The sequence below is a fragment of the Scleropages formosus genome, chromosome 21 (genome assembly GCF_900964775.1).
Source record: "Scleropages formosus chromosome 21, fSclFor1.1, whole genome shotgun sequence".
Taxonomy (NCBI): Eukaryota; Metazoa; Chordata; class Actinopteri; order Osteoglossiformes; family Osteoglossidae; genus Scleropages; species Scleropages formosus.
Window position 1 is genome coordinate 16,113,985 of NC_041826.1, and position 121,896 is coordinate 16,235,880.

Consider the following 121,896-nt stretch of genomic DNA (forward strand, 5'->3'; position numbering starts at 1 on the left):
TCTACTGCACAGGCTTCACTACTGCATATCACCTGGTCCAGCACAGCCTCTAGATACCATCAGGAGACCAATAACAACCAACCAACAGCCTACAAAAGCAATAAAAAGCCATGTCAAATTGTACAAAATAGTCCAGCGTAGAACACACATCATGACGCTGTGCATAATGGACCAGGATGGTATGACAAGTCAACACAAAATCTGGTTTAGTCAAACTGTACATCACAGTGAACTATAGGGGTGAGCAAAAGGTCCATTGCATTCTGGGAAGGATATTCTTCTGGCCCTGTTGTGTTACAGAGGCACTGCTAATGTTCTCATACATAAAAACAGAGATCATGAGCTCAGTAGAGTAAGAAAATGAAAAATGTAAACTTAATTTCATTGTTTATGCTTCTAGAATTGTACGGTGAGATGAGAAAACACTTTCCCCCCCACTGAGATCAACAGAAAGATTTGGCACAAGGGCTCAGTGGTGGTATATGAAAGCATAATCGCATCTCCATGAGGAACCCCTGGTGGACCCCAATCTCCAGGGCCTGAATTGCCCAGGATGCTCTTTGTACGTTGTGCTGCAGTACCTATCATACGAGAGCACGTGCCAGTATTGACTGGCTCCCTAGTTCTTCCCTACTGTACTGATCTGAAACTTACCTCAGTAGTTCTTTGGAAATATGGTACACTGTAATGTGTGTTCAGCTAGTGGATTTCACTTAGACACGCATTTATTTTGTACTAAAGTAAATCAGATTTCAGTGGCAAATTGAAGATTTGTGCTTTAGGCACAGTACTACGTCAAGATGAAAGCAATCACCATCCATCCATCCATCCATCCATCCATGTGCCCACATGATATGCTGTTAGGGATGCAGTGATCTAGAGCCAATCGAGGAAAGTGCGTGAGGCAGAAGGAACAATCATGAGATGATTAAAAATTAAATTATTGATCAAATTCAACACGCTTCTCTTTATTACCTGTGCCATGTTCTACTTCTGTTTAGTTCATTCTGAAACCATTACACAAAAATATTCACCAAAGTTTTACGTTATACAAGCCAGGCTTAATAAGATGAATAAAATGAGCTTCCGCCTGGATGAGAGACACGCAACACACTAAAATAAAAATCAATAAAGGTTAACTGGATATAATGTAGCCTCTGCACATGTTGACGTGCTCCTGTGGAGCCATTTTCTTAGAAATCTATAGATATATCAATATTGGCCACATAGCTTCGTAAACACAATTACTCAGGCTCCTCTTCTCCATGGAGACGGAGGAGGCTCTGGGATCCGAGTGGTGAAAGAGGCTTAGAAGGCGAAGTGGAGGGGAAGAGCAAAAGTACAATGAGCTGGTTCTTTCGACTCACTCCCAGTCCTCCTAGGGTCCTCTCGGTCACACTGACACTGCTGGTGTCGCACAGATCACCACATGCATGTACGCCCTGTGGCCTCCAAGCCTATTTTTGTCTCCCCCGGCTCTTCCAGCTCACAGTGTGACTTGGTGGTAGGACAGCTCTGCTGCATAGGGCTACCTCTGAGTGCATCCCGTGTGTAATGCGCACCTAAAGACAAACAGTATCCAGCCGTTTTTACCGTAGTACTTGGTGCGGACTGCAAATTGTGCCCTCAGTTCTGGGGTGTATAAAAACCTGTGGAATTATGCGAGCATCTTGAAACATTTAGCAACAACTTCCAGTTTCACGACAGCGCATGTTGATATGAAAATAGGCAGAAGCGAGAACATGTTCAGTTTTAATTACTAGCATTAGTCTAGAATGGTACACACTTCTAAATCGCACAATAGTTCTAAATCTGCTGTTCAATGAAGCAGGTTACAGGCATCACTAAAATAACTCAAAAACTTTTTCATATGCATTTCTGTACTCTTGTCTTCATACAGTCAGGGAGCTTTAAGTCAGTCTGGTATTGTCTTGGTGCATCACAACACTGGTTGGAGTTCCCGAGAGAACTCATGCAATTTGCATTCAGTTTGCCCTCAAGCCACACTTTCAATGTGTCTGACAGGCTTAAGGTTTACATCAAGTGACTGAACCAGATCTCCAAGCAAAGCAGTTCTATGATGATGTAACCATGTTTTCCTTTTTTTTTTTTTTGTAAGAATGGCCTAGTTGCCAAAGGCAAGTCGCCTCCATGGTCATGGTAAGGGATGAGCGTGATTTTGCAGGTAGGGTTATAACATGAGACCTCCAGGTGGGTCAACACTTGAGTCATTCAAAACAAGAGAACTGCATCCAACTCCATTGATCTATGACTCACCCAAGAACGTAGAATTTTCAGTGCACAATTTCTCTAGCAAGCCCTGATCACTTCTGGTTTGAACTTCCAAACATCAGTCAAACAGTGAATCCTTATTAGAAATCTACCATCTGCCATAATGTTGAGGTTCTAAAATTAGTGTGTGCGAGTGTAAAGTTTCCAGAATGCAGGTAGCAGCAACACAGAGCAAGAGTCATCTCAGGCTTTTGTGACGCTCTATCTTCCATTAGTGGTCTTTAGTATGTATCCTTTATGCTTTGTGGGTTCTTGACACCGGAAACTTTTTTTCTCTACCCAGCAGGAAGGGGGGCGTCTGAATCATTGCAATGGAAAAACTAGATCTCATCGCTGACTTGAGTCTGCTGATGGAAGTTGAATCATTTCTAACAAGGATGTATAACCCTGGCACACTGTCACATTAAGTATTTGTCAAATGAGGCACATTATATCCAAAAGACTTTAATGCTGATTCTGGTTTTTCATGCAATAAATCCAAGTTCCTGCTGGAGGGAAGCACTCAAAGGCACTTGTGACCCATTAAAAATGAATCAACAAGTCCGGGATTTCATATTTTATGTGTTAATTACGGACAATGTCCTGTCATTAAAAAATACATTTTTTAATTGCATTCTTTTTTTTAAGCCGAATTTGAGCTTTTGGTCTACAGTGGGTTTGCGCTTTGTCTTTATGTAACTTAAACAGAGTGATTTGTGTAAACAAACCACAACTTTTATCTTCTTTCCCGTAAAAGTGTTAGTCTACCCTGCTCATTGGCGTTCTGTGCAGTTACCTAGCAGTCCCTTCAGTGCTAGCTTTTACTCATACACAGCTGAATATTTTCACTGCACCAATTTTAAGCTAAGGAAATATGTTCGAAATAGCTGCAGGAGGTATCTGGACTTAATCCAGCATATGGGGTAAAACCACTGTGCTACCTGTTAAATACGCGGATCCTATACTCCTTACAGGTTAAAGTTGCTTACAGTTATGATGTTGTCAGTTTCAGATATATTCCAGACACATTACATTCTACACAGAGCCTAGAAAGTTCCACATTCTGAGCATATGCAGGATACCTGTTCTGTGTTGCATCACGGTCTCCGGAGAAACGACATTTCGTTCCACTGTATATGAGCTATACAGAGGAATGACAATAAAAACCACCTGAACTTGAACACCTACAAATTTCCATCACTTTTTCCTGTCATGAAACTCAATAGCTGTGCTACTGATAGCACTGATCGCGTTCAAAATGAAATTCTAAAGCAAAAGGGATTTTGCGCTCATTTGCGGGTCACTCTTGTCGCATTGTCATTTAGCTGAGATGCATTTGCTAAGAATGATACAAAGTTTTCACTTTCAATATATCTTTTGGAAAGCATGTCGGAGAGAAATTTTGGTCTTGCTAACAGTACTTTGTTCCTCAGCTCACAAAACACTAGAATTACTCAAGGAGGGGTAAATCAACAGCTTCATGCTTGAGATTTTGGACCAAACTAAGACCATTATTAAGGAGGTAACAATGTAATGAAGTATTTAGAGTCCAGCTTCACCTGCATAACAGGGACATCGCCCCACACAAGAACAGAAAAAAACAGACACGAAACATGACCCGTCACATGTCACGCTGACCGTGTGTGGCGTTTCGGAAAAAAACGTGAAAAACAGAAGATCTTCACTGTTTTCTGATCGACTCCACAAAGTTGTCTGGCTGTTCCACCAGGGTGTCCACAGGCTCCCGGAAGACACCCAGAACACAGAAGAGGGGTCTAACGTTGCTGTTTGAATTCATGCCCTGCTTGGAGAGGACCGCGTTTCTTTTGCGTGTTCAACAGAGCTCTCGCTGTGCATGGATAGCGATTTGGTGGGCGCTCAACCCATTTTCAGCACATGAAAGAGAATTTAATTAATTCTGTGCAGTATTAGAAATGCATATTTGCTTTTTTTGTTTTACTCAGAATAGGGAGAAGGAGCAGCCGGCTTGATTCGACATACTTTCTAAAGCGCATCGCCTCTCGCAGAATGAGGCCATTCTCATTATTTCCATTAATCCATAGGCATGCTGTGTTGAACGATACTGTAATTGCAGCGTCTGGGTTTCACCCCCGACGCGGCTTCACGGCGATCGGCATGTTACACGAGTATGAGCGCAGAGGTTTTCTTCTTATATGTGCAACGTTTCATAAACATCAATCCACGCTTCCTCTGGGGTGGAATGTGCAGAAGGGAAATCAGGACGCGAAAGGTCATTCCTAACAAGACTGAGCATCACACACGCGCAGCCCACGAACCTGTGGAACCTAAAGGGCAAGCTTCGGTGCCGAATTTCCAGAGCTAAACGAATATTTAAGGAACCGCAAACGTAAAGGAACGCTGGAGTCGCACCGCACACGGGCCCTCACATCAAGACCGGACGTCGGACACGTCGGGAATCCGGCCCTCTCCCCCATCCCGGTGCGAAACCTCTGGGCTGTTCGTAGCCCGATGACCGTCGCAAGCTGCGCTCCCACCCGTCTCCACGAAGGTTACGAACCGGAACGGAGACGCTCCAACATGGGAGCGAAAGGGAAAGGAGGCCTTGTCCTTGAATCACTTTTGAAAACTTTAAAACAAAATTTCCCAGGTGTGGCTAAGTGCCCCCACTCCAGATTGTGCCATAAACCGCACCTCAGGTGAGGGAGGGTGCGGGCGTGCTGCAGCCCATAGGCTCAACCGGAGGCAACCCCCCAGTCGCGTTGGGACGCATTCCTCCTCCTTCCTTCCAACACACATGCGGGTGGAGGAGCTGCGGCGCGAATCTCACAGGCGGGCCACGTTCCGCTCTGCGAGAAGCCCTTTCGAAGGCAGCGCGTGAGAGGAAGCGGCGGTGAAGGACAGGCCCTCTGGGTACGATGTGTCTGTAGGGCATCCAGGGCCCAATCGGTCTGTTCTCCGTCTCACCGTGACAAGAGCGACAACTCTCTTCCCACAAGGCAGCCCCCGCCCTGCTGCTCACGCTGGGAGAAGGAGAATAGGTCAGGTCCCCAAGGCTGCAGCGCACACGATCGCGTTCCCCCGCCCCGCTTTGTGCGGAGCTGAACCCCCGAGAGGACCTTGTGCGTGTGAAAGGCAGCTACGCAACTTCCCACCGTGGAGCGATCGTACCGTATTGCGTCACCACACAATCAGCGGAATAAAACAAGAGCCTTACGGACATGTTTCCGTCCATTCCTAAACAAATGAAACATTTCGACAATTCCTCTCGGGAATCAATTTGTCAAGAAGGTCAAAGACCTGAAAAGGTCAGACTGACCTCGTGCTTTCACTTTTCCGTCAGCGTGAGAACGTGGACCTTGGTGGATGCGGAGCACCCAGAAAGTCCTCGAAAGCGCTGGAGGTCACCACCCGGGTCCAGGTACATTCGATAAACAAATCCCCAGCGGTCATTAAGAGGCACCTTGAGCACATTCGTGGAGTAAATAGAATAAATAATGCATAAATGATAATAGTAAGGAACACAAAACGAAGAACGTGGTCAAACGTTGGAGCAGAAAAGTGCATCCAGCTGCCAGATCTGGAGGACTTCGGGACATGTCGAGGGTAACTGGAGAGGTAGACGTGAACGTAGACTTTTGGCGACACGGTTCTTCCTAACTGAATAGCGATACTTCAGGTGACCGTGCCAGCACATCACAGCAGAGGGTTGTAGAAAGTAACGGAAAGGAATCCACCCCTGCCACCATTTTGCCGTTTTTTCAGATATGTAGATATAACAGCAACATATATTAATAATGTCAAGTTTCCGTGCTGGATAATGTCAGCCGGTCAATGTGTGACAAGCATTAATGAAAGGAGCAGAGTCTTAAGCTGTGTGTGCCATTAGTATCAGATGATTGATCTAAGGATGAAAAATGATGTTATTTTCATTTGACGTGAATTATCTACATTTTTCAAAGTCCGGTTTTTGACAGTTGCTTGGACCACGAGCACGCAAACACAGCACATTTAATTTCTCTGCTGACATTTCCAATAAAGATAAAGAAGAAACTATTCCCCCGTTTGACCAACACACCGGGATTCTATACGACTCTACGGGCTGAAGGGACATACAGCTATCGGGTCACGTGTCTTGTGACATTGTGGTTTCACATACAATGCTCAAAAGACGAGAGCATAAATATAAGACTATAGGCATGGTATTTATGACACATGTCACTGAGTAAGCACTAAGAAACTTATCAGTTTTATGGAGGTATTAAATAGGGTTGTTAGAATGAAATTTATTGTCCAATCCAGTACTGATCCACAGTGTTGCGGAGGTTAGACTACCAGGCAATAAAACCACAGCACAATAATAATCTCTATAAGCTATAGAACATGACCTGTAAAATGCATGGAGGGAAAGTGACGAAAGTGCCGGAGAAGTCAAGGGACGCCTGGAATTTATAGGCTGATTAGATCGGCCGTCGGGCCTCTTCTCCGCACGCACGCCGCGATCTAGGACGAGGAGGGCGGAGGCAGAGCGCAACCGGAAATATTTACCGAAGTTCTCCAAAAAAAAAAAAACGGCGCTTGGCTGATCTCGGCTTTGGAGGGTTCTGCTAGGGCGCGCTCTTTAAATTCAAGCGGAGAGGTGCTGATGCTGAAGCCCACCCCAGCCACAAGGGTGAGAAAACTCAGGTTGAGAATAACAGTGAGGGCAGAAAGGGGTCTGGCTGAGGATATGAGGGCTTACTGGCAGGATTACAGCCGCGAGACGTTTCTTCATATACCGGCCGAAGGGAAGACGTCAGAAACGCCAACCAAAAGGAAAACTTCCAGCTTTCAGACGAGCGAACGTGCCGATACCGTATTCTGTGCAAAAAAAAAAAAATCTTTTCACTAGAAATGCTTTCAGTGTAATATGTGTCATTTTTAAAGATGCTCGTGTGCAGACATGATGTGTGTGTGCGTGTCAGTGCTGGATTGACAGGCAAAGAGCAGTGTCACGAGGTCACTTGTAATTTCCATTAGACAATGTTCCCCTGAAGAGAAATGATTAAAAGTATGAATCAGAGTATCACGTTAAAATATCATGGGCATTGTTCATGGGCAAATTTAACCTTTTACTCGTAACAAACAAACAATTAAAGGTTACGGTCTTTATTTAAAAATTAACATATGAACAAAAACGAGGCAATATTAATGCATATTGATAGGGATGCATTCTGTGTCTTGGCTATTTCTGACTACATTCCGATCACGTCCAGACGTCCAGTATAGAGATGGACGTGCAGCATAACCAAGACTGAAAATATCCTAAAGAGCCCTGCTTCATTAGTCAACATATTTTATTAGCTAGTTTGGGTCACATCGCCGTAAAAGCACAGAACGCAATTTTGTTCAGTTTACAGAATACAGAATGTGCTCATGCTTTGCTGGTGCGGGTTATAAACTGCACAAGCACGATGAACAATATTTATGAGGAATATGAATAATTAAGGGGTTTTTTTTCGTATGTGTGGTGGTTTGAGGAAATTATTTTAGAAATGAAACTGAAGGTTTCATAATGGATTGATAACGGCCACAGTGCACAGTGGTCCAGCAGCCATGAGTGGAAACTCAGATAACATAGAGAAGGACTTCATTGTTCTGCTGCTGTAAAATCAATGTTTTTTTTTTTCTTTTTTCTTTTCTCCTCCCAATCCAAAATGTTTTGTGGCCATGTGATAAGATGGTTCCACTGTAATGGGAATGCCTCGACAACATTACGCGTCACACTGCTGACTTTCAGGCAAACCTGCCTTTTTGGCCACAGTGAAATATTAATGCCCTGCTAGATATTAACAATGGCAATGAAATGAGCAGCCCGTAAGTCCCAAATGTCCTTTCCACTCCTGCGCTCCCTCTTTCAGAACCGTCCTCTGATAGAAGCCCATCTTTTAATGTCATCACCAATAAGAGTGCCTCTCTCGGTGACGGACCAATGTCCAGAAAGGCAAGCGGTCACGGAAGAGGGAAGCTTTGATTCATTCTGGGATGGGGAGTATGGAGAATGGTTTGAAAGAGAACTCCCTGAAGCTGTGGAGAGCAGCGCCGCAGCGGGTCGCACGTGGTAATTTCTTTACGGGCAGCTATCCTTGCTGCGATCAGACTCGGAGAAGTCACTCGCGGAGCTCCTTGCCGACCTTGAGCTTTGCCCGTGTTTGTGCTCCTCCTACGTTTGAGTAGAAGGAGCACAAACTGCACTGTATACAGTACAAGTGCTGCCTGCGTGTTCGTTACATCACTGTCACCATCTCTTTGTTAGACGGATGATTTATGACACTCCTCCCACACTCCGTGGTAGTGTTTTGCTCTGCCATAATTATACAGAGTAAACAATAATTAAATGTATAAATAATAATTCTCCCAATAAAAGTACAGCCATCCCTCACGTAATGGGGTTAATTCGTGAAATCGGCCCTTCAGGTGAATTCCCGTTATGAGGGATCATACGATCATTAATAGGAGAAAATGATCGTTTCCTGGATGAAAAAATATGATCTCTAAAGTATCTTTTAAGATTATGTATACATCTGTTTTTTCTTCAATTCATCTGTCTTTGAAGCCTTTTCCACTGCCTTTTGCACTTTCTTCTCAACCTTTTAGGTGACAATTTGGAATTTTGGGTCGCAGAGGTTTATGATATAAATGGAATAAAATGGAATAAAATTCACAATTCACCACATTTGTCTTGTCATATGTAAAGCACATGAACAGTTTGCCATAAGAGATGATATGTAGCATTACTAAGAAGTGTTGGACACTAGATGATCTCCATCTGATTGTGAGATTCAGGCTTCAGTTCTGACAGCGATCGTTGTTTCTATGATACCTGAGTTGTTAGTATTCTAGATGTAGCCAGAAAATAGCCAGACTGACAGCACTGACAGTCAAAAATGTTTTGGGTTTGAATCACACAGTGTGTCCCGAAACATCTCACTCAAGCAGCAATGCTATGGTGCAGAATGAAGCACCTGTTGCGGAAATAAAATGACTGTACAACAGACAAGAATTGTACAGAACTGCAATGGCAATTGCATCGTATGAGGAAAGCTACATATTTTCAGAAGCCTTTTCAGTGCACTTTTTGCATAAGGGAACCCAATATATAACACACTAGTGTATTCGGACACAAGCGAAGCAGAAATCATGAATATACGTTGTATTTAAAAAAATGTTGACGCCGCTAGTAAGTGGTAAAGCCCGTTAAAGCGCTGGCTATTTGACGCAACTCTTGGGATCTTTTTCTTTTCTTTTTTGACCTTTTGACTGTGAAGCTTCATGGAGATGGAGTGATATTTGGTTACTGCTTGTGGCGGGACGTGCGTCTTTGCCAGCCAGTGTTCGGCTTTTGTTTAAGAGCTTTGAAGACTGTGGGATTTGCAGAGGGGCCAAAGGTGAGAGCACATTCGCTTTTGGATTAGCACTTTGGCTCCCTCCACTGTGGCAGCATCCAGTCAGGCCAGGCTGTGGATATGGATGTGGATGAGCACCAATGGCCATTTGGGCTCCATCCCTTCTCTTGCTACACCTTAACTGGATCTTCACCGCACCATAGTGTGAGCCCAACATACTTTTGGTAAGAATAAGAATTAGCAGAAGATAGCAAAACAGCGGGGGGGTGCGGTGGAGCAGAGGGTTTGGCCGGGTCCTGCTGTCTGGTGGGTCTGGGGTTCGAATTCTGCTCGGGGTGTCTTATGACGCACTGGTGTCCCGTCCTGGGTGTGTCCCCTCCCGCTCCAGCCTTGCGCCCTGTGTTGCCGGGTTAGGCTTCGGTTCGCCGTGACCCCGCTTGGGATGAGCGGTTTCCGCCAGTCTGCGTGTATCAGAATGGCGTCTGGAACCATTAGTGCGCCGCCGAGAAGCTGACCAAACAGGAGATAATAAAACAATGTAAGGCGATGCAATGTGAGGGTTTTCTGGAAGAAAATTCTTTGGTCTGAAGAGACTACGGCTGGCTGTTCATTCATACCCATAAAGAACATCTAAGCCTACCTTCCCCACCATTTAAGAAAATAATTTACATATCTCCAACCCATTAAATTAGACATAAAAACCTCATAATTCATTTTTAAGGGCAGTCAAATGTCTGTCTTTGCCACCAGAACACTGTGCAGTGCCCATATTCTCCGAAGAGAAATAAGTTATATTTAAGAGTCAGCCGACCACTGATATGAGTATTCTTCACTCACTCAATAGGCGACATCAAGAGAAAAAAGAGATGTCTGGATAGGGTCAGATGTCAGCTCCAGTAGTACCGAGGGAGATGTTTAGTCTTCAAGAGGCAGTTACCATGACGACAGGCCAAACACACCATCGAGGAGTGTCCTTCTCAAGTAACAGACAGCGAATGCCTGAGGCCCGCTGTGCTGCGACTTCCGACTTCCTGTCAGAACTGCCCCGTCACACAACCCACAGGGTCCTGCCCCACATAACACCGCGGTCAGCGTCTCAGAAAACTGGACATTTTCTTACATCGGAGTCCCCATCAAAGAAAGCACCGCTGTTTGGTTGCATGGGCTGCACTCCACAGAGTGGGGCAGAAAGGAGCACAGCCTTTGCACTCAAGACCTAGAGCTATAGCCACTTGACATGAAGGGGACACCAATAGCTGGAAAAGCCCTATGCCATCCTGCAGCTGCAGATGCACGAAATGTAAAGCTTCTGACTCGCAATTAGATGTAAATGTAGACTCCTGCCTTCTTTGTCCCACTTTAACCATGTGACACCATCTCGGGACACGTGGTGCCATTAGATGACAGCAAGTGGATGCGAAAGCCCATCATCCCTGCCCCCCGAACCGAGGGAAGGGCCGATACTTCTAAACAGGGATCAGCTATTCATCAAGCGCTTAAAGCTATCTCAAGCCTCTGCTCTGTTTCACGTCTCTCTAATAACCCAAACCATCCGGCTATCAGACTGCGCTCGGCTCCACACAAAATGACTTCATTTACCCACGGAGCGCGGCTTTAGAATTCCAAATGCACGTACATTAAACATGAATATTCTCCACCTGGCTTTCAGAACTGACATCTTTATTATTTTTGTCATACTTCCCTCCACTTTTTCCCCCCATAAGCCTTAAATCAAATTTATACATATTAAAAGTTTTTCCTTTTCATCCAAACTAAATATGACACAGCAGAACTCATTACTGACCACGTTCCTCCAAAGAGGACGGCACCGTGAAAAAGACGGCGAGACCCTATAGTTACTGACACTCAGAAGTCAGTAAATAAAGGGACGCGAGGAAAATTCCCGAACCGAAATACGTTACCGTAATTGAATGCGGATGAAGAACTCGGCTAAATATTTAATTGCGCATTACACTTAATGGCTGGCTGGCTGGCTGGCTGGCTGATCGCTGAAGAAGGACTCTAACAAGTCACATTACAAGCAGTTAGGGAGATATACCCAGTGAAACCTCACCCACTAATTTCCTGCAACTTCAATCAGAGATATTTCACCTAAAGGAACAAAATGAAGTAATACTGAATTAAATCTTAATAAAGACGATTCTCATCATTAGAATCCTCCCTTTTTGATTTCACCATGTTCCTGATGCCACAGAAAACGTGTATCTAAAAAATGATCCTGAAAATCAGATTGAGGTTTTTATTATCAAGCATTAAAATGTGAACAACCAACAGTTCTGCGGCAAAACTGTCACCAATGCAGTTCTGCATTCTTTAGCTAAAACAATTTAGTGCTTCGTGGTCATGTAGTCGTATGTTAAGGGTTTTTACCATATTACAGAAGCCCAAGGCACACTATGTGACTAAAGTTGACTGTAAAAATACAAGTATGAAAACAGGTGACCATGAGGACCACGTTCATAGGCACACCGATGGGATGTTACGACCCACAGTGCCCAAGGTGAACCCATAACATTTACATTTATTAATTTTATTCATTTTACATCTCAGAGGACAAAAAAGTGCATTACTCCAGCAGAAGGAGAGATTTTGATGCAGACTCTGATTCTTGAGCACAGTTAATCTATCTCAGTCTATATCGTCCATTAAAGCAGTGTACGTTACACCGGTATACATCATTATCAAAACAGCTAAAGAAGTGCAAACTCTGGACATGCAGAGCAAGTACAAGATCACAAAGACATCTCAAGTTCACTTGATTACATCCTTCAAGTAAATATTGCAAAGGGTGTCACATAATTTCATCAGTATTCATACTCGGTACACAGCATTAAGGGTGTGATACCATCATCTCTGTAAGGTCAGGCTGAGATATTTATAGTACTTATAAAACAGTGTCCAGAAGTGATCTGAGATTAGTTCTTTCACTTCAGACCTCTTCACAAGGTCTACTTTTCCATTCATCTGTGAAGGTTCATGTGACCGTAAAGTGAAAAGTGAGCTTGGTCTGTGCATATAGAACTTGCACACTTAATGCTTCTCGTGTAGTGCCCTAGTTCAGTTCTCAGTCCTACACTATATAGGAAATAATTGAGGTTCGAATATAAGAAGGAACCGCATGAAAGGGGATACGTTCAATCAGGACACAGGTTCAGGGGAGAAAAGTTAACACTATCACTGACTCCACACAAAAAGGAGAAAAAAGAACCCAATCCAGGCATACAAACTGACGGCATTGTCAAGTCTTTGGTATTTAAAGGTGTTTGTTGTTTTTAATATTGAAGTTATCATCAGTAATTATACTATGTGCAAAGCTGACCAGAAAACAGGTGTGGCACTGCGTTGATTCACTTGACGGTAATGGCTTTTACTATGACTTGAGGGGTCGACCCTTTGGTGTCACACCTCTGGGACCTGCGTCCTTTTCTCATTAAATGGCAGTCAGTCCTTCACATTCCACAATGCAAAAAAAAAAAAAAAAAAAAAAAAGAATTAGCAGGTCCTGTTAGAGCAGTGAATGTGTTTTGCGTGCAAGTTTAGTTTCAGGAACATGAGAAGAACACAAAGCCGAAAGCGAAAATCTATTTTTTCAGCTCTGGCTTTTAGCGTTGCAGCAATTGCTGTGTTTGAGAGAAATGGGGGAACGGGGCTCAAGCACAACGATGCCCTTCTATGTTCACACATCCACTGGGGAACTGCAGAACAGAGAATGACTGTGAAAGAAAGAGACCGAGGACTGAAGAAAAAGGGAAAGGGGGCAGTTTAAATTGAGTGAGATAATATGTCTAAGGCTATAAAATATAGTTTCTACATAAATATTAAGCATATCATTATATTTTAAAGTGTATAATTGACAGGTCACATCATCCAGATGTTCCTCTGGGGGGAGATCATCCTGCAGGTGAGTTACAGAGAGACGGTATGTAACTGGGAAAGGAGTAAAAGAGCTGAGATATAAGGGGGGTTTCATGGGCCTTGGGGAGTCCATTTAACGATATGCACATGTACCGTCTGCCATCGAATGTATTCATATTTACTTTGATACACTGATATAATTTGCTCCACACCACCAAATACGAATTAGTGACTCCAGTCCCCTGTGACGTATCGGAAATGTTCGGTTCAGATAGTTTGCTGGTCTCTACAGCCACGGTTTGCGGGGCCCTTTGACCGCGACAGAAAAGATGCTCCCTGCTGAACTCCAGCATAGGTGAATCCCCAGGAATTCCCTGTATTTCAGCTTCTTTTGGAAAGAAAGTCAACAGGAAGGAGAACATCAATTATGCACAGCCTCGGTTTGCATTTCCAAAGCCGCGCGAGCGGCGCCGACAAGCCCCGCCTGAACCACTAAAAACTGAACGTTATGCGCCATCATAATACAATTAGACAAATGAGAGCATCGGAGTGCAATGTGATTATTGTAACACTAACCCTCTTGGGAAATTGATTCATAGAAAAGACAAAATGACAAAGCGCACATTCCTAGCACCGACTACGCTGAGCATGACATCAAACGCTCACATGGCAATAAGACCGTGCGCAGTTAAACCTGGGGGCTCGACCCGACGCGTCAACCTGCTCTCATGCTCTCACGCGCCGATGCGTCGATGTGTCCCTGCTCTTCGAGACTCGGGTTCGGCAAATCAACTAGGGCCGGGAGCCGCCCGACGGTGGCAGCCGGCAACGCGTTTCAATAGCTGTCGACGCAGACCCCCGGGGAGCAGGGGAGTGACAGACAGCCCCACTGCGCCATGCCAGCAGTCACAATGCGCTACTTTGCTATTCGTCTTTCCCGCCGATGCGCACCGATGTGGAATTAACGAAGCATTATCGCTCATGGGTGTCGAGCTGCCTGGGGAAAATAAAAAAAAAAAATTAAAAAAAAAAACATGGTAAACGGATCCACAGAAGCTGAACCAAACTCCACAGAAGGAATGGCTGCTCAGAGTTCACCAGGATCTTCAAAGTTCACCTGAACAGGTCTCTGTTTTGTAGTAATATGGGCGGTGAGAATTAAATCTCGTCTCCCACGCTTTTGACTCTGCAGGTTGTGGGGAAACAAAGTTGGTTTTGCTCCAAAACTCATCCAGACTAACAGAGCAATCTTTATAATGTGATTGCCAGGGTAACACCGCTCCATCTCTACAACGCTTCGTCCCCCAACCCCCAAAGTGCCCCCCTGCAGCGCGGGTTCCAGTATGAATAAGCAGCTGGAAAGTACAGCAGGGGTAATTGACTTTAAAATGCGCATCGACGTTCCAGGCAGGTCCCTCCAGCTCGGCACGCTCAACGAGGAGAGAGCTTATTTTTGGAACGGGGTCCGCTCTCGGAGCAGAGTTTAATGCTTCATTTCAATTTCTGCAGCGGGCAGAATTGTGGACCGGGGTGGGAGGGAAGAGACTCTCTCCAAACTAAACAGGAGACATACAACATCTTCCCCAACCTCCCAGCCCTGAGAGCAGAATAATAAAAAAAAAAAGGACACAAGTTGCTTTAAATTGTGACAGAGTGCTGACACAATTAGCCAAGTGTCCAAGAGGGTCTTGCATTAACCTACCAAGGAGAAGAAAATCACTCTTCAGTGGTTTTTACAGCTCTCGCTCTACCTGCCCACTACATTCTCACGCGACCTGTGTCTCCTTGGCATAGATGAAGTGCCTTCTTTAAACCTCTCCTACGATTTAGTGTATTTACATTTCTGGGTATTGTAGAATTATTAATGTTCCTGCTGTCCTTGAACTGGAAGAATATTCTGGAAAGGATGTTGCTTCGGTCCTACTTATCACCAGGAACGATGGCGAAACATTTCTGACAGGAGATACTCCCTGAATAAATACTTCAAAAGACTTCCCGCTGCATGAACGATGTCTGCCTTGAAGTAGCGGGGTAATTGGAAAGGACCGCGGTACGATAAGGGTGATACCTTCTCCGGCATATAAAGAAATTCATCTTTGTTGAGCCCGAAACGGTTGCCGCGCCACCGAAGAATGATCAATGACGCTAGCGGCCGTCCGGAACGCTTTCATTAACCCCTGTGTTTCTCGACGTCAATACGCTTGATTGAATAACGACCTTCACACCACTGGAGGGTCTCTGACTGTTAATTAGAAACGTTGGCGAACGGTAATGGCCTGGAATTATACCGGTTAGTCCCGAGCCGGAACGAGCGTGGCGTTTTTGAAAGGTGCGCAGATGACGGCGGGGAGGTTTCCGGGAGAATTACAAAGGAAAAGGGGGTAGCCATTGATTCACGGGGGTAATGAACGAGGAAAAAAAAAAATGCGAAGGTCAGACTTGTCCTGTCGCTCACTGGAAGGGCTTTCACTGTTTGGCTGTCCATCTCTGTCCATCACTAACGTGTCCCCTTATCCTGCTCCTGAAAGCAATCTGAAGCAATATCAAGAACGTCTCTCTAAAAGTAAAATCAAGACTTGCTGCGTATCCATAATTCCTTTTCAAGGCCCATTACTTTATCCAGAGACTCGGTAAAATTAATCCTTAGATGAAATCACACGAAAATGTATAGGGCTCACTAAATAAACCAGAGTATTTGCACCGGTATCAGCAGCAAGACTGGTCATGTGCTTGTTTAGAATATTAATTTGGGATGCACTTTACAAAGAGAGCACCGCATTAAAGTTTATATCTGCTTGTACAGACATCTGCCATTAAACAGGTTATGGACATGCTCTGTTCCAGCAATTTCCATGTCCTTCAGAAAGTAGCAGAATTAATCACTGGCCTTCAAGCAAAGAACACAGGTCGGTAGATCCATTCCGACTTGCTCCTGCTTCGCAAAGCCCGTGCAACCTGAACCCGAGAATTAAAGGGAAGCAAGATGAACACAGAATTACGAGTGTATAAAAACAATAAGACTATGATTAACATCGCTTCCTGAGACACAGCCGCACGCTCAGAAAATTAAAAAGAAGCAAATGAATAATTAGAAGGCAGTGGTTCCCAAACCTCTCCGTGGGGACCCCAGCCGTTCAATACACTGTTTTTATTTAGTCCCACAACCAGCTTACCTGATTCATCAAGTTAAGCAGCAATGAAGCCGCTATCAGATGAACCACCGGTGCCACTGGTGTAGGAGAACAAGGTCCCTGGAACACCTGGGGGTCCATGAGGAGGACACGGGGAAGGGCTGGCCTACGTACGCGAGACACTCGGAGTAAAAACCGGAGCGTATTTCTATTCGACCATTCAGAATTGCTCTGTTACGCAGTTTCGGCATCGTGTTCCGACTTCCCGAGTGAGCGGAACCTTGGAGACCCTCCCTGGCCTCGTGCGGCACACGGCTCACTGGAAGGAAAGCGTGCGATGCTGACAGACACAGGTAACCTTCCCAGGTACGCACACTTCACCGCTCTTTATTTGTGGAAGCGAATTGCTCCCGAATGACCAGCTCCCACTTAATAGCTCCACTCAGGGCTGGGGAAGGGAGAAAAGGCCATTAGAAAACACTGCAGTAATGTTGAGTGCAACGGTGTTCAGCGTGAACAGACGAATTACCAAGAGGTGTCCCGGGACACGGGGTACGCGGTCTTCCCGGCTGACGCTCGTCGATATGCAAACACACTGCATTCTTTCGGCGGAGCATTTCCCACCCATCTACCCCACGCAGGCGTCCGTTTTTTGGACGTTTCTACCACGCGCTACTGTAGGTCCCGCACATGGCTCCGTGACAGCCGGGAATAAAACTATTCTTTCAGCCTCCAAAGCCTGCTCATTTAAACATCCACCGCAACTCTAAACAATGTGGTTATGAAAAAATAATTCATTCAAATGCAGTAGCTCTTTCACCGCCCCCTGTTTGAGAACCCTCCACAGTCACCCGGGTGCAGATGGTGTCTTACGTAATGGGCCATAGGTGCAATTTGTCTTTTTAAAACAGCAGCCCATTGTACAATGCACAATGCAACACAATTGAACTTCCGCTGTCTGAGCTTTAGTCACTGCGAGCAACCGTCACCAATGAGTGGTTTTTTTTTTTTTTTTTTAAATCTGTCATAGAGATTCATGAACGGAGTTATCATTGTTATTGTTTCAAATTCAAATATAAGAGCAGCTACATGGATGACAACTCCAGACAGCTTACCCCAAGAAATGCCGCATGGTTTATCTGTACTGGTAGCCAAAGCTACATCGGATCTCCTCTGGTCTCATAAATTACAGCTGCGTTGATCAATAACCGCTACAAACAGGACCTTTGGCCATAGAGATAATGTTATTTCTGAACATTGTTCTGTCATTGTTGTATCAAAGCTGGAAGACATTGAGGAATGAGAAGAGGCATAAGGGCTCCTCTGTATGGAGACAGGAGCACTTCTCTCACTCTTGAATAAAGAAAAGAAAAGGTTATTTATTCATTGTGTTTCTTTTTTTCCTTTCAGGGAAACATGCCACCATAAATCTGAGACAGCACACTCATCTGCGGGGAAAATTAAACCCGATGATGAACGCTTAACCAGCCCCTGGTCATGCTGGGAAAGGAAGCGCTCACCAGATGCATTTTTTTAATTCACTGCTTGCAATGTGTGGCACGTTGTTAATTCATTGCCATTGTTCATCCCATATTTTTGCCACTTAACAAGCAACACCCGGAATGAATTTATTAACATTCCGAATCAATTCACTCAGGAATTCTCAGTATAAAAACAGAAAACATGAAAAAAACATAAATGAATAAATTCAAGTGTTACATCATAAGACATAGAAGCAGAGCTGTGCTGTATAGATATGTCCTTCAATTCTCCTGACTTTTGGTTGCTCTGCGAAACAAGGAACAGATTTAAAACAAAAAAAAAAAACTGACATCGAAAAACAAAAAAGAGCGATAAGGACAGAAAAAGAGGAGAAACTGGAGAGAAATCAAGAGAAAGGGCAAGAAACAGGTCTAGATGCAGTTTTACATGGGAACCAAGAGCAATAAGTGCTGTGGTTGGACGTCAGGCCAGAGGGAAACACGTTGTTGCCTGGACCAATTACTACCCAGACGGTCTCCAACGGTTAAAGCCCTTTGGTGAACTTCATGGATGAACCATGAGTTATCTGTCCTCACCAAGAAGTTGATTTATCACAGTGCAGCCCAGACAGAGGAGAGGGACTTTTATTGAAGGCACCCAACAAGCGAGAGGAAATGGTCTCACAGAAATGAGTGAGTCAGGTAGGAAAGAGGTGTGACAAAAGGTGGGTGGGATGTGTGTAGGCCACACCTTCATGAGAAGAGCACAAAGCAGAGGCTACCAGTTTATAACAACTAAATATCCAGCTCTGCAAAGACATTTTGTCAGGCTGGATTAGGAAATCACCAACATGTCTTTCTAGATCTCCTGCAGCAAGTCCCAGAGAAGTACAACACCTGCAGGAGACTTGTGGGATGCTTTGCTTTTACCCTTCTGTCCAAGTCAACCCGCAGAAACACGACACGGGTACAAACGGAATGACAACTGGACTAATTATTGAAGGACGACTAATGTTTAATATCAGTAAATCATCTGTATATAAGAATTACCTGCAGCTGTTGACCAGGGAAAAGCAGTAGAGAGAAAATGAAAAACTCCTGTATAAAGACGGCAAAAGGAAGCAAAATCGTTTGTGATCTAAAGTGAGGTAGCCGAATTTATTTATACTACGAATATACCAGCAGAGCCAGGAGCAGTAGGTCAGGTTGCAGGAACGAAGCTCATGGAGGTACACTATGTGACCATCATGTAAAGAGGCTGATTGAGCACCCAACAGTATGGAGAATGCGGAGGGCACCCGGGGGGTCCGCTGAAAGAAACTCAGACATATGGTCTACTCTTTTTCATTAGGTTGTACAGAGGTGAGAGGCTGGAATTGTACTTTCAAATTATAACCTTTACATTTCCATATGTACAGAACTAATAACCCAGCTGTTTCAGCTCCCAGTAGGGGATCTACTGTAGCACCCTTGCGTACCATGGTTCCCCTGAACTGCTCCAGTAAAATATCCAGCTGTATAAATGGGAAAAATTGAGAGTGATTTTGGATAAGTCTACTTATGCAACAGAATAAATAATAATAATAATAATAATAATAATAACAGAAAATGACTCCCTCTTAATAAACTCTATTCAATATAACTTACTTGTACTTACCTAAAAATGTCTTCATTTATGGTTATGTTCCATCTTGTTAGACAGCTTCTTCCATGAGCATCAAGCCAGAACACCCCAGATGAGGTGTGATGCATAGTAAAATTTGATGAGAACATTTCGAAAAGAAATCTGTGAAAAAGCAAACACCTTCCCTGGCATATAATCACCAACAGGCGCCAGGAGGACAATGTCTGAAACTGCTTCCTATGTGTCGTGTGATTGTTTTTGGCCACTGTCACCTATTCGGTAATGGTTTGGATATAACCAGCATAACCTCTATATATATATATTTCCATGTAATGCATACTATGTTGTCCCGATTTTCTCGAATTTTTTTTAAACCTAAAATTGGAGTCATATTCTCATTTTTAACATTCATACACCAGTGCTTGCTTTTAATTGTAACATAAATATTGTATGGATGATAATACTTAAGGTAGCACAGTCTCAAAACCATCTGCGCTGGCATTATGCTGCACTGGTCTGCACACATGGACAGTTCCAGTAATGTCACCACCCCATTAGGTTGCACCCCAGCAGTTGTACCTAAGCACACACACTATTTCATGAGTGTCTACGGGATCCGAACAGCACGGTTTTCAGAAGCGAGCGGACATCGCGTCTCCGTTTGGCCCCTCACACATTGCGGAGAATCCACAATCCACAAGCGTTGGTGGTTGGACTAAGGTGCGGAACAATATATGGAGTCACATAATTAAGCAGTTATCGCACACACATCATCTGAACCGCTTGTCCCATACGGGGTCGCGGGGAGCCGGAGCCTAACCCGGCAACACAGGGTGTAAGGCTGGGGGGGAGGGGACACACCCAGGACGGGACGCCAGTCCATCACAAGGCACCCCAACCGGGACTCGAACCCCAGACCCACCAGAGAGCAGGACCCGGTCCAGCCCACTGCGCCCCCATTAGGCAGTTACCTTTCTTTAAAAGTCTTTAAGAGTCACATGAAGTCGTCATTAAATTCCATAAACTCCACACCTTCACCAAACACCTTTTTTTTTTGTGATGATCTGATGCCCTAGAGGGTATCTGGAGATTTCTCTTCCTCCAGACTTGAGGCTTATAAATTTCTTCAAAACGCACAAATAATCTCTTACCTCAACCTCTCGATAAAGTCGCTCATTAAAAAGGTCAGCGTTAAATGGACACAAGCAATTAGAGCGACCAGCAAAAGAGCTGAAGTGAACAGAATGAGAGCTTCGTCAGAACGATCAAAAACGGTTCGGCGAAAGGTCAGGATGTCAGAAATACACGCAGAAAGTTGCTATTTTTGAAACTGCTCTCAAGGGACAGGAGCAACAGCGACCACAGGACAAATCCAGTCCTATATGATGTTAGAAGGGAGACGATGTTACGTTTCCTTAACTACGGGCACACGGCAAATGATGACTTACGTGCCCTGTGGTGATGTCTGTAGAAACACATCCTGTGAACAAACGGGGCGGTTAACGTTCCCCCCCCCTCCCGCTTTCAGTCTATCCGTCAGCGGTACGGGAGCGTCCGCCACCGCGCGGAAGTTAAGGCTGTGTCAGAGCAGCAATTTGCGTGGCGGGACTGCCGCCCCTCCCGCCCATCCTCCCCCATCCGCCCCACCGATAGGGTTTTTGGCTTCTTCTTTCTCTTGCGCCGAGGCAGAGAAATGATATTCGGTGACGGTCGGTTGAGCGCGGTCAATACCCCCCGAGCCAACTCATCTAAAGCTATCATGAACAAGACTGGGCCCGAGGCATCGCCGTCGCTACGGGAGACTGGAGGAAATCTCGGCACCATCCCCAAATTCATCAGCAATTCAAAGGAGTCCCTGAAATGTTAACATATTGCTGTGCGACTCCAAACACAACTTCCATTGGCTCAGACCGGGCATAAAATAGATAAGAAACGCTATGGTTATTTCCTCCCGTTATACAGAGAGAATTTGAAAGGAATAAACTAATATCCATTTATTTTCAGCCAGCATTAGCCAAATTCACATAACGCTTTGAAGTCCTTGAATACTTCTACACAGATAAGTATTTCCTAGGCCTTACGTGAGGAATTTATTCTGAGAATAAATTGTCATCAACAGAGCAGAGGATAAAAAGCTCGCCGCTCCTGGCTTTTCATGGGGAAATAATTGAAAAACAGGTTTCGGAAGGAGCGTCCCGGTGATGCGGTGATGAACACGCAAAGCTGCTCGGGAAATGAGCGAGCGAGCGAGCGAGCGAGGAGCCCCTGGACGCGCGCCGGTCCGAGACAGCAGGACAAAACAATAAACAAAGACGAGTTTTCCCAAGAGCCACTGCCGGCTACTTTAAATAATTACTAGCGCACACGCCACGAAGATCACGGTCACCCTGAGTGCTTTGCCGTTAAGTCCCCCGTGGGGCCACTTGAGTTTTTTAGGACAAAAGAGAGAGGGGGGAAAAAAATGTAGGAGCATTAGAGCGTCTGCCTGTTAGCGCCGCGCCGCTAAGTGGAGTCTCGTGGGGGAAGCGCTCTTCGCCGCGTAAACAGGACATGGAAATTAAGCTACATTAAAAGCGAGCGGGGAACATAAGTCATCACGCGACATCCCGGCGTCCCCCCGCGCTCCCCGATTGTTCCGAGACCGACGAGCGAGGAGGACGAGTTATTGGCCCCTAAATAATGAAGGGCTCTTTAACCGTAGCGATCCAAGCCCAGTGCGCTCAAGTGCTTTTAATAAAGCAATGTCACCATTTCTCTCGCACCATCATCTCCGAACGACGCCGAGGAGTCGTAAGTCGTCTTTAAATAGCTAATCCTCATTAGAGCCGAGTCTTCATCCAAAGTTGTTTTGGGAGGCCATTACGTTAGGTCTCAGGGAGGAAGAGTGCAAATGTCCCAAGCGAGGACTCTAAACAAGGCAGGATGCGCTCCTGACTACAGAACACGCCGCTACATACGGGCTGTCTGCTGCGGTGCCGGAGTAGTAATTAACATTTAACGAGAAGAGGGCGGCACGGTGGCGCAGCGGGTACCGTTACAGCCTCACAGCCCCTGGTCTGTTTGAGTGTAGATCTGAGTCTGCTTCGGTCTGTGTGAAGTCTGCATGTTCTCCCCGTGTCTGTGTGGGCTTCCACTGGGTGCTCTGGTTTCCTCCCACAGTCCAAAGACACGCTGTTCAGGTGAACTCACCATGCCGAATTGCCCGTAATATGTGACTGCGCGTGTGGCCGGATGAACTGGTGTCCTGTCTAGGGTGTACCTCCCCTGAGCCTTGCACCCCATGCTTTTAGGATAGGCTCCACGCCTGCGCAAGCCTGCTCAGGACAAGTGGTTCGCGATTTAATGAGATCATGCAGTACTTCCTGCAGCTAAGAAGCTCCAGCGATACCAACCAGCACCAGATCCTTGAGTCTGGGCGGACTGGACGACCCCAGAAGCGCCAGGCTGCGCGGATACAGCTGTTCTACGTGGTCGCCCAGCGGACGAGGCTCGGGCAGTGCAGGACACGAGGGTCGAGTGTCAGATGCTGTCCATTGTCATGTTTGATTTATTTATCAATTACAAATGAATCATTGAGGACAAGCAAACTGGCACAGGCCTGCATTTCCCAGACAGCTCATTTGACCTCATCAGTAATGAAGGGAAATCACCTAAGGGCCACTCCCACCCCCCACCCTTGAAAAAAACCAAACAGTCAGAGGCCCACATCCATTTAATACAACAATAAAGCCTCTTTTTTAAGATTTTATCTTTAAATGGTCACTTAGTGCAGTTCATCCAAGGGAAAAATACATGCAGGACTGCACTGGACAAAGCAAGAACACCGTGCCACTGCATTTATTTTCCTAGGAAACAGAATTCCCAAACAAAGTTGATGCAATGGCTGATATGTGATGCATAACCTCATCGCTGAAATAAATGGCTAAGCTTGTTCCGGATCAAACGCTCTTGGACGTTGCCGAGACGCTTGCGGCACAAGCCAGGAGATGTCTGCAAAGCGAAAGGCGACATTTCGGCGTGAGGAACACACGAAGGCACTCGGACAACCGCAGTCAACGGGACATCTTCATTCGGCTGCATAATTAAATTTAAAAACCGTACATAATAAGGCAAGAACTCGCCGACGCGGCCTGACATTTGTAAGAGTGCTAGGACAGACCAGTGCGTCGGGAGGCTTAGAATCAATGGAGGGAGGGGAAATGTTGTGCGGCGGTGATGACAACACGCTTTTACGCTGTCTGAAGCGCAGTCTCTGGGGGACGCAGCTGGGAAGCACCGTAAGAACGGGGGCCCTGATTACCGAACACAAGACAGCGAAGCCTCCAGGGACGAAATCTCACAAAAAAGAGAAGTCGACTAATTAGACGTGGCATCGAGTGTGACGGCACAACACACTGAGAGATTAAGCAAACACACACACACATCAATGTCGGGGAACCTTTTGTTGGACAGAAGAGGAAGCCCAGAGTGGCAGCTGTTCGGCTCCCCTGTAAGGACTCCAGTCCAGCCACACACCGCCGCCCTCCAGGACTCCGTCTCCACGTGTCCCGTGAACAATTAGTGGACGAGTGAAACAAGGTCACCAGGTGGACCGGTGACATTTGTAGGCAGGTGACATCATGGCAGTGCAATCTGTCACTGGAGCGGCACTGAGATCGGACCTGTTTCACCCCCAGTGCGGCTCCACGCTCGCGAAGCGACACGGGAGCTCAGGTCAGCAGCAGGGCTTCCTCTTCACGGGTTGCCTTCTCTCTCCCCTCTGGGAGACATGAGGGAAAAAATATATTCAATTAGTACAGCACTCTATACATTGATTTATTTTCTTCAAACAATAGCACATTTGTTTTTTGATACATTTATTAATGAACTGTTTTGCATATTTTGTTCCAGGGACAGACTTATTAGCATAAATGCAAATTCTCCGTGCTTCATTGCATAACTGGCTTTAAAACAGGATGCCTAAATGTAGCACTCGCAAAATGAGCAGACAATAATAACAACAGCAATAACAATATTAATAATAAAAGTTTGCCTGATGACTACTGCACAATATTTTGTATTTTATACATAATTTAAAAATATTGCTCTTATTGCTTCACTTGACTGAAAGCTATATAGGTTTTCATGGTTTTTGTTTACATTCTAAGGAAAGAAACACACACTTCCAAATGTTTATCTCTCTCTCTCACACACACACACACACACACACACACACACACACACACACACACACACACACACAGTCTGAAACCGCTTTTTCCAAGCGGGGTCGTGGCAAACCGGAGCCCAATCTGGCAACACAGGGCGCAAGGCTGTAGGGGGAGGGGACACACCCTGTCACAAGGCACCCCAAGCAGGACTCGAACCCTAGACCCACAAATGTTTATTAATACGATGGAAAAAAGGTTTATGGTATTGAATATCTCATGGCTTAAACTATGTGACTGACAATATCAGTTCTGCATCTCAAAATCCCCTGTTCACTCTCATCTTTTGGAAAACAGGGGCCAATATCACATCCGTCGTCTCGCTGTTGATTCAGTTTATGGGCAGATTTTCTGAGCTGTTCTTTAAATAAGAATAATATTAAAATGTTCATCATATACCATATTCCCAGTCGTATCTTTTGATGGTTTTACTCCAGCCCTTCCAGATTACTAACCGAATTAGAAAATCAAATCATTTGACTTTTTGTATACATAATTTTTTAACAGGACAGTTTCTCAGTTACTGATTCTGTCCAGACTGATGATACTTTGTTACCAAACCACAATTAATATATTCTGTGCATGGGCACAACTGAAAAAAACCTGTATGATTGTATTTTCACAACTTTTACTGAACTTCAGGGTAAATACTAAATGAAAGCCTACACACCAGCACTAGCAGACTAATTACTGCTTCTCACGCAGGTAAACATGGATTTCCAAATGAAACACAAAAAAAGCTCATTCAAATGTACTATCTAGGGAGCCACAACAAGTGAGTGTCTTGAGCAAAAGATCTCATTGTTTCATTACGTCTCATTGGGGGGATTTTTTTTTTTAAAAAAAAAAAAAAAAAAAAATCACCAACACTTATAGGATGGAGGTGGTTGAAAATGTCCAAGTGGGACATGGTCCAAGTGTTGAGTGGTGTTACCTAGGGGTGCAAACACTTTTGAAAACCATATATAGCCTACAGTCATAACACGTGGGCCAATGAATTCCCATGTATTATAACAGCACCTTCAAGGTCACTTGGCTACTTTATTTGCTAGGGGTACTTTGCACATGCAGTACCCTGTCCTTTACCTCACTAAAGTCGAAATGCAGACATCTCTGGAAGTCTACGCACCTTTGCTCTTTTTGATGGCAGCCAAGTCCGTAGTCCCACATCCCGTCCATGACAAACACGAGTGGCCATTGAGGGCGTGGTGCGTCTCAGGGGACAGAGCGAAGCCGTGTCCAGCACTTCCCTCAGTCCACATGGCTTCTCAGTGCCCAGCTTAGAATTCAACCTGTGCCTCTTTCAGGCAACCAGATGAATATTTATGACATTCGCTAATGACGCATCTGCATAATAAAAGGTCCCAGCTGAGCGTCAAGCATTAGAACCCCGAAAACTGGAAACAACATCACGGTAAGAGCTCTGTATTTTTGCGGGAGGGCAGCACATCTCAGGGTCCCATTTGGAGGCACCCGGAGCATGGAGGAAAGAACGGGGCCCAGCGGCAAAGGTGTGGCTCCACACGTCTCGAAGAGCTTTTCAGTGAACGTGATTGTGGTCACGTGGGATGTCCGTGCCTTTACCGCGATCAGGAGGACGTGTCTTTGTGATGGCGAAAGGGCCCCTCTCCTACGTGCATCAAGCAGGCAAGCAGAGCAGGTCCTCTCTACAATCGCAGCAGCTCTAGGGACTAATGGAGGGTTTTTGTGTCGTTTCCAGGGCCGCAACTTCAACAGAGCGCTTTGCATGGATATCAGGTGTATGCTGCAGAGCGCTTTACATCCTTTAAACGTGCAACTTTGTGTGTGTCAAGGAGGGCCTCTGTTTGATCAAAGTTAAACACACAGCACAGGTCTGAACAAAACAATACCATTTCACCAGAATCCAGGCACGGCTTGACAGACCCAAAGTTGAGCAGGGGGGAGGGGAAAAAAATTACTCTGATTCGAGCTCCTGCTGGACTGTGCACATTTTTCTTCCAGCGCCTCAGAAGAATCCATTTGCCGGACTAAAAGAACGCTTGCAGCTATTGTTTTTAGGCAGCGCATAGCGATGACAGAGCTAGCCACCAGAACAAGCCATAGCAATTTCTCTTGACACGCGGCGGGGTCAGATGACAAGTAAAAAAAATGTGGCTAGAGAAGGAGGGACATCGGGACACAGAAAGGATCATGGGATACCTGTGATTTGACAGCAATCTTTGAACGACCTGGTTTTTCTGCTCTCGGCTCAATCCCGTGGACTGCAGAAGGACAATTGGAATCAGTGGCCGTCTCCCCCCGCTGCCCAATCACGCCGTGTTTGGGCTCGGACCCAGCCATCGGGGCACCTGCATCAGAGTCTGTCTGAGCACAAATACAGGTTAACCCTCGTGGCACGACCTGATAGGGAAGCTCACAGCAGCACCTCGACCGCAGAGCATCATTAAAAAAGCGGAGCTCACACAACAGGGCTCATTACCGAAGGCAGGATTCCAGAAAGTTCAAAATGTGTGGACTTTCTTTGAATTGCTGTGTACACTTAAAAATATCACATGGCTTTTTCCCAAACAGTAAGTCGATTCTTCTTAGCGCATGTGGAGGAGTGCAAAAAAAAAGCTGAGCCCGTCTTTGAAATTTACAGTAGTCATTCTCCTTTCCTGCTTATTCAAACCCTGAATGATTTTCAGTTTATGAAAGCACTAAGAACTAATAAGTCTTTTTGTTCTTCCTGGAGACATCGAGGCCCAGCATCCTGAGGCTCGCCCGGACATGACGGCCTACAGGGCTATGTGAGGTTTCACACGGTCTCCTCTGGCTAAATTCACATCTCGTCACCCGCAAAGCAGGGCTTCCTGCCGCTTCACAGCATCACTTGGTTCTTTACAGCTTGGCTGTGTTTGTGAAATATAGAGACTCCGTAGTTTTCACAGGGAATCAAAACACAGACAAATATTTCAAAAAACGGAGAGACTGTAGTACTTCTGAGTGTACCCTCTGCAATACTTCATACAGATGAGTATACCATACCCATTGGTGTGGTCTTCCAATATCAGACATCCATTCACATTCCACAATCACATACTTTTTACACCTTCATTTACAAGGAAGATAAATTAACAGTAAATACCAAATCCACTGACAACCTTGCATGGCTCAAAAAACTAATTTTACCAAAAAGTTAAAAGTTTTGCCACTTAAATATCAACACTGAATATTTAAATGTACATTTATTCATTTAGCGGATGCTTTTCGTCAACGTGACGCACATCTCAGAGAACAATACAAAAAAAGTGCATTAAATACATTTTGGGAATTACTATTAAGGAAATAAAAAATGTGAACTAAAACGCCAGTGCATAATTGCCTATTAGGAACAAGTCAGGGTGGGTGAAACAGGTGCAAACTGTAGAGAGTGGACAGCTTACCAGTCACACTGAAGCAGAATGCAGCCAGCTGCAGGGTGCAGAACAACTACAAGTGTTTTGAAAAGTTAAGACAGATCCATTCCAGCACAGTTCTTCATGTAGGGAGCTCAGCGACACCACCACAGGAACCAGCAGCATTCTGGGTCTGGGGTCCCAGCTGATGAAGATTTAAACAGCAGGGAAAAGCTTGGAAAAACTAGGAATTCTGAAAAGAAAAAGCTGCACATCCCCACATCGATGTCCTTTCAAGCTTTTTAACATGAGCTTTTAAGAAGTCTGTGCCTGAGTTGGGTTTGTGAACCAGGTACCATACATGCTAATGTACTTTTTATTTAGGCATCACTTTAAAATGCAAGAAAGGTCCTCAGGTGCATGGTGTGTGGCAAATATGAGTAGTCAAAGCACGCATTTTGTTGCCATATAGTATTTATTTACACATTTGCATGTATTTACAAATCTCAGTTTCAAAATGCACTGTTCTGCACACGCTTTCACTCAAGAAAATTGTTCATCATTTTCACTGCATAAGATACACTTCCAGGAGTCATTCACTGATTAACTGGTACCCATAAACGCCTAAACATTTCAATACTGTTAAAGAAAAAAGTCACATAGATTCAAAAGTAAAGATGGAGACAGGCAGAATGGCTCATCCAAACCCCAGTGCATCACTCTATAAGATGACAAATCTCTATATGGGCCTAGAACAGGGAGGCTGCACAGCGGGAACAGCTACTGCTCGTTTCTATGGAAACATGTAGTCTATCTTCCCTGGTACCGCTCCTGTCACCAGACTGCTTCAGTACACTCGCTGTGTGCACCAGGCAGCCTCCTCAGCCATGCGGAACAAAGAGGCGGTTAACTGGCGCTGTTGCGTGGTCTCACCGCGCCAGAGCAAACAGCGAGCAAATGTTGCCAGGCGGAACACCTTCCACTTTAATTAATCCACTTCAGATGCTCAAAGACAGAATAAATACCTACGATGCAATAGTACTACATTAGGCACCATATAATGTAAACAATATAGGATACATTTAAAAATGATAGAATAGGTTAAAAAATAGAGAAGACGACTTTTTTCCCCCCAAGTGCAGCTTCTAGTCATGAAGAATAGGAAATTAGTCATAATAAGTGGCACATATATGCAAAGTAAGCTGTCAGATTGTTCAACTCTAAACAAAAGCTGTTTTCCCTATAATGTAAAACTGAAAACATCAGCATCTCATACAGAACCTGCCCCCCTCCCTCCCCTACTGTACTCGCCTTTCACAGATCATACTGTTCCCGCACTAAACGTGTTTCGTGAAGGTTAGACAAGTGTTTTCAACTGAAGCATCATCCAATTACTGTTACTTTTTTTATTGTACAAATATCTAAGCTTACTGCTACAAAGAACAAGGAATATTGCACCTCTCTTTCTGTCACAAACAGAAAGAAGCAGCCAGATTAAGGCAAACCAACAAACTATTTCATGAGCATTTGCAGAGTTGGTGTGGCCATCGGTGTTGCGTGTTGACGTGGATCACCGGACTGACATTCATTCAGTTTATCGGGGAGTGACACCTGGCTTGTACTTGAGGTAGTCCTTTGCTAGAGGATGAATCCTGACACATCAAATATGGCTGAGTGGCGGGTTTGAGGAGGGGAGAGGAGGGTGGAAGTCAACTCCAACCTTCAGTTACATGACAGTTAATGCTTTCAGAGAATTCATAAAGAAAACAGCTGACTTAAGATCCAAACAGATGAAGGATGATTAACAATGATGAGAATGAGGTTGCTATTCGCTGGAGTCCTCACCACCTCCACTGGGGGGTGGGTTCAACAGCCAGTGAAGGAGCTCCACCAGTCCCACACCAGGGGAGAGGTCTTGCTCTAGGATCCAACGGTGACAAAAACCTCCTGGGCAGTGGGTTGGCAAACTGGCAAGTTCCATGTCTTGTCATAGCCTGCCAAGATCACCAGACCCTTTGCAAACTTCTGCCAAGAGACTTCTTACAAAAGTTGACAGTCACAGTATCAACCACCGAAGTGTCACCTGCAGTTTTACTAGTACGGTTTTTGGTTATCTGAGTCTGGATTAACTGTGATAGAGAGGTGTCAGGTGACAACACAGTGCACAAGTTGTTGGTAATAAAAAAAAGGGCACCAATGCAGCTACCAGTAAGAGCTGCAACTCAGAACCCGAAAAAGCACACTTTTTAATCTCATTGTAGCTGGGCATCAGGAAGAGGCCAGAAGAAAAGGACCTTGAATGTGCTACTACAGCAGGCCATGAGCAAACCTCATCTCTTGTAGTGGTTAGGTGCATCAGCGAAGGCAAACTTCAGTCTGTACGCCTCTGCCAGGAGAACGCTGATCTCCTCGTTGCCCCAATGCATTGTGGGTAAATTCTGCAGCAGGATCATGAGTCCCTGTGAGATAAACGGGGGGGGACACAAAATAGATCTGATTAGTGGCCAGGATGGAACTAAGGAACAAGGGCAGTTTTCTCTCATCTAATTTGCTGCATGGACCAGAAATAGAGTTTTTAAGCTAGTTCAGATACTGCCAATTCAAAGTGAGTCATTATGTCACTTACAGTGCTCTCAGAGTATTCTAGCACAAGTCTCCTAGTGCAGATCATGATAAAAATCTGTCTGATGAAGCATTTTAATTTTATGGAAGCAATGCCTTGAAACAGCTTAACTGATAGCCTGCAGGCTAGCACATCAAACTGGCTTTATTCCCCTTTGCCCACTGCCTAAATCTGTTACAAATGACAGAAATAGAGCAGGCCACATGAACAGAAAAACAACTGGGCCTGACCTTCTTGGAGGCAAAAGAACAACAATCAAATTAATTAAAGAGTAAGAACAAAGGGTTCGCAGCTGCCTGGAGGGAAAACACAGAACGACGCGGTGGAACACAACGGCTACTGACACACATGCTGCAGAGAAAGTATTGAAAACCAGGGCACATACAAGAAGATCTTCAACCCGCCCAAAGGCTCTCATTCCAGAGGCCCGAGGCTCATCAGCTAATAAGTACAGTGTGCGGCCCTGAAAACAAAGACAAGACCAGCCCTAAGAGTACCACCCTTGCCCCATGCCACATTGAGCACCCATAATCACAACCTATGCCTCTCATCCCAGGGGCAAACATCTTAGATGGAATTTTTCCAGTAGCTGTACAGTAAAAATCAAGAAACGGACAGTGGTATAACCAGAGAACCCAAGTAACAATTAAATCGTACTTCAAACATTCAACACAAGGCAGGGCAAAGTGCAGCCTTTGAAAAGCAAAAGTGGCACTGAATGATAGACCTCAATGATCAGAGAGCTCTTCCAGAGACTGTGAATGAAATCAATTTCCACAGCAAACTATGTTCTCTACATTTGTGAAATAAGGAGATTAGAAATCAGGAGGGTCAAAACTTGCTGCTATTCCACCAAAGCAACAAATTCAAGCTCCATTTTTTCCTCCCACAGGGAGCAATCATAAACACAGGAGTCGCACACAACAATGCACAAAACAGTCGCAGAAAAGGGAGATACTGAGCCACCGTGGCACAGGCCTGGGAAGGATAAATCGACTTGTGTTTTTGTTTTGTTTCGCACCTTCTCTCCCTGAAGCGAGTGTGCCTGTCAAGCTCTAAACAAGGCCCTAGTGATGTCTGGTTCGAATGTCTGGACACTAGCATTGAAGAGTCCTTTCCTATCGTGGCAGTGAGCTTGCTTTCGTTGACTGAAGGCAGTCTTGATATCAATGTGGTAAAAAAAAAGGGTGGTGCCTTGGACTCGCATCATAACGCATTCCTCCACCACAAGTAAGCCTGGTTAGTACCCAGACACTGGGCAATCAATGGACAACACTCGGGGATTTACAGATAACATTCACACCCAGTCACAGCCAAGACACTGGTCTCGCCATAAACAGCCCCTAACACACAACTAACATTTCATATTGGGCATTCCACACTAAATAAATGTAATTTGGACTTAATTGCACTACACTGTTTATTCTATAGTGATCCACCACAATGTCATCAGCAAGCCTCCAATTAGCAATGTTACAGTTCAAGCCAGATGTAAACCTACATCAGCATGAAACTCGGACAGAAATCAGTTGAACAAAACTGTTAAAAAAAAAAAAAAAAAAAAAAAAAAAAAAATCTGCAGATCTTTTTTTGAGGGCTTCAGACAAAGACAGCAATCCTTCATGCATGCTATCTCTTGGATCTTCCGAGAGATCTTACCATGCTTTTACGAACAATTTGAGCAGGCCTCGTGTGTATTCAGCGTAGACAGTTGGGGAGTTTTTAATCTATGCTAATAAACAAAACCACTTATGAAAACATACACACAGACACACTGCGCATTGATAAGTATACAGGAAATTTAAATGAGTAAGAACAGGGTTAAATTATTACCCTTTTCAATTTTAAACGGATTTGAAGCCACATGTTTCCCTTAAAAAAGGCAAAACCCAAAATCCCATTATGCTGTGGTTAGAACGAGAGCCAGATGTCAAGTGTGAGGTGATGGTCCTCATGGTTTATGCATCTGGTTGTCAAAATGAAAGGAAAAACAAAAACAAAAACTCCCCACACAGCTGCTTTTCTGCGAGCCAATCTGACATTATGGATCGCTTATGAGCACTCTGATCTTAGCAAAGGCACATTTAAGTAACATGTCACTAGTCTTCACTGTCATCGAGGACTTCCCCAGGACTGCAAGCCCGCCTACTCCACAAGTCTGAGGAACGCGAAAGGATGTGCAATCAGTGGTGCTCCCTGGGGTGCACAGGTATGGAGGAAGGGCAGTTCTGCACTGAACCTCTAATGAAAAACGGTTGTTTGTAGGAGTGGACTACAGAGGACCACACCACACTGGAATGGGATACAAAGCACTACACTGCACTGGAGTAAACTAGGTGGCTACTCGGTGCTGCTACAGACCGTAAGGGACAACTGTGCAGGACGAGGCCACATACTTTAATCGCTGTCATCAGCGGGACTGAGCCCCATGCAAGTGAAGAGATTAAAGCCAGTGACAGGGGGAGGACTGCAGACCACCACACATGCATTATTTACTAGAAAAATCACACCAGCTTAATTACGTACGTCTCCCATGAAGCATGCAGACTTAGAGCTTTATAGATCAGCTCGCAGCTTCCGCACCTCTGCCAAAATTTCCACAAAATCCACATTGCCAGCATAAACACACACCTCATTACACAGGCAGAATGGGTCTGAAGCCCACATTATAGTGAGAGATGAGACAAAGGCATAGTTGTTAATTAAGGATGCCCAGAAACCAAGAGTGACTAAACTCTGGCTAATAGACGTGCTAATGACTGTTTGCTCATTTGTTAATTTGTTATAATCATCGCCATCATAATACATGATTTCACTAACATCACTGGGTCACATTGAGAGGTATTATCATCAATTTGCCCAAATAAAAACAGCAATTACTGGGAGGGGGGAACAATAGGCAGCTGACCTTCACACGTACAAATCTCAAAACATACTTTTCACTAATAGGATTGAATAAACAATTTTTCTGGTATTTTTTTACTGTCTTATCTCAGGTTCAAGCTGGGCAATTTAGCAGTAGTTAGCTATACACAGGGTATTTACGAGACTCTTTAAAGACCTGTGAAGATCTGCAGCTCTATTTGCCTTCCTGAAACACCAGGCAGGTATGGGTTCACAGTTCTGACCTTGGCAGAAACCCATTTGGCCAAATGACCAATTGCACAGGCTCGGAAAGCTCACAAAAATTCAAAAGCACATAGGGAAGTTGAAGTGTGGAATAGGGGAAATTAATTATGCTCTCCATTGGGAGGAGAAGAAGATACTGCGCACCTATCAAAGCTTCCGAGATGAAGTGAGAACTGGAAGGTGAGAGGACAGAGGACAAAAGGAAGACATCCTTGATATGGAATAGTAACAATGGCTGAAATTAAGGATGAAGAATGAGGAATTGGGAAAGAGGGGGTGGGACTTTCAAAGTCTTCACTCTGATAAGGCCAGTTATTAATATGTCCATCAAAGCTTGGAGGCGTGCCAAGCATTGAATACTGCAAGCAGACACACTGATGGCAGCAGTTGAGTCAAACCCATTCTGAGAGGGTATTAAAGCAGTAACCTGCTGAAACTAGGGCTCTAATGAGAGATCATTAAAAACCAGATAAGTGTGGAAAATGATAAATGCTGAAGATTTATCCCGTATAATTGAATCTTTTTATTTACAGGCCTATTCTGCCCTGTGGTTGAATGTCAAATACTAAAAACGTAAAAAACAAAGGAAAAAAACATAAGCCAAACACCTCCAACAGAGGAATGCATTAAAGCCAAATTAAAGAAGAACACATTTCACATAATAGATGACACAAACGCCAGTGGCCCTATTCAAGTCGCTGCAGCACTTATACAGACTGTTTTTCACAGTCTTTAATGTCAAATTCCTAAAGCATGGTAATTGAATATGCTCAAACAAAGCATGCTGTGTAGTGACACTTGTGGCAGTATCACTGAACAATTAAACCAGACATACAAGGCAACAGATGGCTAGTTGTTTTTACACCACTTGTGAATGCTCTCCTATAATGGGTAGGGGAGAGAACTTTTTGCATGATCCAGGTGGGCCTCAAGGAGGCTGAAGATGAGCTGAGAACTTGTCACTTTGATTTAGCGTTTCCCCACGAGGACTAGTCAGCCTTGGGCCTTTAGATCAAACCCACCAAGTCAACTGCCTAGAGGTTCCTGTTTCTTCTCTTACCATCTGTCCAGCACAGCGAGGCAGGACGGTGAGGCTGTGCAAACATAATGACAGCCCCCAAATAAAATCTCTAACAGTCAAAAAGGAAGGGAGATGCATGGAAAACTGATTTCGTTTTTGCACTGGAAACTGCCAACATAACGAGCAGTTATGCATTTGAGCGCACATGGATGAGCGGGGCTTTCAAAGGGTGGAGGTTCACCGAGTCGATGATATCGGGTCATGTGATTGAAACCCTTCCATTGACACGGTGCTTAACTATCAACCCTCACATATCAAACATTTATGGCCAAGACGCAACTGAGCATATGTTTGATAAGTGAAAATGGAATACCCACTTACAGTCGACTAACATCGGTTATGGTTTCGAAACCCTCGCAACACAGAGCTACTGAGAGGGAACAATTAAGTACAGTGGCTCCAAGCAGCCATACCCAGGTCAATGACGTGAACACACACTAAGGACCACTTTTACTGTCATATACATTTTGCGATTGTCTTTAAAAAAGACTTCAGTGTTCCACTCTTGCCATGTTCAGGTAATGGAACACTGATAATTTCCTTCCATTTCAAGTCCTCCTGCCTAAAAGCCTGACAATACATTTCCTTGGAAAATTAGATTAGTGGCACACGTGAAACACCGCCGATGAGAAAATGATTGCAGATGCCTTACATAATCGTTAATATTTCTCCAAAGAGTTTTGCAGGGAGCATTAAAATCACTTTAAATGTCTCACATTAACATTAACACGAGGAGAGATTTCATTACCAGGGAGAAGAGACTTCAGAGTGTGCCCATGAGGGAATTTGGCACCAGCGCTGGGAACACACAGGGTAAACTGACCGGTCGATCCCACTCCACTAGCGGAGGCTGTCGAAGACGAGATTTCACAGCTTTGTTGAGAAACTCCCCGCTGCACCCTTTAAAAGGACCATCATGAAGATTTAACTGCGGCTTCATCGAATTAAGACACAGTGGAAGATGTTCCGCCACAAGTATTCTCCTCTTGTCCCCAGCGGGTGCATTAATGGAACTGTACTTAAATGTGTCACCGGGAGAAACTTCATTAATCCGACATGTTAAACCAAAAAGCTACAACTCTGTGGCTGTAACTGTAGAAAATAAAGTCGCTGTAAAAAAAAATTAACTTGCCAAGTTCCCAGATTATCTTCCGTGCATATTCCTTTACTCCAAATGTGATTTATACCATGTCAATTTTGGAAAATCTCAGAATTATTCTGGTTATAAAGAGGTCGTCAGCAGGCTCACGCAGCGGTTTGCTGAACTATTCGATGCACGGCCGTGAAGAAAAGCAGGTTTTAATCACCTTTCCTTACATCAAGTTCTCCTAAATTACCTTCTTAGCTTGTTCTGTGAAATGCGTTTTTTTCCTCCCTTTCCCTTTCAATTTGTTCTCTTATCTGCTGCAGTGATTGAATTTTTTTCGAAAGCGAAGTGAGGACGTGGAAACCCCACCCGCTCTCCTACAGCCGGCGCATTCCTGTTGATAAGAACCACAGCCGGACCTGTGGAAAGAGACGCTGCCCCACAGATAAGCTCCAGGTATGATGACAACCCAATAATGACATCTGGCAGCGGATAACTGGCCAATTGTTTTGGCTGGCCAAATACTGGGTTTTGCTTTTTTTTTTTTTTTTTGTGCAGAAAACAGGTGTGGGAGGGAAGGGGGAGATTGCCGCTCATATTCCTGGGAATGGATCAATCACAGTGATAAGTGCCTGTGACCTGAAAGTAACAAACACACTCAATCAAGTGACAAATTTGTAGCTCCTCGATTGTTAACATTTCAGTGCTGTGCTGCGAGCAGGGCCGTGACAAATGAGCGTGGACGGGCTACTGATCGGGCAGAACTACCCAAGAGTTTGATATGAGAAGGAGGTGCCGGCTGAATATGAGCTTTGGGAAATGCAATTACTTCCGGGATATTAACTCCAAGTCTTTAGCGAAAGACTCTCTGCGAGGAGGGCACATTTAGAGCGTTTATCAACACACTACATCAGAGCACATTTACCAGGGGATTGGTTTTCATTTTACAGCCAAGGAGACTCATAACAGGGCAAAGAGCATTACACAACGACAGAGTTACTGTAATAATGATTATGGCGCTTGTCAGGGTTATTCAACTCACAGTCCTAGAGGGCCGACACCAGGAGGCTTTTGCTTCAGCCGGGCAGCGAACCACTTCCTTCAACTTACGATCGTGATGGAACCCATTTCATTCTTTATACACTCTTAGAGAAGTGGAAAACCTGCTGGATTCGGCCCACCGGGACCTTGAGTTTAATAGTCCTGGAGTACGTGTTCATGCGTACGCTTCCCATCACAGTAGGCAGGTGCGCGCGCACGCACACGCACACGCACACACACACACACACACACACACACACACACACACACACAAAACCCCCCCAGTGGAACTGTTGTTCAAAAAATTGATCCCAACTGCAATTAAGCACGTAGCGCAGTGTTTAGAGCCTTGTATTTGAAGGACCCAGGTACTTGCCTTGAATTTCTGCAGTAAAAATTACCCAACTGTATTAAAAAAAAGTTACTTTGGAGAAAAGTACCAGCTAACTGAATTAAAAATGGTAGCAACAAAACAGAAACCCTTAAAATTCCAGTGTTTGGAGAATATTAAGAAAGTCACGTAGATCTTTCATCCAGATCTTTCAGTAAATTCTCGTAAAAGAAATAGGGTCACACGTAGAAGGCATCTACAGCACTCTGCAGAGCCTGTGAAGAACCCGAGGCGGAGTGCCATGCCAGTCAGTGAGCACGCCAGGGTAGCCGTGACTTTGTTCCTCCTTCCTCCTTTCCTTAGAGAAACCACACGGAATGTTTGATACTCCTTTTACAGGAAACTAATAGCTTTGTGTCAGCTGCTAAATTGGAACCGAAATTAACTTCCAAATTAGTTTTGGAGCATTTGTTCAATACTTGTGTTTTGTTCATTAGGAACAAGTCTGGGATAAATGGTTGAAGCCACGACAACCATCTTTCAATCTGCATTCCCAGGAGTCTGTGTCCGCAGAAGAGGCCTGGCGCTCAACACTGCTGCCAAATTTCTACTGGTTACTGAAAACAATGGCAAACTAAGTACACACACACTGCCATATCAGTGACTGTCAGGTATAGATATGTAATGTTACATGCATATATTTTTAGTGTTAAAAAAAACTCAATGTGCATTAATAGAGGCAGCAGGTGAAGATACAGCCCTGCGAGCCCACACTCGAGTTGTGTCAGCACGCCTGCTGGACAAATGCAACCTGACATGTTTAATGATCTCAGAGTTATGCTAATCGGTCTGAGCACTCAGCCGTGCACTTTGCCAGAACTGGGATGGGTCAAATTCTGGCATTTCTAAATCCCTATTTTCATGATGATTATGACTGATCCAGAACATAATACAGACCACATAAGTAACAAGCAATGGGACCACAGTCAATCCTAGCCTCATGAGTAGTGCAGCTGGGTAAGCGTTCCCACCATTAATGCAGTACTGATTGCAAATAAATAAATAAATAAATAAAATATTAGATTTTTTCTTATCCAAAGTGACTTAGAATATTTGACCCATTTATACAGCCAGGTATTTACCCTGCAGAAATTCAGTGTAAAACCTTACTCAGGGGTATTACAGCAATACCAAGCAGTGGGGCTTGAATCAGTCATGTAAAGTCTACAATTCCATGTCCTTAGCTCCTACACTCCATGCTGCCCCATTTTTTCTTTTTTATTTTTATCCAGTGCGACTTACAGTACTTGACCCATTTATACAGCTGAGTAATTATGCATTAACACGCAGCGACACTGGCCGAGCATCAGAAACAAGGGTCTCTACACACAGCATGTTTTTTTTTTTTTTTTTTTAGGTAATTGAAGCCACAGAAACACTGAAAGCAGTAATATAGCAGTAATGTAATTTAACTGCTGTGTGTACAGCATGTTATAGGAGGGGGCACCATAGTACAAGTACAGCCTTGTTATATGTATGACACAGTGTTCCTCTCAGGGCTTCACGGACACTTTACTCCCAGTGCTTCATTCATGTACTAGACAGTGTGACTGCAGTCAAATGTCTTCCTCATGCAACTGAATAAAAACAAGAGGAAATACAGCCCAGATTTCTCAGCACCTTCTACGAGTATGGACAATAAGGGAAATGCTGGTACAGTATCCTGTTATTCAGGGATGAAAGTAAATATATTTTATTTCAGCTGTACTAAACGCAGAATCATGTTCCATGCTACTGACATGGCAGATTCCTAATTTAACACCTAGAACATCATTAACAAACATAACTTCTTCCTTTACATACTGTGTTGTACTAAATGTTTGAACAGATAGCACTGTTTAGAAAGTCTTAAGTGATTTCCATGTACTTTAGCAACAGACTTCCACACTATTAAACAGGACACACAGGTCCACCTCCCATCTGGGTCTTTCTGGTTGCCAAATTACAGCTCAAAATATTGTTATTGCTGTGTGACAATCTAGGCAAGTGAAGGGTTAACTCGACCAAAAATCTGTGATCATGCAGCCTACAGCAAGCAACAATGAAAGGTTAAACGAAAATCACTCTTTTACTTGGATCAGCAGAGGCTTGAAATATGTGGAGACTGAAGACATTCTTGCCTACAGATAAGTTCTGAAATGCTTTTTGCATAATAATAAAAAAAAATCATCATCTGCATGTTTTCCTATCATTGCAATACACTTGGAAGGACAACCACCCTTTAAAGACAACTTTGTGAGAATCAACACTAATTCCCCCCTTTCCTCACCAAGTCAAGAACAAATAAGCTGTAACAGACAGTTTATCACGATGTAGATGGGATGTTGTGTCAGTTCCCCTGACGGACGGTCAACATTTCACACTTCAGCTGTTTGAAACCACATCTTTCAGACATACATACTCTCAGCAGGCTATCGGTGTAACAAAAGATACACACAACCTGCAATGAATAAAACCTGACCCTCTGTAACATTCACTTCTGCTTGAATAAAATAAAAACAAAGGGAATTTGTCAGTCTCCTGGTAACTGCCTGCACAAGCAAAACAAGCAAGTGGAATTTTAGATCACAAAATCCAAGTATTGCTTGTTGTGACCAGGTCGGCCAAACAATGAGGAGAAAGGGAGGTTGAGGTTTATCCCGAAAAGGTTCATTTCCTTCAGTAACTGTCCCAGCGCTCCATTTACAGGTGCAACTCACCAAAAAATGGCTATGTATAAACTTAAGACTAAGTAAATAGTAAATAAATAAGTTTTAACAGCAATGCACCTTTGTTCTTTGTTTTCCTGCCTCCAAACTGAAGCAACTATATTGTAACAACCCACGTTACCACAAGTTTCAGCAGGAAATCTATTTATTGTAAACAGTTGGATTATGGGGAAAAATGTAAGTGCGCAACCGTTGGGGTGACTTATGGGGAAAATAAGGGGGTGACAGCGTTTTCCAGTAAGGGAGAGAAAGCCTCTGAGGGGCGCTAAGCAGACTGGGAAGGCTGGCTTGAGGTGCAGATCCTTGCGGAAAAGGGGTCCTCGGACTGAGAGCATTATTTCTCTGTGTGCTGGTGTTCTAATAAACGTTCATCATGAATGCTGCCAATGCATCCTTCTTCGCCTCCTCCGAATAGTTAACGTTAAAACATGTATTTTACATTTAAGGAACTACAAAATAATCCAATGACATTTTGCTAACTGTATTTTAAACATCTGCAGCTTAGTTCAGATAACATAAGTAATGCATCCAGTAAAACACTACATTATTCATGCAGTGAATAAATGTAAAATTAATAAATGCATCCACTTCTACCATGTGTTTCCAAATAGTCTCTGTCCAATAGCATTTAAAATACATACAGTACATACATACATACACACACACACACACACAAACAGAACAAGCTCCTATTCTCATAACTCCCTCTTGGCCACATGATCCATTTCACACAAAATAAAATCTGCTTGTTTTTCAATGTAAAAACCCATTTCTAGCCTTTTTCATAGTTACAAAATTACATACTGTACATTTATTCAGACTGTGGAAAAATAAGAGCATCAAACATTTTCAATACCATTTTCTTTACTTTCACATATTCTTATACAACAATCTTTAATACACGTTTGGTGCCACTGCTCAATCACACTCACTGGCGGTGTCTTAGCCTTCAAATTATTTTGACAACACAACAAGAAGTACTCATTTCACATTGCTGAGGTCAGTCATGAACTAGGAGAACTGATCGGACGCAAAGCATCTGAAGGCTAAAAAGTTTGGTATGTGCTCCGTTGTTTAAAAAGAAAGACATGTTATCCAGGAGGCAGAGTTGATTTATTTGTGTTATAAGCAATGCAGGGGAACATGTCCAATGCATATTCATGAATTTCCAATTAAGGCCCAGACAGTGGCGCTGATAATGACTGTGTCACTCCACATTCTTCACTCCCAATTGTTTAACTGGTGATGACATCAAGCGATAGCTAGTAACTACACAACGGGCACAGGCCTGGAGGACACACCACCACATTCCATGGTTTCAATTCAAAGTTCAAAGACCTCAAACTTTTTCCTTCCTCTCATAACCCATAGCCCATCAGAATCACAGTTTACAATGAACATACTGTAGAGACAGAGGGGGAGGGTCAAAGGCCAGGGTGGCTATAGCAAAACACAACAGATCCAGGAAGTTCTGTTCCGCCTCTCGAACCCGTCGGCCTACATTGCGTCTAACTGAGGGCTGGGTGCTAAGACAGAACGAGGTCCTGTGCGGCCCCCGTCCTTGCCTATGTCTGCCCTCTGCCTGAAGCTCGCTGTTAAGCTGACAGGGAAGCGCCGGTGCTGACTGACTTCATCATGGGCCTGCTGGCAGGAAACATGTGGCGAGTCAGGTGTTCTACCCTGGGGGCCAGGGGGGCAGGGTGGTAGGTGGAGGTGACAGGCAAGGGGACACATCACAGCTGGCGCATCTTGTACCAGTGACATCCCTACCAACCCCCCCAGCCAACACAGCAGACTGAAGCAATGTGTACAGACAGGAGGCTCCTCACCAGAGGGCTGCAGGTTCAATTCCCGATGAGAGACCACTGCAGGGGTCAGCAGTGTCCATTACGCAAGTCTCGATAGCAAAAATTCCACTCGACAGATGAGCTCCTAGCTAAATCACACTATTTTTCTCCACACACTGTGCAGCAGCTCCTAAAAGGTATGGGGGTGGGGTTGTATTATACACATATGCTTCATGCTCAAAGGCGCGAGGGACAGAAAGTCAGAAAAACATGGATGTTAGACTGCTGTAACTCCTCCATAGCCACAGAACATTCCCGAGTCTCCTTAGCGCACCGAGAATAAAAATAAATAAAAATCAGCTGAAGTGAAAGGGAAGTAAATGGAAAAATACATTGTTTTTAGTAACGTTTTGCTGTATGACAGCCTATCCAGGAAGCTCTTGATATTTAAAATTGCTCAGCGCTGCGCACTCACTAGTGACAGCGAGGATGTCATTTCTCTGCAGGTCGAACTGTGAACTGAACAGTCCCACATGCCAGCAGTTTCTATTGCACCACAGGGACCATGGAGGGAATGGAAATTAGAGGTACGAAGAGTGCCATTTCCCGGAGGCTAACCGTTTCCATTATTGCAGCGCAAGACTCGCTGTAATTAGAGAAACAAACAGCTAATGAGAGCTCATATGGGGTGGGGAGTGACATTTGGGCTCCCGGGAGTCGGCACACAAGGGTCACGGCAGGGCAAGCCTTGTGGGGAACATGTGAGATGAGGCAGCAGTCTCCGCCCCATGGCCAGCTTTCTGAACAAAGCCAACAAGCCTCCCAGGGGGCCACACTCCCATCAGCCATCCAAATCAGCATGTTTAGCAAACACTAATACAGACTCGCAAGCTTCCCCAGTAAAATCTCCGCTGAGTAAACATGGCTTGTAGGATTTGCTGTTTAAATAACTTTGCAGGGTGCATTACCAGCCCCAGGTGACAGGGATGGAAGCCCACCATTGGACACAACAAGTCAGTGAATAAGCTCAGTTTTAGGCAGCAGTCAGCAGATAAATGCAAAGGCCAGAGCAGAACGGCTTCTGGATACTATGAGAGATCAAAACAGTACTGAGGCTGAGGTTTGAAACAAACCACACAAATCGGGGGCAATGAAGAGTGCTGGAGGCTGTTCTTCTTCTTTAAAACCAGTGTCACAGCTAGCTCCAGGAGTCCTGGGGTGAGGCATTGTCTGCTGCCTGACTGGGCAAAACAACTGCCAACCACCAGCCACAAAGGACTGAAGTCATTTCCGAAGCTCTCCTGTCCCACCATCTGTGTGAGCATAATGATCCCAGGTCACAGCGACACCAGGAAATTCACTGATGCCTCTGCTGGGTTCTGCCCTGTTACTGAAACACAGCGGTTTCATTTGAGTGATGCTGGACCTGTGTGGTGTGAGGTGGGCACTGGGGACAGCTGCGGTGCTCCCAATTTTTCCAAACTCCTCTAGAGGGTCGTAGGTCGGAGAACCCACTTCTCAAGCACTCTCAGTTGGTTGCGACCCCGCACTGCCAAATGACTGCAGCATTAACATAAGCGCTCTTTCACATGCTGATAAGGGCCAGAGGAAATAAGACAGAAACCAATCAACACCTTTGGACTACTTGAAAAACAGTTCCTGCTACCATTTCTTAATCATGACTCTGTTCTACCTATGCTGCTGCAAAATGATCAATGAAAACGAAATGGATAAAAAAAAAAAAAAAAACTAGCCTCTGGCAGAATGAACACCATCAAGAGGAGAGCTCAAAAATAGACTGAATCTATAGAATACACCAGTGAAAATGTACTTTGATTTGACCATTGCACAGTGCTTCAAAATTTCATTCAAAATTGTCGACTGCCTTGCAGTCTACTTTTTGGGGGAGATTCTGGCTTAGGTGGAAAATCAGCTAAACATGATTATAAAAAAATGTATGCAATAGAGTACTGCCAAAGGTAGAGGGGAATCAGCAAAACAACCAATAGATCAACCAGTAAATTGAAGTAAATATGACTGGCGTTAGACTCAAGGCCATGGCAGCCTCACCGTGGCGCAAAGTGTAACAGTGGATCGCGGCTACTGTAAACAGAATAAATCGGCAGGATGGGAGGCGGGGTTCCCACTGTGCTCTGCTGGCTCCCACATATTCAGCTGCACAGAGCAATTTCAGTTCAATCTGCTGCCTTGGTTAAACATCTGCAGAGGCGCTCATACAGGGAGCCAGGCTAGGGAAGGGATGCACCTTTACCGTTTGATTTGAAAAGAGAAAAAAAAGAAAAAAAAAAAGTGGTAAACTGGTAAGAGGTGAAGCCACAGAGGGTGAGCATGCTGATTAGTGAGAAACGCCAAGAGGGTTCTGAAGAAACAGCAGTATTTAGCTTCTTCTTAAACCTACAACAAAGGTTAAACTAAAAAGAAAAAAGCCTGGTTCATCTTTTCAAAGAAACAAAGTGATTAGCCAGCAGCTTAAGCGACAGGCAAGATTTAAGTGTTCTCAAACTGGGAGCGAGCCATTCTGCTGGACACTCCAGTACATATGAATTAACTCAAAATCAAAGGTAGGAGCCTAATATTCAAGAGGATACCATCCTTTACAGATATACACTGATGAGATGTGCAAATAAGACAACACTTCTTCCCAGCCCTTCCCAAAAACAGAGAACACTCGTGAACTGCTTTGCTTTGACTCTTCTGGCCATTTCATAACAGGTAAGTATTGCCCAGGAGTACTCAAAGTGCCCGACAGTGGCACCGTACACCGAAGAGCTCTGGAAACAACAGCCAGCCTGGATGTGCATAGGAAGGCCAGAGATGAGTTCAGGTTTGCAGGTTGTTGGACCAGAATCTCCTGTAGCATGGGGAGGGGCTGGAGCATAGCAGCAATGTCACCTTACAGCAGCTGCTGCTGTCATCACGCTAATGCAGCCGATGTGACTCGCTGACCCCTGGAGTTAATAACGACAGTGCTCGAGGAGCCCGGGGAACCAAGGGGACATGCTGGGATACACTGGGGAGAGGAGAAAGACAAGCAAAATGGAGAAGGATAGCAAGGACTTACCTGGAAGTCTTTCTCTTCCAGAATTTCCTTCCTCCATCGGACCAGGAAAGCAGCGCAGACGTACAAGTGGAAGTGGGAAAACCCTTCTGGTTCCGCCTGGAAGGGCGAGAGAGTAGAGATAGAGAGATCTGCGAGTGGTGGAACACAAAGAAAACAAGAGACAACCATTCCTTTTACTCCATGGAACACTGACAGTGGGTGTGACAGAAGCAAGGTGAGGGACCTAGCTAAACATGGTAGGTGTGCCTCACCATACCTGTTCATCCATATAATGATAACCAGCTGCTGCCTCTAATGAAACGTGAAAACATTACATAAGGCAGCTGGTGAGAGGAAGACTGCTGCAGCTCCCTTTTCCTGTGTGTTTGGGTTGCGCTCCTTTGATATTTGTGATTTTTTTTCCCCCCCATTATGCAGTTTTCTGTTTGTATTACTATGGGCTTGCTTTAAAGGGGCCATGTCTTAAGTAAGGACTACAATAAGGACTTAAATAAAAACCTATTTTGTTCAAACCCCTGCTGTTCTGCACCTTTATCCTATTTGCATGGTTGCTTCCACCACACGCAGCCCCAAGTGGACATGGCATTTCTAATCAATGTTAAATGTTACTGAAATGTGAAAAAAATATTGTAATTATAACATTTTGTTGCAACTTTTTTATAATGCATTAGAAGAAAAATACATTCGAATCTGCGTACAATGAACTCTTTGGTACCAACAGATATATTCGTCAAAGTATTTTGAAATTACAGCTCTCCCTTCACAGATACGTCCTGTGGATAAAATTGACCCTGGCTTATTACGACTGTTGCTGATGCGATTGTTTCATACCCGGGCAGTTTTATTGCACTGAGACAAATGACTGAATTAAAGTGCTGGCAGCAACAGGAAGCTTCACTGTGAGCTTCTCTTAACAAGGCAATATGAAAACTCCAGTGCTGCCCCACAAATGGCACAAATGTCACAACACGTGGAATGCCATTTTTCCACCAAACAGACAGCAGGGAGTCTTTTGAATGCTATTACAGTAAGTTTGTCACTCACTTTACAGCAGCTACACAGTGCATTAACTACACAAACCAACAAACAGATATGAGTGAATACACCCAGTACCAGTGTTAACATACACAAAGAAATGACAGAAATTTTGATTTGATTGACCAACTTAAATTTATATTTGTATGCATGCATACATCTGTGGCAGTAGTGTTACAGTGAACCCATTCCTCCGCAGTGTCACTGCTATGCAGTATTTACGCGTTTCTACTCTCTGATGGCTGGTTGATGACAGAGTACTAATTTATGGACGCAAACAGGGCATGCCCCCTCTAAAGCCACATCTTGGCTGTATTCACTAGACTGCTCAAAAATAAGATGATAGATGCACGAACAGAATTTTGTTTACAGACTCAACACTCATTACACCACTGCCTTTTCTTTAGGTCCCAGACATACAGGGTAACACAGCACAGAGGATTACACAACTATCTCAAGTGGTGATGACCTTGGCAAACAGCTTAATATTTTCTGGTTTTACATTAATTCATGCCTGGCTGTACACCATGTACTCCCAAGGTTTATTGGATTATTTAAATGCATTTCAGAAGTGTACACAAGCTGACATTTCTTACCATATATTAAAACACTACCAGTAAATTTTTGGAGTACACTGAGTCAGTGGGCAAGCTACTTCCAGGTAGTAACTGAATGGTCTCAGCCCAAGAATGATGGCTTTATCTGACTACAAAAAGAGGAGTTGTCAAGAGCCAACATGGGCTGCTTGTCCACCTCATCCATCATTGAGAGCAATAAAGGAATGATGAGGGAGGAGAGAAAAGGAGCAAGAGGCTACACCCATGCAGTCAAACAATCTTCTTGGAATTGTGCAGCAGACAATGATTGTCTTATTGCTTACTGGTGTAACCCCATGGTTTTCATCAAGGCAACCGACATAAGCCCAGTGCAGCGTGTGTCTCTGACAACTCTGTCATGAAAAAAGACATCGTTTCAACAATGATGCTACCTGAAGAAGACGGCCGAGGGCTTACAAGCGTCTGTTTCTCAGATGTCTTTCTCAATGCCAGTTGAAGTATGAGTGAGAAAGTGTGGAAGTACATACCTAGAGGCAGTGTGTATGTGTGGAATGATCGTGCTACAGAACTCTCACTCATTCTAAAGATAACCTCTTTTAGACAAACAAACCAAGTTATTTAAAAAGACAACAAAAACATGATCTTGACAAAAGGGTCAATACCAATCAATGTCCCTCAGTAAACGGGGTTCAAATGGTAACTCCTTCAAAAACTGGGGTCAAAAGAAGCGATTCCTTTAAACAACCAAACACAGCCATCCCCTGAAGGGAGGACTGCTGAGTGAGGAATGTTTACCTGCTGAACATTTCTCATCCACTGCTGTTTCGCCCAAGCATCCTTGTTTGATCTGAGATAAAGTTCCTCTGTTTTGTGGACGTGAGCAAAGTAAATAAACACTGGAGGCGATTTAAGCAGAGGGGGGGAGAATATCCCGACTGTCTGTTGGGCACAAACAGCAGCACAAAGTGGGTGGGGAATTGGACACGGCTGGATTTCCACCTGCACACACCACGCTCTCAGGCCAGAAGGCTACAGAGCTTGGAGCCATTGGGGGGCCCTGGGGATGATGAGTGCGCTTATAGGCTTGTGATCGCAAACTGGCAAAGACACGGCAGGTCACGCTGGAGTGCGGTGGCTCAATTATTGATGCCCTAAGCTGTACTCCTGACCTGGGTCCTGACCAGCTTGTGCTGTCAGAAAATATAAGCTAATCATTAAGAAGACCCCAAGGGGGGTCTGGGCTCTCAAACTCGTATAACAGGTGGTATCCTGAAGTTACCATGTACCGTAGGAGAAGCTCTTTCTCAGAGTGGCCCACTGGAAGAAACAAAGCTGCAGCTTGTTCAGAAAAACACAACTGGGTTCTTGCATCTCTAACTGAACAGAAATGATCTGAACCCGGACTTGGAGAAACCAGATCCCCATGCATTCTCAACAGTTTTCTTCTAAACAGGTACCACACTTCTTGCTTCACTAAGATGACAAAATGTGGGGGGGAAAAAAAAAAAGGATTACATAAGTACAGAACTATAATTGATACTATTAGTAGATAGTAGATCGAAGTATATACAGGTCATTTCCAGCTACCTTTAGTGTTTTCCACTGTGCAAACTAGGTCACTCCATAGTAAGCGTTTTGAAATATGAACTGAATTGTTAAATGGTTATTTATGTGTTAGACTGATTGTGATTAGTTGCAATGCTATTTCATCCTGGACTGTCGGTATCTTGTTATTTTGCAACTTTGTAAGTACTGCTTGGCTCTGTAAGGTTCCTCGGACGAAGGTATCAGCTAAATAAAGAATAATAAGACTTAATTTAATCTTTGATAGACAAATATACGACTTGTTCCTCATTTTTCGGTCAAACATTTGTAATGTATAATAAAGATACAGGGAAACGGACGAGTAGCCCAGCACAGGTCTACAGGCCTTTGGCAGAAAATTCCCTTCTGAAATGCGGGATTTTAGCAGAGAAAAGGCTGATGTTGATTTTTTCTTTTAGATTCCCCCTCAGGATCGACTGGAGGCATTTCCACAACGCAAATTTGCCCTCAACATGGCGCCGAACAATGATAAATGAAAGCACTAACACCATAAACTATAATTAATTTAACAAACTGCTGCCATTAGCAACTGAAGTGACACTTACTGCCAGGAAATTTAGATAGAAAACAGAAATAAATAAAAGGAAAATTATACAGATGCACACACACGAACACCAAGAGGGAGATGAACAAATAATCTCTGAGCAGCTTTAATCCTCAACAACCCAGATGAAGACACATCCCACCTGAGAATTCGGAACTGCGGGAATAGGGGCGAAGTGGGTGGGGGAACAAAAACGAAACAGGTGTATTTAACATTTCATTAGAGGGGGAGGGGGCAGATGGTGCTGCCACAGACACAGCTTAGAGACGTTGTCGTGGGATATATTCCCCTCAAATAAATTAAAGCATACCACAACAGCCACGACCCAGCACCTCAGACAGCAGCCCCAAACCTTTCCTGCTGGTCCCAAGAGAACAACCCACTGCCAGACAAAAGAGATGAGCAGGGTCGTCTGCAGCCTTCCTTGTCTAGCATCCACTTTCAGAGAAGGCAGCAAAGATCCAGCACAATGCTACGCTCCTCCATATCTGGCCAGCTGCTTTTCCCCCTCAGAAGAGGCTAAGATATAAGCTATAAAGCCCAGCAGTTCTCAGTCCAGGTCCTGACGTAGTGTAATGAAGTTCACCGTTGCTCAGACTTGCTAACTCCCTACCAGCATTTAAGAAGGGACTCAAACTCATGTCTTTCAGCCTCAGTTCCTTCCTAATCTGCTGAAATACTCTTAAGCTTATCCTCCACCATGTGGTACCTATTTTCCTATTCCTGTGTTACTTCAGTAGGTAGTGATTCAAATATGTGCACTATAATAAGGCCAGTATCGAACGTACAGGCTGTGCTTCAATAACTGTATGTATCTAAGCCTTCTGTATGTTGTTACGCTTAGTACACACTTTTCTTTACACTCAGCTGTGTGTTTCTTTACAGAAGAGTTCCACCAAAAATGCATAACTATAAATATATGTTCAAAGCTCATATGCAAAGCTGGGGTTTGGACCTTCCCAGTTCTCCCACATGCATTTACAGAATCATAATATTCTTATTGTATTGTATATTTATAGAATTAATTATTAGAAGTGGTAAAAAGATAGAAAAGAAAAGCTGTCTTGCTGTTCAGACCAGACATGTGACTAAGAGATTTCAAAACTGGCACTATTTTTCATAGTATTTTCTACTTGGATATTTTAATTGATTTTCCACAAATGTTACCATTTCGTCAGCACCTTAAGGTACATATAAGTAATACATGAAATGCATATAAAAAGGAGGCTCTGTCAGAAGGATGCTTTCTATGCAACAAAAGGAGAGACTGCATCATTCACCATAGGTAAAACCTGGGAGTTCCAAGGTAAATCAGTATGTATTTTAAACTAATCAATGTTTTAATGCAAACCTGAATGGAGATCATGGTTTCACAAGGGGATATAACAAAATCACATGAGCAGAGTGATGAAGAGGTGATGGTGAAGAGCAGCTGACCAAAAGCAGACGTGTACAAGTGTTCCTGGCTTTAAGAAGTAGTATCATACAGGCTTCAACAAGCAGCTTGTACTCGAGTACCTTCCTGAGGTGAGAACTTCTATACGTTTTTCGACGACAATGAAATATTAATTGAGGAAAGTGAGCTACTTGAGGCTAGCGTGATTTTTCAGGTGTGCTACTATGACACAGATCATCAGAGAGCAAGAGACAGGGAAGGAAAGAAAGAAAGAGAGCGAGTGAGCAGTCATTTTCAGACTATTTTGTTATGCATCAAATATTCATGGGGCAAATTAGATTCTATTCTCGGCATAGGCTGAGGAGCTCACTCTCACCGTCCAGAGCCTGTGGCGATCCTGCCCTTTGGATCTACAGCAAACAATCATCTACAGGAGGGCTGAGAAATGACTGAAGTCTGCATCATTCGTTCACATTAATCACATCATCCAAATAATTAGTCTTGTACAGCGTAGCAACAAGCATTAAACACCATTAATGTTCAAGATGAACATTGTATTGTTACAGAGTATTGTTAATGTGAGAGGAACATCTTGGAGGAGAATTTAGATGCTGGATCTGTCCCCCCAATTCTAAACAGCAGCAGAGTAGCAGTAAAAGTCTGCGGTATCCATACCCATTCTCCCTCAACAGCACTGAATATGTAGATTTCATTTCGGAAGTCTTTTTCCCTATGCCTACACTCAGTACCTTTGACATGCAGCCCCCAAAAAAACGAAAGGAGAAAAAAAAAATTATGCTTTGCAGAGGTCTGCAATCATCTCTGTGCCAGTCCACCTCTTCACATATTCACACAGCGTCTATATGGAGAACGGGAAGTGTCAAGTCAATTTCCTGAAGTTTCCGCAAAGAAAGCCTTCCATCCGACAGGAAAGGGTCGCAGATACACCTCCCGATTCACTCCCCGCTCCTCCAACAGCATAATGACAGTCGGTGTCACTGGCTCTCAATGCACTGTAAATGATGTCGGGGGAGTCTACAGCCAAGGGCCGCCATGTCTTCAAACATCCACTTGCAAGCTGTGTCAAGCCCAGGAACAAAAAAGTGATGGGGGAAAAAAATGAAAAGATGATCATTATTAATCTTAAACACTGGCATTAGTGGACTAGCTATAATGGAACAAGCGTAGTTGCTCTAAAGGTCAATTGCTGCGTCTTTAATTCACTCCACCATCCCTGCAGGAAGAGATATTGACTGAAATGGCAACAATTAAAGAGTGTTGATACTGCGGGCGGCCCTCTAACACACTCATTATGAAAACATACGCACAGACACAGCGCATCACTTTTCATAGACATCTACAGATGTTCTTGTGCCAGTGCCTGTGGGAGCATTATTATATTTACAACAAGCAATTTACACCTGGACATAATCTAAAGAGATCTGCAGCTCAGTCTTCAAAATATTGTAAACTGTGCGTCAGTAGATCTCTCCAGTGGTCTGAACAGCAACTATTCTGTCCATCCAAGGATGCCGAGACCCTGGGTAGAAAGACCGGTCACTAAGCCTCAAACCTAAATTCTGTGTTCACAGAAGATGCATTGACACTGTTGGACAGACAGGTGTCTGTGAACATGACGTCCACTGTGCAACACATTTACAGAGAGCACTGTGAGGTGCTCAGGTTGAGTCCCCGTCACTCTCTGCTGCTCTCACAGAAGTGTTATTTCACGCCCAACATAATGAAGCGTGTTTGACATTACACACTTTATTACACATGTGTACATCTACACTGCTCTCAGACTTTCAACTATAGTACTGCAGAGGATCAATTAAAAATATGTGCATTAATAAAAATTATACCTCCAAGTTAGAACACACTTTGGGAAGCAGAGGCTGCAAAGACACAAATTAAAGTCTTTCTGAAGGAAACAGCGATCATTCCCAAGTACATCCAAATGTTGTTAATTCATAATTTCTTGGCCATTTGTCTTCCTTGCTTTGGGGGAACAGCAGATCAATAGCGGCATTAAGCAATATCCTTACATTATTGACATGCCCTGTCGAACTGCTGACTAACAAGTGAGCGTGATCCCGTCACCCGTACACAACAGAGCACACGTGTCAACAAGGGCCGGCGATCGATGGGTGTCGCCGATGGTGTTGACACTGGCGGAGGTTCCTCTCCCCTAGGAAACCGCGTGACAAACGGGGCGCCGCAACGCAATTATCCATCTCCGCTTTCCGTCACATCCAGAGCGAGGCAGCAATCGATTTCGTCTTTTATAATAGCCACTGCTGGAGCCGCCGTGTGGGTCTGGACACAGGACTCTCCCCTTGCCCCTCCACCACCCCCGGCCTAGCCGCTAAGGTCATATTCTTTAACGCAGCCTCATACGACTGCACAGGTGGACAAATAAATCCAATACCCTTGTAACAGAAAACAAACTCCTATAAATTGCTCCCGGGCGCGGCACTTCACACAGCAGTCCCAGGAGGGCGCGGGCCAGCGTTAAAGCCCACCTCCCTCGCCCTTGTAACAGAGGGCAGCGTGAAGAGCGAGCGGCCGTCAGGGCTAGCCTCCGTCTTTCCTCTGTAAAACCGCATTCTACACTACACTTACCGTGGAGCAAAGAAAAGTGTCCGCCTGAGGGCTTTTCACAGTCATTCCCGTGTGCGGCAGCTCTCTCGTTTATCCTACCGTCATCAGAGCACTCATCCTGGCATTCTCTCCCCAAGAAGCACATCACGCTAAGTAAAAGAAAACCTTCATTCCATAGGGTTTCTTCCAGGGAAATGGGGGTTAATTTTGTCTAAACGACAGACGGAGAAAGTACCAAGAGCACCTCTGATCCTCTACCCTAAAATGGCACATCAAAGAAGTGTTTATATAAAGAGGATCACAAGAGGCTGAACACAGACACACAGCAAAAAAGAAACGTCACCGAGTCCTCACACAGGAACAGTGTACAGGAGAACGTGCCGGAACAGACCGTGTACACGCCTCTAACGTGGCTATAATAAAACTGCACTGAGCCCCAGCTAACTTTACCAAGATGTAAAAAGTGCAGGTGTACACGGAAATGCGAAGTAGTGCGTCTCTCTCGCAGGAAACTTTCAACACGGAGAGCCCAATTTCACAGCGCGACACACAGCTGACACGGGAAATCATCTCAAAAAGAACCCTGTCAGCACCAGTTTCCAGTTTGGTTGGGAGCAGAGAGCCCAAACAATGCACCAGGCGCAGGACTCAGACAGCAGACAGAAACCCCGGAGGCCTCTGGAAGAAGGGAGGCAACACCCCCCCCACAACTCCCCGAAAGGGTCTCGCAGCAGAGGAGCCACCGCTTCTCCCAGTGGGGGTCGTCATGGAAACCACCACCAGCATCTGACAAGTTCCATTCTCAGTTTGCTTCACATTGCTTATAAACTCCAGACATCCAGAGCCCTGTGTGCTTCAGCTAGACAGAGGGATAGAACAGCAATGAATACATTTAGCATAATTTGTCTTCTGAAGCCAAGCGTGTGGTGGGAGTTAAGTACTGAGTAGGAGTTCAGAATACTGTGGTACAGAAAGATGAAGGTATGAGAAATTAAACATTACGCATTTCTTGTCTCTTTTCAAATTGAATCTTAAATCAAAGAACAGCTTTTCAAAGCATAAGTAAAAACAATTTTGGTGCACTTGTTTACCCTCGAGGTGGGGGGAAAAAAAACAAACAAGTAGTTACATCAGTCCTGAAGCTGTAATATTTAAACATCCCTCCTCGCAGTAATATGTTTTATAAGTGAGTGTGTGAACTATGCAGAGAGCAGAGTGTGCGATGGTTAAGGGGCTAGGACAGACAGAATGACTGTGGATCAGTGAGGATTCTCTCACAGGACACCTGAGAGGGGCTGAGAGGTAGAGAAACAGAAGACTCCTATGATCTCCCAATCACTCCAGCAAGGAGAGGTTTCCGCAAAATCGGCAACGCACACCCCAGTAACACTGGCACAGTGTGAGCACCCTGTCTCTGGAGAAAATTATGACTCTGGGCTTCCAGGAAAATTGCTGGGGTTCCAAGGCTCTGTGAGCTGCACGAATCGGCCTGACGCCTGCGAGACGAACACGTCTACTTTCTGGACGCCCACCGCTCGCCTTCTCTGGTCCTCGGGCCACCGCCAATCAAACATCACCACCCACAGCAAAGTGTACAGTTCATGACAGAAATGTCAAAAGGACACATTAGGGTTCTCTACTCTGAGTGCTATTCCCTTGCCGATTGTTTGGTCCAGTGGCAACGCAGGGGAGGATGGGTGGCTGTCACCTAACTGAGATTTAGAAGTCTGCGTGCTCATGGCGAAATGGAAAGATAAGAAGAACTCCTGCAGCATATGTAAGAACACTCTCCACTCAGAGCAGGACACAGGGTAAAGTGCAGCTCACATACAAGTCATGTGTCAGATCACGAGCGATGTGGACGACAGCAGGCCCTGGATTTAAATGCCCCCATAGAGGAACATAAGTGAGTACATGGGCTGCGTGCAGCATGCTCTAAGTCATGGGTGGTGAGAATGGACACATGAGTATATGATACATGCAGCAATATGGAGTGGTATGCATGGAGCAGTTTGTGTGTCTATACCACACCTGGTAAGTGTCCCACAGACGAATGGTGCAGCGCAGCGGAAGTTCCCTCATCAGCAGGTTGTTCATCCAGCGGAAGGCAAATTGCAGGTACTCCACCTCATACTTCTGCATGTGTCGATGCACTGACTCTGTGGAGAGATGGCCATAAATACACATAAACACTTTACATATTATAGCGTTTTCTGAATTACACAAAATATTAAAGACACATCTGTGTTATTACCTTTATAATTACACAGATGATAAATTTACATTTATTTGGCAGATGCTTTTCTCCAAAGTGACTTCCAATGAACTCTATATAGTGTTATCAGCCCACACACCTTATTTAACGCGGTGACTTACACTGCTAGATACGCTACTTACAATGGGTCACTCATCCATACATCAGTGGAACACACTCTCTCTGCCACTCACACACTATGGGTGAACCTAAACAGCACGTTTTTGGACTGTGGGAGGAAACCAGAGCACCCAGAGGAAATCTACACAGACACAGGGAGAACATGCAAACTCCACACAAACTGAGCAGGGATCAAACCCACGTCCTCTCACACCACCCAGGCGCTGTGAGACAGCAGCACTACTCGCTGTACCACCGTGCCGCCCAACTTCAATAAAGTTGAAAGCTGACGAACACTGCAGATGCTTAGGGAATGAATCGCTCAACCTTCAGGACTCATTACAACGTGCAGAAATTACAATTTTTTATTTTGAATAAATTTAGTTTAATTTTGGCTGAAGTAATAAAAACAACAATAAATATGTGTTACAAAGATGTGTTATTTATGATGGCTTTTTCTGAAGTTGTTAAACCCTAACCACCAAACAGATTGAAGGCCATCGTTTATTGACTGTGAATCAGTGTTACAAGCAATTTTACAAATGAGTTACAAATAATTCAAGATATGAACCAACATCTAGTCTCAAATGCGTTCATCAATTGAGACAAACAGCTTACAGAGATCCTGTCCTTGTTTAACGTACAATATATGTAATATGTACACTTGACAGCCATAACCATGTAAGGGAAGAGTGCTTTATTATTAATTAATCAGGACTAAAGAGGCACGCATTATAACATGGACATGTAATGATGCATGAGTGCCATTACAGTATGTTTCCACTTTACGGATATATCACAAGAAACAAATCAGTGAGCCAAAGGAGAAGGACATCAGTCACGTAAAAGCCAACCACACAGCTGTCAAAGAACGCACACAGAAAAGGCTGCGTACCTGGTAAACAGCACACACGGATGCAAGTCACTGAGCAGAGAAACATTACTTGTTGGTGCAGACATATTCAAATGTGTACTTCTCGTGAAATAATTTTCTCTGTAATGCTGTCTTAGAGAAAATGGACATTCATTTGTCTTCTGACAGTGACTTATTGTGGCTGTCCTACAAATTCACACTTGAGCTGTCAGTGCCAGAAACATGAACACAAAGACTGATTGTAGCAGTGAGGAATAAACACTGGTCTTCGTAAACCCGCGCTGGTTTTAAAAACTTGTTTTAGCACTTTGTTTACTACGTACGAAAACGCAGCATAATAAACTTGTCATCGTTAACATGCGTTTAATCAAATCGTAACGCGACCCTCTAATAGCCTCTAAAATGCATCTGTCAATATTTATGGTTTGGAAAATTAAACAAATTATGCCTTTACATTTGTGGGGTTAATTGAAAAAGACATCAAAATCAACAGAAATGTAAATTTTCACATTTATTATATAGTTTGGACTCTGAACAGAGGGAAACCAAGGCAGTACAAGCAAATATTGTTCACGGGGGGGTAAAACTGAGATGGTGAACAGATGGAACAGCTACCTGTAGACTTGCACCACCTCAATGGCTGTGGGGTTGCGTCTGAGAGGTCGGAGGGGTTGTGGTTACTCCAGCGTGCCACGTGAACACGCACCTCAGCTTTTAATAAGGAGAGCCTGACATTCAGGGTACAAGTGGGCCGCATCTGGCACAGCCTAGAAGGGCCACGATCTGTCTCTAAAGAGCATCACGACGTACATCTCCTACACACTGCATTGCCCATCACTGGCAAAGTACAATCGCACAGCAGAGGAATATGCAGCATAATCCTTAAAAAAAAGGTACAAACTTCATTTAAAGCAAGAGCAAGAAAAAAGTGCGTTTCTTTTACTCTCGTATGGTTGCTGTGTATTGTATTCCATCCCAACTCTAAGAGGGAAAAGGGCGAGGCGTGAGGGGCGGACAGCCAGGGTCAGAAGGTCCAAGGAAGACAAGTGAGCCCAGCTGCAGATTGTGCTGAGATTGACGCTTCCCATTATTTCAACCCTCCTCACCAATCCCATAATTACCCCCCTCACCCTTCCACCCTCCAGTGTCATCATAGCCCATTTCCAGGGCAACAGCCAGACCAAGTCACGCACTCTGCAGCTCCTGACATTTTGCAGACTGGAGTCTTCCAGATAATACCATGTCTTATCTGACCAATTATTAGGTCCCCTACAATCAGCAATGAAAAGAATGACGTCTTACACGGATTTCTCTTGTTCCCAGGTGTAACCCTTGCCATTCAGAGTGTAAAACATGGTGACGTTCTCCATTATTAAGGGGGCCACTCAGAAACACGAGACTGTGGCAGCAGAGGCTCTCTGGTCCGACACAGACAGGCTAACAAGACACCAAGCGCAGGTAAAAACCAAACCATCTCGTAGTTACACAAAGTCACTCTTCTACCATGTAAATGCTACTGCCCAAAAGGTTACACTCCAAAATATAAGGTATAACTACAAGAACAATATCTGTCTAGAGAGAGATCCTTACTGACTGAAGTGAAAAGGACAAAAAGGCTGCGGAGAAAAGCAGACAGACACGAAGCATTGCTTCCCGGCCCCAGCAGCAGCCCAGAGCAAACTGTGTGTGACGGTGTCAGTGGTGGGATTAAGACCTCGCTGTCGAGCTCTGGAACGTACAGTTCCCACGCAGTGTGGTGAGAGGTCCCGACACACACACACACACACACACACACACACACACACACACACACACACACACACACACACACACACACACACACACACAGAGGAAAGGCCTTGATCACAAAGGCATCTTCACAAAGCTCACCTGTGCTGCTGGGAGCCGCCCGCCAAGACAGTCATTTAATGTGCCTTCTGCCAGGAGGAACATCTATAAGCAATGAGCTAGCTTTCACACACTGTACTGCGTGTGTATCGTTCTGCGCCTTTCAAGTCTGTATTCATGTGTCAATGCATTTACACTTATTCCATACACCGATAACATGTCTTTGAACTGTGGGAGGAATCCCACAAGATCAGACGGACAAGATAGTAACGCCACACAGACTGAGCCAGATTCAAACCCACAGCTGAGTGCACAGTCCAGGTGCTGCGAAAAAACCAGCAGCACCCCGTCCCACTTTGCCAGAGGTACCAAGCCACACTGTTCAGTAGTTCTAAATGTCAATTTACCAATACTACACACAGTCTTTGTGTTGGTCTACGTTACCTTTTTGACACCACACATACCCGCACATACACCCACACACACCCACACACACCCACCTCACCTCCTTCTGCACTGAAGCGACACTTTTTTTTTTGGTAGCTGGTCTGTATCAATCACTATTCCCAGGGCACAAGGCAACTAGGAGTAAACAAAGAGCTTGCAGAATAATGTCCTGCTCTTTAATTACAGCTGCTGCAAAGACTTTAACAAGTGAGACGCTCAGCTGCTAATTGGGCAGCGGCAGCACGGAGAGAGCCGTCTTTTCCGCGATGCACATCACAGTGACAGCGTTCGTGGGGACACCATTACGCCTTAATGGCTCTTCATTACAATCAGTCCCACATACTGTATATGCACAATGAAACGATTACTGCTTTCACACAAATTCGGGAGGGTGGGGGAAGAATGACTTAAATGTCCTTTGAAAGACTACAAGAGAATTTTTCTACTTAATTGAAGATGACAAGTTTTCAGAGGAGGGGACGTGGATTTGTAGCTCATAAAAACAAGTTGAGTGTTCACTCACTGCAGTTGTACTATATCTAAACAGTTCTTCACTTTATTGCTTGGAACATATGTGTGTAACACTGACTTTGTTATTTGCACTGCGTCTCCACTAACTGATTCCCATTCCAAGTACTCCAACTTGGGAGGCGTGCCAGTTCTCTTACGTTATATTTGAGTAAATGTGAAAAAATTTGTTCAACAGCAAAACTGGAGAGGTACCACTGCCACAGCTGCAAGCCAAAGATGAAATAGGTCCACTTTAAACTCACCACTTTCCAGATTGACATGTCTGAGTGCATTTGCGATTAAAAGAAAACCTTTGGGCATATGCATGGCGTTGGTGTGGTATAAAATGATGGCAAAAAGCAGGATAGTGGCAGCAATCCTTGATTCAAATGTGCCAACTACAACTGATTGTTCATCACACTGAACACAATCGCTAAATGTCCCTGTGCGTTTTATTCTCTAAGTGGAGAGAACATGACGGATATTAAAGTATTTGTAGGTGGAAAGGCTCAGTGAATGGTGAAAATAAACTAAAAGGTAAACAGGTGAAATCTTTTCTCAGACTAATGTGAAGAGGGGGAGCTACACAGGTATGGCAGTGTGGTCACCAAGCGTTCGGTCTTGTGGAGAATCGAGGCTACCGACCCATCTACCACATATCTAAATCAGTAACCAAGGTGGCTTACTTTACAAAACTATACACTCTTGTGCTACATAACAGGGTCCTGCATAATGAAAAACTGCTGTAGCTCCAAAAAAAAACCTTCCCCCCCACAACAGGCTTATTATTTAGAACAATGACATTTTTCCTAGTAACGTGGTCATTTCACATCCACAACAGGTATTTCATTCATTACCTGCTATGAGTTTCAGTCTGCAAATCATGTGGATGCTAGACTTATTCTCTAACAAAATTAACCAGCTATACAACAACTGTTCCACTAAGTTTCAACCAGTCACAACACTGATTAAACTAATCGTAATTAATAACAGCAGATTCAGTCAACTTTTATAAAACTGTGTGAACATCTCATTAAGTCAGTTATTTAAGCAAAAAACAGCTTTCATAGTAATAATACATTTACAAAAAAACCCACAAAAACAGTGTTTCTCACCTTGACAAGAAGTTAAGAATTCGGAATTCGAACGTAACATTGACAATTCAAAAAGTATTCACTCTCCCACACATTTCATGGTACTAGTTTTGATCATTTCAATAAAATTCAATAACCATTGTCACAAATATTATAAAATGTGTTGCTGTCACCATTTTCATGCATAAAGAACTGTGGTCCCACACACAAAAGGTAAAGCACAAAGGTTCTCGGTTCTGGCGCCGTTGTGGTGAAATGACTTCCTCCTCTCACTCAGAACTGCTGATTCTCTGCCAACATTTAAAAAGGGTCTTAAAACTCACCTTTTCCACACTCACTCTGTCTCCTAAGTTCATGTAAGGTGTAAATGTTCATGCTCTATAATTTTAAGATCATGCCAGGACAAACCTTTACGCAGCCACTCCTGTAATGTAATGCAAATGATTATATGTATCTCCAAAAAAATTAATTACTAGGAAAGTGATCAGGTGTCGTGGATATTCTGATAAAGTTTCATGCAGCCATTCATATGGTGGAAAGAAACTAACAACACGTTTGCATCTATGTCTCCCTTCCTGCTAATGTAATGTACACATTATATTTTCTATGAGATGTACGTCACTTTGAAGGAAAGTGTCTGCTAAATGAATAAATGTAAGAACTTTCATATTTAATTTTAGGTGATATGTTTTTTGTCCAAGAACCCTCATATAACATGAATTTGACTAAGAAGGTCATTTCATGGAACTAATTAACCCCATCACCTTTATCCAGACCAGAGACACCAGCTGAGCTGTAGACAAGTTGGACATGTTGAATAGTACAAAGTTAACACCACATAATCTTACATTTTTAGACAATCAGTGAAACTTCACACAGCCCAAAATAGCCTACTGAGTTACGGTATAATGATAAAAGGCATCAGACTCTTTCATCCACTTTGACTCTCCACAACCCCCAACCAAACACTAAATATCCTCAGGAGTGAAGGTGACTGTGTATTCCCTCCCTCCAAATTTATCTAGTGCTATCCTCACTGCATTTATTTTAATAGTGAACACACTCATTTCCATCCCAGCCTTTGCAGCAACATTTAAAAGCCAAGAAATATGACGCCGGTCAAGGAGGGGCGATGAATCTGGGTCTGATCTGGAGCAGATAGCGGAAGCATCGATCACAGCCTCACCCGCGTGGGTGCGACCACCTGACATTTTAATCAAAAGCATTTACTAAAACAGCACAGGCACACTTGACCAGCCCCAAATGGCACAGTAAGTCTTCACAGCAGAGGCAAACGCATGGCACAGGCAGTGAAATGGAGCAGGGGGGGACAAGGATTCTTCTGTCCTCAACTCTACACAAAACCTTTTGAGGAAGGAGATGAGTAGGGACTGAAGGCGGCAGCAGAGTAATTAAGCCGGGAGAGGGAGGCTTGTTCAAGTAAGGGAGAGTACAGGACTGGAAAGCAAGAGGGTAGGGTGAGGGTGGCTGGGGAGAAGTCCTTGGTGGGTGAGGAGAGCAAATGTCTTTAATATGCAGCAGGGGTTGCTGAGGGTGTGGCAAGGCTGGAAACCTAGCAGCTATTCTTCCATGTGACTTCATTAGCTGAGCCACTGCCAACACCACAGTGCATTATGGGGACAAGGAAGAAGACCTCAGGTGTGTGGGAACCGTGTGTCTCTGTCGCATTCACCACTACTGTCCACTCAGACTGTAAATCCAGGGTTCCCTCCCATAATGAAAGTTTTTTTTTTTCTTTTTTTTTAAAGACAATTCCGACTTCCAACAATTTGGAACGCTGAATTTGCATAAGTCGAGAACTGACACAAAAAATACCTTCTGAGAACAGAAATTTCCATGCAAATATGTGCCTTGCCAGACAAGGAGAGAAGAATCCCACTCCCCATGCGGTGCACGCCTTCCCCTGTGCACGTCAGTTGAAAGGAAAAGTTTTACCCACATTAAAACCGAGTGGTAAAGCACATAGAAATCTCTTGCAAGGCAGTATCATTACAAATTGCTTTGAATGATTTGAGTTACTGTTCTTTAATCGCAAATAATACTTTACCAATAACTCTGCAGAGGGGTTACGAGCATTATGAGTGATTACAGTAATTATGTGATTTGCCTCGTTAAGTAGTGTAATAATGATAATCTATTTTATATAGCACATTAAAAAGCCGCTTCATAAAGCGCTTGAACAAAAAGATATACGAGTGACAACTGTAACAGCATTTGAAAAATTACAACACAACAAGAGCAGAACCCATCATTAATTGCCAATAACCACTAGTCTGGTGTTGGCCCGTTGACAGGCTTATCCCGAAAGCACGGATGTGAGGCAGGATACACACACACTAATTGAATTAAACATATACACACTAAGGCCCATTTAGAGCTACAAAACCACCAGAACACTGCATCTTTGGACTGTGGGAGGAAAGCTCACAAACAAGGGGAGAACATGCAAACTTCACATAGACTGAGCTGGATTCAAGCCCATCTTCAAAATCAAACCTGAAACTGTTAGACACCTTCTGCACTTCTGTTCAACACAAGAATAGATAAGACAACAAATCTGCAAGAGAGAGTACTACATAGTAACAGTTTACAAGAGGCAAAAGGGATATAAAAAGAAGCATGCATATTATGTGCTTTGTATAAGAAACTTTGAACACATAGGTCTGGAGCCTGGATTTAAAGGGTCCAGAAGAGTTTGAAAACTCTGTACTTGGTTAAGTTGGGGGGCACGGTGGCATAGCAGGCTTGGCTGGGTCCCGCTATGTGATGAGTCTGGGGTTTGAGTCCCGCTTGGGGTGCCTTGCGGCGGACTGCTGTCATGTCAGGGGTGTGTCCCCTCCCTTTCAGGCCTTGTGTCCTGTGTTGCCAGGTTAGGTTCCGGTTTGCTGCGAGCCTGCTCAGGACAAGCGATTTCAGACTGCGTGTGTAGTTTAAAGTTACACATACTCCATGTTCAAAAGGCAGGAATTTTGCATGTTTTGAGGGAAAAAAAAAAGACCTTTTGTGGCTCAGAAATGAATTATCCATTTTTCCTCATTTCAATTAATGTAATGAAGAGTCCTTTTTACGAGAATTGTCTTTATGAGTAGATCTTCGGGAATGAATTATGCTGCTTTTGTGAGGAAAGCCTGGATTCACCAAAACCACTGTGATACTTTTGTCTAAAACCTATGGTCGCATTGGGAGATGAAGCCGACAGAGCAGCTGCAAATTCATCAGCAGAGCGCTCCACTCAAAGTTTTCCCCGCTGACAGCTGTGTACTGAGTTCTGTTTCAGTTTTAAAGAATCCACAGGAAATAGCTACTCTAATGTCCGGCTGGGTCAACGATACAGCAGACCCTGTGTGCTTTACGGAAACTGCTAGAGCCTGAAAAGGACTGACAGAGAGACATCAATGGGCCACAGAGAGCTTTGTGCACTATCTGAAATATCTGACAGCCAATGTCTCTCACCCCACAGAAAAGCCTGAGACTCAAAGGACAACAAAGGTGTGGAAAACAGGTTCTGTCCATCTGGCATTTCTGTTACACAAACAGAGGATAGAGGAAACAAGGTGACTGATAGACACACAGACATATACAAAGGGAAAGGTACAGTGCTCAAAGTAGGCCAGCTCACATTAGCTAAGAGACACAGGAAATGGTTTTGTAAACCTCAAGGTGACCCTTCTTAAGCACGCTGACTGCCATAGCCACACAGTTGACAAAAAGAGCATGTGGCAGCACCTTGGGTGTGATCCACCAGTGGAGAAGCCTGGCCTTTATGCCCATCGCCTAGTGGCGCCCTCCTCTGAGAGGGAGGCATGGAAAGGACAGACTGAGGAGTCTCCTGGGGGAATGGCTCTGGAGTGAGCGACTGTGTTTGACAAGGTTAAGGCTACCAGTGCAACTCTCAGAGAAACATGCACACACAGAAACAGATACCACAGGCAGCAATAGAGAGACTGCTAGTGATCAGGACACGTTCGCTGATGACAATCCGCCGCCTTACCTGGGATTACAGACCTATCAACTCCAGAGGCTTGTGAATCCAGAGGCTTGCCCTGGGTACACATATCCCTCACCTCCATATTAATCTAGAGTGTCCCCCACAGCAAAGCAATGCACAGATCACTGGCGGTGGCAGAGAGACAAGTACACTAACTATCGAAAGACACCATCTCAGTGAGCTGGGAGAAATCCAGCAGATTCCAACAACATTCCAGATTCTCAGGATTTGAAAAGATGTAGCTTTTAAACATTCAAAACTTAAGAGTTTCTGAATCATGCATGCATAAATAAAATGTAGACAACCCATATCGCATTATAATAAATATCCCACACAGCAATGTACTACAGCCCCACAGAGAAATCAAATGTACAGATACTCCATACAGAAATTTAATATAAACATCCACATACAGCAATACATCAATGTAGAGAAGTTCCATAAAGAGAAATAACATTCAGGTACAAAGGTTATTATTCATTTGTTTAAATGATGCTTTTACCCAAAGAGACTTACACTATTTGCTCCATTTATAGCTGTTACACTGTTCCAGTTCAGAGTAAGTACCCAGATATTACAGCAGGACTGTGGAGTGGAGCTTCAACTGGCAATGTTCAGGTTACAAGTTAATGTCATGAACCACCACATTATATACTTCCCCAAATCTAACCTAGGCACATCCCATGCAGAAATTTAATGTGCTCCCTCAAACTGGCTATGAACCGACTACATTAGACCCAAAACCTTGATTCTGTCTTTAAATCCTTTGAGAAGTATTGGACCTCACTGAGCTCACATCAGCCCAGTAGTATCAATTGTAAACAGTGAAGGATGCATAATAACCCCGTGCTCGCACTCCCCTGATACAATAGGAGGAGTGTAAAAATGGTAGAAATGTGAAACTGTTTGGTTCATACTACACTATCTCAACAGATCACGAAATCCACAAACGTAATAAACTGCATTGTGATCGAAAGGTTACAGGACTGAGTCCCGTGGGGTCTCAATGTTATTCCAACTAGCAGAATACTTCTCCTGATTTGTTTCTGTGAAAAATCACCCAATGTAGAGAAATCAGTGCTGTGTTGATCTCATTCCCAGCTCAATCATAGTGGGCAGAAAAAGTGTGGTATCACATTGCGCCACATGGCTCTCGTCCACCACCTCTGCATGGGGGCGCTACAGTGCCGGCCACACATGCAGAGCTAGCTGATGCCTGTCACAGCAGAGTCTCACACAGGATTCGTGGCCCAGATCCAAAGCCTGCTGCCAACCACAGCGGATCAATAATGACACCGCAGAGAGGGGAAACTGGAGGAGTACGTTTCAACATGAACACCGCAAGCACGGCAGCCTCCCGTGGAGCTCAGCTGAAAGTTCAGCTTTGCGCCGGTCAACACATTAACTGCAGGGGTCACGGGGGGCCAATAACACCTTTATCACTGATGACCAAAGCGGCTACCTCTTCCTGGGAACTTTGCCCTCAAGTCACACACACAAACTCCTCTGTCATCTCAGCTGGTTTCCCTTCCCCATATTATTTCTAATTATTTTGTTGTCTATCCAACACTTTTATCCCAACAAGCATTTTATCATTTCACTTATACCTTTGTAAAGGGTAGCAGCACAAGGTCTCCAGCTGGGCTTGAACCGGCAATCAAGTTACAAGTCAGTCTATTAAACCATTATACTCCCTGCTACCGTCAGAACAACTAAAGCCCGCAGACTGAAATGCTGATGAGAGACCACAAAATGTCATTGATACAATTAGAAAACCTTTTAACTATAGCACAGGGACTGATGCAAACTAAAAGACAATGATTGATTTATACCACACTCCATTATAGTTCAGGATGCAAATTACAGAACAGGGCTGGCCCTAACAAGCGCCTGATTAAATGTGACACTGTACATTTTAAAAGGGAGGCCATTTCTAAAATAAAGACCCAGAAATCTACCGTTGAGATACGGCCTGTGCAGCGAAGTACACGGCTCTCAAGTGACTTAAAAATAACCAGCTCCAACTCCCTTTCGCAGAAGAAATGTTTCAGAGGGAGCATTTAGCGTGAACAAGAGCAGCTGGAGATCCAGCGCTATGGATGTAGTGATAAAAATACGTTGACCTTGCACCACTGACTCTCTGGAGAAAATTGTGCGGAAGGGGATGTACCCCCTGTCTTGGTCACAGGAATAACACAGGCTCGCAATCCAAGGGCAGGTAGAGTACAGAGTCAAACAGAACCGCAAGCCACAAACCAGTTGTGTGAAACAAAATAAACATGGGGAACAACAGTAACATTTGAGAGGGTTGGTGGAGGATATGAAAAAAAACTAAAGCAGTTGGACAGAACCATGAATGTTCCTCAATCGTTTCCTGCTGTAGCTCTTATCTGAGACACTCTTCCACATCCCTCTGGTTTACTGGGCTTTTCAGGGCAGGGCCTCGATTCAGGTCTTTGCCTGAGGGCTGAATTGCAGCTGCTGGATGTAACGTGACACAGCACATCTTCCTCTCAGAGATAAGTGAACCTGACCCACTCTCAGCACGAGGTGAGGTCAAGCAAGGATATGATGGCTTTTGGAACGCATCAGCCCACCGGTCGTTACCAGCGGAGCCGCCCCTAACCACCGTGACAGGAAGTCTCACTACGGTTAATCGGCGAATCTGCTTCAATTAGCCAACAAGCGGGGCGCCGGAGGGCCGTGACAGCACCAAATGTTGAACATCTGTGGCCTTCATCTCTCTCCTCCTCAAGATGCAACTCAGGACCATTCTAGTAGGAGTGATGGTCTCTGGCCAACCAAGCGTGGATGACTCTGGAATCTCTGCGAGCAGTGAGATATCCGATGGTAACGTCTACCCTTTAAGAGAACGTTAAACTGGAAGACGGCACACCAGCTCTGGTGCCAATCTGCTTTATGTAGCTAAACCTTCTGTTCATGGAGACGGCAGATGATCACAAAGGTCTCTTTGAGAAGACACATGCTTTGCTTATGGATGTGTTTTATGAGCACAAACATCTAAGTGACAAACATTTGCAAGATGGGTGTTTGGGATACAGCCTACACTTCAGCTGTTCACAGAAACTAACACGATCACCAAAACGAAAACACAGATGAAGAGAGACCAAAGACTGACTTTATAACGCCAGACAGGAAGCTGAAAGCCTATTTAACAATTTCTATAACAAAATATAATGAAATACAAAACATTATTTGCTTTTGAATATGAAAAAAATTCAAAGTTCTTCCTTAGCGGCAAAGCTTGTGTTTTATTTTGCCTTTATAACCGATCAAAATGAAAATTAATTCAAATAAAAAAAAATAATAATGTTCTGGTAAACAAATCACTGGTCATGAAATGCAGCTCTGGGGGATTTTGTGCTTGGCAAGTTGGGAGGATACAACCCCCTACAAGCAAAAGCAAAATCCAATATAGACGGTGAAGGTACTCCAAGCCAGGATTATTGTCTTGCTTTGGCACTGAGTGAAAGCGCAACCCTTGCTACAATGCAACTTTAACAACAGCACTTCCAGCTTCCCGTTACTGCAATCAGTGATTAAACACAGCGTGCAATTTTTTCTTTTTTTGCTTGACCCGTTGTTCCATTACGTTTATTTGACAGCCCAGGGCAGAAGTGTTCCACAACGCACACAAAATAAGAAAGTAAACTTGAGAGTTTTAGTGGATAATTGAGAAAATACTGTTTCTTTAAAATGCGTCTTCTTAGCTGATCTGCTTTGGAGTGGTAAACATTATCTTTTCAGGTTTGAATTTAAAACTTTACTGAACAAGTATGAATCAGAAAAAGTTTGCACTGAAATGACTCTGATTTTGCCCCTATATTGCAGCAAATTATCATGAACAATGATATCAGATGCTGAAAGACAAAGGACTTGTACAAAGCTTGAACACACTCCACTCCCCTGACATTCATATTTCAGCAATTCCAATAGAAGAGTAAACCAAAAAATACACTTTTCACTCAAGTGGTCCTTAGAGAGAATGGGGAAACTTGTTCCTGGACAAAAAGGAGGTCTAAATCACTGTGCATACCTATGACTAGACCGTCGAGAGACCATGACAACAATCTACGCACCTCCACTTTCATTATGGCTGCAACAAGCAATTGGGACAGCACAAAACATGTCCCGTGGTGAGAAAATCATTAGAATTATAATAACAATAATTCATGCAGCGAGATGAGAGCAATAGCCTTTTGCTCCGAGCACAATTCCTTTGAAAATGCTGTTTTCAACAAGCAATTGTTCTCCTTTATTAGTTTTTAGCAGACACTTAACATTCCCATTTGAATGCAAAACATGGAACGTTTTTAGCTTGAAAATAAGTACTCCACACATAACTAATTTCTTTCCTTCATTCATAAGCAACTTCTCATTGTCTGACACTGGAGCCACGTCAACAACAAGGACAAGTAGGCATATGAAAGCAGAATTTTCTTAACTTATGGCCCTAAGAGTGCGCCCTGCGCGCGTTTCAAAACTCAAATCGGAGTCAGCAAACAGCACAGTGCTCAGCTTCAGCGGAGCGACTAAGGAAGACTGCCAGTGGAAAGACATCAGGGAATGCAGCGAAGCACAGAACACAACAGAGCTGTGACATCTGCACTAGCCGTCGCAGCAAATGATTGCAGCGAAAAACAAAAATGGCGCCATGGCCAAAAAGACCCAATAAACATCCGCTGTGTTTTCTTGCCCCCACACTGCAGGAGCCGCTGAATTTAATGCAGACTGAACAATATCTGGCTCTGCAGGACCGGAGGTATAGTGTACAAAAAGTGGCGCTGAGTTCTGAGAATGCTGCTGGGGGTGGCTGGCTGCCTTCGAGCAGATCATCGTGCACAGGAGGTCAACTCACCATCGATCCGGCTGACCAGCTCCTCCAGGGCTTGGACCTTTCGCTGGATCCCCGGCTGGGCGAAGGTGTAGTTATCCTGGGAAAATAGAGACACGGGGGATGTGAGTATGATGCAATGGCACAATTCTGGTCCAGAGCCCAAATGAGCTACCTCAGTGACTGGATGGAGTAATCAGTCACCAGCAAAGAAACCTTTCGCTCCTCTCACTAGTGGTTTTTTACTAACCCAGTTATTTTGTTTTGCATTATATATCAAATACCACCACCTACCGCTTTGCCAAAATGTTAGCTATACTTTATCATAACATCAACTGACAGCTCCTAATGGGACATAAATTTCAAAGCTCATTGGAAAAAGTCAATATGCATTTGCAAAATCCAGAGAAAGACAAACACTATAATATTATTGCAGTGATACACAGAAATAATGAAAAATGCGAGCCCAACAAGCATAACATTTATTGACTCGAACATGTGCGAGCACACGCACATTTATGAAGCAACACTTCACTCCTCTGGCTCTCTGCCAGAAAGAATGAAAGCAATCAATGAAGCCCCTATTTTAATCTCAACATTCCTACGCAAGGTGCAGCGCAATTACCACGTTCATTTCTTGGCGTAAGCACTGGCCAGTCGGCACCATGGGCAAAGGACTAGCTGGCCACCCGTCACACCAAGTGGCCCTGGACGCCGTCATGCTGCCCAGCGCCAAAGCCTTGGCCAACAGCAGAGCCGAGTGAAGGTTAACAATGATGGATCAGTGCACTACGCCCCTCCACTTAAAGCAGCTGTCGCCAATATCGATCAACAATATCGCTGACGCGGCCACATATTTCATAGCAATTAACAGGCCTCTGGGAGAGATCAGAGCAGGAAACCAGTGCATGGAAACTGCTAGCGGACCTTACAGAGTGCGCACTATGTACTACCATGAATACAAGACTCATATTTGCAAAGGACATCTGGACTTTTGGACAGGACCAAAACACACTGCTTGTGTATGAACACGCTGCTCATCATGTGTGCTGTGGCCCAAGACCAAACTAGCCAGTGTTCAGGATGTGCAAGTACGCAGAAATTAAATATTCCTTTAAGGCAAAAATATACATCACAGTGGAAGAATTTCTGTCACTAATGTATCGCAAACTGAAATTAATAACGTCACATAGAAGATATGCAGGTCAAAATAATATCTCAAACTTCATTTCCTAGAAAAAGTGACTTAATAATTAACACACTCTTCAGCAGATAAAGGATAGCATCTTATGAATAGTGAAAGTACCTCAAAGAGAAACACTGCAGTGTCACTAAGGCATTTGATAATTCATTCTCAGTTATTTATGCTCAGGTTTGAAAGTTTTATTTTACCACTTAAGTGACCGTGAGTTAGAGGCAGTGGTATAGCTGGGCAAAATTTAGCCATTTATTAGGGCAGTGAGTGTGTGTGTCCCCACTGTCTTGCCACACTGCCTTTCGCAGTAATGTTAATCACACTGAGGTCTTAACCACCATGAGATCAAACCGTGTCATGGGACTAAGTGTCAACAGGCCCAGCCTACAGAGCAAAACAAAGTGGCAGTGAAGGTGAAACAGCAGCAGCTGACCTCCATCCCCAACCACTAGCCCTTCTTCCCTTAGATCCTAGTAGCAGATACAGTCTCCCCAAATATAACTGTGATACAGACAAAACCCTAAAGAGTCTTCAACCCACAATATGAGCCGCATGTCTCGCTGAAAGCACCGGTGCATTCTGCCTGTGTTTCAGAGCGATTCCTCCTGTGTTAAGGAGCCAATAAGCCCACTGAGAGGCGGTAGTAATTACAACTGCATTATTAAAGATGCTCTGGCGGGCAGCACCTTTTCCGACGAACTCTACCACCAGCCAATAAAGCGTGCACCGCTAGCGAATTTCCCCACCGATGACAGACGATCTTATTAACCTTGAGCCCCTTTAATAGGCTCGTGTCTGACGGGAAAATGCATGTCCTCTTGCGCAGTCACAGAGACACCAGGCACAGCTCCGGATGACCTTTACTATCCACTTGTGATGCTTCCGTTCACTGCTCCTTCCTACAAACCAGTGCTTCTGCACATTGTTCAAGCTGGAACTGGAATTCTGAATCGAGTGAAGCTTAAAGAGAGACACTACTGAATCTCTGATCCCGTGAGCACTCCAGCTCAATCTCTTTTCTTGTGCCTACATGTCATATGCAAATTAAACCAAGTGTGAAAGTGTGAGCTTTGGGAGTTTATCTAGATGATGGGTGGCAAAGTGGGCGATTTACTGTGTGTATCAAGATTCCTTAGGACTGGAAAAAACTGTCTTTGTCACCAACATTAACAGCTTCTCTCTGTTGTAAAACACACAACCACCAGGTGTTCACACACACACACACCAATGGCTCGAAAGATGTAATCAGTTATACAATATCGAAAGAAAGTGCACCAGCTCGGGGCTGTTCTGGCTAGACAACTCAGCACAAAGGAAGTCAAGAACAACAAGGACATGCGACAATAGTGGGACGTCCGATTCCACAATAGCACCCATGATAAGGACACAAAGGGCTTCTTTTAGCAAGCAGGAGGCAGTGACCCTTGCTTGTTCAGACTTTCAGAAGCTCCTCTCCACTGTGGCTATTGTGAGGGTGAGTCTGGTACACCAGTGCCCTCCTCAGTCCCAGATCAGGAGCATAACACTTCAGCATCTCTCAGACACTTGGCCAGAGTGCTCCTTCTTGCAGCACCTAGTGAGCGGCAAGTGAACCACATTATGCTTGCATGCATCTGATTTCTTCTGCTTCTTCCAGGGGACATTTTGAACCAAATGACCCCCAAAAGGTATGGAAAAGGTGGTGAGAAGCACTAAACAAATTTTTATCCTTTTTAAAGTTTTGCTAGCAAAAAGGACAAAACCTTTATACCAACTTCCAAATGGTGGTGAGTTCTGTTTGGGTCAAGTTTATTTATCAATATTCCTTACCAAGACCACAGAATAAAACTGTGTACCTGTGTAAGGGACTCTATATGTGTGTGTGTGTGTGTGTGTGTGTGTGTGTGTGTGTGTGTGTGTGTGTGTGTGTGTGTGTGTGTAAACCTAAGATATTTAAAAAAAAAAAAAAAAAAAAGATTTCCATTGGGGAGTATGCACAGCATGTGTGTCGAAACACACACAACATTTTAGTCCAGTGAACACAGCTCAATGAAGTGCCCATCAAGGCCGTACATCAGGCTGGCGCATAGTGATGTAGGAGTCTGGCAAACATGGCCGGCTGTAAGTCACTGCCATGCGCTGGCATTTTGGTCAATAAAGCAAGCCGTCGGGCCACAAGGCCTGCTTGTCAGATCCAATTGTGGGACCACCCATTCCATCCAGCTCCGTTTTATTTCTCAGCGAGCACTTGTAAATCTTTATCAGAGCCTGATCAAACCAGAAACTTAATTGATGTACGAGTGCCTTGTTTTATGGGGCCTAAATTGCCTCTGTCTTCAGAACAAAGGGTCTGAGGGCTGTGTAAATCTCCACGCTTACACAGAACGCTGAGTGACGGATAAGGAAGTTAAACAGCTGTGACAAATATTTGACAAATGTGGAATGAAAAGGAACAACGCAAAAGGCAGCCTTTACCAAAATTTTGCTCATTCCCATCGCAACCAATGACCAACTGCGACGACCCTTTCAATGGCTTAAAATCCTTGTACATCTTTGGTTACAAATGACCCGAGGGACACCTGATTGGTCATTTACCGTTAGCTGGTAAACAAAAGATTTTACCTAAGACCAATATTTCAGCAAAAAAAAAAATTAATACAATATAATTGCGGACATCGCCACAATTTTTATGTTGAGAGTCCCTAAAAAACACCTGCAATGTTTACAAGGAGATAATAAATAGGCACAACACACAAGCGGTCCATTAATATCACCGAAAGTATATTTCACTGACCCAAGAGGCACTCGTTATTTATTTAGGAAATTATTACAAAAGGCAGACTGCTGTAGCGCCCCCAACCCCCCAGCCCCCCAGCCCCCACCCCGTGGCCGCAGCAGCCATTGTGAGCATGCTCGCTTCGGACCCAAAAGTGCGCCGCTGTTATTGTGACCTTGGCTCCAGCTAATTACACACAGGACGCCGGGGAATGCGCGGCTCCCCTTGGTGATTTATAAACAATTTTAACAGTTCTGAACTCCATTATGACCTTAATTAGTTTGTGATCCTTCAGTACCCCCCACTCCCCCCGTGATCCCCAAGCTGGCTGAGAGTGGTGGGGGGGCAGCCTGGTGTACAGGAGGCGCCGTTAATCTTACCGAGGCAGCTCTGCTTCTACATCCCAGCAATGCATTTTGGGCAACAACACATCACATACCAATAAATCAGCATGTGTTGAGTAACTGAAAGTAAAACTACAGCATTATAACTGGGCACTTTATCAAATATAAAATAATCAATGTGAATAGTACTGCAAAGTGCATCTAGGTAAACTGTAACGTGACAAAGAGTAAGGCATCCTGGGTAACTATTTTACTGGCAAGCAAAGTGTATTTGTTCCTTTTGTCTTATGCTTCAAATTTAAATAGAGATGACATGATCACTCCAGATATATTTACATTTCAGTCATCACTCTTAGGTAGACACCAAGGTAAGACACAATCCCACCAGGTGGCCTAGTGGTTCACGCCAATTATCCAGGGTGGTACATTATTATTATTATTATTATTATTATTATTATTATTATTAAGCAATATTTAGCTAACATTTGTGACATTCAGTGTTAAGTTTGGGCAGCAGGTGGCACAGTAGTTTAAGCCATTTCCTTCAAAGGAATTGGGTTCAAATCCCATCATCCTTCTGTAGTCTTCTTGAGCAAAGCACAGACCCTAAGGTGACAAATGAGGAAATCACTAAGTAGCTTAGTGTATTAACCTCTCATTATAAATTGCTTTGGACAAAGGCATAATTATACACACACGCGTGCGCGTCATATATACATATACACTTCTCATCTGACTCGTTTAAAATGCTGATTAAGTCAGAAAGCTGTTAAGTACATTTCTATATGTCTCATTTTTTTCATTCCCTCTCAAACACAGAGGAAAAAAAGCACCTGCTAAAAATGACATGAATAAAATAATAACACTAAGCTACTAGCACTGATTTGGCCATTTGCACAGTAGGCTAATTTTGACTGGAGCAATTCAGGCTACAGCAGGAGTGGAAATTTGAACTCTAGCCTTTCAATTACAAGGGGACTCTGGTTAGAGTGCCATCAGCAGCCCTGCTCCTCATTATAACTTCTGAAAGGCAACACGATCACCACAATATTCAGGTGATCACATGGATTCATAGGGGTAAAGGAGGAAACTGGTGTGATGTAAGCAGCAGATATGCTTTGGAAAATCAACCGAGAAAGAGAAACACTGGAAGAATGAGATGCAGAAACGGACAGAGCTAGCAGTCGTAAACACGCTGCCATGTGTTATGTTTAACTGCACACGGTACTGCTTTCCCAGAGGAATAAAAAACACAAAAACACACACATACAGAGGCAAAGCTCACTGATTTCAAGAGGAGGAGCTCAGCATTAGGCACTGCTACTCTAATGCAAGGTATAAAAAAAATGCTTTAATTTGTTTTGTTTTCCTTGCCTCTTCTCAGGTCGCCTAAGAGCACTAATCAGAGAGAAGCGCACTGAAGAGGTGAGTCAAGCACTGCCAATAGCTGGAGACGACAGGATGAGAGCTCTCCATTTCCACCCCCTGCTCACACGAGAAAACGCAAATGACTGCTGGGAACATCCAGCTTGGCTCTAGCAGGAGGCTTCGCTGAAGATCCAAGGGAGGTGAATCAAACCAACACAAAATCTCCAATTACCACCATCTTTAAAGATGAATCTTAAAGGAGGTAAGTCACATCATCTGCGGTGGACTCACCTACCACCACCACACATTTGGCTCTGCAGCAGATATAAGATTTAGACCATGTGTGGGAGAAGAGAGGATCCCCTCCCTCCTTTCCAACACCCAGGGGTCCTGGGACTAAGCCTCTGTCCCAAAAACGTCTCCTAATTTAGAGAGAGGGCACTGAGGTCAGGGCTGATGAGTAAAGCTGTGGTGCAGCACCAGGGGAAACCAACCGGTCTGGGCATGACCTGCCTTTCTCACACTCTGGTTCTGGAACAAGATAACAGTGTTTATTTCTCCAGTGCCATGGGTGTGAGTGTTGCGTTAGCAATGTAATATTAGCAAATGCTAGCAAAGCCACAGTGGAGTGACGAGTATCGTTACCTTTGCAGACTCCTACAGTCCAGCAAAATGCTCACACACTCACGAAAGCTCTTATCCTCAACCTAGAGGCAATTCCGGTGTTGCAGTGTTGTTGCCTTGGGGGAAGAGACCTCAGGGATCAGCTGCATTTATATACACCCTTCTGCCAAAACTTGTATCTGCCAGCGCCAATGGTTGCGTAGAGAGGGGGTCCAGAGGCCACAGAGGACCATGCACTCAAAGAGCTTCAGCTGTCCAGAACCCTTCAGTTCTTAAGTGTTGCTGGATCAACTTATTCCATCAGTCAGAAATTTCAGAACCGATGGCAACAGGCTGCCATTGCTGCAGGTGGACAGGTCATTAGAAACTACTAACCTCTTAGCTGGCACTATAGAAAGTTTTAAATAACAGCGTTACAGCTAAACTATCCGGTGACCTTTGGATCTGATACTCTCAGACTGGCAGAGCACCAACAAAAACTCTTAAAGGTCAGTCTTACTCGTCCGCTTCGTGCTGCACCGTGCCATTTACTCAAACCAAATATCATCTCTCCTCAAAGAACTGCGCATTTAAAAACCGAAAGTGGTGGAGCACAGGCACCACTGTCAACAGCATTCAAAAAGCTGCCTTTGAAACATCATTAACAGAGCGGCAGGCTTAGGGCTAACAGCCGTAATCATAATCCAAAATCACTTTACCAGGAACAAGGCAGGGTTTGGCAGTAAGCGATTCTGAGAGCGTGCAGTAATTCACAGCCTTTGACAGAACGTTGTGCAGCACCGCGGTGCCGTCTCCCTGCTGCAGGCCCAAGGCACAGCATGGGGTGGCACACACAACAAAGGGGCTGAGCATGAGCTGCAGATGGTACTGCCCCCTCCAGGAGACCAGCTCTTCACAACCTATAGGGTATAGCTTAGCCCCCAGACATTCATTTATTTGGTCACACTTAACCCATGATCCTTCTGGGGTTGAAAGCTCTGAATCCTTGATATGGTAAACCACAGGTGGGAGGAGAAACAAGACGTTCCCCATTTCTGCAGCCTTGTGGGTGATGGTGGCTGCTGCGTCCCACTACAGGGGAGTAGAAGGATCCATGTGGTGTGGCACAGCCTGAAGACATGGCAGTCCAGACTCCTCTCTGCCGTTCTCGCGTGAACACACGAGCACCCAAAAGCCCCACACTCCCAGAGGAGCTCCGACAAAGGCGTGAAATTAATCAGCCCTTGCAGTGGCGGAGGAAGGGGGAATCAATTTACCTGAATGCCGTCCAGCAGCTTGCTCATGCACCAGAAGCTGTCAGCCTCGATGTTCCGCAGAGCGTCCTCCTGCAAGCTGGAAACATCGAAATTTTCCACCTCTTCCTCTGCAAGGGCCAGAGCACAGACAGAGAGGGAGATGAATCAATGAGCAGGGCTCAAACGCACTCGGGGGGGGAGCACATGGGTCACTGACTGAAAAATGGAAAAGAAAATGATTATCTTCTTCAATGGGACTTGGAAATACAATTTCATGATAATGAAATAAAAGGGTAGATTTCCCCTCTAAGTGGAAGCAATTGTTACCCATGTTTTGCACTCCATTTATCCACCATCGACAGAATAACACTGTCACTGATGACTGTGCTGGGGTTCACACTGAACACAGCTGGAGTCTGACATACCTTACATAGTGAGTAATAATATAAGAACTCCACCCTTCCATGCACGTACAACTAAAGAGCATATACACATACTTCAAAACGCTCTTTTACTTGGGGGGGGAAAAAACCTCAAACATGCAAAATTCTAGCAAATGGTCTGAAATCAATTTCACCAAAATGGTCCACCTCCTCCACATGTCACGACAAGAGCAGTATCTGCGATCACCTATCTCTTGGATTCTCCTCAAGAAAAGCCTTTCAAATCTTGGATATGATTTTGTCACTTCAAACAGCCATTACAGAGGCCTGGTGAGCTCCCCCGCTGTCGCCTTGGTAACCCAAGTAGATCCCTGAAATGCTGAGCATGCTCAGATCAGTGCCATGGGTCCAGAGAAGAAAGGAGGGAGAATTTGGGTAGCCCCAGACCCAAAGCCTCCATAGTTCTGCTGCTGAATACTCAAAGACTGCTTCCGTTTGACTGACCGTTTATGTATTTAATCACCAGACGGCTCTTCAACTTGGTTTCTTTTAAATCTACTTAACTCCCCTCATTTCTAAGGCAGCAGCACAGGTTTGAGAGAAATGTTGTTCATCAATCCCAGAGTGTGTGACTTCAAAAGTTCCCTTATGTGCATCCACTGAGGGAGAGGCGGGGGAAAATGCGAACCCACTACCAATTTCCACGGCACCCTACAGCCCTGCTATGTTTGGGCCAGACAGGCTGCGATCCACCTGACCTGGTCTGTCGACAGCTCCAGCACACCACATTACCCCTCTCTTCACTAAGGTATCGCTTTTAATCCAATACCAGACAGCGTTTTAGCTTTACTAACATCAACTTCAAACACACAAGTAGGTCAAATGCAAGATTCTTAGTGATCAGGCTTTTTTAGCAAGTCTTGGAGCCCAAGACACGCAGTCTCAGCAGGTCCAGGTCAGTCCATGTCTGTATGCCAAGTGTCCACTTCTGCAGCCAGCCCTGCTGCACCGTCCTACACACAGCTGATGGAGGCACCCCAGCCATAGCTCCCACCATGTGTCTGAATATACGGTTGCAGTTAAGGCCTTCAAGTGCATGGGGTAGTCCAGCAACCCTGAACAATAGCTCCAGCACCCCATAGATGGTATTGATCATTATTCCCATGGACCAACCAGATGCTCCAAAGGTTTCTACTTCATGTTTCATAGATGTGTTTTGAATTTTTTGAACACTGAAAAATGATTTATCTTGCCATGTTGTCATCTTCAGCGCTCACCAATTACAGTAAGCCTCCTTAAATCACTGCAGCAGATGTTTGACCCTGCAGACCAAAAGTCAGAACTACAAAAGGACAAGGAGGTCTGTGTAGCCTCATCTGTGACAGTTTGACAGCCACCGATACATAGAGGTTCTAATTAGCATATCCACCAAGCGGCACGACTCTCTTGGTAACAATCGTGCATCCGCTGCAACCTGACATAGAGGAGTCTGGGATTTAATTACCAGCAAAGAAACAACAACAATGTGCCTGCTTATAAACCCAAACCTCTTCCTCTCACTTAATAACAGGGAAGAGCACACACATACACATAAATAACTTCCTTTAGCTCCCTTTCCACCATGCAGCAATATACAGCTTCAGCGTAATACAATCACAGCAGTGGAAACAAAGCTGACTAATTACAAAAAAAGCAACTGAAAGGAAAGCAGTAATTAAAATACAAAACCCAAATTCCCATGACCCTGACAATATTTACACTTCTGGATTATGAGGGACTAAAATCCAGATGTACCCACAGTGAATCAAGCTGTTCTGAGGTTCTCCTGGACCAGAGCTGCTGTGGCCCTGAATGAGAAAACTACACAAGTGAGTGCTGTGCCAACACTCCGTAAAACAGGTGAAGTACAAAGAAGGAGTGAAGCAGCAGGAAAATGAAGAACAAGCTCCTAAAATAAGGTAAAAAGAAGACATTACAAAGCTATTGGGACACAGGTACACGAGCAATACAAAGCCATTGCAGAAACACCGTAACCGCCCGAAAAAAGTGTAACTAAACCAACAATTACATCCCACGTTTTGTTAAAATGGATATTAATTAATTGCATTCTACCGTGGAACATCTGAAACTAAAAATAATTAATATAGGCACGTGCGCACACATACACGGTTACTTGGCCAGCCACGTTGGACTGAAAAGGGACTGAATGCAAGATTAACTGCAGCGCTGCAAGACCCCGCAGAGAGCGTTAACTTGAAATTTATACATCAAATCCCTTGATGCTCGATAAAACCCAAACGATGACGTTCACGGTCGGCTCATGTCCACCATGTGGACCACAAGAGAGAATTAACACCATGTTGCTGAAGGTTACCACTAAATTCAATGACAACCCTCTGCTCCTAGAATTGATTTCAAAAAGACCCTCTGACAGGAAGACATTAAAAACATCAGGGAGACACTTATTCCGCCAAGGAGTGACTGGAGACTTCATACAAAGAAGCAAAGATAAGTGCGCTCATGGGAGCAGGTAACAGCTTCTCTGCTTTTTTGAGTCAACGTTACAGTAATAACAAACAGTTTTAAAATCTTGTCTTACAGCATCAGCGGCGCAGCTGTCAGCGCTGCTGCCTCATGACATCTAGGTTGGGTGTAGGTTCAAATCCAGCTCAGTCTGTGCAGAGTTTGCATGTTCTCCCTTTCCCTGTGTGTTTCCTGCGGGTACTCTTGTTTCCTCTCCCACTTTAAAGACGTGTGATTCAGGGGAATTAGCAATGCTAAACTGCCTGTAGTGGGTTTGCGTGTGTGGCTGCCATGTGATGCACTGGCATGTATTCCGCCTTGCCTAGTGCCCAGGGATTCCAGGATAGGTTCTGGAATGCGACAACCCTGGCAATGAAAAGTGCTAAACGAAGGTGAGTGACAGTCTTCTAATGTAAAGTATAGTGTGGTTAGCAGGAGATACTACTAGGTGTTAGTGCAACTCTCATACTACTTCCCTCAGAAATGCTGAATCTCTCTTTCAGTATTCAAAGGGTCCAAAAGGATTTAGAGACCATTTCTCTAGCGATCTCCTAGTATCCCCATAAACAGACAAATTAACTGTCCTGAAAAATCGTGTGTCTGCATCCAAACCTCTCCTTCTGTTGATCTAATGTTCTTTATGTATTGTTCTCTGAGATGTAAGTTGCTTTGGAGAAAAGCATCTGCTAAATGAACAAACGTAACTGTAAATGTAAAGTAGCATCACGTCATCTGTCACAATAACCTTTGTATTTCCTGTCAGTTGTACGGGGAGCTGCTCAGGTAATGTGCACCAAAAAAAAAAAACATACAGAAATGGTGGTGTAAATCAAACAGACTACGCTTTGAAAATCACGCATCTCTCTCAATAACTCTGTTCTGAAAACTGCATTTCTGTCTTCTCTGACTTGCATGCTGCTTTGGAAACAAGTGTCTGCAAAATAAATAAATGTAAATGTACAATGTTCACAGATAACTCAAAATCTAGTGCCCTTACAGTTTGCTGGATGTGCAAATCAAGAGCACTATTATTATTCCTCACACGTGTCCATACTGTACACAGAGTGTTTCTATAAAGCATGCCCAGAGGCTTTACTGAGAACATGTCCTCATCGGGGGGGGAAGGGAAACAATGAATGCTTATGAGGCAAAAGTTCAGCAAACCTCAGATCTGACACCAGGTACCTTTGGTGAGCAAATTTATGCTGGTCTGAAAGACAGAACCCCAGCGCCAGGGTCGATCTGCAGAACACAACAGTAGCACGAGGCCCTTAATCTAACGTGTGATACAGCGTGATGCAAGCGACTGCACGGCCCAACAGGGAAACATGCTCTCGGAACACGGAGGGGCTGCAAATCAGCTCTCAGGAGACAGGCAGCAAAACAATGTGTGATCTTTACTGTCGCTCCTGGGACAAGGCTGCCCTGTTGTGCAAGTCAGTTATTCCATTCACACCCTCTCTAGTCATTTATAATATTCACTCCTGTTTTGCTGACATGCTCATCTGATGTTTGAACCCTTTTTACACAGCTGGGCATTCAAAATATGCAACTTGAGTCATTGGACACTTCTGAAAGATACCAGTCGATGTTTGTTTTTCTCAGATTTGTCAGCAGGAGCTGATGTACAGTATTATTACTGTATATTACATTACATTATACACCCCTTATTATACATCCCTTTCTTAGCAATGGTGCTCACAGATTTTTAAACAATGTTCAAGAAGTTCCGTTTTGACACATGCTGAACTTTCCAACTCAACACGACAAACATTTACATTTATAATTCAATTGACACTTTTCTCCAAAGCGACTTACAGGGTTAAGATGCTTACAATCATTTACCCATTTCTACAGCTGCTTAATTTTACTGGAGCAATTTGGGGTATTTTGCCCAAGGGTACTACAATTGGAGGTGGAATTCAAACCAGCAACCAGCTATCCCCATACATCACACCAAGAATAACTTTATGGTGTCTTGCGGAATAGCTAAAAAATACCCTAAAGTGAATTTTTTTTAACACTTCCTGTTGTCTTCCTTCTTTCTGTACAAATAAAATTATGGAATGCTCGTGATAAAAATACCCTTAAAGTAGAAGAGAATGGTACGCTGTATACAAAATTTATATCTTTTAGAGGAAGAATAAAAAAGTAAATTTGTAATATGTGAAAAATTAGGAAAGATCAGACCATTAAGGTACTAATATGATGTAAGAGTAGTATTATATGACATTATGCCTGCTAAGAGCAAAAACTTTGCTGTTTGACCTACTTCAAATATGCATAAATGTATAATTTACTGGTTTATACTATTACAAAAAAAGGACACCGAACAAATTACAAACCAATAATGGCCTCAATCCTTACCAAAGCACCCTTAACTGTTATAAATTACATTAGGTCAAGTGTGATATATTTCATTTGCAAAAATTAACAGAGTACAATTTTTCAATTCACAAATCTGTACAGAATTCAATTTATGGCTTTTTATAGCAAACTAATTAACTAATACCCAAAATATTCAACATTCATGATTAGTCATCTAAAAAGAATTACTTAAAAAAGATGATTTTTCAATTAATTTCAGCACTACATAATATTTTCTGATTCTATAACTGCATATAGAAATGTAGAACTATATTAATATCAGTACATATCCATTTGATTTCCTACTTCTTAATGTATTAAATTATTCTGAGATGTCTGTATTAATAATGAACACCTGTTCATCATTTGTGCAGCAACACAATTTAACAAAATAAGAAACAAACATTGTTGCAGTTCATTCATTTTCTTGACCCTTATGAACGCAGTGTTTGCCACTCTATTGTGGCGTGTCTTAACAGATCAATCACAATGTTTTGTGCTTTCACTCAGTATTGATTTACTCAACCAAGAGAATAGATCCTAGAACCAACTGCAGTAACAACACAACTGCAGACACAAAAGCTACTGTTGTGTGCATTTATATACAACCATCCATGGAACAAAAGCCTGGCATGAGGTCCCAGCACAATGGAGAAGGAAAGAAAGGATAAAGAATTCACAACGTAATAAATCATTTAAAAGCAGGAAATTCTGGCAGGAACATCTGTTAGAGCCCCCTATGTCTAAATGTGCAGGACTCTATCATTTCATATGCTCTTGTGCCCAAGATAACACCCCGACACTCGTGGTACGAGGCCAGAGTGTCCTCCCTTTAAAGTGATGGAGGCTTCTTCAGTGGCCTCACTGGAGTCTGTAAACCGGGCCTGTTGGAGAACACAGAGGAATGCTCACCAGGTCCGCACCACCTAGGCCAAGACAAGTACTTAATGACTCATTAAAGGAGCAGAGCAACTTTAATCAGCCACGCATCAAATCTGGTTTTGGACATCGGGCTCGAGACAGGGAGGCATCCTGAACGGATGGACAGGACTTCATTACCAGCTGTGTCCGCATGTCACGCGCCGTTGCTCCTTCCATTACTGCAGCGGCACAGACAAATGACCCACTACTCTTCTCCTGGAGACCCGGAGGCCTGACTGGCACCTACACACAAACGGCACGAACAGACTGAAAGCAAAGGGCTTCTAATCACTGTCCCTAGTCAGAGACACTACTGGTGACCAGACCAATAGCTCCAAACTGGGACCAACCATTCAGACCCGGTAGGACCAAACTTGGACCCCTACTGCTCTCTGCACTATGTACTCTGCTTTTTGCACACAAAAAAAAAAAAAACCAGATCCAGTTCAAGTCAAGAATTATATGAAAATAGGTGCCATAAACACAAATGTGAGCATTATCACACATGGCCTAAATTAATGGCAACACAGGTTGCCAAGACAAGCCTACTAACATTGTGCTTTTCAATATTTTCACTTCTAACACATGTATACTTTTCATTTGTTGAATTCTCCAGGAGTAAAAAGGCAAACAGCACAAAACAAGAACAGCAAACAGCAAAACAGTTAGAGTTGTGATGGTCAGAGCCATTATATGGCAATGAGAAGGTTCCCGGTTCAAATCCCACACCTTCTTTCTGTAGTGCCCTGAGCAAGGTACTTTTTATGAACTTATATGGTGGGAATAGAAAGCTGGAAAAATTGGAATTTAAGCAACATAAAGTGTTAGATTCATCCTATGCTAGTCAAACTATTTGTATTATGCACATGTATACACACCCAGCTATACAGTGTATATAGTGTGTATATACTGCTATCCCAGTGTATATATAGTCACACACCTAGACATACTGGCAATGCACACAAATCAGCCATGAGGTCATGCTACAGGGGACAGTAAAAGACAATATCACACAGCTGTGAAAGCAGCATACACCTCAGAATTTCCCATGAGTACTTGCAAACAATTGCCAGAGCCTTTAAACTAAATCCCAACTCAGAGAAATTCATCCTGAGAGAATCCATAGGCAAAGACGATGCAAATTACATTATAGATCAGCGCACAGTCAATACTGTGACATTTTAAAATATATAAATAAACAAATACACAAATAAATAAATACAAATAAAATCACCCTGTACTATTTCATTAGTTATCCAACTTTAATTACAAGTTTAAATGTTGTGTAATTGGAAAGAACATTTGTCCTAAAGAATGGAGACTGAACAAAGCAAATTAAGTGAATCTTTGTAAGCAGCATTTCTGGTTCATTCAATGACTTCTTTTTTCCAATAAATAGTGTGACAGGAATATTGTTAAAGAGGCAAAACTTTAATTGCGAAGATACAAGGCTAAAGTAGCACATTACTATCGATAAACAAATTAACCGACTGATAAACAAACAGCCGCTGGACATTCTCTTCCAAATAAAGCTCTGGGGTTTTTCTTTTACTCATGTTTTCTGGGAACTAACTTTTAATTACCTACTCAGCGGTACCTGCCTTGGACAAAGCAAGGCAGCCTTTTAACCCGATTAGTCTACTTGCCTTGTCTCGTCCTTTCATGAATGCTATGGTAATTTATATGCACCAAAGACCATGGAATACGACATGCTCTGAATAATGCAGTGAATAATATCTATAAAGATTTATATTTACATTTATTCATTTAGCAGATGCTTTTCTCCAAAGTGATGTATCAGGATTATTAACTAGTATTTAGCCGACACCTTTGTGTAAGCTGACTTGCAATGTTATATAAACTACACTAAAACCCACACAATAGTTCACTAATCTGTACACCGGAGTCATATAACACACACACACACACACGTTTACTCGGGGGGGGGAAATAACACTGAGTTGCACAAAAAATAATCTAACGCATAAACACTAGTAGCATTGCAGCAAAAATTATTTTTCATTATTTTAATGTTTCATCCAAATCAAGATGCAATTTTAACCATTTATAGAGCAGGGTATTTTTTTTTCCCTGGGGAATTTCAGATTAAGCACCTTGCTCAATAACCCACAGGAGGACCCGTCCTGGAAGCTAAACTAGCAACCTTTAAGTTACGAGTACGTGTCCTTAACCGCTACACTTCTTGCTCCCATACAGAAAGATGTAAAACGTGTCTTATAGCACAGAGTGTTTACTTTGGCAGTTATCCTGGTTATTTTACAGAGACAAAGAGCAAAGCAGAGAGAAGTAGAAGAGAGTTAATCTGTGAAATGCAGCTTGCTTTATCACACGGGCCGTTTCCAGTGCCATCAATGGAAAACACTGCCTCTAATCGTGTCACTCACATCCGGTGTCCCTCTTAATTCATTTCACACTTCTGGGTAGAACAAAACGGTACCCTTACAACAGAGGCACACACCCGCTCTCCGTTTATTCCAGCTTGGAAAATTACAATGGAAGAAGGCCAAAAGATTTACATTTTCTATTTACAGTAATTTAAGTTATTCTTACTGTAAAAAGCCAAGTGTAATCAATTATAATTCAAAAGAAATTCAATGACAAATTAAAATTTAACGCTTTACAAAAAGCACTTAAGTGCTTTAATTAGTTCCAGTGTACAGTAAACAGTGCGGGACATGCTTTGGAAGATGGTGGAGTCTTAGATCATAGTTTTAAATTTTTTATGGAAATCATTACTTAGAAGTTCAGAATTTTGTAAGATTTTGTTTTAATCTAAGTGCTAAATAATGCAGTTGACATTTAAACTGATGAGAAAGACTTTTAACACTGCAGTTAAAAGCATCGCCCGTCAGGAAATTCCTTGTTACCATTTCCTCGCATGGTGGCATTGTGAGTAGTGCTGGTGCCTCGCAGCACCTGGACTATGAGATCCGGCACGGGCTCGATCCCATGTCAGCATGTGCAAAGCTCTCCTCATGTCTGCATGGGTTTCCCCCAGGTTTTCCCACTTTCCTCACCTAGGACATGTTTTAGGCGAACTGGTGACTCTAAACCTCCCTTAATATATATGTGTGACTGACTGCCCTAACACTGACTGGCATCCCATCCAGGGCGTACCCTGCCTCGTCTAGTGCCCTTTTCTTCCAGGACAGTCTCCAGACCAGTGCAACCCTGCTCTGGAGAAGCAGTTTTCGATACTGAGCGAGAGTGAGAATTTATCTATACGCACAGCATCCTTAATTGGTAATGATTGACTTTGTAACTGTCCTTCCAAAGATAAAAATCAAAAATATCTGAGAGCAGCAGCACTCAATATCTACACTAACAAAGCGCAGGTGGTGGTCTTCAAAACAAACACACATCAGCAAATATAGCAGCTTTGATTAAGGTATGAAATCTATATTTCCATCTCGGACAGAGGCTTCCAGTGCAGCATGTTTCCAATGACCTGTGTTCCAAAACAACACACTGCATCTCACAGTGGTGAAGGGAAAGGTGCCGAAATACCCCACATTTGCACAAGACTGGTCCAAAGAATATGTAGAGAAATCTTCACCAGACTTACAGACGATTCCAAACCATCTCTCCTTCTCTCTGCTGCTACTCCAAACCTTGCATTGATAAACCTCTGTGAATAAACTCTATGAGCAAAAATGAGGCTTGCTGAGTGTCCCATGAGCTGCTGCCCCTGTTGGCTCCCTGTGGAATTGCTGCCCCCAGGGCCCACTTTGCTGTGGGATGCCACACCTGACCCACAAGTACATATTCTCCTCCAGAGGCTGAGGCCCCCAGATTCCACAATTTGATGACCTCAGACAGATCCAGGTGCACAGGTTACTTCTGATGCTAAAAATGTCCCAATTCCTTAAAGCCCAGAGGAAAAACAGTGCTTATCAACACCATTTAAGTAAAACAAGGCTAGCATCTGTATTTACATATAAACAGAACCCACAAATTCACTGTCCCACACAACAAATCCACTCATTACACAAACAACCAGTATCCTGTACTGAAGGCTCATAAACCAAACCACATTTCTTTTTAATCTTTAGGTCAAAATATCACAAAAACTGCCAAGAAAAAAAAAAAAACACCATAAATTTCCACTGCAATTGGAGGACATGGGCTAAACAAATCTGTGAATCTGAACATAAGTCCACTATCCGGTCCAATGGTACAAGTAAAACACAAAGCACAGTACACGTAGACCAACACTTTCCATCCCAAACGCTGCTAACGTTCCTCCTTTTCCTTACACCCACTGTGCAAAAGACTTGCCGGCACATTCCACTCTCTGGTTCAGCCTTTAACAGTGAATTCATTGCCTTAAACATTGTTTACTGGGTTTGGTGAACACTTAGCAGACCCCAAGCTGAAGCAAAGGCCGAGGTTTGCACTTCTTCATATAACTGATGCCTTCGTTCAAGAAAATGTATAATATTAGGATTTTATACTAAGCTGCTTAGAAAGATTTACTCTGGGTAAATCGCTGGGTAATTTTTACTAGAGGAACTTAGGGTAACACTATTACTTTGACCAAGGATATTACAGCAGTAGAGCGATTTAGACCTCGGCTCTTCAATTGCAAGGCAACAGCTCTAACCACTACTGCTGCTGTTGTCCTTTTGGACACAGGAATACTCTCACCTAGGCCTGTACTGTCTAGACCCCTAAAGAAGGGTCACTCACTGGGTAATGCCTCAAAACCTAAACCTGGGACACAACAGTATTCTCACTACCACTTAGACACCCACCATCATCACAGGCGCAACAGCCATATAATTAGCCGCTGCGTTCTGCAAACTGCGCTCATGAAAAACGATGTCCCCTGTTGTCAAAAACAAAGCATCAACTTTGCACATTGTCACTCTGTCTTCTGGAGATCTAGCCGCTTTCAAATATCATCATCATCACCATGTGAACACTTTAAAATAGAGAGATGCCTGTGCTTTTGAGTCTCCACCCAGAAGCACAGACAAAGACTAATCGGATTGTGACATTGTTATGATTCGACACAGATGCATTAGAACATTCTACAGCTGAGCCTTGGAGGACAAAGGGCTCGTGGCCTCCTGAGTGTTTTCCCTCCTTCATCTGATGCTCTAGCATGCAGAGATCACAGTCACATTTCAAGGCCTGCTTGATATTAACGTTAAGTTAGTTATTCTACAGATTTCTCAATTATAACACTGACATTAAGGGCACCTCCTGTGTCTGCAGTCCCTTGTTTCCTAGCAATGATATGACAGCCCCCAAAAAGGGGGACAGAAAAGGCACCACTGGAATAAAAAGCAAGGGCTAACATTTCACCACAGTAAGGGGATCACATCTAGGATCAGATTAACCACATCGACAGGGGAAAGGTGTTCTGACAGATGACGTGAGGCTGCTGGAAGAAGCGGTGAAACCAGCTCAGCCTCACACACCGCTGTAAGCTGCTGCATTTTCTTTAGCACTCTTTAAGCCTAATGTGTTTAACACTGATGACTTACCAGAGGCAATGCCTACGGAGGGGAACAAATCCCCATGGCATAGTTACAAAGCCCTAAGCCACAGACGGCACCCAGTTATCTAGCTTCCAGCAAAACAAGGCCTGCATTGTTGTTTATTCAGAGACGAGCCAATCAAGCTATTACCAGGCCCGTTCCACACGGGTGAGTCCTAATAAACTGGTGCGCACAAAATAACTTGGTGGAACAGCAATACACAAAAGCAAAATCCATTTTTAAAAAAGGAACAATATGTAATGTTTTTTGGCACTGGAGATAAGAATGAAGGAGCGTGAGGAACTCACCAATGTACTCGAAGACAAAAACGACGAAGAAGGGCGTGACAAGGTCATTGATGCCTTGAACGTAGCCGCTGGCTGGATGCCGGATGGCCCAGATGAAGAGGATGCGCTCAAAAATCTGACAGGTGAGTTTTAAAAAAAAAAAAAAAAAAAAAAAAAAAAGAAGTTATAGTAAATGACAAAACATAGAAAGAAGAACAAGAACAAAGAAAAACCTTAAACTAATGGTGGAGTCAATTCCTGACTTTTGATTAAATGCATAAATATATGACTACAAACTCAAGACTCAGTCAAGTCATACCATGTTTACAGGGGCATCCCAGAGTACCTTAGTGAAACTAACTCTGCATCTAACTATGCTTTGTTCATGAAAGGGCTCACACAGAATCCTGCGTGCAGCACACCATCCCCTCCCTCCAATTCACCATGTTGAGAAGATCCCGTTCGACACAAAAAAAAATTTTAATTTTGATTAATAACACTCAAGTGGGGCCAAGGAACGATTCGTTTACTTGCTACCAAAACGGAGATTTGCCAGAGGACAAGTTAAGGACACAGGAGGATTCAGCCGTGTATGTCTGGGCATTGGTCTTTGACATGAAATGACACGCTCCGGTGTGAATTTAGTATTTATAGATTCAGGTCAAGATCAGTGAACTTCTGTTACTGGATCAGGGAGCGAACATCTTAGGATAAAATAGATCACACGCAACACGTTCAATTATTCATCTGCTTTTTCACCCAGCTTCCAGATACTGCTTCTCAAGGTCTTTACTTCTAATTTTTTCTCTGCTTCATTTTTTTTATCCACAGGAAAACACTTCTATCTTCATTTAAGGCTGCAGCACAAGGCGGTTTTAATGTTTCACCTTGCTGTCAGCTCTCTAGAATTAAAGAGGATCAAGTTCAACTTGAATCAGACATAAATGGTTTCAATTTTTTCCTCACTGCATGTAAGTTTTGACATCACCAAGCCACCCACACTCAATGTCATTTCTGAATAAATGCCGCAATTAAAGTGCTCAAAAAATAAACAAAAATAAAACAAGTATGTCTTGTGCTCTAAGCGATGCTTTTCTCTAAACAGAAGGTGGGGTTTGAACCAGGTCCTTCGAGCACAAGGAGGCAGCTCTATCCACTACAATAGCCCTTGTTCTTCAAAACAAACACTTACGATACTCATACTGCCCTGCTGCCTAAAGCCACACGGGCCACAAAGCAGTGGGAGAAGCCAGTTCTTTTAGGCTCCCCTTGACGCCCCCCTTTGAGACGTACAGGCACAACGGTCCATTGGCATGGCCCATCAGGACGTAGAAATAAGGTACTCAAGGAAGCTGCTGAAATCAATAGCCAGCCAGACCACATTGGGGATGCCTTATGCAGCTAGGTCACTAACCACTTTTGCCTATTGCTTACATTTCAGCTAAATCAATTTGGAAAGATCTTGTTTGTTCTTTGACCCTTTTTTCTTTATTAGACCAAGTGCCTCTCAAAGGAAATGCAGAATCCGGAATTCAAATCCACAAATCTCAATGTTCACTGTGTTCTGAGTACTACTTTCGAGTGAAGTGCCTCAAATTGCCCCACACTACAGCCCAAACTCCACTGAACACATGAATCATTGAACACAATGAATCAAGAAGTAGTTCGTTTCTTGAGCCCAGCACTTAAGTGAATCAGTCACCTTACTCCCTCTACAGATTCTGGGTTAACAATATTAGTAGACCAACAAAAACTTGACCTCAGAGAGCAATGAAACATAGCTGCAGAAAGTCAGCTGTATCTATACATCCCTTATAGGGACTTTTAGTAGCCAGTCGTGCAAATTTAACCTAGTGTTTTCAGCCCTGGTAATAGGACACGTTTTACGGGACTGGTGAGACCCATGCAGTGAGAAATAAAGAGGTGTAAGTTGTGAAAAAAAGTAGCCAAGGCATCACCACAAGGCCCAAGGAACAGGATTAATGCAGCAACTACAGGAGCATGCAATGATAAGGAAGGACCTATAAATGGGGGTGTCAATTTTTTTGTGTGTGTGTGTGTGTGTGTGTGTGTGTGTGTGTGCAGCAGTGAATGAATGTCACTTCACGCTGAGTATCACGGAACCCACATTGGTCTGATCATAGAAGCCCGTGAAGTCAACCACACTACATGACGTCTGGACAGATGATTTGCTACTATTACTGAAGAAAGAGAACTTCCACAATGTCATCCTGTATGGTTCCCAATGAACACAAGCTTCCACTTCTTCTCACAATGCCTTGGTAAAGGCCCATCGACCAGACAATCCTGTTTTCTTCAACAAAGGCTGATCTTTTAAGACATTTTAACTATTAACTTCTGCCTCTGCAGGGAGATTTGGCCTGGTAGCCTTGATCTTCTGTGAAAAACTAGTGAAAATGGTCTCATCTGTCGGCAGTAACGCAGAGCCTCTATAGACACATGAGCACGCTCACATGAGTTGTGTTCTCCAAGAGTAAGTCGCAAATATATCACTATATGGTTATAAAATGCCTTCCGCTGTTTCCAACTTATAACTGTCACCTGATTATTGTGCTACATATGTTCAATATGCAGATATTGTGTATCCATCCAGAGCCAAAACAGAATGATTATGAAAGGATTTGCATTTACCATCAAAGGGTTTCAATTTGTTTCTGATAAGAGACAGAAGGCCAAAAACATCTGGATCCTTCTCAAGGCAATGTACTTCTAATAAAGGTAATAATATTTTGTTTCCAAGCTGACACAGTGCTAGAGATGAGCATCTCCTTTACTTTGAAATATGATTTCCCATCTAAGCAAGGCAGAAGTTGGCTGCTCAATATAAGGCTCCAATAGGGTTTAAGTAACAGTAAGTAACCAAATCCAGACAGAACACCAGCCTTGGAGATGTAGGGGATACACTAAAGCGCATGACAGAGAGAAGATGAGCTAATGCACACAATAGTGCACACGGAAACATGGAAAACCCTACACTGTCACATGCAAACACACATACTGAAACATACACGTTCTTGCATGTTACATGGACAGATTCATGCAAGCACACACAAAATCATTCACAAACTGTCACTGATCCATACACATTTGCAAGCACACACAAACCCAGACCTGTTAGTCTCAAACTCTCCTTCCATAGACCAGGGCCCATATACGAGACAGAGAAAGTGTAGGAATGCAGGGAATGATCAGCACAAGATCATGAGAGAGTGCTGCATTTGGTTTTTGACTTTGGTCTCAGTAGAAAATACTGATTTGTTTTCACAGTAACAAATCCCCCTAATATTGAGGTATATTTTCCCAAAGATGTGTTTCAGACATGCACAAAAGTCGCAGTCTGCCTGGACCTGCTTTCATCTGTCCAGACCTGCTTTCGTCTGTCCGGAGAGGTTCTATGGGATGCTATGAAGGAATACTAATCAACCCTTTGTGAGCTCAATTTTAGCAAGCGTAGAAGCTGTTCCATGTCCTCACAAATTGTGCCACTCTCCAATTCTGGTTTTGGAGGGATAACCCTTGATGGTGAAAAAGAAAATAACATGCATATATTTCAGTGTGCATACATCAGAGTACATGGCTGTGGGGTCGTGTGAATGTGCAGCACGTGCGGGAGGGGACCGCTGGCAGAACACGGGTCAGTCTCACCTCTTGCACAGAAGGTTGTTGAAAGAGAGGAATAAGGGGATTAGTTCTTGGTATGTCAATGTGAATCTGCAGGAAAAGAACACAAACAGGAGCACAGGCAAGTTAGCCGGGGCTCGTAACAGCCATCCGGGGGGAGGGGGAAGGAGTCGGTTACTGGAGACGGTTCTCCAAACCGCAAGCCAAAAGACTGCTTAGGGCTGAGCTCAGTTCCTGGGTGCCGTCACCCTGAACTGGGCAGAGTAGTGATTCCTGTCAAATCCGTGGTCAGCCAATTAACAGTCAGGTCCCCAGGTCAGGTAATGGCCAGGTTATTCTTGGTCTATAAATGTGTCGTCACAGCAGATCTAAACTGAAGCTCATTTTACTGGCTGAAATTACTGTAGTAACTTTCAGTCCCTTGGAAATCCAGGTGCCCATTGCCCTGAGCAGCTATTGGACGTCTCAGTGTGAGACAGAAAAACAAAGAGAGAAGACCACAGCCAAAGCCCCACTGGCATGCTTCCAAATACCCCCATAGCTGCTCCAGTGAGGCCCAACACTCTTACCTCAGTTACTCTGGGCTGTAGAATTAGACTCTCCGGACTCATACGGGGAATATCTATGTGAATCTGAGAGAGTTGCAGAGAGAGCAACAGAAACAAACACTAAACAGCCAACAGTAAACAAATTGGACAAAACCCAGAACCCTGAGAACTGCAGCTGGATGGAAGAAAAATTACAGCTTTTATTATCAGACCTACTCAGTAAAGAACATTACAGAACTACAAATGGCATAAAGTCTATATATTAATAACGAGACATTTAACTACAAATTGTGGAAAGTTTCCATGTTTCTTCTTCAAATGACTGGAGTGGAAGTCGACAAACATTTATTGCACATCTGGAAAAAACATCTCTGTAGAAGATGCCGCTCTAATCAGGGTGTGGGGAGGTGGCAAGGCCAGTGCAAGACTGTTAACTGGAATAGGAACTGGAATGGAACAGAGCACACTAGCGACGAGGAGAGGGTCCCAGCTCGGGCCCCTTTAAAAACTGGGGAATCGGACATTCTGGTCCCTTCTCGAAAAATAAGACATCAAAGTTTAATAAAAATACCAGCACTATGATATTCAGAAACTTTACATGTGATATTTTAATACACTGAATATTGGAGTTATAGTCACAGATTCAATTCACCAAATTATTTGCCCTGAAAAGCAGTGCACTCTGCTTAAGATTGCCCAAGATGGGAGGAGACTCTATATCCCCATCAGTGCGGGGAAGGCATGACCTGACAGTAAACTCCTAACAAAGCTCTGAGAGGGTGAAACGATTTCTAGGTTCTGGACAAAAGGAGGGAAATTTTCTGCAGAGCTCATCTTTCAGCCTGAAGCCATTGCTTTGTATGTGACAGGCACGAGCAGAAGCTCTTACTGGAGCACTACTGGATCTCTAATCCTGACCAGGGGCCGGATCCTTCTGTCGGACAATCCCCTAACAAAGGCCTACTCTATGGAGAGGCCAACGACAATCGCACACGGCGGGAAATCGCAGTCAGCAAGATTTAGCACAGAAGGTTACACAGTACACCCTCCCTCACACAGAATCAATCAGCTGCATCTTTTTTCTTCTCCACCTCTTAAAGGCAGAGCGCTGTTAATGTCTCAAAGTGGGCCTAAAAGACCTATTTTGGTACTATGCCATGTAGCTTTTCCTTTCAACCGTGCAGCTTCTGCTTTTTATGCTGGTATACTGCTTCATCGAACCATGTCCAGGTGCTTCGTCCATGCTGGATGATGCTGCATTTAGGTTACGGGCCCTGCTGTCTCAGCATGTACTATAAATGATTTTTGCCTGTCCTCTCCTCAGACTTACTCTACGAGTACCATATCAACTCCAGACAAAAGAAGATGTCATGCACCGATGTGTAGCACTTGGGCTAACAGAGGATCAACGCAGTCTAGTGCGGCCACGGAGTCGTACCTGTCTGTAGGTGTCCTGATGGTGTTCGTCATTCCTCGAGTCGTAGTACTGCTCGATGAAGCCAAAATACTCTTGCCGCTTGCGCTGCAGCGTGCTCGCTCGCCGTTCCACGTTGGCTGGGAGGTAGCCCTGCAGGGAGCACAGAGCAACAGTTCATACACGTTCAAATCAATTCACTTCGACAGAACACTGTTGGCTCCTGTTTAACTAGGGGAGGAACATCAGGCGCTGCGTGAAACCATGCGGCCTCCTTCGAACCGCAGCTTAAGCCAGAGGCATCGCAGTCGCAGTGGGAACATGTCATAAAGCAATTGTGGACCTGCAATGATTCTTTCATTACCTCAAATGGGGAAACACAAAGAGCTGAAACGCCAGACATGTCAGCTTTCCTCTCTTCTGGCCAGATCACTTGTGTGCTAAAGCTTTCTGGATAAAATACCTGTATACTTAACTCCCTGCAAATCAGACAAATGCAAAGACCTCTAGGTGAGGGGTGCACAAAACAAGTAGAGCTGCAGGATCGCCTAGAAAGTAAGTACAAACCGACTATGGCAAGGGTCATCCTAAAAACAAATTAAATGAAAACATATCTGGAGAGAAATAATAATTCGTATTTGACAATCGCAAGGTCACATCCAAGTCCTCGCAACCCACCCCAGGGAAGCACAGGGTATTCCACTGGGGTGAGCAATTTTGACTGGGCCTTAACCCAAGCCTCCACCAAGTTTCATGGTTAAAAATCAAACTTCATTCTTGATCGTTCTGCTGGAAACGCAGAGCAGATGTCTGTTCCACAAAAAGAAAGTCTCCAGATAAAATAATTGATTACAAGGAAATTTACAGCCACAGAAATCCATTAATCACACGAATGGCTTCCCAAGCACCCATTTTTTACTCCTGTGCCCAGACAGCTTTTACAACAAGATGTATGTGCTCCACGCAGACCCCGTACACCAGAAATAGGGACAATTAGCATATGTCAGTGTAATTAAGCCTAACAGATAATGGACTTTGTGGGGTTTAAGGTATTGAAATAAGATGCCAAACAGTGACAGCCAGGGGACCAATGTGTAAGCAGATGCATTTCATAACACTAGAAGGAATGTCCTGGATGGGCTGTGCCCTGAAGTATGCCTGAAATCCCACTTAAAGAGTCTGTACTGATACATATATCTTATATACACGTCTATATCATCTAATAGATATTTATCATATATGAATTTTAGATTTTTTTTTTTTTTTTTTTTTTAAAGAAATATGTCCATAATGAAAAGGATGATTATTATTACTAGTACTATTAACCTTTATCTAGTTGAAATCTGGGGGAGCACGGTGGCGCAGCAGGCTTGGCCATGTCCTGTTCTCTGGTGGGTTTGGGGTTCGAGTCCTGCTTGGGGTGCCTTGCGATGGACTAGCATCCTGTCCTGGGTGTGTCCCCTCCCCCTCCAGCCGTGTGCTCTGTGTTGCCGGGTTAGGCTCTGGTTCACCACAACCCCGCTCGGGACAAGCGATTTCAGACAGTGTGTGCGTGTATGTGTGCATGTTTGTAGTTGATTGTTTATTGTTGTAAGTCACCCGAGACAAAGATTTCAACTCTACAATGATTTACCCATTTAATGCACCAGGGATTCTTACTGTATCATTCTTGATTAAGTACCTTAAACAAGAACACTACAGCAGCAGTGGAATTCAAATAACATAAAATTAGAATTGGTATTTTCAATTTCAATTCTTTAGAAAATATTAAAGTCAGTGTCAGATAGGCATCCAAAGGTCGCAGGTTCAAATCCTAATGTACTGCCGCCATTAATGGGGCCGCTGGTAGCATAGTGGTAAGAGCTGCTTCCCTTGAACCAAAAAGGTTCAAATCCCACCTTAGGCTGCAGTACTCTTGGGCAAGGTACTTAGCCTAAATTTCTCAAGTAAAATTACCCAGCTGTATAAATGGTTAAATAACTGTAAGAAGCTGAACATTGTAAGTCGCTTTGGAAAAAACAATCAGCTAAATAAGTAAAGGCAAATATAGTAGTAGTGCAACAATGCAAACTCCAATAATTTGGATTGTACCGCCAGGATATGGTATGACAGAAAGTAAACTGTGAACTCCTGTATTTGCAAGAGAAACAAACAGTGAAGCACAAATAAATTTCAGTGGGTCATTCTGTCTTTCCATGCTGACGTAATCATCTATAAACCAAGTCAGAGAGAATCACCTTCATTTGAGACAGGGGAATCTTTTTAGAGAAGATCTAAAACTTACTGTCCACTCTGAGTCACCTCTTCAACTGACATTCGTAACGAGCCCTCGGCGATGGTCCACTCAACAGACAGAAATAGCATCGCTTCACCCTTCTTCTGACGAAGGGGAAATCGATACACGGCGGAAACCAAACACGCATACCCACCTACGGAGGCCACTGGGCCGGACAGAGAAAGGCCTCGCTCAAGAACCTCCATCCTTCTACTGCAGGGGGGTGCTGGGGTACCAGAAAGGGTGCAAACGTTCAAGGAGGAGTAGTGCGGGCAGAGCGGCAGAGCTTGCCAGAAATGTGGAGAAGCTCTGAGGACTGCGGGCCCTAAATAATGCATGAAACCCCAAACAAGGCACGGCTCTTCATCAAGTCCCTCTCCCCAGCTGTTGCAAGAGGGGAGGCCATTTGTCACGGCGCCCCACCATCAATATTAACTAAATGGGAAACATTGTTTAATCGCCTGTGCAGATTTGCCCTTCAGAATAATAAAGCTTCACCCAGAGCTGGGAGAGCGAGTCGCAGCAGCCTTCATCAGAAGAGCAGAGGCCTCTCCCTGGAGCCATGGGCCCGCGGTATGCAGAAGGTTCTGGAAATTTTGGGTAGCAGTCAACGACAAGGCCAGGTCTCCTGCAGACCGCCTCTGGGGACTCAGCACAGAACTTGAAGGAAAAATTCTTTTTAAACCACCAAGACAGCTTGCGAAAGCAACTGAGCCTTGTTGGTAAGTTAAGAAACAAGTGAGAAAAGTGAGAAAATAAAAAGTTAACGCAAGTTGTGCTTGCAAATTCCTTTTAGAAAAGTGGCGGGGGGATTTCTAAGGAAACATTGCTTTTCATACAACTCTGGATGTGAATAGAGGTAGGTTTTACATTTTGAGTAAATTTATTGGCTAAATAATTTAACAACTGTCGTCAAAACAACTCTGTCAGGTTATAATTGTGTTGAAAAATAAGGCAAAAAAAGAAAAAACAAAACAATGGAACGCCAGGAAAAATGGTTTACAGGTAATTTGACGTTTAAATATATTTTCAGAGCACAGCTCACATTAAGGATGCATTTGTAGAGGCATGTATCATATTTAGTTGAAGCATTAAGAAAAAGTTAAGATCAATCAGAGGGCTTCGCAGATGGAGTCTCAATCTTGGCAACATTTGGCCACAGAAACGGCCATTTCTCTGCCAGCATTCAAATTTGACAAAAACCCACAAAATAAAAACTGTCAAATCTAAATTATAGTATGGAAATGCGAGTAATTAATTCCCTTCATATTATCACTGGACGACTAATTTCTGTCTTCAAACCACTGCACTGTGGACAGAAAAAAAGCATATTTAATATGGGGAAAAACATGTTAGGGGTTGTCTGTTTCGTGGCTAAAGGTTAATTCTGTCGTTTATTCACTGCCTGTATTTAACTGGGAAGGTCAGCTGCCCCTCAGAGAGGAGACGTACAAAGTCATCTGTCCAAGAAAGTTGCCCGTTTGAGTTACATTGTTGTTCAGACCTGTTTTAGTTTGGCAATCATGATTTTTCCCTGTTGCAACCTCTCCGCCTTCACTTTTTTTTTTTTTTGATACGGTGTACGGCTAAAAGCATCTGCTGCTGTTGAACGTTAAGGATGTTTCAGTGTTTCCTGGTGCCGAGTACCTCTGGCTGTTCAAAGCTCATTTACTGCATTCTCTTTTACATACAGAGAACAAATGCAATACTACCATAAGTTAGCATCTATCAAAAAATCATGTCATTTCATCAATGACCTCTCACTTTAGAAACTGACATTATGGGAGGAAGCTGCAGGAGAAGGTATTAGCATTTTCCTGCTTTGTCCTTTGATGTTTCTCTTCACATAAGAAAAAACACATTAGAACCACTTTGCTCAAGGTTAAATGAGAGTTTATGGTGGATTAGAGGACAAAACAGCGCAGATTTATTTGAGGAGCATAGCTGCGTGAATATGGTGCGACGCAGCGGAAGTTTATAGTCTGTCGTTGGAGCCGACGTAAGACTGCAAACAGGAAATGGCACAAATCAGAAAGTGACAAGCAGTAGCCTTGTCCCATCATATCCAAACATGGAGCTCCTTGCCACCAAACACCAACCTGTCAGATACTCCCCACTCTACTTAATATATGCTGAGCTACAGTAAACAGGCTATCTGGCCTCCCAATCTTTCTGTATCTTTTCTTCCTCTTTCTCTGGCTTTAGGAGAATCAATTTTCAGAGTAAATTAAATCTTTATTTTCTACCAGAGAACTGACAAACAGAAATGATTTCTACTTAGGGAAGCATCCACACGGGTTCCCGGGGAGCCTAGGAGCAGGTTGTGTGGAGTCAGCAGGACGGGGGGGGGGGGGGATCGATTGTGCATTAAAGTCTCCGCTCAGACGGAGCCAGCACACTCCCTCGGTACCCACAGGGGTCGGTCCAGTTATCACTCTTGTTAAAGGATGATATCAAACGGTTTAGATTCATCGCCCAGCCCCTGCCCATAAGACACACAGGGACACACAATCTCACACGCACGCACGCACGCACGCACACACACGCGCACACACACGCACGCACACACGCACGCACACACGCACACACGCACAGCCACTTAGCCCCCCACCATGCCTGACAAGAAGTCTGATAGCCCAGATCGTTGTGGCTTGATTACAGCAGAATTATGGCCTGGGTTTTATGGCCTGATGGCAGACAAGCATGCCGTAGGCAAATGAAGGTCGATCGGGAGAAGACTCCACGGCCCCACCCTGACAGGGGAGATATAAACGGGTGCCCTCCTTCAGCTCGTCCACCATTACACCCAAGTCTCTCTATTTGTCTGGGTGACCAACTCCACATGGCAGAGTCCCCAAGTGTCCCGCCGGTTAACACTAGGGGGCATTCTTGCGCCCCGTCATCTAGGCTCTCAGCTTGTTCCGTGACCCGTCCCAAACTGCCTCCCTTCAGCCCTTAATACATCATTGCCAGGCCCCGTGCAGACCACCCACACAGGTGAGGGCCACAGCTCTGTGGCACCACGATCCGACACTACGCTTAAGCACAACTCCCTCCTGCCTCACTTTGTTAACGAAACCTGAGCAGTACGAGCTCCCGGAGAAATCGCCTGGCAACAGCAGAGCGGCCGAGAGCGAGTGCCTTCCTTGTTAAAGCTTATTAGTGCAGAGAGTGTCCCTCGCCAAGAGAAAGTGCTTCATTAGGCGGCAAACACTCAATATTCCCTCTTGATTTCCATGTTGAAAGACTGCAGAGAGCTACCTGGGCGCAGGGCTCTGAACAAGCAGCCGCTGACAATACGTTATCACATGCGAAAAGGCAAGAGGCAAATTGAGGTTAAATACCGAAGAAATTACGCACCAACTGCTTTCATGTGTGCTTCTTTTTTTAATTCTCTTTAATCTCCCAATAAAGATTTACTAATGACCGAGATGCAAATGAGAGGAGGGTTGGCCCCCTTTTCTTGCACGCAAAGGAAAACACGGGGGAAAAAAATGGTTATGAAATGAAGAGGAAAAGAGGGGGTTAAAAAAAAAAAAAAAACACACACACATATATACATATATACACACCGTCTGTCCCTTTGTCAGGACAGCTAAGCAGCCACTGGAAAGAATACATTAAATTGCAGCACAGCGGTGTTTTCTGAGCCGCGAAGGTCATGGAGAACACGAAGGTGCGCTTTCGCTGTGTCGAGCACAGTTTATGGAATACAAATGCGAAGCGTTGAAGAAACATTTTTTGGGGGCGCGTATCGGAGAGCATCATGATACAGAGAGGATTTAAAGGTCATGGCAACGCTCAGGTACTTTGAGTCCTTCGGCTGGGGGGAGAAGGAACCACGCGCGGCTGGAACCTGCTGTTGGGGGGGGGGGGGTTCAGACCAGGGACAGGCAGCACATTTGCTGAATTTTAATGGCAAAGTCCTCTGTTCTCCTCCAGCTATTCGGAGAGGAGCGCACATCTTTAATCAGATTTAGGCAACCGGGACATTTTGACACATGATGGTGAATCTCAGAGCTTATCGCCGGGGGATCAGAGGTGAGGACGAGAGGTGCACACAACTCTTGAGAAGAGACCTCGTGAAAGGGCTTCCCAACACTACAAGTAATGGAATCATACACCAACTACATTATATTGTATTATTATGTACATCTACATGGATTTATTCAGCACAGAGATCATCCACAGTATTCTAGTAGCAACCACTGGCAATGCCTGAAGCCTCAGTGCACAAGTCAGCTTCCAGTGAAATTAATTCTAATCAGCACAAGTAACAAGCCTTACGGTCCAATTAGGTTAGTTTCTGATGACCACAGCGGACAAGTCATCACTCTGAGCTTCATTAGGACTGAATGGTTCAGTCCCCCAAATGTGAATATTACACAAGCACTAACATCCTAATAAAATTCAGGCAGACAAAAACTCAGGGTAAAGAGAATGCAGAAACAAGATAGTTCAAAGAGTACAGAATATTTAAAACAAAAGGTCAAAAATAAATACAATAACATGATCATTTCCAGACAAATAAAGACAGCAACAACCCTTACCATATTTACCCATTAAAGGGGAGGGTAAAATCACACACCTTTCATTTAAAAAGCTGGGCAGGGGCGCAGTGTCACTCACCGACAGAAGCTTCCACGTGATCGGGCGTACTTGCCGCGGGATCCCGGACCAGCTCAATTTTCGAAGCTCCTCTGCAACAGAGAGAGACAGAGAAGAGAGGAGCACTCAATGAGACCGGGCAGTGAGGTGGGCCGGAGACCAGGGGGTCCAGGGGAATTTCAGACAATCATTTTTAAAGCCAGAGGACTCAAATGAGTTGAGAAGGAGCCGGCTCGCATTCCCAGAGCTCCGACTTCTCAGCCCCCCCACACACCCTAGTTCCTGGCCTGTCCCCCACACAGAAATAGCAGCCCACAGAGCTCTCCAGGACCACTCGGGATTTAGGACTTCAGAAGTCTCAATTATATCCCACCTTATCTTCATCCATATTTCTTCTGAAGAGAACAGAATTAATCCTCTCATGAAAAGGCCCAATTTACTGTGAGAAGAGCCCTCATCGCCTGGCTATAAATACATCTGGAATTCAAACTTTTCCTCCGTTTTGCACTTTTGCTTCATTAGAGAGTTCACAAAAAGAACAAACCAGCTGTAATACTACAGGAAAATATTGTAATTTCATCAGTATAAACAAAGCCTTTGTGTTAACACAACACATATTATACAGTATATCCTTTATATTTATATTTACAGCACACAGAAATCCACTTATCTGAATTTTAAGTCTAGGTAGGCAGAGTCCCCTGTTCATTAGTCAACATGCGGTACATGTGAGGCAGACCGCAGTGTGGAATGCTTGTGTGTGTTCCCTGCAGGTGATTTCACTAGATGGTTCACCCGCTCCAATACGGCCCACATCGTAACAGCCCTCTAGCTGCCAAACCCGACATCCTGAAGCATGGTGCACTTATGCTAAATGAATCTTGCTAAAAGCTCTAAATGTGACCTGAGGTTATTCCTGTCATTCAAATTTCAATATGGCCATCCACCCCACACTGCAGCTCAGACAAAGCAGCCCACTGACCCAAACTATTTTCCACCGAGCCTGGAAAATAGCCCAAAATGAAGCTGCTGCCAGGCACATCTGATTGAGCTTCCTGCTAAGGTTGTATCTTGACAGCAGCCAATGGATCCCTAGACTGAAATGCAAACTGATCATACAGAAGGACAGACAGCTTTCAAAGACACAGGATCCCTGTAAATGTGTTGTGCTGAGACACATCTCTGTAACCATGTGTTCGGAGATTTGCGTTTACAGGATGGATGGCCAGGAAACAATAACTGCCACGCTGGCACAGAAGTCTAAGGCAGACAAATAATAAAGTGGGAAACAAACTGAGAACATAAACAGCAATACATTTGTGAACTCCTTTATTCCGAGAAACTGCTGTCCTCCGAAGAGCGCCAGCTCTCCTGTAAGCACTGTGCAAAGACAGCTAAGGACTCGGCACGGGTGGTATCAAAGGAGCGTGGCCCTCAGTTCAGGGAGACCAGAAAGGCATGGAGCTCAACCAGACTCCAGATATGATCAATAATGTTCAAACTGAAGCAAAACCAGGGACAAAGAAAATATTGATAACCCTGATTATCAGTGTCAACTGAGAGGACATACAAAGAGAGAGGGTGAAAGCAGCAAGAAATGGAGGGAAGAAATAATACTCAATTCATGTGTGGTTTCATCCATTATTTACCCAGAGAAAGCTCTTCTGCCTGGCTGGATTCATTAACATTCTCCACAATCTGCACTTAAATTCAACACAAACTCGCAGGAATCTCCACTGCGCCAAGCCAGACTCTATTGTCTCACTCATGCAAGCAGCGCAGGAGGGAGTCGCTTTGGGTGCAAACGATCTGGCTGCAGAATGAACCCCAGCGCCAAGCACTCGGCGCATAATTAAAACAGATGTGTTTTTAGGGCGGTGAAACGGAGACCTTTGCGCAGGGTCCCCTGGTGTGTGCCTCAGATAACCTCACAACAGATGGCAGCATGGGACTATTGGTTGAAAAGCCATAAAGGGTGACATATTAAAACCCAGAGAAGATTCATTTCACTATGACTTTTTTTTTTAAATCATTTTTGCTTTGCTCAAAATTGATATTTTAGATGAGCAATTCAGCACAAAAAAACCCATTCAAGAGTACAACAGTAGGTACCCTCCAGAGACTTGAACCAGCAACACTGAGGTTACAAATCAGCATTCCTGATAATCATGGTACATGCTGTCCCATTTCCTTATGTTCTAGTGTGTTGCTTGGCTGCCCTTACCCTACTTAGCAAAGTGAACACACTGTACACTTACATTTATTTATTTATTTACGTGACACTTTTCTCCAAAGCGACTTACAATGTGAAACTATGCTGATTCACCCATTTATGATGTGAGTCAGTACCCTCACTCACAGCATGAGGCGGGATTCAAGCCTGGGTCCTTGGAGTGCCAGGCAGCAGCTCTAACCACTGCACCACCAAATGCTATATAGAAAAGCAAGACTTCCTGGATGAGCTGCAGGTTACACATTGCAAAATGTAATCAGTATTAAAGACAGTGGATTAAAAACACATGCACACAGTGAGAAACCAATAGTAAGGACTGCTACACCCTCAACTCCATCCAGAGCTGTCAAAACATATGACTCCAATGGCGCTTTTAACCCACCAGTCCAGAGGGTGGCTCAAGTAGGAACCCACGTGGTGCAAGAACACGGGCCAGTCAGTCGTGACACATTTCACCAGAGAGTGAGAGGAAATGTACTCTCCCTTTGGAAACTTTTCCTCCCTGTTCAGAAACACATGCCACTATTCAAAATGCTTTACTCATAAAGTGAAGGCATATACCCACAATGCACTGCGGAAGTTTGAACATGTACAGCCGACAAGAAGGAAAGCTGAGTGAAGAAATCTCCCGTCATCTCAGCAACACCTAAGGGGGTAACTAAAAAAAACAACACAACAGGACTGTAACAAGATACACTTTAAACAGCACTAACACTATAAACGCGCAACGATGTACTTCTGTACTAGCGGAGCTCCTCGTGGTTTGAAGCAGGCTTTCAGCTTCTGTACCACAAAAAAGATACAGATCCAAGTAGGCTTTCTGCACTCACCCTTCACAAGCCCTCATTGGGAGTCTCTCGCAATCCTGTCAGGAAACGTTCGCTGCTGAGAACATAAGGCGTTGCTTTCCTCAGACCGTACCGCAAAGCACCTCACAGACATTACAGGGGCAATTAAAATGCAATGGGGGACGTAATTATCTTTGCTCTTTCGCTGTCTGCGAGTGCCACCAGTGAAATTATGGTGAGGGGTGGTGGCACAATCTCTAAAGATTACACCCACACATTTCCAATGAGAACAAAGACAGCAACTTATTAAGGCAGTCCTTTTTTTCCTCCTCCTGGCCTTGCGGCTCTTCCAACTGTCACGGAACACGTCACCCTGCAACTTCTACTGGTGGGGCACTGGGGGGGTAAGAGTCACTCCTCGTGAACAAGAGGAGGAGGGCAGGGGGACAAAGAGCGGGGAAAAAAATGAGGATAGGGGTCTGGCACGTCTGATGATCACGTTAATGAACGGTGTGCTTGGGGGCAAAACTTTACAGGGAAAGTGCTCAATTCATTAAACGGAAAGCCACACATGGGCCGCTCTCCTCAGCTCGCACCTACACACCCCTCATCTGCATTGTCAACTGCAGGAATTAGCCGATGAATCTTGCGCTCCGACGCTTAATTAAACTATCTGTTATGTTCCCTTGCGGTGCATTAATCACGCAGTCAGGAAAGCCGGATGTGAATTTACATTCCCTCTTCCGTCCTGAGAATGAACACCTTCAAAATGACCCCTCACCTGGCCGAACAGATGCTGTGGAAGTCTGGCATTCCACTGTACACGGGAGCAGTACGGTCAATGGCCCCCGTAGGAATGGGCCTGTACATCACAGGGTCGTGACCTCCCATCTGGCAGAACAAGGGGAAACACAAACAGCACACTAGTGCCAAATATAACACTGGGCCGCAGGGACAGTGACCAGTTCCCAGTGGACACCTCCGAGACAGAGGGCGTGGTCGTTCATCACTGTCCTCCCTCACACGCAGCTGTCAGCAGGCAGCCTGTCCTCATTCTCTCGCTGTTTGCACCAGGCTTATCCAAGTCCCTGGACCCTCTTCCAGTCTTGGTGAGACCTCCTGCTTCTGGATGGAGTTCTAAAAAGGCTGTGGCTCCAGAGCACCCATTGTATTGGTTTTGCTTAAAACAGACCTTAAGTCAAGAGTCAAGACTGTGCTGTCACACAAATACACAGAATGGTAGGCCACCACGTAGCTCAGGTAACTGGCTCAGAGTCAGCATCTGTCATGCAAAGTGGCAGCAAGGTGCCTGTCAAATGTGTCATTTGGAAGCACACAGACGATCCTCACCGTGTTGTGAAATGCACCACAGCAGCAGGTGCCTCTGCCTGCCGGGTTTATTCATAACCAGGTGGAAACGCCACAGAAAAAAAGAGAGCCTCTCGCTTGTTCACCCACCAAAGCACCTGGCAGGGTAGCGCAGAGGGCCCTCTGGGGCAGGATGACTCTGCTCTGCATCCATGGAAAGAAGGAGTTGGAAGATGGAGGAGGCAGAAAGCAGGTTGTGCTAAATGCCTCTCTGTCATCTCCCATGTTGAACCCAGAGACAGCCAGAGGATGAAATGTGGTGGGACACCTCAAGAACACAGTCTCCCGCATTCACTACTCCTGAGAAATAATTCCCCACACTTTTCCAGGAGAAATGTGGAGGACCACACACAACACCGGCCACTGGCAAATGTGTGATGAGAGAGAACTTACCCAATTCCCCAGAGTTTTTTATAAAAAAAATAAATTAAAAAAAAAAAAAAAAACTGGATAAAGCTGATTTAAAGTCTCATTATGAAAACAGAAGCCTACAACTGCAGCACCAAAGAAAAATATATTTTACAAAAATCTTTGTGTTCTTCCACCTGATATTCCAAAAAAAACTGCCTCTCTGAGGTTATTTTTATACAGTTAAACCAAATGAAGCAGTAGGAACATTAGTTCAGCAAGGTCCTGCAAGACTGGGCCTTTAGCCATACAAAAACTCACATCAATTGTGTAAAGAAAAACAAAATGCTTTCTGACCAGGGCATGTCCTCTGCAGCATGTTTGGACAGGCCATCAACATAAAAGAGTGAAATCATTTGACTTCAAATATACTTGTAAAGTAAAGCAATTAATGCTGGCATTAGTAATTAAGTCATTTTGTCTGAAATGTCAATGAATACAAATACCAAAAGGCAGCACAAATTCCACTGAAACTTATTTTCGCCATTCTCTAACAGAAACCTGTCTTCATTTTGATCTTCATCTTTGGGCTCCAGACAAATGTGAAAAGAAAAGCTCAGACTGAAATCAGCCACTCGAATGTCACCGAACACTACCAGACAAGTTTATTTCATGCACTGACAACCGGGAGGTGCTGAGACAAAAGCCAGCTGCATGAGCATCAGGACCATAGTACAGTGCTGTGAAAAAGTATTTACCCCCTTCCTGATTTTTTTTTTTTTTTTTGCATATCTGTCACAGTTAAATGATTGAAATCATCAAACAAATTTTAATATCACACAAAGACAACCCAAGTAAATACAAAATGCAGTTTTTAAATGATGATTTAATTTATTAAGGGGAAAAAAAAGCTGTCCAACCCTACCTGGCCCTATGTGGAAAAAGTAATCCCCCCCGCCCCCCTTTTGTTAAATCATGAATGAACTGTGATTAACCACATTTTTTTTGGAAAGCTGAGTTAAATTTCACTTGCCACACCCAGGCCTGATGACTGTCAGACCTGTTGAATCAAGAAATCACTTAAACAGAACCTGTCTGACAAAATGAAGCACATCTCAAAAAACAACACATCATGCCGTGATCTAAAGAAATTCGAGAACAGATGAGAAAGAAAGTAATTGACATGTATCAGTCTGGAAAGGGTTACAAAGCCATTTCCTAAGGCTTTGGGACTCCAGCAAACCACAGTGAGAGCCATTATCCACAAATGGAGAAAACTTGGAACAGTGGTGAACCTTCCCAGGAGTGGCCGGCCTACCAAAATTACTCCAAGAGCGCAACGACGACTCATCCAGGAGCTCATAAAAGAACCCAGAACAACATCTAAAGAACTGCAGGCCTCACTTGCCTCAGTTAAGGTCAGCGTTCATGATTCAACAATAAGAAAGAGACTGGGCAAAAATGGCATCAATGGGAGAGTTTCAAGGCGAAAGCCACTGCTGACCAAAAAGAACACAAAGGCTCGTCTCACATTCGCCAAAAAACATCTTGATTATCCCCAAGACTTTGGGCAAATATTCTGTGGACTGATGAGACAAAAATTGAACTTTTTAGAAGGTGTGCGTCCCGTTACATCTGGCGTAAAACTAACACAGCATTTCATAAAAAGAACATTGTACAAACAGTCAAACAGGGTGGTGGTAGTGTGATGGTCTGGGGCTGCTTTGCAGCTTCAGGACCTGGACGACTTGCCATAATTGATGGAACCATGAATTCTGCGCTCTACCAGAAAATCCTGAAGGAGAATGTCCGGCCATCAGTTCGTGACCTCAAGCTCAAGAGCATTGGGTTATGCAGCAGGACAATAATCTGAAACACACCAGCAAGTCCACCTCTAAATGGCTCAAAAAAAAACAAAATTAAGGTTTTGGAGTGGCCTAGTCAAAGTCCAGACTTAAATGCGATTGAGATGCTGTGGCATGACCTTAAACAGGCCGTTCATGCTCGAAAACCCTCCAGTGTGGCTGAATTAAAACAATTCTGCAAAGAAGAGTGGGCCAAAATTCCTCCACAGCGATGTGAAAGACTCATTGCCAGTTATCGCAAACGCTTGATTGCAGTTGTTGCCGCCAAGGGTAGCACAACCAGTTATTAGGTTTAGGGGCAATTACTTTTTCACATAGGACCAGGTAGGTTTGGACAGCTTTTTTCCCTTAATAAATGAAATCATCATTTAAAAACTGCATTTTGTATTTAGTTGGGTTATTTTTGTGTAATATTAAAATTTGTTTGATGATCTCAATCATTTAACTGTGACAAATATGCAAAAAAAATAAAAATCAGCAAGGGGGCAAATACTTTTTCACAGCACTGTACATCACAGTTGGGCATGTGAAAGCAAGTCACAGGTGGAAAGGAAGTCGACTCTGCAGCAGAAACACTGGTGCCCCCCTAAGAGAGGCACACATCTAGAGCTCAGTGTCATAACCGCAAGCGAATATGAACAGCACTGATTACTTTTTAATCAGGTCTGCATACGCATCTTGCATTGCTGTGTTTACTTACATGAGCAACTTTTGACTTACCTTAGTCCACTTTTGCAGAGCAAGAGGGGTGTTGGCTGACTGTATTGTCATCACCCAATAGTATATGAGGTGGACATCAAACTACTTTTCAATTTTCACCTTGAAGTGAAAACAGAGTGTTGAGTTCCAAATATGCTCAATGGCACCGGTAAATGGCACAAACTATTAAGAGTATTGAACAAAAAATGTCGACTTAATGGTGCTGAAAAAAAATGAGAATCCCTACCCCCAGTCTTTATTATAACATCAGGGACCTAAAGCAACTCCACCTCAGGTCTACCGGGGCATTAGAAAGATGAAAAATAAAATGAACACAGTAAGTAAAAGGGAAACTGACAGCTCGCAACTGAGCTGCTCTCTTGAGCATTCCAGAGTGTTGTGGGGAGGGTAGTGTTGATGCTAACAGGCCCTGTGTGTGCAGACACCTGTTAGTCGAGCACGTCTACGTACGGCACACAGGGAAACAGCTCACCGGCTGGCTGGAGACGTGCCAACTCTGAATGTTATTGAAATGTTATGTGGCAATGCCACCGAGTCACAAGGAAGACACAAGTAACACAAGAAAGACATGGTCAGTGGGGCCGAGTGCCTCAAGGTCTCGCTACAACCTAGAAAAACACATCCAATGTTTCCCAAAGTCTATTTGGCAAGCACACCGGCTTCTAAAACGGCCATTACCGTCTGAGGTCGAAACATCCTGCTGGCGAGCCAGAGCGAGGCCACCAGCCACTGAGAATATGTGGTTCCTGTCAGGGATTTTACGAGCGCCATAAAGAGATAAATGAAATTCTGCCTAAAGGAATCATTCATAAATATGCATTTTTTTTGCAACTATAAAGGTTGCCCCCTCATATATACATTTTTTTGTCTGGAACATAGCGGCATTTTAACAGCTGGAGCTCAGCCGCTCTTCATCCATGCTTAAGTTTAAGCTTGCTCTAAAGATTTGAAGAAAGCCAAACTTAGCTGATAATTTCCAAGATCAATGACAAAGACTGGAATCAATTCCACAGGTATTCCGAGCATACAGCTGTCATTTCTTTCATTAAAGATCGAGTTCTTGTCTACGCTCTGCAAAAGCTGCTTGTGTGTGTATGTGTGTTTGAGCATGCGCCTGGGTCCCTGTGATTCAAGTCATGTTGTACTCTATGTCAAATAAAGGACAAAGTGATGTGCAAGTAAGCTCATAAAGTAATGGAGTTCTAGTAAAAAGATACTTCCATGTATAACCTGAACAGAGAAATGAAATATAGAGCTGGTGGCTGAAGGGGCAACAATGGGATCCTGTCACCTCTGCGGGACACAGTAAAGGTTCCTTTAATTGATTGCAATGTAAATCCCTTCTCCTTCATTGCGAAACTGTGTTGTTTACCAGGTACACCCCATAAGAATGGGCTCTGACACAATCCTCAACATGTATGTATAACTTGCATTAAAAAAAATGTCATCTTACAGCCTCTGAGTCACACAATAAACCATTAGGATGTGGAGCCAAGGATGCTATTTATTTAGTTGTTTATAGCATAAAAATCGGGCCAGGGCTGCACAGTGGGCGATTCTGTGACAGGCCTGCTCACCCCTGCGACTCAAAGAGCCTTTATCCAGCAGATGCTGGGCTAAACACCCACCACCAAGCTGTGATTAATATATATGCATGAGGACCACTTTGCGAGAAATTGTTTCCCTCCACTGAAAAGGGGAACAGCCTATGTAAAGGGACTCCAATTTACGACAGGCTCTGCTGACCTTGAAAACAAGCTGAGAACGCATGGCAGCCTGGAAAACCACCATAGTTACCCACTTAGTTCTGCATGAGCACACCTAGATGCTTTCAGTGGTTTGGCCCATGGGCTTAAGTCTTTTCTGTATAAGTTGGTCCCATTTGTATTGCTTACCAGCCTCTAAGTCTGTCTTCATTTCAATCTTTTCATCTCTGCTTACTTAAACTGAGGACACGATTCAGTATGTAAAGACTGGCTGTCAGTAACAATGTAGATGGCTGATCTTCACAATCCCACAAAAGCAGTCAATCAATCAATATCTTCCTGAAAAGAGTATTGATAGAGTGGGGGAGAAGAGCTTATTGAAAGGCTAACTAGCACATCGTAATGGACAGCACTTCTAATTTTAGAGCGCGTGAAAATGAAGGCCAGAATGATTTGTGCTTCAATCAAATCCAGCTCCCAGTGGCACAACCAAAATATGCCTATATTTCTAATGAATTGTTCTGCAATGGAAAAGAGGTGGAAAGTTATGCATCTTGTTTAAAGACTTTATTCCCAAACTTCTTCTAATGAAGGTCAACGCTTTTCTTACTTTTTCAGCAAGTAACGCAGCTGTGCAAGTTGTTTTGAGACCCGTCTGCCAAAAAAATACAAGCTTGGTCAGGCCACTAACAGCAGCTCTCTCTGTGATTCTATGAAGAGCCCACCTAGTCCACTTGGTCCCACAACTGTAAAACAAGCAACCACTGGTGCAAGCACCCAGTCAAGATCAGAATCCAGATCCAAACCATTCCTAACACTATCCAAACATCAGACCCATCACAACAACTTCTAAAATTGCAAACTGACCTTTGGAATGTTCAGGTAGAAAATACTGGGAAAATACTGGGAATTTCTGACCTCACAGGCAACAGTATCTGAAATTGTAGACATGTAAAAACCAGCATCTTTAAACTCCAACATAGCTAAAGCTGCTTGAGGCTACTCAACCCTGTTCCAGTATACACTTCTAATTAATTTATTCTTCTGAGGTATCAACACCCAGTCCATGTCTCTTATCTTCTGAGAAACATGTCAGCTGAGTGGAAAGGACAATGTGCTTTTTGTTGCCTAGCAAAACAGCACTGCGACATAGAGCATTTGCATCATTTGTCTAAAAAAATTTAAAAAGACCCATTTTGTACATCTTTAAGGAGGAAAAACAGGAAGCAAACAGCATTAAGAGTATGACTGATCACTGCTGCTCAGGGGTTTCAACACTACAGGTCTGGAGGTCAGCCTCCTGACTTTATGTTCCCAGTTCACTTGGGCACCAATTCTCCCTTCTACTTGATTTATATCAGGACAAACTGTGACATTATCAGATGTTATCTTCAGTATGAGAGAGGCCCATGAAGTTAGACAGTCTTATTTGTTGCTATTTTCAGGAAACACTGAGTATATACAGACATAAGCACTACATATATACAGGCATTAATTGATTTCAACATGATAAACTACACTAAAATCCATCCACAGGATACAGGTTGCAATTAAATTAATTCTCCCTGCTTTTAAAACCAGTGAATAAATCCTGGGTCTCAGCCATGATGAGTACATAGTGACAGGCGTAAGTGCGGTCCAAGCCTGGAGCACAGAGGACAGCAGGGCAGGGACAGGAGCTGTGGGAGTGTCCTGGGGACCAGAAGCTCCACAGCATCGAGCACCAGGAAGACACTGAGAGAGAAGGGCCTTGTCACCTAGGTAACCACAAGGTAATTGCAAAGGAGAGGAGGAGCCGCACAATCTAAGCACTTTCCTTCTGTCCTCCTAAAAAAAGGACCAGGAAGTAAAACCTCATGACTCAAGCAGTGGGGAATCTGGACTTTGGAGAAAAGGTGCTTGCTAGAGCAGTTCAGCCTGCCTATGTGGAGAAGAAGGTTAAAGACCAGAGATGGAAATTCTTTTAAAAATAAAAAAAAAATAAAAAAATTTCCCAGCACAGAAGCAGTCAGGTGAGGTCCTTTGTCTCTTTGAAACAAACTGAGTTTGAAGCACGTCAAGGTCAACTGCTCTTTCCACTGTGATGACCTCTAAACACAGGCATGCCCTGCTGTCAGAGCAAGGCAGCTGAAGTGACAGAAATGTGCGCTCCCTGAGACATGCCACCCACTGCCCGTAAGCGGAGCTCAAACTTCAACCACAGCCATGGAGTCTCAAACTACCCTGTCATTCCTGGCATGTCCTGTACCTTGGAGACAAGGCTGGTCTTCCTTGGGCTGTCCCCATCACTCACACTCGCCATTCACACAGCTAGACATACACTGAGAAGGCATATATGCATACATTGCATAAAAGTGTGTCCAGCAAGGAATGCTGTTTTTCGACTTTGTTTTCCTTCATTTAAATAATCCAATAAAGGAAAAGACTCATACAGGGCTAACTACAACATTCATGCAAATCACTCATTCCATGTATGCTGTTAAAATCACTCCAGCTGCAAACACCACACACATACAACCACGCAGTTCAAATTACCCTACAAACATATCATGATACCAAACAATTAAACTATTATATTTAACATAGGGGACTTAATATAATTTGATGCATTTTAGTCAACTGGTCAGTGTTATCTAGTTCACAATCAAAACTGCTCAGTGGTGTCACAACTGCTCTAATCTTTTTTTAAGCATCCGTCTCTTTGACATGCTGCCTTGAAAAGTAGAAGTTGTGCAGTGTCTTTCAAACGTCCCCTAAGCTAAGAAACAGGCTAACTCCTTCAGCTGAAAACTATATGTCTTTACTAGACAGTTGTGAAAAATGTTGGGAGGTAACCAGTAAACAAGGCAGCCATCCATCATCCGACAAAAGAAAAAAATTAAAGTTGCTCCCAGCAGGAGAAGGCAGGAAAGAACAATCACACACTAGAGGGCAGTGTCTCACATTGCTGGGATGATGATAAAAACCATCGCGGCAAGAGGCGCTGATGTGCTCACTGTTTGACTCCCATCCTGTTGGAACTGTCGCACAGATTTAGTGTACATCTTGCAGAATAAAGAGAGAGATGCCAGTCATTCCGTCAATCCCCTCCGTGCCCCTCGCTCCGCCTTAATTATGTGCATGTAATTAAATTCATACTGTATCCTGCAGTCCCTGTCTGGCAAGCCAGTTTGCATGTTTACTAAAGCCCTGACAACTACATTCAGATGGACTCTAGTGGGCTCTGACTCTTTATATGGGTACATATGAAGCGGGTGCCAAAGCCCCTGGTACTGCGTTGACCCAGCAGCAGGTAACTCCATACAGTCAATCACCCCAAACAAACACATCTCAGCATGCGGACAACTGTCACCCCAAAACCCAACTCTGGATCCCAAATGCACCACTCAGCACACAACGACAGGAGACAGGACACACTCATGTAACATAGAGATGAATTCATCCTTACATAATCATGAGATAATGACGACCTAAAGGATGGACTATGGCATGGAGCACCCATACACACAGCATATGGCAGAAAATATGAGGTGTGAACAAAATAGTGAATTCTCATCATTCAGCACTGGCCTACTATATACAATGGAACAGCACCTCATACAAGTAAACATTTATTTAAAAAAAAAAAAGTTAGGTTCACTCAATTGCTGATACAGAATTTTTCCTCCATTCAGTATAATATTTAAAATAAATAAATAAATAAATAAAAAATCAGTAATCTCCTTGCAGCATTTTTTTGAGCTTCCACTGAGAAATCCCACCTAGGCACATGCTTAGATGACTAGACTACTTTGACAATTCTGTCAGTGACTAAATACACCAAACTTAAAAAGATGACAGTCTGCTACAGCACAGGTACTTAGACACCCACAGCAGAAATAATCTGCCTAAACAGAACGAGACAAGAAAACCCTTCAAAGATATTCCAACTAAAGAGCAAGAAGAAAGGTGTATGTGTATGGCATATTAAAAATTATGAGAGAAGCGCAAAGTCTCCCATACACAGCAACACACACTTTATAAATTAAACTCCTAAAAGTCTTTTTCTGTAAATGTCAAGTGAAAAAATGAAAACTTCCTCAGCCCTTCAAACTCCTCAAGGGGGAGTCACCATCAGTCATCATGTTCAGGAGCCATCTACAGTAGGATGAGGAAAATGGAGGGGAAACTCCAGAAAGCCAAGGCTATTTGATGTGGAAAATGTGCAAGATGTGCAAGTGTTTCTCTTTGCTAGAAGTGTCAGACAATGTCCATGTGACCAACCTTCCAGTAGTTTCACTACTAGACGTGTTGTACAGCAGTACTGAGGGTCTCTTTAGATATTTTCTCAACCTTTTCGTGTAACTCTAGGCCAAGCGTCTACAGCTTCAAACTGGTGACTGTGAGAGTGAGGTTGGTAGATGTGTGCAAGTGCAATGCCTTATGCTTGTAAACTACCAACACCTTTAAATATGCACAAATAGCCCTGTCAATGGGCCAGAGCTATTCCTTTGCTATCATTACATAATCAATGTTTTATCAGTGAATTATCCTGAGAAAACTGAAACTCTTGAATCCATCTCAGGCTACCTTACCGAGGTCAGTGTTGGGTCCAGCCAGAACCTGACGGAACTTGTCCAAGCGGGATGCCTCCCTCTCAGTCATGGCAGGGGTCCCAGACGTGTTCTGGTCTGCCATACGAGCCACCAATGGGATGACAGGCCGCTGAGGGAGGGAACGCTGGCGCTGGAGGGATGATTTCTCACTGGGCACCTCTGAAGGACGTGCCAAGAAAAAAAAGTTAGTTGGGGTTGATTAAGAGATCCAGCACCAGCAGTGTCCCTGCACCTCGGAAAAACCAAAAGCACATTTCAGAACCTGCACTCATCCCTGAGATGACAAAAAAGGAGCTCAGCTGTGTGTATTACCAGGAGCAATCTGAGCCCCTGTAACAAGAGACGTGCTGACAGCCATTATCTAATGAAGCAGCAAGGAGCTGCAGCCTTACTTGCCATCTCCTTATCAAAGAAGGGAATGTTCCAGAGAACAGGGGATAGAGCAGCCAGCAAACATAAAGAGTTGTATTTTCCGCAGACTGTGATTGCTGCATTTTGTCAACAGATGGAAATGCTGAATTCCATCAGTAATATGGGGATCCAGTTCTTTTGTAAGATCATTATAACATACAGTAACAGGCAACAGATATTTGCACAAATGCTAAGGAGAAATTGTTTAGAGCTATCTGTAACTATCTGGCAGGAGATTTGACTCACCCTTTGATAAGCCAATGTAAGCCTCGCTCAGTGATTTCACCATCCTGCTGTCTGGGCTGGGTTCTGAGTGGACCGATGCTGGGCTTGTCTCCTCCCCTTCCTCCTCATCCTCCTCAACCTGTTGCAAGTTCTCTTCGCTTTCATCCTCCTCCTCTCCTTCAACCCTTCTCTCCTGCTTCTGCTGCCGTTCCTGAAGTTTGCTGTGGTTCTCAATCACCTTGTTGGCTGTCTCCATGACAACTTCAATGTTGAGATTCCGCGCAGCCATGGCCAACAGCTCATCGTCATCATCGCCGACATCCCAAGCATCACTGGTGATGCTTTCAAACTCCTGGAAGGTGGTGGCCTTCTTGGGTTTCCCCGGCGTCATCTGAGCCTTGCTCCCACCTTTAACTAAACTGAACACAAAAAATAAACAGTTTACAAGCAGACAAGTAATGCAACTTCGGTCATGCACAACTAATAAAATATACTGGCTCTAGTGAAACATCATGACCACAAAAGTAGCGCAGCTGACAGATTTCCACATATTTCACTCAATATGTGGAGTTGGAGAAAACATCATTTTACCACACTGTTCCACAGCCTTGCTATTATTCAAAATCTGACAGGAAAAATTAACATTTTCATTCTGTTGAGTCACTGGGCAGTTCTTTTTCTCAGCTCCACCAACTCTTATTGGTCCAAAAAGACAAAGAGTGAAAAGCTAAAAAGCGGATCCAGCGACATGCTCATCAACAGGGATCTCCAGTGCTACTCTGTTAGGAAACCAGACAATGTTCAAAACTAACTCTACAAGTCTGAAAGATGAGCTAACTCAAAGAAGCCAACAGCCCACCAAATCAAAAATGTTATTTGAGTTTTACATCAGAATACGCATAAGAACAAATGCTTTGAAAACCAAGAAAAATGGGTTTATTCAAATCTATTTCAGTCAACATATTTCACAAATGGAAAATGTGAGGCAGCCAAACAAAAGCTAAATTAATTTTTCCCCCAGAAGCATCCTGTATGACTAAAACCTCAACATTCTCTCCAGAAATATCAAAGTCATAATGTAGCTAAGCAGAGGATTGAGTGATATGATGTACTTTACAAGTGAATAGTGTACATGCCTCTAATGGTAGATAGCTACCTGTGCATAACAGCAAGACCATTTGGACCTTAAGCTGAGAGACAAGGAGGACATGCAAAGAACCCTCATAGACAAAAAGTACACAGTACCAATACTGGATAAAAGTAAACTAAATTTCACACTGAGAAACACAGACTGCAGCTGTGTGAACAGTTTTGATTTAAGGACGATAGACACAATATGGACAATTAATTTTTTTATTATTGCTCTTGTTGTACTTATTCTTGCTTTTGAAAGAGTAGTCTTACCATCTTGCTCTTGTAAGAGCAAGATGGTAAGACTAATTTCAAACTATCTTACTAAGGTGCTTATACACTTTCCTCTGGAGGAACCTGCAAAGGTGGATTCACAAGGAATTGAAATGCTGATGTAAATCATAAACTGTTGCTGAAAGGCTTACAGTTCCAAAGAATAAATGTCGAGAACTTAACAGCAAAAAATGTCAATATGGTAGGTTTTATGGGTTTTGGGGGGACAAAGGTCTCTTCTATATAATAGCAACCTATTAAATAAATGACATTAAAGAGAGAATTGTCAGGTAGAAATAATCTAAAGAAAACGCAATTAAGCTTTTTAACCAAACAGCCTCACAGTACAGGAAGGTAGGAAACTGGAAAGAAATTACAAAGCTCCTTTTAAAAACTAATATTACCATAACAATCTGAAAGAAGAGGATATATCACAAAGCCAAACTGATTTCATAATTTCTCACATTAGGAGATGGGATACCTTGGAGTGAATTGCAATCTAAACTTCTAAGAAACTTTTCTTTATTATTTTACAAGAATGGTTCTTAAAGACATTGAAAAAAGCATTAAGAAAATAAAAAAATATATATGTAAGAACATATCCCACTCCATGGTTGATTTTAAATTTTGCACACATAGCAAACAAAGAAATATTACAGCCATGTTCTTTGCATTTTAAACTTTGAATTCATCCAACTTTTTATATTTTCAGCATGAGGTAGGAAAGACTACACTGACACTGCACCATCTCACAGAGCACCAGAGTCTCAGAATATCACCAAAACTTACTTTACATGCAGGAGGGGGTCAAAAGGTGGGTGCTGAGCACCGTACACATGCTGTATGCTGGAAAGGAGAGGAAGGAAAAAAAAAAATAAAATCAGTAACAATATGTTTTCTTTCCACAATAACATCACACACTGTTCACATACTGAGTGGTCAAAATGTCAGGCAAAAATGTGGAACACTCTACACAGTGGTCCCCGATTAACGATGGGTTTACATCGTTAACGATAAATTTTTATATAACTTGCTTAAATTATTATACAGGTATTCCCTGGTATACAGACTCTGAGTTTACAGATTTTCAGCGTAATGACCACAGAAAAGATATACCCCCGTTTGGAGTATGGACCGACTGCTCCCAGTATTGGCTATTTCTTTCTGGTGTTTCAGGAAGACTTTTCCCTGATGATGTAGAGGTTATGAGCCAATGAAGATTTTTTTCAACTTTAGGATGGTGAGCTGGCAATAGAAATTCAGTAGAAACCATAGTTTGAATTTAGATTTTTTCCCGGGTACACGATATGCGGTGTGACACTCTCTTGCGATGCTGGGCAGCGGCCCGCATCTCCCAGTGTGCCACACGGTTGTGTTTTGTGCATCCATAATGTCAGAGAAACGCCCATCTGTATCTACTGCTACTGGTGGAAGGAAGAAGAGGAGGGCAATTACTTTTGAGGAGAAACTCAAGATAACTGCCTAGCACGAAGGCAGCAAGCCCGTAATGGCCATCATATGTATGCTAGGCTATAATCTTTGGCAGGTTAGGTCTATCAAATGCATTTTCGACTTACGATATGGTCGGCTTACAATGACTTTCGTGGAACGTAACCCCATGGTAAGTCGGGGACCACCTGGATACTGGTTTATGCTGTGGTATGACAAATTGACTGTGCTCAAAAATTACAAACAGTAATTACAAATTACATGCCTGTATCCAAATCTCCCCTCCTGGTGATGTAATGTACTTTCTGCATTGTTCTCCAAGAAGTATGTCACTTTGGAGACAAGCATTTTCTAATCGAATAAATGTGAAGGTAAATGACATCTCATATGTTTACGTGTACTTACTGTACAGTTAAAAAAAAAAATCTGTCCTAATTTAGTGTTTGTTAATTTCCTTCTTGATTATGTTTAGTATCTTATCATCCCATTTACATTTATTCATTTAGGAGACGCTTTTGTCCAAAGCGACGTACAACTCAGTAAAAGAACGACTTATGCATTACATTAGAGAAAGAGACATAGTTGCAGATGTGTGACTCAAGTACCTAGTTTGTAACCTACCACTTGCGGCACTGAGGTTCATCAACATCCCAATGTTTTGATTACTACTGCTTAAGACTGACATTTTTAAGAGTTTGGAAGGAGTTTGTGGAAACAATTGGGCAAGTCCATAAAGTCTATTTTTCCCCCGCCAAAATAGCGAAAGGATCTCCCTGTTCACAGAGTCTTGGTGTACAGACTGTTTTCAGAAATGAAAAGGTGTGTATATAAGTCGGGGATACATGTGATTATCACTGATTGCATTTAACTACACTTAGGATAACGTTTCAGAATTTACTTCCTTCACCTCAATCAATCAGACACTTGAACAGACATGAATGCAAGGGGGGGGACCAAAACAGAAAATATTTATGTTATTTTAAGAACATTGATTGTTTCTAAGTTAACCAAGAGGTTTGCCCCCTTCATTTTTGTTTGAACTGGAAGTGTAACCGCATAAACTGTTTGGAAAAAAAGTATCTCGACACGGAATGACACACACTCACAGGTCAGGTTCTCAGTCAGTGGCAATACACACAACTCTCTGGGCTTCACGAGTACTCTCTCTCCCTGCATTGTTTGTGCTCTCTTTCTAACCACGACAGCAAATTCATAGGAACCGTTTTCTTTAAATTAAAAGAATAACGTAAGCACACAGTGAGCTCCTCAGATTCCAAGCTGTGCAACAACATTACCTAATACCTTTCATTCCTCAAGACACAGTAGCTACGTGAGAGCCGAGCTGGCTTAGCGCGTCACACATACCTTCCAGGAACCTTGGCGCTGTTTCTCTTCCAGAACTGTTTTTTGCTGCCGTCGTTTGACATGATCTTCTTTTCCTCGTACAGTAATATCACATTTATGACAAGACGACACTAGCTGAAAGGTGGTAAAAGTTCACAGCGTGTTTATTTACTCATAGCTTCTTCCTGAAACTCAGAAAGCCGCCATATTGGCACAGCCTTCGGCGAGTAAGATACTCTGTGATTCGACTGCTTTACGAGCCTCGACTGTCGCCGAATCAAAAGTCGCGTAGCTGGAACGTTTGCGCTGCGTTTCCGTGACAGAGCTTTGCGATGATTGGACGGTTCTACAAGCCGCAGATGTCGTCCAATCACAAGTAGCGAGCAACATACGTGCATGAACGTGACGACGTCAACCTTTCGCAAAAAACCACACTCTCTCGTACTAATGTCGCCCCACAATGACGTAATGATTACAACGTCATAAATACTCCCTAACTTGAAAATTTACATTCCGTAACTTTTTGTTTTATGCCAACACAAACAACTATACATAGTTACAACAATATTTAATAATATTATAAACAAACATGCATACAACTCTAAATTCGTTTTTCCCTTCTTTTTTCCTTATTTGTCAAGGTTTACAACAACATTCCAGACAAATTATAGAGTTGAAATAACTACATTGTGTCTGTCTTTCTTTCTCTCTGCATGGTGTAGTCTAAACATAATATTCCAAATCAATTTTCCATAGGGTAAATTAGATTTAGATTTAGACCGTTTGTGTTTATATTTACTGAAGATGATACACAATTTAAAAAAACAAAACAAAATTTGATTGTCTTTACAGTGACCCATAATTTGCACATGTCCATATAAGTATGTGTGTATACATATATAATTAATTTTCCATGTGATTTTTTTGTTGTACTTCATTTACATTATTTCACTGAGTAGTGATAAACTCAACTTATGGTTGAAATTGACCTTTATAGTCCATCCTGTGTTGTGATCTGTCTTGTTCAAAAGTTTAAAAGTGTATACACACATGAATACACATACACAAATGTATATATACATTTCAAACATCATCTGGTGACATTCTAGTGAGCATTTTTTTTTTCCTTACTATGGTGTCAAATGTAATTCTGTAGTTCTAATTACATTCCACAGCATTATAATTAGGCAAGGTTTTATTAGGAAAAAAACATGTTCCCACATTATACACTTTTTTTTCCATTCTATTCTTTTAAAATGTCTACTGATAACTATGCTTAGGTGTAGTGCGAAGTAATCTGAAGGTTGCTTTTCAAATCCCACTCTTAATTAAAGTACTTCCCCTGAGTTGCACCAGAATGCAATGGTGTATAAATAGGTAAATAATCCTGATGTTCATTATCTAACCCTGAAAGTTGCCTTGGGCAACGATGTCAGCCACATGAATAGCAATTCTATCAGTAATATTTCTGTGTCTCAATGGCACTATAATTGGTGAACAGCATACCTGCGCAAGAGAACCTAGATATTTCAGTCATATCAGTTATAACTGTGGGAGAAATTAGGTCTTGTCCTTTGAGACTACAGTAGAAATTCCTTAAGATGCATCCAGCAGGAATGAGTGATATCTTGCTTAAAGCAATATTTTCTCATTTCAGATAAAGATATGATCACAGAACTGAATGGAGAATAGCTAAGGAGCTCTGCATGAGTTCTTTGCCGCTAGCCATCGCCTGATCACAGTGGGAAAGGGAGGGGTCGAAGGACCAAAATGACGAGACAGAAAGACGAAATTAATCAAAGTTGATTTCAAAGATAACATCTGATGAGACTGGTTTAAAGACGACGGTGCAGTTCTAAAAGTGTTTGTAAGTATGTATGCTTGAGAGAACATATGTCTGGTACCATCTGCGACAGACTGAAATAGGAATTATTAATCTCTTTAATGGTACATCTTATCCAAACCAATTAGCTTGAGCCTGTGGTTACAAACACATTTCTTAATGTTCATCTTCTAGAAACAGTGAATTACACAAGTTCCATTTTGAATCGGAAGTGTTTGCTATTCTTCAAGCTGTGATGTCTTGGTCTGAGTTCTCAGCGTAGGATTTTTTCAGTGAGATTCAGCATGTGACAGTACTCATATAAATGTCAACTCTGTCACATTTTTTATGGGATTTGCAGTTGCGGATCTAAATCAGATGCCTGCATATTTGTTGGTATATCGTTATATATGTGTCGTTGTACCGGAAGCAGTACGTAGTGTTCTGGTTAGGGCTGTTGGCTTTTAATTTGAGGGTTGCAAGTTTGAATCCTGCTACTGTAGCGTTTACCTTAAATTCATACAGCAAGAATAACCCCCCCACACATCCCCACACACACACATTTTCAGAACCGCTTGTCCCATACGGGGTCACGGAGCCTACCCGGCAACACAGGGCGTAAGGCCAGAGG

The 121,896-nt window shown here is 43.6% G+C and overlaps 1 protein-coding gene across 4 annotated transcripts; it reads right to left on the reverse strand.

The window, feature by feature from the left end:
- Nucleotides 1-28,778: 28,778 nt before the first annotated feature.
- Nucleotides 28,779-119,661, reverse strand: tbc1d22a (TBC1 domain family, member 22a). Of its 4 annotated transcripts, XM_018730121.1 has the most exons (15): nucleotides 119,465-119,661; nucleotides 117,440-117,496; nucleotides 115,268-115,665; nucleotides 114,590-114,769; nucleotides 101,009-101,079; nucleotides 94,129-94,257; nucleotides 92,712-92,774; nucleotides 92,167-92,232; nucleotides 88,522-88,636; nucleotides 76,534-76,640; nucleotides 69,016-69,091; nucleotides 55,012-55,139; nucleotides 45,243-45,338; nucleotides 30,643-30,772; nucleotides 28,779-30,307 (listed from the first exon to the last, which is right to left on the reverse strand). In XM_018730121.1, the coding sequence occupies exons 1-14, from the start codon at nucleotides 119,524-119,526 to the stop codon at nucleotides 30,644-30,646; spliced, it is 1,677 nt and encodes a 558-aa protein (XP_018585637.1). In that variant the 5' UTR covers nucleotides 119,527-119,661; the 3' UTR covers nucleotides 28,779-30,307; nucleotide 30,643. The 4 variants fall into 4 exon arrangements, with proteins under 4 accessions (XP_018585637.1, XP_018585639.1, XP_018585640.1 ...); XM_018730123.1 differs by lacking the exon at nucleotides 92,712-92,774 and having other exon boundaries at nucleotides 28,779-30,772; XM_018730124.1 differs by lacking the exon at nucleotides 92,167-92,232 and having other exon boundaries at nucleotides 28,779-30,772.
- Nucleotides 119,662-121,896: the final 2,235 nt, after the last annotated feature.

Coding starts and splice junctions, on each gene's coding strand:
- tbc1d22a (XM_018730121.1), bottom strand. CDS start 119,526: ATGTCAAACGACGGCAGCAAAAAACAGTTCTGGAAGAGAAACAGCGCC. Junction 92,775..94,128: donor ATCAGGACACCTACAGACAG/GTACGACTCCGT, acceptor CAACTCTCTCAG/ATTCACATAGATATTCCCCG. Junction 45,339..55,011: donor GTCTGTGGGACACTTACCAG/GTGTGGTATAGA, acceptor TCGCCCTTCCAG/GCGGAACCAGAAGGGTTTTC.